The sequence below is a fragment of the Trachypithecus francoisi genome, unplaced genomic scaffold, assembly GCF_009764315.1.
Source record: "Trachypithecus francoisi isolate TF-2019V2 unplaced genomic scaffold, Tfra_2.0 Lachesis_group12, whole genome shotgun sequence".
Lineage (NCBI taxonomy): Eukaryota > Metazoa > Chordata > Mammalia > Primates > Cercopithecidae > Trachypithecus > Trachypithecus francoisi.
Window position 1 is genome coordinate 107514711 of NW_022681457.1, and position 140377 is coordinate 107655087.

Sequence of the window (140377 nt, forward strand, 5' to 3'; positions counted from 1 at the left end):
GCAAAAAATTAGCCTGGCGTGGTGGCAAACACCTGTAATCCCAGCTCATTGCAACCTCTGCCTCCTGGGGTCAAGCGATTGTCCTGCCTTAGGCTCTCAGTAGCTGGAATTACAGGTGCCTACCACCACCCCCGCCTAATTATTGTATTTTTAGTAGAGACAGGGATTCACCATGTTGGTCAGTCTGGTCTCGAACTCCTGACCCTGTGATCCGCTCACCTCGGCCTCCCAAAAAGCTGGGATTACAGGCATGAGCCACAGCACCCAGCCTATTTATTTATTTAGAGATGGAGTCTCTGTCGCCCAGGCTGGAGTGCAGTATCGTGATCTTGGCTCACTGCAAACTCCGCCTCCGGGGTTCCTGCCATTCTCCTGCCTTAGCCTCCTGAGTAGCTGGGACTACAGGCACCCGCCACCACGCTGGCTAATTTTTTGTATTTTTAGTAGAGACAGGGTTTCACCGTGTTAGCCAGGATGGTCTCGATCTTCGACCTCGTGATCCGCCCGCCTTGGCCTCCCAAAGTGCTGGGATTACAGGTGTGAGCCACCGTGCCTGGCCTAATTTTCTATTTTTAATAGCCATACAGGCGTGAGCCACCACTTCCAGCCTATTTATTTTTTAAGAGATGGGTTCTTGCTCTGTCATCCAGACTGGAGTGCAATGGCACAACCACAGCTCAAACTCCTGGGCTCAAGCCATACTGCCATCTTAGCCTCCTGAGTAGCTGGGGCCATAGACCTGTACCATCACGTCTGGCTAATTTTCTCTTTTTTTTTTTGAGATGGAACCTCATGCTGTCCCCCAGGCTGGAGTGCAGTGGCGTGATCTCAGCTCACTGCAAGCTCCACCTCCCAGGTTCACGCCATTCTCCTGCCTCAGCCTCCCAAATAGCTGGGTCTACAGGCGCGCACCACCACGCCCAGCTAATTTTTTGTATTTTAATAGAGACGGGGTTTCACCATGTTAGCCAGGATGGTCTCGATCTGATCTTCGTGATTCACCTGCCTTGACCTCCCAAAGTGCTGGGATTACAGGTGTGAGCCACTGCGCCTGGCCTAATTTTCTATTTTTAATTTTGTGTACAGACAGGGTCTCGCTATGTTGCCCAGGCTGGTCTCAAACTCCCATTTTCAAGAGATGCTCCTGCCTTGGCCTTCCCAGGTTTTGGGATTACAAGCATGACCCACTGTGTGCCCCTGGCTGTAAACAATATTTAAACAAAATCCTTATGATTCTAATGTCAGAAATCCTATCTATAGAGCTTAGGTGCGGTGGCTCATGCCTCTAATCCCAGAACTTTGGGATGCTGAGGTGGGTGAATCACCTGAGGTCAGAAGTTCGAGACCAGCCTCAGCAACATGGCAAAACCCCCATCTCTACTAAAAATACAAAAATTAGCCAGGTGTGGTGGCGTGCACGTGTAATCCTAACGACTCAGGAGGCTGAGGCATGAGGGTTGCTTGAACCCAGAAGGCAGAAGTTGCAGTGAGCTGAGATCATGCCACTGCACTCCAGCTTGGGCGACAGGGTAAGACTCCACCCCAAAAAAAAAAAAAAAAATTCCTATCTATAGGAATAATGGGGATACAAATAGTCAATATCTAATGCTAGGTGACTTTTGGTTATAAGGAAGTGGGTCAAAGTGAATCCTGATTAACGCTGAATTGTAACATTCTTTTCCCCTGAATTTCTTGTTAACTTGTGAGGACGGCTTCATTACTACACTCATCTGCAGAATATTTTCTGAACAAATACTATTTTCTGGAAGCTGTGCTTGAACCTGTGGACACAGCAGGAAACAAGGTAAGTCTGAGCCCTCCCTCTCGAAGCTTCAAGTCTAATAAAGGGAGACAGAAAAGTTAAAAGGTAAGACTCTTGACCTTTCTGAGTCTCAGTTTCCCATACTATAAAATGGACATAATAATCTGTGACCCATGTCCTCACCAACTGGTCGTGAGGCCCAACAGGGAAGATGAACGTGCTTTGTCAACTTGAAACTATCTTGCTGATGTGAGCTAGGACTTTCCTCATGTATTATTGTTAGCTGCTTTTTCTGGTCTAAAACAATATATATATATATTTTTTGAGACGGAGTCTCGCTCTGTTGCCCAGGCTTTAGTGCAATGGTGTGATCTTGGTTCACTGAAACCTCCGCCTCCTGGGTTCAAGCAATTCTCTGCCTCAGCTTCCCGAGTACCTGGGATTACAGGCATCCGCAACCACATCCGGCTAATTTTTGTATTTTTAGTAGAGACGGGGTTTCATCATCTTGGCCAGGCTGGTCTTGAACTCCTGACCTCGTGATCCACCCACCTCAATTCCCAGAGTGCTTGATTACAGGCACGAGCCACCATGCCCGGCCGATTTGTTTGTTTGTTTGTTTTTGAGACACAGTCTCACTCTGTTGCCCAGGCTGGGGTGCAATGGTGCCATCTCAGCTCACTGCAGCCTCTGCCTCCCGGGTTCAAGCGATTCTCCTGCCTCAGTCTCCCGAGTAGCTGGGACTACAGGCACATGCTACCATGCTCAGCTAGTTTTTGTATTTTTTAGTAGAGATAGGGTTTCACCATGTTGACCAGGATGGTCTCAAATTCCTGACCTGAAATGATTGTCCTGCTTCGGCTTCCCAAAGTGCTGGGATTACAGGCATGAGCCACCACAACCAGCTAGAGCTGGGATCTGAACCCAAACACTTCCAGAGCTATCTCTTGCTCTAGGCCACCCTTTACAGCTGCCCCAGAAGGGCCCTGCTTGAGATTGTGGGGTCACCTGTGCCCATCCCTGCTCTGTGAGGCATCTGGAAACCCCCTCTGTATCAGACAGGTTGCCCAGACATCCCAAACACCCTGTTCTGGACACACAGCATCAGGTGGCATTGGTATGGGAGGAAAATGCTTCTGTGTCAGCCAAATTCCCTCCTTACCTCTGAAGCAAGGAAGGGGAACCAGCTCAAGTCTCGAGAAATTTAATAAGGTTTAGTAAGGAATGCACTCTTTTGAAAAATGCGTGCATAATAACAGTGATTTAAACCACCAAGAAGATGAAAAATAATGAGTGGTTTCGTTGTCAGAGCTGCAGGGACTGAGCCACAGCCTCGAGGGCGTGGACATATGGTCTCCCTCCATTCGATTCAGACTTGGAGACAGCTCAGCTTCCCTGGGTCTTAGTTTTCTCATTCCTTAAAGGAAGGATTGGATTCCAGCTAGAAAATGATACTTTGCAGGGCAACTAGTGGACACAGAAATGACTGTCTTGGCCCTGTGCAGTGGCTCACACCTGTAATCCCAGCACTTTGGGAGGCCGAGGCGGGCGGATGGCTCATCTGAGGTCGGGAGTTCAAGACCAGCCTGACCAACATGGAGAGACCCTGTCTCTACTAAAAATACAAAATTAGCCCGGTGTGGTGGCGCATGCCTGTGGTCCCTGCTGCTCAGGAGGCTGAGGCAGGAGAATCACTTGAACCTGGGAGGCAGAGGTTGTGGTGAGCTGAGATGGCGCCATTGCACTACAGCCTGGGTGACAGAGTGAAACTCCATCTCAAAATAAATAAATAGGCCGGGCGCGGTGGCTCAAGCCTGTAATCCCAGCACTTTGGGAGGCCGAGACGGGTGGATCACGAGGTCAGGAGATCGAGACCATCCTGGCTAACACGGTGAAACCCCGTCTCTACCAAAAAATACAAAAGCTAGCCGGGCGAGGTGGCGGGCGCCTGTGGTCCCAGCTACTCGGGAGGCTGAGGCAGGAGAATGGCGTGAACCTGGGAGGCGGAGCTTGCAGTGAGCTGAGATCCGGCCACTGCACTCCAGCCTGGGCAACTGAGCGAGACTCCGTCTCAAAAAAAAAAAATAAAAATAAATAAATAAATAAACAAATAAATAAACAAATAAATAAACAAACAAATAAAATAACAACAACAAAAGGAAAATAGACAACCTGGCTCTCGCCTGTAATTCCAGTACTTTGGGAGGCTGAGGTGGGAGGATCACTTGAGTTTAGGAGTTCAAGATCAGCCTGGGCAACACGGCAAGCCCTCATCTCTTACCAAGAATTTAAAAATTAGCTGGGCACGGTAGCACACGCATATAGTCCCAGCTACTCCGGAGGTTGAGACTGGAGAACTGCTTGAGCCCAGGAGACTGAGGCTGCAGTCCAGCCTGAGGGACAAACCAAGACACCATCAGCCTGAGGGACAAAGCAAGACACCATCTCAAAAGAAAAAAAAAAAAGAAAGAAAAGAAAGAACGGGTTCATGGGTTCAGAGTTGAGCTACTTACGTTGAAATCTTGGCTTCACCATTCCCACCTGTGAGACTGTGAATACCTTTCTTAACCTCTTTATGTCTTGGTTTCCAGATCTGTAAAATGGACTATTAGGGGATGAATATGTCCCCCCGAGTTCCATATGTTGAAGTGCAAACACCAGTATCTCAGAACGTGACTGTACTGTGTTTGGAAATAGGGTCTCAAAAGATGTCATAAAGTTAATAAGAGGTCATTACACTGGCCCTAATGCAATGTGACTGGTATCCTTACAAGAAAAGATGAGGACACAGACACACTCAGAGGGAAGACCACGTGAAGACAGAGAGAAGGTGGCATCTACAGGCCATGGAGAGAGGCCGCAGAAGAAACCAACCCTGCTGACCTTGGTCTTGAACTCACAGCCTTCAGAACTGTGAGAAAACAAGGTTCTGATTTTAAGCCACCCTGGCTGTGGTACTTTGTTACGGCAGCCCTAGCAAACTAATACAGGGTCCCACAACAGTATCCATGTTGCATGGATGTTATGAAGATTAAACCAGCTTTTTATGGGGAGTGCTTGGCCCAATGTCTGGCGCGAGGTTAAGAGCTCAGTGCACACCAGAACATCTTGGTTCTATTTAAGAACTCCTCCGCTTCATCTGGCTGACTCAGGCCACTTAGTGAATGTGAAAATCAGACAGTCCAGATATTTGGCACTGTAGGGACTCCCCACGGGATCGATTTCTTCATTTTTCAAAGGGTTATTATGGTTTGGCATGACATGACGTGGCCTGAAATGCAATGATTCCCAGCCACCAGGGCCACTTGATACATTAAACAGGCGGCACTCCTTCTGGCCTTGTCATTAACCTTCCCGGCAAATGACACAGTTCTGTAGCTGGGCCCAAAGCCTTGGTTTTTCTCGTCCATTCCAACTCTCATGGTTCTTGACCTCACCCAAAAGTCGCCCGCCTGCTGGGCTTCATTTCGCAATCGACGCTGGATGAACAGCTGTAGGACCTGCACTTTGTTTATGCCTCTGTCTCTTTTTCTTTTTGAGACGGAGTCTCACTCTGTCACCCAGGCTGGAGTGCAGTGGCATGATCTTGGCTCACTGCAACCTCCGCCTCCCAGGTTCAAGCAATTCTCCTGCCTCAGCCTCCTGAGTAGCTGGGATTACAGGTACCTGCCACCATGCCTGGTTAATTTCTACAGTTTTAGTAAAGACAGGGTTTCCCCATGTTGGTCAGGCTGGTCTCAAACTCCTGACCTCAGGTGATCTGCCTGCCTCAGCCTACCAAAATGCTGTGACTATAGGTGTGAGCCACCATGCCTGGCCAGCCTCTTTTTCTAGTCTCATGGCTATACATCCATATTGCCCACCAGCAGGGAAGATGGAATCTCTGCAGAAGATAGCTTTTATTTGCAAGCTTAGGTGAGGGATAGTCTTAGAAAATGACTGGAGAGCTAATTTTTTTTTTCTTTTTTGAGACTCAGTCTCACTGTTACCCAGGCTGGAGTGCAGTGGTGCTCTTGGCTCACTGCAATCTCTGCCTCCCAGGTTCAAGCGATTCCCCTGCCTCAGCCTCCTGAGTAGCTGGGACTACAGGAGCGCACCACCAGGCCCGGCTAATTTTTTTTATTTTAGTAGAGACGGGGTTTCACCATGTTGGCCAGGATGGTCTCAATCTCCTGACCTCATGATCTGCCCATCTTGGCCTCCTGAAGTGCTGGGATTACAGGTGTGAGCCACCACGCCCAGCCGATTGGAGAACTATTGATTACACACCAGCTTTACAAATTGTGGCTCTTTCTCAAGCTAGGAACACAACATGAATGCAGACACTCCTGTAGATTGGGAGCGACCCATGGTTAGAAACTAACAGGCAGATGTTGATGAAAGTGATTTCGATGCTGTTTTTCCTGGGTCTGAAAAATCAGATTTAACTCCCAAGGTGTCCTCATTTTCATTTCAAATTTCTCCCGTACTAAAGGAGGAAGAGCGGACCCAGCTGGTGGCAAAACTGTGAAGTGGTTGCTTACTACTTCAGATGCAGGGAACAGGGGCTACAAAAGTGTGAGCTCCTCCAACCCTCAGGAATAGAAGTGGGTGCACCAGCTGCCAGGCCCGGGGCAGTGGAGAGGCTCAGTAAATATCTGTTGAATTTCCTTAAGTCTTCATTAGGCCAGTGTATTAGTCCAATTTCACACTGCTATAAAAATACTACCTGAGACTGGGCAATTTATAAACAAAGGAGGTTTAACTGACTCACAGTTCAGCATGGCTGGCGAGGCTTCAGGCAACTTACAATCATGGCAGAAGGGCAAGCAGGCACCTTCTTCAAAAGGCGGCAGGAAGCCAGGTGTGGTGGCTCACTTGAGGTCAGGAATTTGAGACCTGCCTGGCCAACATGGTGAAACCGTATCTCTACTAAAAATACAAAAATTAGCCGGGTGTGGTGGTGTGTGCCTGTAATCCTAGCTACTTGGGAGGCTGAGACAGGAGAATTGCTTGAACTTGGGAGGCAGAGGCTGCAGTGAGCCAAGATCACGCCATTGCACTCCAGCCTGGGCGACAGAGTGAGACTCTATTTCAATCAATCAATCAATCAATCAATCATGAGATTTGGGTGGGGACACAAAGCCTAACCACATCAGCCAGCGTGGTGAGTCTTGGCATCCTGCATCCTGGACCTCCTTACCCTGGACTAGATGCATCTTAAAGTATGAGAACCCACCTTTTAAATGGCTTCCACAGGGCATGGAAAAGTGGTATGATTTCAGTAGCACTTCTCATACTTTCTTTTCCTTTTTTTCACTCTTGTTGCCCAGGCTGGAGTGCAATGGCACGATCTTGGCTCACTACAACCTCCGCCTCCGGGGTTCAAGCAATTCTCCTGCCTCAGCCTCCCAAGGAGCTGGAATTACAGGCATGGGCCACCACGCCTGGCTAATTTTGTATTTTCAGTAGAGACAGGGTTTCTCCACGTTGGTCAGGCTGGTCTCAAACTCATGACCTCAGGTGATCCGCCTGCCTCGGCCTCCCAAAGTGCTGGGATTACAGGTGTGAGCCACCATGCCTGGCCGCACTTCTCATACTTCAAGATGGATAAAAATCACCTGTTAAAAATGCACATTCTGGGCTGGGTGTGATGGCTCATGCCTGTAATCCCAGTGCTTTGGGAGGTCAATGCGGGTGGATCACCTGAGGTCAAGAGTTTGAGACCAACCTGGCCAACATGGCAAAACCCCGTCTCTACTAAAAATACAAAAAATTAGCTGGGTGTGGTGGCAGGCACCTGTAATCCCAGCTATTAGTGAGGGCGGGGCAGGAGAATCACTTGAACTGGGAGTTGGAGGTTGCAGTGAGCCCAAATTGCCCCACTGCATTCCAGCCTGGGCAATAAGAGGGAAACTCCAACTCAAAAAAAAAAAAAAGCACATTCTGATTCAGTAGGTCTGGGGCCGAATCTGAGAGTCTGTGTTTTTTTTTGAGACGAGGTCTCACTCTGTCACCCAAGCTGGAGTGCAGTGGCATGATCATGGCTCACAGCAGCCTGGACCTCCCAGGCTCAGGCGATTCTCCCACCTCAGCCTCCTGGGACTACAGGTTTGCATCACCATGCCTGGCTAATATTTTTCTTTTCTTTTCTTTTTTTTTTTTTTTTTGAGAGAAGTCTACCTCTTATCCCCCAGGTTCGAGTGCAATGGCTCGATCTCAGCTCACTGCAATTTCTGCCTCCTGGGTTCAAACGATTCTCCTGCCTCTGCCTCCCAAGTAGCTGGGATTAAGTTGCCTGCCACCACACCCGGCTAATTTTTGTATATTTTAGTAGAGACGGGGTTTCACCATGTTGGCCAGGCTGATTTCAAACTCCTGACCTCAAGTGATCCGCTCACCTCGGCCTCCCAAAGTGCTGGGATTACAGGAATGAGCCATTGCGCCCAGCCACTCCTGGCTAATTTTTTTCTAATTTTTGTAGAGATGGGGTCTCACTATGTTGTCCAGGCTGGTCTTGAACTCCTGGGCTTAAGCAATCGTCCTGCCTCCGCCTCCCAAAGTGCTGGGATTACAGGCGTGTACCACCACGCCTGGCCAGATTCTGTATTTCTGACAATCCTCCTACTGATGGCAGATGCCTGTACACTTCCTGGCTCTCCTATCTGCCAGCTGTGTGGCCTCAAGAGGCCTCAGCATCTCCCTTGGCTTCAGTTCTTCCACTGGATATTATTTAGATGAACAAACATATATTGACAGCTTACTACATGCCAGGCTGCTCTGGGTGCTTGCAAGAAAAACAAAGATGAAGAAACCACAAGTCAAGCCCAGGCGGGCCTTGCAGACTGGGGACTTAAAGGTCCAACTACAATATTTAAAAACTCTTTGGGTTTGAAAATTTCATGACTCATTGGCAGATATAGGACGACTGGATCTGCATCTCCCAGAAAACATCTCTCCAAACACTATGCAGGGATTCCCCGCTGACTACTGTCCTCAGAATTAGGGAATATGAAATCCAGAAGTAACCTCAAGAGAAATTTAGCCCAAACTTTATCTTGCCATTTTACAGAGAGGAGAAACTAGAGAACAGATGCAGAAAGAGTTGGTTCCAGAGGAAATTACTGGTTTTCCAGCTATGCTTTCAAAAGCAGTGATGTCCAATAGGAATAACATATAAGCCACAAAAAACTTAATATGTAATATTAAATTTTGTGGTAGTCACATTGAAAAGAGTAAAAAGAAGCCAGGCACGGTGACACATGCCTATAATCCTAGCACTTTGAGAGGCCAAGGCAAAATGATTGCTTGAGGTCAAGAGTTTGAGACCAGCCTGGGAAACATAGTGAGACCTTGTCTCTACAAAAAGATTTAAAAACTTAGCTGGGCGTGGTGGTGCACGTCTGCAGTCTCAGCTACGAGGGTGGCTGAGGCAGGAGAATTGTTTGATCCCAGGAGGTCGAGGCTGTAGGGAGCCAAGATTGCGCCACTACAGTCCAGCCTAGGTGACAGAGTGAGACCCAGTTTCCAAAAAAAAAGAAAGAATCATTTCCATTAGTTGATGCATCACTCCCAGGATCATTGGTTTCATTTTTATAGACACTGGATCAGAAAATTAATCTTTCAAGTACAGATGGGGCTTTCTGTAGCCAAACTGAATAGAATTACACTTCTGAGGCCAGGCGCAGTGGCTCACGCCTGTAATCCCAGCACTTTGGGAGGCCAAGGCGGACGACTCATGAAGTCAGAGGTTCGAGACCAGCTTGGCCAACATGGTGAAACCCTGTCTCTACTAAAAATACAAAATTAGCTGGGCAGGGTGGACGCCTGTAATCCGAGCTACTTGGGAGGCTGAGGCAGGAGATTGCTTGAACCTGGGAGGCAGAGGTTGCAGTGAGCTGAGATCGCACCACTGCACTCTAGCCCAGGTGACAGTGCGAGACTCTGCCTCAAAAAAAAAAAAAAAGATAAAAAAGAAAAAAAAAAGAATTATACTTTTGAGGCTGTGCACAGTGGCTCACCCCTATAATCCCACAACTTTGGGAGGCTGAGGTGGGAGGACCACTCGAGACCAGCCTGGGCAACAGAGAGAGACCTTGTCTCTACAAAACATTAAAAAAGAAAAAAAAATTAGCCAGGTGTAGCTGCCCATGCCTGTGGTCTCAGCTACGTGGGAGGCTGAAGCGAGAGGATTGCTTGAGCAAGAAAGGTAGAGGCTGCAGTGAGCTGGGATCATACCATCACCCTCTAGCCTGGGTGCTGGAGGAGCAAGATTCTAGCTCAAAAAAAAAAAAAAAAAAAAAAGGAAGGAAGGAAGGAAGGAAATAAGGAAATAATAAGAATCACACCTCACCCCTGGAAGAGAACTTAAGCGTAGCTGAATCTAACTTGCAATATTTTGCTGAAGACGAGGTTAAAAAGTGATGGCAGGCTGGCACTTGGAGCCACATTTCCAAAATTCTGGGTGTAAAATGCTCAGCACAGTGCCAGACACCTGTGCCCCAAAGTATCAGAGAAATCTCGGCCATCTTCTTTCCCTTCCCCTCTCCAGGTTTTGCACCAAACCATCCTGTCCCTGGAGAAGTTGCTCAATTAAAGCGAGGTGAAATTCCAAGCGCAGTTTGAAGGAGGAAGTGTCATTTTCAGCTTGCCTGTAGGTGCACCTCGCTATGTAACATTTGTTACATAAGTGGCAGCATGACACACCTAGCTGATGAATGTCTGTTGCACACCCGATTCCAGCAGGGAGAGTCACACAGGCTTCCCCTGGGAGAACAGTGGTGTGGAATGGAGGCATGGAGTTGCAAAAATTACTTTTGTCATCCAACAAGTAGGGCCAGTTCCAGGGTGTTATACCCAAAATGCTTTTCTACTGCAGCATAACCTCAAGAAAAACCAGTTTCAGGAGCACCACACCTAGGATCAGATGATGCAATATGATATTAGCGTCTCATTGCATCAGTGTGTCTGACGCATGTGTCTTTTAAGCTGGCAAAAAGCATTATAAAGGGGCAGGAGAAAAAAAGAAAAGACTTCCAGACTCAAATCCAAAGGTCCTGTCAGTGCTGTTCCTAATTGGCCACACAGGGTGTTTAGAGGATAAACACCCAGCCACCCGCCTCGGCTGACAAGCATCAGCATGCCATTTCCTGAAGGGGACTTGACGGCATATTTAGGAGAAATTCTTTTCTGGTTGGTTCTACTTATGCTTTATATCAAAGCATCAAAGTTTAATCTCTGAAAAATCTTTTCAAATGCAGGTCTATTAAGAAGAAGCTTTCAAAGGGTACTTCTATTCCGTCTTGACTTTTCTGAAAAACTCTGAAATGTACCGGTTGATTTCTCATTTCCAAAGTTCTTTTACATAAGCGCTCTCAGCTCCCTTGACACGCAGACTTTTGACTTTGATCAAATACCTTAGATTTGGGCCCCTTGGTTTCTCTGTCTTCCTTTGAAGGACCCTTGATACTTCCCAATCCTGTTTCTTGCACTAACAATGAATGAATGAATCACAACAATCCTAGAACTTTATCCATTTTCAGGAAGTCGCCTGAAGAAGGAACTTCCTTGTGCAGTACGCCTAAGGAAAAAAAAAGCAGGAGAAAAAGCACTGAGAGGAGAGCAAGCGATGGTCAGATCCTAATGGAAGTGGGGTGGAGAGGGGGAGGGTGGAGACCGGTAGGAAGCAAGCAAGCCTTTCTTCACCCCTCCCAGGACACGCGAACGAGATCAAGCCTCACTGCGGTTCACAAGGGTCTATGCAGGTCCTCGCACCCCTGCCTACCTCCTCATAACCCAGCCTCTTAGCTCTTCTCACCCCAGCCCCACCAGACAGCTTCCCTCCCAGGAGGTGTCTCTCAAGATCTCGAAATGCGGAGCGTCCCGTTCACTCTACTTGGCCTGGAATACTTTTCCTGCCCACATTTCAACTTATTCATCCTCTAAGTTGTTCAGCATAGCTTTCCACCTTCCCTTTCCGCCTTCCCTGGCCCTGGACTAGGATGAATCCCCTCGCCATAATGTTCCTACACAGGCGTCACTTTGTAAAGCTTATCACTCTTGTAATTGCTTGTTTACTGATCTGTCTTTCCGTTAGGCTGTGCGTTCCACTAGGGTGCAAACCTTGTTCCCTGGCTCTGCAGCCCCGGGCACTGTGGGTCTTGCATGTACCGGGGGCTCAGTAAATATTTGTCAAAAATGAAAAAGGTCCCCTCAAAACCAGCTTCCAGTGCCTCCACGGCCCTCAAATTAATTATGAATTAATTCACGAATACAGCAAACCTTTATGTGATTCTTCCGTGTCACAGCACCTTGCTACATACTGAGGACACATCCATAGGCAAATAAAACTCAGCTTCTCTCTGCACAGGAAAAATTATTCAAATTGTATTCATCTTTCATTCCAATCACTCAATTAGGGCACGTCCCTTGTTGGCTGCTGCGTGAGCGAAGTAACTATCTTCCAGCGAGTGTCCTCAGGTGACCTGTCTAGACGTGCCCAGGAAAAACAATCCAACATCCTAAGCCGCAAAGAAGCCCCTGACGCGCAGGCCGCACTGCGTGGAAGGCCCGAGGCGCGCTCGCGGGCCCGAGAAAGGCGCAGCAGCGGCGGAGCCGAGGCGGGCGGCGTGGCGCGTGGCGCGCGGCGCGGGGCGCAGGCTCGGGTGGGCCGGGACGGGCGGGGAGGGGGCGCCGGCGCCGGGTCCGCCAGCCGGCAGGGGGCGCGCGCGCCCCCGGGCCCCGCGCTTCCCGCCCCGCCGCGCGCTCGCTTGCCGCGCGGCCGCACATGTGTTTCTGTTTTGTGTTGTAGCATTTGTTCTGGAAGCTCGTATTTACATTTTAAGTGTATCTGGTGAGTGGGCTGGAGCCCTTGTCTGGGCCGGAAAAAAAAAAAAAGCCCTCCGATCCATCTTTTAGTTGCTTCTCTTCCTTTTTTCTCTCCGGTTTCTCATCACTCCAACCAGGTAGGGTCTGAAAATCGGCAGTGATCAGTTTGTGGGGTCTGGGAAAGTTTTTTTTTTCTTCTTTTTTTTTAAAGAGAAAAGGTTAAAAAAAAAACCTGGGGGGGGGGGGCTGGGTGATTGAAGCAATAAAAAGAGGAAGGAAGGCGGATCCACGTGGTTTAATCGGAGACAGACAGAGATCCCATTGTTCAAAATCAATTAAAAAAAAAAAAAAAAAGCAGACAGGGGAGAGCGCAGGACGCCGGGGAGCTGGTGGCGGCCCTGGGCACTTTGCAATCGGATCGGAGACTGGCCCGGCCGCGCGGCCGGCAAGGGGGCTGGGAGAGAGTTGGTCACCATTAAAGTTTCTATTTTTCGTGTCTGTGCGAGCAGGTGTTTGGGGCTGGGGTCCGGCTTTCTTCGGGCTCTTCCCCCGTCGCCCGGGGCAGTCCGCCTGAGGGATTCGGCCAACTAGAGCCCGAGGTCGGAACCCCTGAGCTGGGGCCGAACGGGGGTCCAGGGCTGACACGGGGGTGAGGGGAAGAGTGCTGCATTAAATGCGATGAGTGGGTTTGGGGGAAGGCTGCGGAGACAAAAGCAGCAGGTGGGGTGGCCGGGGAACAGGGGCTCCCTTACCCCCGAGGTGCCAAGGGGGAATCCTGGAAGTGTCCCGAAGCCTTCTTTAATGAAAATCTAGGGGACTGGAGGCTGCTTTTACTTTCCCTTTACTTTTGGGGGGGCGAGGTTGCAACTGTGATGCTTTGTGGGCAAACCTAACTTAAGGATAGGCCGGGGGTCTCCACTCTCCCTCCAGCGGATTGCTTCTGGGGCTCCCGGCTGCCCTGCGGGATTCCCCGAAGGAGCCGCGCCGGGGCCAGGGAGGGGCGCGATTTCCTCTCCCAACTCGCCCCCTCTCCGCCCACCCTGCGGCCGCCACTTTGGGGAGGGCAGGGGAGGAAGTGGAGGCCGGGTGGCTCGTCTCCGCTCCCCTCCCCCCGCGCAGTTTATAACCCGTCCATTGTGCGCCGCTGCCCCGTGTCTCCCTCCAGCCGCGACCATGCCCAGGAAGAAGGCGGCGGCGGCGGCCTGGGAGGAGCCGAGCTCGGGCAATGGCACTGCCCGCGCCGGGCCCAGGAAACGCGGCGGCCCGGCGGGCAGGAAGCGCGAGCGGCCCGAGCGCTGCAGTAGCAGCAGCGGCGGCGGCAGCAGCGGCGACGAAGACGGCCTGGAGCTCGACGGGACCCCCGGCGGGGGCAAGCGCGCGGCGCGGCCGGCGACGGCAGGCAAGGCGGGCGGTGCGGCCGTGGTCATCACCGAGCCCGAGCACACCAAGGAGCGCGTCGTGAGTGAGGGGCAGGGCGGGCGGGTGGACGCAGGGCCGGGGCCGGCGGGGGCAGCGACGCGGCACGGCGCGCGTTCTGGCCGGGGGCCGCCTGGCGTCACGCTCCCTCCTGGCTGCCGGGCCGGCGCAGGCCGCGGGCTGAATCATTGCCTCCGCCTCCGCGCAACAAAAGGGCTCGGGCCGGGGCGCGCGGCCCGCGGCCTACCCGACCCCGGGCACCGCGCGGGCGGTTGGCGGTTGGGGCGCGCGCCCGGGCCCGCGGCGGGGGAGGGGCGGCCGAAGCCCGCGCGAGGGGGTCATGGCCCCGCCCCCACGGCTCCCTTTGCGCCCCTCCCCCCCGCCCCGGGAAAGGGGACCTCGGTAAGTTCGCCCGGCTTGGAAGAGGGGGCGGCCAGCCGGCGCCACACGTCCGTGGCCAGCGGTGGGCCCGGGCGCCGCGGGGAGGGGGCGGCCGGCGCTCTGCGGGGAGCGGCCGTTTGCACCGGGGCTTTGAGGTTCCCGCCGCCTCGGCTCCGGCGCCCGGGGGAGGCGGGGCCTGACGGCCGCCGCGCATGCCCCGTGCGGCCCTGCGCCGGCTCGCGCGCCGGGAAGGCGGGGGCGGCGGGCGCTGGGGCGGGGTGCAAGGGCGCATGCTCCGCAGAGTCCTCCCCCGAGGTCGGGGAAGACCCCCGGCTGAGCGGTGCTCGGGCTTTGTTTGCCGTCGGTGGTCCGAAGCTGCAGGATGCTCGGGGTGGGCTCTGTTGTAGCCCGCCAGTGAATGAAGCATCTCCAAGGGTCTTGGGCGGGCTTCTGTTTTCTCAAATTTTAATTAAGGTCGTGGCTGACTCAACTTAACGTTCCCGAAAAAGCCTGCAGAGCCGGAGATCTGAACCTGGCATCTGCCGCCACATCATCCCCCCCCCCACCAGAACTTTCTGCAAGTTTGGTGTGGTGTGGAACATGTTTTTCAGAAGAGGGTCTAAGTTTTCATCAGATTCTCAGATAACCCCCAGAGAGTAAGAACGTCCACCTGGGGTTTAGAGCCTGACACCCGGAGAGGTTTTTTTCCTTCCATAAGTGCCCATCTCCTAAGGGTGTTTAAGGGTTAACAGCAGAGTGCTTTCCTCCAGAGAAGCGCAGGCAGTGTCTAATAACACATTTTGTACGTCCGCTTTATAGATAGGGAAACTGGGGCACAGAATTTGAAGGCTTTGTCCAGAGTCATGGATGGAACTGGATCTCCAAATGCTGTAACCCCTGATGTCCCTGCAAATTGCACATGGGAATATGCTTTGTAAAACTGCCCTCTGGGTGAAAGGGTTAACCGGTTAGGCAGTGGAGGAGAGCCCGTCAAAAGCTGTCAAAAGGTCCTGCCCAGGGTCTTGGATCAGGCTAGACTTAGACAATGGCCAAAGTATTGAGAAATTGGAACGCAGGAACTGTTTTCCTTTGACATCTAATCTGCTGTGCCAGACTGCAGACATTTGCCCTCCCAACACAGTATGTTAGGACAAAACTAAAAAGAAAGGCCAGGTGAGCTTCCGCCTCTCCTGTATCCTATTTTGAGTGAGTTTCCAAAAGCAAGATTGTGTTTGGACTTCCAAGACTCCAGTTGTCAGCTGTACAGCTCCAGGCTGTTGGAGCGCTGAGTTTTGCCATCAGAGTAAAAGATCCCCCCCATGCTCAGGTTGACCCAAGAAGGTAGTGACAGGGAGTGTGTGAATGACACTGGCTCTCCCTGGCCCACCTCTGCCTCCAGCTGTGCTGCTTGAAGCTGATTTGTCAGTGGAAATGGCACATTTGCTCGTCTTTTTTTTTGAGGCGGAGTCTCCCTCTATGGCCCAGGCTGGAGTGCAGTGGCACAGTCTCAGCTCACTGCAACCTCCGCCTCTCAGGTTCAAGTGGTTTTTGTGTGCTGATCAGCCTCTCAAGTAGCTGGGATTACAAGTGTGCGCCACCACACCCGAATAATTTTTGTACTTTTTGTAGAGACTGGGTTTTACCATGTTGGCCAGGCTGTTTTGAACTCCTGGCCTCAAGTGATCTGCCTGCCTCAGCCTCCTCCCAAAGTGCTGGGATGACAGGCGTGAGCCGTTTGTTGGGCTGCACGTTTGTAAGTCTTAATGTGAGTAAACAGCAGTCCACTGCAGCTTTCAAGTTCCTGTTTATACACATAAATACGTTATTATTTTACATATGTGTATAAGCAGGACTCTAAAAGCTACATCTTCCTTTCTCCATCCGCTTAAAAACCAAGAAGGCCCATGATGCCCATCCTTTGGGCTGTCGGTGCTGTTCTAGAGTCAGAGCACCTGGGAGGCTGAGGGTTCAGCAAATGATACCCCTTTATGCCTCATGGAAAGTGCACATGCTGCATTTAAGTTTTGCTTTTGTTTTTTTTGAGCTGGAATGTAGCTCTTGTTGCCCAGGTTGGAGTGCAATGTCGCAATCTCAGCTCACTGCAATCTCCACCTCCTGGGTTCAAGCAGTGCTCCTGTCTCAGCTTCCCGAGTAGCTGGGATTACAGACGCCCACCACCACACCTGGCTAATTTTTTGTATTTTTAGTAAAGACGGGGTTTCACCTTGTTGGCCAGGCTGGTCTCGAACTCCCGACCTCAGGTGGTCCACCCACCTCAGCCTCCCAAAGTGCCCCACGTTTAAGTTTTGTTAGCATCTACTGAGTCTGGTTCATGGTCAGGGCTGGGTCCATGCAGCCCCATTGCCTTTGCATAGGCCTAGGGCGGCCCTCTGCCCCTTGTCCTGGGTTGGCCTCCTGCCCAGTCTCCCTGGCCCCAGGTTTCTGGTCTCTGTCTCTCTGTTGAGCAGTCCTAGGGACTCTGCTACCACAGGCAGACAGCAGTCCTTGATGCAGAAAGAACCTTTTTTACTGAGCATTTTGCACACCTTGCCCCTGCACAGGGTTGCTAGGAGGAGGTCTTTGTGAAAGCAGCCGCCCAGGATACATCCAAAACCATATTGCCTTCAGTGACTCCAAAGCTGCAGGTGACCCCAAAGCTGCAGGTGACCCCAAAGCTGCTTGCAGAAGATGAGCCAAATACCTACATTGTTGAGGGGCAGAGTTGCCTTGAGTAAAATATGTGCATTTTATACAACATTCTTATAGCAGACGCATTGTCATTGCCTAAGTGTTAGGAAGAAACTCACATTTTTCTTTTTTCCTCTGCTCTCTGACCACGCAACAACCAACACAAGACTTCTTACCACCACCACCCCCACCCCCAGACGGAGTCTTGCTCTGTCTCCCAGGCTGGAGTACAGTGGTGCAATCTCAGCTCACTGCAGCCTCCACCTCCTGGGTTCAAGCAATTCTCCTGCCTCAGCCTCCCGAGTAGCTGGGATGACAGGCACCTGCCACCGCGCTTGGGTAATTTTTATATTTTTAGTAGAGACGGCATTTCACCGTGTTGACCAGGCTGGTCTTGAACTCCTGACCTCGTGATTCGCCTGCCTCGGCCTCCCGATGTGCTGGGATTACAGGCGTGAGCCACCGCGCCCGGCCTCCCAACACAAGACTTCTATGACTAGACGTAAAGGGAGGTCTCCCCCTACTATCAAGCAAGTAATCAGTTCTGTAGCACACACTGGCAGGGGGTCCTCCAGCTTATCTATGACACTATGCACCTGGAGGTAGATTTCCTCAGCTTGAGGGTTCAGCCCCCAAGACTGTCCCTTCACTCCAGACACCAGTGGCAAGTCCAGGCCCTGGTAGGTTCTGACCAACCAGCCTCTAGTTGGGGTTCCCATTACCCCCTCTTTGGGGTCGATTACTTTATTGAAATGGCTCACAGAACTCAGGGAAACACCAGTTTATTATAAAGGATATTACAAAGGCTATGAATAAAGATAACCTGTAAGGCTAGATGTGGGGGAAGAGGCACTGTGCTTCCGTGCCCTCTGCAGCCCACCCACCTGGTACATGTTCAGCTCTACACAGGCTCTGTGACCTGGTCCTTACAGGTTTTAATGGAGGCTTCATTATGTAGGCATGGTAGATTAAGCCATTGATCAACACTTTAACCTTCAGTCCCCTCCCTTCCTCCCGAGGTTGGAGGGTGGGGCTGAAAGTCCCTAGGCTCCCACTGCCTGCGGGCTGCCAGTGTCAGTCATTAGCATACAAAAGACTTTGCTTTGGAGATTCCAAGGATTTGGGAAGTTACATGCCAGGAACTCCAAATATTGATGGTGCAGTGTCACACTAGGGTAGATTCAGTCCTAATTCTTTGTAAACGTCATAATCTCCTAAAGCAAGTAAAGGCAGCAGCCTTGGCCAAATCCTAGAAAACAGGTGAGTGTCGCAAACTGCCCAGACCTTTGTAGTTTTTCCAGTCTTGAGTTGCCAAGGTTTTGTGGGCCCTGAGACAGATGTGTTGAATCTGAAAGGACCAAATAAATAAAACTGAAAGCCGAGCTGGAAGTCTGTTTCAGTTGATGGCCCTTAGGTAATTGGTCGCTGCCGGCATTGTTCCCAGGGGTCTTACCTCCCCGGGAGCAGTGGTCTTCTAAATGGACCTGTGTTAAAAGGTTGACTTGGCCGGGCGCGGTGGCTCAAGCCTGTAATCCCAGCACTTTGGGAGGCCGAGACGGGCGGATCACGAGGTCAGGAGATCGAGACCATCCTGGCTAACACGGTGAAACCCCGTCTCTACTAAAAATACAAAAACTAGCCAGGCGAAGTGGCGGGCGCCTGTAGTCCCAGCTACTCGGGAGGCTGAGGCAGGAGAATGCCGTAAACCCGGGAGGCGGAGCTTGCAGTGAGCCGAGATCCGGCCACTGCACTCCAGCCCTGGCAACAGAGTGAGACTCTGCCTCAAAAAAAAAAAAAAAGGTTGACTCATGCACCTTGCATTTGGATCATAATTCAAAAATTGCTTCAGACTAGAAATCCCATTTTGTTGATTGAAGAAGCTCAGTGCCTTTTCTGTCCGTGGCCATGTGTCTCTGCCCAGGTTATGTGACCAGGTTGCTAGAGGCAGCCAGGTGAAGTGACATGAAAATCACTGGTCTTGTTGGGGAGACTATTTGCCAGGCTGTCTGCTGTGTGACCTTCATACACAAGCAGTGTAGCAGACACTGAGTTCAACCAAAAAAACATCTGTAGACCCATCAGGGAAGGCTGAATTCAGCCTGGGAGGGAACATGGAACTTCAGACACCCACACACCCACTGGTACCATCCACCCCCCCCCCCCCCCCCCCCCCCGCCCAGGGAGCCCCCAAGCACCGGAGTGTCTCCCACGATTGGTCGTTTCCAGTCTCTGACGAAGAGGAGCACCCCTTAAGTGAGAAGGGGTGCTGGGAGTTCTCTGTTACTCAATTTAAATGTTAATTAAAGACAGAGGAAAGAAGTTATAGAGAATAAAAGAAAGCAGCTTAGAGCAAACAGTTATGTAAATAATAACGAAATACAGTAACCTCCATCTAATGTGTAAAGAAATAGGGTCCATGACGTAAAAACGTGAGTAACAGTTAATGTCCTTCATAGGAATCTGACCACTGTCACTGGAGTAGACACAGTTTACCAGGGTTTTTCACACACACACGCATATGTGTGTGTGTGTGTATATCTATATTTTTTTTTGTTATTTGAGACGGAGTCTAGCTCTGTCGCCCAGGCTAGAGTGCAGTAGCGCAATGTAGTCTCACTGCAAGCCCCGCCTCCTGAGTTCGCGCCATTCTCTTGCCTCAGCCTCAGCCTCCCGAGTAGCTGGGACTACAGGCTAGAGCCACCATGCCCGGCCCACAAATATATTTTTATTGACATGGTTGGGTTTGCGTATAAATGCTTAGCTAGCCTGATGGGTCTGTCTTCATGAGCCCTTGACCAAATGTCCAGGTCACCCAGGAAACTCCCTCCTCAAGGCCAAGGCCACTGCGATTAAGCTCTGGCTGTCTGAACTTGCCCTGAACCATGCCCTCTGGCCTGATAGAACTGAGGGTTCTGGTGTGGCCCAGCGCTGTGAAGTTTTGCTGCAGTGATTGCATCTCAGTGTTGGGTGGTTTGACTTCAATGGTGCGTGCTGAGCACAGGTGCCCATGAACCTCCGCCTGCCTGGTCCACAGTTGCTGGCATTCCAGGGCTCTTTTCTAGGCTGCTCTCTGGCCTGGGAGCTTGGTCTCCAGTGCCTTAGTGCCATTCCGGGGTCTCCACTGCCCCCTCCATGCCAACTTGGTAGGCTTGGGCAGAGGACTCAGAGGCCCCTCCTTCCACAGGGACTTTGACAGAACCCATTGACTGTAGACCTGTAGCATATTCCAGCCAGGCCTGCCAGTTAAACAAAGAAGGCGAGATAATCGGGAAACTAGGCTCCAATTCAAGTAACTTGAGTTGTGGGTGCTGCAGGGGCTGGGCCACCCTCTGATTGAGGTCATTTTCTAAATAATTTAAATGTGGCAAAGTTGTTCTCCCTTTCCGTGTTGTTTCACTTCCCTCCCCACCTCCTGTTTTTCTTTTTTTGAGACGGAGTTTCGTTCTTGTTGCCCAGGAGTGCAATGGCGTGATCTTGGCTTGCTGCAACCTCTGCCTCCTGGGTTCAAGCGATTCTTTTGCCTCAGCCTCCCAAGTGGCTGGGATTACAGACAGACAGCTAATTTTTTGTATTTTTAGTAGAGACAGGGTTTCACCATGTTGGCCAGGCTGGTCTCCAACTCCTGACCGCAGGTGATCCACCCACCTTGGCCTCCCAAAGTGCTGGGATGATGGACAGGAGCCACCGTGGCTGGCCTCACTTTCCCTTTTCGTGACAACTGCAGGATGCATTCCTGTAGCTTGACCATCTTTCTCCTGTTACATAATGTCGGGGGGTGGGCAAGCGTGACGGAACCTATATTTTGGTGGACGCCCTAATCAGGTTTGGGTTGTGTAAAGGTTCTTATGAAATGGAATTCATCTGCGTGAAGATGTGTAATCTTTCTTTTTTTTTTGAGACGGAATCTCGCTCTGTTGCCCAGGCTGGAGTGCAGTGGCGTGATCTTGGCTCACTGCAAGCTCCGCCTCTGGGGTTCAGGCCATTCTCCTGCCTCAGCCTCCCGAGTAGCTGGGACTATAGGCGCCCGCCACCATGCCCAGCTAATTTTTTGTAATTTTAGTAGAGACAGGGTTTCACCGTGTTAACCAGGATGGTCTCGAACTCCTGACCTCGTGATCCGCCTGCCTCAGCCTCCCAAAGTGCTGAGATTACAGGCATGAGCCACCGCGCCTGGCGAAGATGTGTAATCTTAGAAATGCGTGAGCCGTACTGCCAAAGCCTACCGGTGGGGTGATCACACTGTAGAGGTAGAATGATTGGGCCTTTTTCTTTCTCTCTTTTTTTTTTGAGACAGGACTGGCTTTGTCACCATGGTTGGACTTGAACTCCTGACCTCAGGTGATCTGCCTGCTTCGGCCTCCCAAAGTGCTGGGATGACAGGTGTGAGCCACCATGCCTGGCCCACAAATACATTTTTATTGGCGTGGTTGGGTACTTTTATTGGCGTTATTTTATTGGCGTTTTATCGGCACTTTGGGAGGCCAAGGTGGGTGGATCACCTGCGGTCAGGCGTTGGAGACCAGCCTGGCCAACATGGTGAAACCCTGTCTCTACTAAAAATACAAAAAATTAGCTGTCTGTCTGTAATCCCAGCCACTTGGGAGGCTGAGGCAAGAGAATCGCTTGAACCTGGTAAGCAGAGGTTGTAGCGAGCCAAGATCACGCCATTGCACTCCAGCCTGGGCAGCAACATTGGGAGTGCAGTGGCACGATCTCGGCTCACTGCAACCTCCACCTCCGGGGTTCAAGTGATTCTTCTGCCTCAGCCTCCTGTAGCTGGGACTACAGGCGCACGCCACCATGCCTGGCTAATTTTTTTGTATTTTTAGTAGAGACGGGGTTTCACCATATTGACCAGGCTGGTCTTGAACTCCTGACCTTGTGATTCACCTGCCTTGGCCTCCCAAAGTGCTGGTGAGCCACTGTGCCTGGCCCCCTTTTTTTTTTTTTTTTGAGACAGAGCCTGGCTTTGTCACCCAAGCTGGAGAGCAGTGGTGTGATTCGCTCACTCAGTCTCCACTCCTCAGCTCAAGTCCTCCATCTGAGCCTCCCAAGTCCCACAGTCTCATTTTTGTGTTTTCTGAGACGGAGTCTCTCACCCAGGCTAGTCTGTATCCACAAGCCTGGGACGCACCCTGGTCGAGTCTGGGACACAGGCTCTCATTTTTGTAGTTTTCTTTCAAGAGTCAGATGGTCTCGATCGACCTCTGAGCCTTCGGCCTAAGTAGCGGTGACCACGTCTCATTTTTGTGTTTTCTTTAGAGACAGGTTTCGCCTTGTTGCCCAGGCTGGTCTGTAAGCTCAAGCAATCTGCCCGCCTTGGCCTTTCAAAGTGCTGGGATTACAGGCGTGAGCCATTGCGCCTGGCCAGCCTTTTTTCCTGAAGCCTTCCAAGAACAATTCTGTAAACGGAAGGAAATCTCTTTCCTTTTCACATCCAGGAAAGATGATGTGTAAGAGCAGAAAGTGATAGTAATGAATGCTGCCCTTGCCAGTGTGGACTGAGTGGGGAGTTCAGAATTGAGTTTTCCACTAACAGCTTACTCGAAAAAGTACATTGACATTTAAGGAAGCAAAGTGCTGAGAATATTATGAGTGCCACCCAGAATTGAACAATGGCCTTTTTAAATGGCATAGGTTTTCGTTGACAGTATAAGAGTTGGTGGCCCTGATGACTTTATGTGTCGAGAGACTGAGGATGAACATTGGAGTATGCTGGCTGCTGTGACAGCTTGTTCCTCCAGAAGCCCAGTCTCTGGGAGGTCCTGTTACTCACCATTGGCCCCCAGGCTCATGGAGACCGGCGTGAGGGTGCCATCAAAGGCCGCCTGCATCAGACCCCCGCATACTCACCAAAACTTTGTTCTGCCTGGTCTCCCTTCAGTGGAGAAATCGAACCTTGTTCTCTCCTTTCTTCCTGAGTCCCCATGGAAAGGCTCTTGGCAGAGTGGGCAGCAGAAGTGATGTGGGTTTGAGGTCTCGGACTGTGCTTGCCATGTGAAATGGAGACTTGGCCCTAGGACAAGCCAGATGTAATGCCCCTGAGTGTCCGGCAGGCTTCCTGCAAATACCTCTGTACATCAGTTTGCAAAGGAGGCATGTATTTGGGTTATTTCTTTTAGTGTTTTGCAAAAGCTGTTTTAAAGGGAAGTCAAAGGATAAAAATGAGCCTGGGCTTATCAAGTGAGCGGCTGTGGGCAGGTTTGGGGTTGCCCGCATTGCCGCTTGCTGATGAGGGAGGGGAGTGTGGGGAGACTCTGTTCGTGTGGAGGTCACAGGTGACATAAGGGCTAACAAGTGAGTGATTTTCTTTCATTTCGTGCTGTCGTTGGACGGCCTTGGGAAGCTAGGTGCAGACTTACACGCTAATTCTTTTTTCCTTTCTCTGTCTCTGCAGAAACTTGAAGGGTCAAAGTGCAAAGGGCAGCTTTTGATTTTTGGGGCAACCAACTGGGACTTGATTGGTCGAAAAGAAGTGCCTAAGCAGCAAGGTATGAGAATGGTGTCTTTAAACCCATTGAATGCTTCTTAAGTGCTAGGTTCTGTTGACCACCTGCCTGGTAGGTATTCCCTTCCTTTACACATGCATTTTCAGAGAGGCCAAGTGACTTGCCTGAGACCACACAGCCACTGTAGTGGTAGAGCTGGATTTGAACCCTGATCTTAGTCTTTTAAAGGCACAGTTTTGCAGTGACTCACTAACTCCGTTAAGATTAATCAGGAAAATATAAGTAGTATCCTGAAATATGAACACTGCCACCTTTTCCATCTTCCCTCTCACGTCACTTGTTTTCATTAAAATGAAGAGACTGGCTCTGTGAGATGGTGTCAGAATGTCCTAGACATTTGTCAAATGTCAGATGTCAAAATGTCAGACATTGCAGAAGAGTCCATGTTTCTTTGCAAGCTGCCAAATTGTTGTAGGAACTGGTTTGACAGAACAGTTTGGAGCGGGGGAAAGCAGAGAGGTCCTTAAGAAGAAATGTTTTGTCCCGTTACCTTTGGAAAACTGGTGCCTTACCTTAAGGGAAATGGCCCATCTGGCACGTAGCCAACTTTTATGGCTTCTTGATTTCATCTGGAAAGACTCCCAAAGTGCTTTCCAGCATTGCTTTGCCCCATGAACAAATATTTGCATGCTGGCACGTCTTGGCACCTTAAAACAGGGCCGTTGGAAATCACCTTGTTCCACGAAAACAGCTTATGAATCAGCAGCACCAGGGGGCTAGCTGAGTTAGAAATGGGTTTAAGTTGCAGGTAGCAGCAACGTCTTGTTTGGAAAATGCCCAGCCTTCAGGCTCAAGCCAGGAGGGGCCCACATCCACACAGTGGCTGGTGTCCCAGGGAAGGGCCTCCTGGTCTGCAGTCACGTAAGCCCAGGTGCTGATGGTGCCTTGCTGCCAGTCCTGTGCCCGTATTGCGTCATTTTTCAAAGCTGTTCTTCGACTGAGCAGCCCGCTTGACATTGAAGATACAGAAGCCCAGAGAAGGGCAGTAAATACCAAAGGAAGTGAGTGGCAGGGCCAGGGTTGGAGTCCCACCGTCTAGTTAGCTCTATTGCCTCCCGTACATACATGTTGCTGTAGATCTGGTGAAAACCAGCACCCTGGATGTCTTGTTTTTTGCAAGATAGCACAGCAATCCACACATAGCTCTGTGATTAGGACCAGACCCCAGGGATCCGGAGGCCATGGGAATTGACTTCTCAGTCTGACCACAGAGCCTGGGACTGCTGCAGGGCATTTAATTTCACTTGCTCCCCCGCCTGGTCCCTGCAGTCCCTCCAGCCCTTCCTTGGGAGGCCAGAAGAAACCCAACCCTGCTCCTCAGGAGCTGATGGCATCCTGGGCACTGCAGGGAAAGATGCTGTGGTAAGTCCAGGAGCATCTGACCACCTGAGACTCCCCTTGGCCAATCTAGGTCAAGTGTGGCACCACACCCTTGCCTGGCATCCCCTGGCCTCCTGTGCCGTGGCACAGGGTCATGATGATACTCGTCAGTCATGCCGTCATTTTGTCTTCATGACAAAGAGACCTTGGGTTTCTCTTTTTCCCTTCTGAGTTTTGTATTAATACAGTTCCTGAATCTTAATTTAGGTGCTACCTCCTTGGGTTTTTCTTAAGTTCTAATATAGACCATGAGGCTTTTATTTTTGGTTTGCTTTTTCCCCAGGAAATTGTTGATGTTCCTTTTCCTCCTTTCAGGGGAGGTGTCTGCAGGTGTGCTGCCTCAGGTGCCAGGTGGGATAGGCTGGCTCCTGCCCCCTGCGACCAGGAGTCTTACCCACTTGCCCCTGCACCTGAATGAGGGAGCATGTGGCGCCCTCTGCTGGGAGCGGAGGGTGGGGCTCAAACGGACTTCACGGATACTTTCCAGGGAGCCAGGCGCCTGATAGAGACATTGTAGCCTTTTGATCAGTTCCTACATTGGATCAGTCTTACACACTCGATTTGGCAGTGGCTAGCATTTCAGGATAATCATCACAGTCCTGGAAATATTCTTGAGCGTCTCAATTTCAAAAATTAAGATTGCTGGGCATGGTGGCTCAGGCCTGTAATCCCAGCACTTTGGAAGACTGAGTCGAGTGGATCACTTGAGATCGGGAGTTAAAGACCAGTCTGGCCAACATGGTGAAACCCTTTCTACTAAATGTACAAAAATTAGCTGGGTGTGATGGCACACACCTCTAATCCCAGTTACTCGGGAGGCTGAGGCAGGAGAATCGATTGAACCTGGGAGGCGGAGGTTGCAGTGAACCGAGATCACGCCACTGCACTCCAGCCTGGGCAACAGAGTGAGACTCCGTCTCGAAAAAAAAAAAGTAAAAAATTACTTAAAAAAATTAAGTAAGAAATTGGCCCTGTCCCATCCACTAATAGGGTATGAAGGCGGGTTTGTGAGGAAGGCGCTGTTTCTTTTCTCTCCCATTGGGCGCTCACTGCGTGCCAGGCATTTGTGAGGGTCTAGGCTGGAGGGAACCTACAGCTTTGGCCCTGGGTGGCTTCTCATGGAGTGGGAGGGCCGGGGAGCTCAGGAAGAGAGCTGTGGTGGGCTGAGCAGGGCTGAGCAGGGCTGGGGCAGGGGAACCCTGAGGGAAGGAGATTTCTCAGTGGACGTTGCCCTAGAGGGCTTCCCCAAGGAGGGGAACTGGTGCTTGACTTGAGCTTTGAGGAATAAGTCGGAGGTGGGAAGGATATTCTAGGGGAAGCGAATATATGGGTGGAGGTGGGGAGTCATGAAGTGGCTGCCACTCTGGATGGGTGAGAAAGGAGGGGGAGGTGGGAGGGATGCTGTGTGAGCAGTGCCCCTCCACGAGGGGCCTGATGGACCTGCTGGGAACACTGGAAGACAGGACACTTGGGTCACTCCTCAGAAAGAGCCTTCTGGCCCAGGGCGGAGGCTGGAGATGGAGGGCAGGAGAGCCTGGGAAAGGAGAGGCGGGGCGGCAGCAGGGAGTGAGGAAGAGGGCAGGTGACTGTCGGGGCGAGCAGAGTTTCCTGGGTCAGCTTCTTCCTCAGCTGACGGCTGTGGAAAGCCAGCATTCCTGCCTCCTGGACAGGCCTTGCACCAGGTCCCAGGCACTTGCGGGTGGGCATGCTCAATGGCAGAGCACGTAGGGCTGAGGCCTGTGAGAGGTGGGACCCATAGAAGGGGCTGGGGCCGAATGGGTGTAAAGGTGGCAGGTGACGCCAGGCCTGTGCCAGCTCCTGGGCATTGTGTTTTTTGGGCCTTCAGAGGCATCGCAGAGATTAGAAGTGCAAACCCAATCCTTGTGCAACCTCCCAACAGCCACGTCAGGGTGGCACCCAAGGAACACCTGTGTCTGTTACCCTCAGGAAGTGGCTTCTTGGTGGCCAGTGACATTTTGGAGGTCACCCCACCCACCCCCAGGTGTCTGATCTGCATTCTCATTCTCTCTGCAGCTGCTTACCGCAATCTCGGTCAGAATTTGTGGGGGCCCCATAGGTATGGGTGCCTGGCGGGGGTCCGGGTACGGACAGTGGTCTCGGGCTCCTGTGCTGCACACAGCCTCCTCATCACCACGGAAGGGAAGCTGTGGAGCTGGGGTGAGTACCGCGTGGGGGCTGGGCACTGGGGGCCACTGTCACCAGCTGTCCTCACACAGCATTTTCTTCTGTTTGCCTGGAAAAGAGACTCGCGTCTTAGAAGGCTGGGCTCCTTCGTTCACAGCCCACGTCTTTTTTCCTAATTCCCAGCTCGTCTCTTGTCTACGCGCTACATGCAGATCCCCTTCCTCCCCCTGACATTTTTTGCCCGTACGCAGCCCCTACTTCTTTGATTCCTTGTGTTGAAGCAATATTTTCTTGAATCTTCTGCCCGGAGCTTCATCTTTCTGATACTGAGGTATGTGAATGTGTTAGGCAGGCTGTCATTCCTTCCTCTTTGAGGCATGATATGACATGACACCTCTGTTCCTGCCACTTGAAATGCCACTGGCTTTTATACCTGCCACCTTAGGTCATAGGATGCTGCGTCCCTGCCGCCTTGGCCCTCGTGTCTGAGGTCTGCGCAAGTCTGCTCTGCAGGCTTGGTCGCTCACTGTCCGTGTTGTCTGCTGCTTAGGATATTTCCCCAGATACCTCAGTTTCCTTTTTTGGAGTTTTGTTTGCCTTTCCCTTCTGTTTTTCCTCAACCTGGGCACTCGGGATGGATTCCAGTTCTTCTGTTAGCCTCTGTCCACGGCACTGTCCTCTGCAGCTGGCCGGCTCATTCCTGCCTGTGTCTTCTTCCAGATCATTCCAGTCATAGGGTGTGGGCTAAGGCTCATGTTATCCCCAGCCCTTTTGGTGGCTCCTGGCCTCTGCCTCCAGCGGGGTGTATTGGCGTTTGTCCCCACCCTTTGTTGCTGGTCCTCTGGCTAGCTTTTAGTCCATATGACTGCATTTTTATTTTGGGCTGTTTGAACTGTTTTTTGTGATTTCATGAGCTGCTATACCAAAGTCCAAATATATTAACATCTGTTGTCTTCCCTGCACACGGCTAATTTTGTAATTTCTGTTGAAAAAAGCTAAAGTGTGTCTGGCCCAAATTTATGCTTATAGTCTCTTGATGGCATGCTGACATTGCCCGAGGTTTTGTTTTCCCCAGGTTGGCATCGCGGTTGGCACAGATGTGTGTAGCTTCCCCCAGAGCACCCCTCCTACTTCGTGTTCCAACACTGAACACAGCCTTTTATGTCCGTGTTCCAAACCTAAAATACCTTAGTTCTGATCTCTCGCAGAGCTTCACTTGCTTGGTGTCTCTAAAAGCGCCCTTGGTTCTGACCTGTGGGCAGGAACAATGTATGTCCCGCCGTCGAGACATGTGATCCCCGAGCAGACAGTGCAGTTCGTGAGGACGGGGTTGGAGGTATCACAGGCCCACTGCTTGCCACTCCAGAAGGCAGAGGGGCACCGTCTGGTGTGAGTGTAGAGGATCACGGGAGGGTGGCTGACGCATTGCTCATGGGGGGGTCTCTGTCTGTGCCCCCCTCCCCCTGGCCATCCTGCGGCAACTCGGTCCACTAAGCCTCGCGCTTGTTGCTCTGTATTCACCTGCCTTTCACCGTGAACTTGGGCAGCTCCCATTGGAAGCTGGTGTATCTGCGTCTCCTGCTCGAGTGCCAGTGTTGGCCCTTCAGCCTGCCGTTCTTTAGAGAGCGAGTCAGAGGCTGGTTTCCCTTAGTCGTAATTCCTTCTGTAGTCAGAGGCTGCTCCTGCAAGCCTTCTCCAGGGCAGCTGGAACTTATCTTAATGGCTCTGCTGTCTGCCTTTATCACGACCTAAGGGTGAAAAGTTCATTACTGGAGAAGGTTGGAAAACCCCCTAGAATCACTCTGACTTCTCACGCCTGTAAGATCTCCGTCAGTGTCCCCAGACGTTAGGTTACAGGTGCGGCTTTTCTCTTATCGGGAGGGATCTGAGAGGGGCCGGTTGAATTTTTGTTTCGGAACTTGGTAGTCTGTGTTGGAACGTAGATGAGGTGTAGGGGCTCCCAGCCCTCCTTTTGGCCCACCCAACTTCCATGTCTGTTTTGGAGCTGAATTTGGTGCTGCAGAGGACTCGGGGGCAGGGGTTGGCCTCGGGCCTGCCTTCCGCTGGAATTGACAGGTGCAGGGCCTTGGTTGCACCTGCAGCAGCCCTGGAGGTGGGGGCTGGGTGTGTTGTGTTCAGGGCGGATCTGTGCTTTGTCACCAGGGTTCCTGTTGCTGAGAGTCCTTGAGGGGCGATCCCTAGGGGTGGGATTGGCACTGTTCCGTGAGCACCATTTACAGGGTAGAAAAAGGAGGAGACATTTTGGGCAGACAGCAAATGGTCCTCAGTGGATGCCCAGAGCACCAGAGGGATTCAACTCTGGTGAGCTAGGTGTCAAAATGGGTGCTGTCTTAAAACACATCCCAGAGGGTAGGGACGGGGTGGGTGTCTTGCAGGCACTCCAAGTGGGAACAGCGCATTTCTGTGAGCATGCCCGCCTATGCTTGGTGTCCGTACCACACTGAGCCTCTCTCGTTTCCTTCTTTGTAGCAGAGATGTGGGAGGTGCGCACGGGTGGTCCCGCTGCTGCCCCAGGGAAGGAGGTCGGGGGAGCTGCAGCAGGTGCCATTCCAGTGAGCGGAGGGCCGGGACGGTCTTTGCTTTGGATCTTGGCTGCTACTGGGAATTTGGAAGGTGCCTTCCGGAGACACAGATGGGCGTCATTTGAGAGTGTGTTGGTACTCGCCTTTGCCTGGTGGTGCCACCTGGACCACCCTCTCTCTTTTCTACTTTCTCTCATGTGATCTGCAGGTCGAAATGAGAAGGGGCAGCTGGGACATGGTGACACCAAGAGAGTAGAAGCCCCCAGACTCATTGAGGGTCTCAGCCACGAAGTGATTGTGTCTGCAGCATGTGGGCGGAACCACACCTTGGCCTTGACGGGTAAGGAGGTGGCTGCTGGTGTTTCTTAGTTTGGCAAGAGGCCAAATGGTCTGCCTTGGGGATGGGGCGTGGGGGGAGGGGTGGAGTTACCCTTGTAACTCTTGGTCAAGATCAGAAAGAGGCCCTGAGAACCTGGGTATGGAGTGGCTTCTGAGGGCATTGGGAGCCTCCCCAGTGGCCATAGGAGGCCCATCTGGGAGTGGGAGACGCTGCCCTGCGTATCTCTGCACACCCAGTTTCTGATGTGAAATGACTTTGCTGTGAAGCGTCTGCACTGCCAGCTTTTGGGCAGTCTCACTTGCCTTCTGCCTGGCAAATGAGCTGTTTTTATTATTTTGATGCTTTTGATTCTAAATGTAGTTCAAAACATTCACCATTATCTTCCCTTTTGTGATATTTTTCTTTCCTTCCAGAAACGGGTTCCGTGTTTGCTTTTGGGGAAAACAAGATGGGGCAGCTGGGCCTTGGCAACCAGACAGACGCTGTCCCCAGCCCCGCGCAGGTGACCCCTCCTCAGCTCTGGCTCTGTGGCTTTTCGTTTCTCTTTACTTTTGTGTTTGATTTTCTGAGGTGGGGTCTCCGTTGTTTGAGTTAATTCACCCCTTGTAAAAAGAGGTCCTGGATGTTTAGTTATATGCTGTAGGGTTTTCTTGTTTTTGATTTTGTTTTTGTTTTTTTTGAGAACGGAGTTTCGCTCTTGTTGCCCAGGCTGGAGTGCAATGATGCAGTCTCTGCTCACTGCAACCTCCGCCTCCCAGGTTCAAGTGATTTCTTCTGCCTCAGCCTCCAGAGTAGCTGGGATTACAGGCATGCATCACCACCCCTGGCTAATTTTGTATTTTTAGTAGAGACAGGGTTTCTCCATGTTGGTCAGGCTGGTCTGGAACTCCTGACCTCAGGTGATCTGCCCACCTCGGCCTCCCAAAGTACTGGGATTACAGATGTGAGCCACTGTGCACAGCCTTGCTGTAGTTTTTAAGGCAGGCGTAGTCTGTGGTCAGGTTGAAAACCATCCTGAAAACATTTTGTTTCCAAATGGAGAAATGTGTTAGAAATGCCTTGTCGTAAGCCTGTTCTGTTCCAAGGAAAGTGAGACATGTTGTGTGGATGTAATTGTACTTGCCTGCAAATACTTTGTTTTGACCTCGTATAAAGTCACCAGCCAGGTTCTTAGAACACAAATAAAAGATAAGCAGTCTTTTTTTTTCTTTTCTTTTCTTTTCTTTTTTTTTTTTTTTGATGCGGAGTCTCGCTCTGTCGCCCAGGCTGGAGTGCAGTGGCCGGATCTCGGCTCACTGCAAACTCCGCCTCCCGGGTTCACGCCATTCTCCAGCCTCAGCTTCCCGAGTAGCTGGGACTACAGGCGCCCGCCACCTCGTCCGGCTAGTTTTTTGTATTTTTTTAGTAGAGACGGGGTTTCACTGTGTTAGCCAGGATGGTCTCGATCTCCTGACCTTGTGATCCGCCCATCTCGGCCTCCCAAAGTGCTGGGATTACAGGCTTGAGCCACCGTGCCCGGCCTTTTTTTTTTCTAAGAAACTTGAGCTGGAGGGGTGAGATTTATACCTTAAAAACAAACTACTGCTAATGGCAGAAGAATGCTAAGTGCCTAATTAGTGGTTTAGGTGATGAAGGAAGGGAGGGACTTGGTCTTATTGATCTTAAAAAGAGACAGTGGCTGGGCTTTGAACTGTGCTCAGTGCTGGGAAGGTGGGGGGCGTGAGGGTGCTTTTTTACATACCTTCTAAGCTTTGTGTTCTAGAAATGCCGTCAGCTTTTGCCTTCAGAATTGCTGAGTTTATTAAACTTCCCTTTGTAACCTAGTAATTGTTTCCCACCAACATGCAGAGAGGTAGAAGCTTTTTATCAGTCTTTAAAAAAAAAATGAAAGTCTCCTTTCTTTTCTTTTCAGATAATGTACAACGGCCAGCCAATTACCAAAATGGCCTGTGGGGCTGAATTCAGTATGATAATGGACTGCAAAGGAAACCTCTATTCCTTTGGGTGCCCTGAATATGGTCAGCTGGGTATGGAAGTACATTTTTTTAAAAGCTCTAATCTAGCTACGTATATTCAGAACCAGAGATCACTGTGCGGCTGCACACACGTGTTAGAAATGTGGGTAATTGATCTCAGATAATAGCCTTTGTCCATTAAGTGGATCTCACGTGCAGCCGAACAGCGCGTCCTCATTCACAGGATTGTGGAGTATTGCAACACTGCCTCAATGGAAAAGTTGGGACTGGAGTGTGACAAAAGATTTCTTTTTTTGTGATTTGGGAATTCATTTATATAAAAGGATTTCAACGTTTAAAAAAAAAAATCAGGCCACCTTCATTCAATTTCACATTTAAAGATTATGCCTTTATTGAAAATGAAAAAATTACACAGGATGAAGGTTGTTCTGGAAACCCTGGCCTGGGCGATTATTTCAGGTTGCCACGTGAGGAGCCCCGGTGGACCCCCTCCCCGTGCGTCATCCCTAGCCAGAGTCTAGTTGTCCAGAAACTTGTTTCTTCGATCTAACTGGTAGAAAAGGAGAATTCAGGAATTAGTTCTCAGTCAGTGTGGGGAGTGTCTTGCGACTTGGTGGTCTCCGTTCTCCTTCTTGTCCCACCCCTAAGTGTGGTTCCCCTTGGCGGCTCCGCCTCCAGCCTCTCTAGGGAGGCCTCCGCGAGGTGTGGCGCGGGCGCCCTCTGCTGGCCACGCCTGCTCCTGCAGCCGCAGCGCCTGGCAGATGGAAAAGGTAAAAATAGTGCCGAGCCCACTGGCCTTAGCCTCGGGGAACAGTGACTTTGTGAAACTAAATATACCTCAAGTCAGAAGTGAATAAGAGAGAACAGCCCCTTACGCACATTTTACATTTTGCGTTGGTTGCCCGGGCGGAGCCCGAGACAGTTGGAGAGCGGTTTCCATGGCCACGGCCCTGCTGCGGTGCCCGGCAGCGGTCCGCTTCCTGCCACGTGCGCGCTCCTGCTGCCTCGGCCTCCCCTCTGCACCCTGGCAAGTCGATTTTCCATCAGGAAGCGTGACATGCTGTTGGTGATTAAAAATGGCTCACGTTCATGGAGCAGTGACTGCGTGTGCCAGGCACCATGTAAGTACTTTGTACAAATTCTCAGGTGCTCAGTTACACTCAGCTTGCAGGATTGGCTTGATTTGTAGCTACAGAATCGTTTATTCTCAGTGTATTACTTGTTTTAAGGCAGGTTTTTGTTTCGTTGTCCAGATCCAGGTAGATCACTTAGAATGAGAACCTAAATCCGACTGTGGCCATGTCTCACCCACACTCACTCATGCCTTGTGCCCCCTTTTCTGCAGTGCACTTACTGGACTGGGCAATGCCAATATAAGAGAGATGAAGTCTGTCTCTGTCGCCCAGGCTGGAGTGCAGTGGTGTGATCTCAGTTCACTGCAACCTCCACCTCCCCGGGTTCAAGGGATTCTCCTGCCTCAGCCTCATGAGTAGTTGAGACTACAGGCACCCGCCGCCACACCCAGCTAACTTTTTTGTATTTTTAGTAGAGACGGGGTTTCACCATGTTGACCAGGCTTGTCTCAAACTCTTGATCTCAAGTGATCTACCCGCCTCGGCCTCCCCAAGTGTTGGGATTACAGGCATGAGCCACTGTGCCCGGCCATGCTGTTTAACTTTATTTTAAAGAGCTGTCACCCCTCTAGAAGGACAGGGAAGCCCCCTGTTCCATGTTTTCTGGAGTAGTTTCTGTTCTGTACTTCTGGAGAAAGCAGATGTGTACAGCTTTTTAAAGGAGGTGGAAAAAACAGTCCCCAAATGTGCCTCCTCTACTGTCTGGGGATTGTGTGTGTTCAGTATCCACTGTGTCGATAGCAAATAAAGGGACTCTAATCATTTGTTGACTGCCTTGCTGAAACCTTGTCCAGAAGAGTGCAAGTGTTTAAAAACACCATTTTTGTGAGAGAAGTAGCATCCATATTCTGAAGTGCATTCTATTTGCTATGATGTCCTTAAATTCATCGTATCCTAGAAGGTGGGGGAATTTCTTAGTGGGAACCCTCAGACTTTTTTTTTTTTTTTTTTGATACGGAGTCTCGCTCTGTGGCCAGGCTGGAGTGCAGTGGTATGATCTCAGGTCACTGCACCCTCTGCCTCCTGGGTTCAAGCGACTCTCCTGCCTCAGCCTCACAAGTAGCTGGGACTACAGGTATGTGCCAACATGCCTGGCTAATTTTTGTACTTTTAGTAGAGACGGGGTTTCACCATGTTGGCCAGGATGGTCTAGATCTCTTGATCTCATGATCCGCCCGCCTCAGCCTCCCAAAGTGCTGGGATTACAGGCATGAGCCACTGCGCCCAGCCAAGACCCTCAGACTTTTAAATGGACAGACATTCCACTGGAACGGATTATGTCAACAACAGAGAACTGTTGTCATAATAGAACCTGCTTATGAGATGAGCGTTATAAAGCAACGCCCTGTAAACAAGCCCAGTAATTTTACTGTGCGTAGTTTAGTTGTGATTCCAGGGTACAGCTGCACCTTGGTTACGTGGGGGATTGCTTCTAGTACCCCCTATAGATACCAAGATCTGGAGATGCTTAAGCAACTTACATAAAATGGCATCGTATTTGCATGTAACCTATATCCTTAAAATCCTCTCTAGATTACTTCAGTACCTAATGTGATGTAAATGTCATGTAAATAGTTCTACTGTATGGTCTTACTTGTATTATTTGTATTATCTTTTTTTTCTTATTTACCACCCCCCCCCAGATGTTTCTGTACCACAGTTGGTTGAACCTGTGGCCATGGAGGGCTGACTATATTTAAATAGCACAGTGCTCAAAAACACACATACCAGTAAGGGCTGAGGTGCACATAAGCATGCCGTATGGAGGGGGATTAGCCAGAACCTGGGGGGCTAGTTTACAAACTGACACAACCATTTTTTTTGTTTTGTTTTTTGGAGACAGAGTCTTGCTGTGACACCCGGGCTGGAGTGCTGTAGCCTGATCTTTGCTCACTGCAAGCTCCGCCTCCCAGCTTCAAGCGATTCTCCTGCCTCAGCCTCCTGAGTAGCTGGGACTACAGGCGCCCGCCACCACGCCCGGCTAATTTTTGTATTTTTAGTAGAGACAGTTTCACGGGGTTAGCCAAGATGGTCTCAATCTCCTAACCTCGTGATCCGTCCACCTCAGCCTCCCAAAGTGCTGGGATGATAGGCGTGAGCCACCACGCCCAGCCTTGTGTTTGTTTAAGTAGAGACAGGAGGACTTCATTGTGTTGGCCAGGCTGGTCTCGAACACCTCACTTCAGATGATCCACCCGCCTCGGCCTCCCAACGTGCTGGGATTACAGGCGTGACCCACTGTGCCCGACCAAACTGATGATCACAATGTAGGAATAGGAGCAGTTTAAAACTACAAACTACTCAGCAGCCCTGCTGCTGCGGGTGGCTGCAGGAGCATGGGTGTCTGGCGTGTTCTCAGGACTGGAGCAGCCGGTCTCCTATGGTGTGGTGTGCTGAGCTGGGTCCTTGCAAACCAGTCCCTGGGTCAGTCGGAGTGTGGGAAGTGCAGGTTTTAGCCACCCATAACCATATGTTTGGGTTACTGGCAATTCATAAAACAGGCCTGGTATTGTGTGTGGAGCTTTTCCGTCTATTCTTGGCCCATCAGGGGCTCCTTGTGGGCCCTCCAGTCGAGTAGAGATGTTACTTGATAGACCATTCCTTGATCAGCAGCTTCAACTTTTTTGACTGCAACCCATTGTAAGAAATAAGTTTTCTATTGCATCCCAATCTGAACTTATAATACCTTACCTAGAATTGTTATAACATGGTGGCATTATTATGTGTAGAGTATTCTTTGTCATTCTGTTCTATTTTTAAAAAATAACTGGTCCACGCTCACAAAATTGATTTCACTGACCCACTCACTGTGCTGTGCCTGAGATTGGAAACGCTGCCTTTGTTGACCATCGTGTGCTGGTATAAGGCCCAGAAGGGCCAGATTGGGGTGATGTCGGGGCTCACCACAGACTCCGTGTGGGCACAGTGACACGTCTCTTGTGCTTGTGCTGCCACTGATGACCGGCTCTGTGGTCTCTACAGGACACAACTCAGACGGGAAGTTCATCGCCCGGGCACAGCGGATAGAGTATGACTGCGAACTAGTTCCCCGGCGAGTGGCCATCTTCATTGAGAAGACGAAAGATGGACAGATTCTGCCTGTACCAAACGTGGTTGTGCGAGACGTGGCCTGTGGCGCTAACCACACGGTGAGCCTCGGCTTTTCTCACTTCCTGAGAGTCGGACGGGGATAGAGGGGTCTTTATGCTCAAGTTTCCTGACGCTTGGCTTTGGCTAGGAACTGATTCCAGGTAGACATCTGCTTGCTTCTTTAAGAGGGCTTTGCACCCTGGCCAAAGGGTCCTTGGTCCCAGGGCAGGGTTCCCTGTCACTGGCTCTCCTATGTTAACTTCTCCCATGATTTAAATAGACACATCTTAAACAAGTAGATGTTTTGCCGTCCTCACCTCCACCTTAAGGTAAGCACTTTCTGTTTTTGGCTTTTGTCTAACATAACATCACAGACATATTTCCAGGTCAATAGATGGTGTCCCATACTGGGGATGTGAGTCGTTTTTAATCAGTAGGTTGTTCCTTTTTTTTTTTTTTTTTAAGATGGTTTCACTCTTGTTGCCCAGGCTGGAGCGCAATCTCGGCTCACCACAACTTCTGCCTCCCAGGTTCGAGCAGTTCTCTTGCCTCAGCCTCCCAAGTAGCTGGGATTACAGGTGTGCTCCATCACGCCCCGGCTAATTTTGTGTTTTTTAGTAGAGATGGGGTTTCTCCATGTTGGTCAGGCTGGTCTCAAACTCCCGATCTCAGGTGATCCGCCTGCCTCAGCCTCCCAGAGTGCTGGGATTACAGGTGTGAGCCACCATGCCTGGCCTAGGTTGTTTCTTTAAAGGTCACTTTAGATAAACCGCAGTGCAATCTTTTGTTTGTGTATCTTTTTTGTTTGTTTGTTTTGAGACGGAGTTTCACTTTTTCACCTAGGCTGGAGTGCAGTGGCGGGATCTCGGCTCACTGCAACCTCTGCCTTCCGGTTTCAAGCGATTCTCCTGCCTCAGCCTCCTGAGTAGCTGGAATTACAGGCGCCTGCCACCATGCTTGGCTAATTTTTGTATTTTTAGTAGAGATGGGGTTTCACCATGATGGCCAGGGTGGTCTCAAACTCCTGACCTCGTGATCCACCTGCCTCGGCCTCCCAAAATGCTGGGATTACAGGTGTGAGCCACCGTGCCTGGCAGGTGTTAGAGTGTCTTAATTTTAATGGCCTTCCTGTGGTTCTTCATTCTGAGAATGCCTGGGAGTCTCTGTTCTGTGCTTTGTTGAAAGAGCCTGGGCCGGGAGTCCAGAGATCAAGTTGGTCCTCCCCACTGAGTGGTCTCAGCCCACCAGCTCCTTCCCTTGGAATCTTCTTCCCAATGAAGAAGGCCCAGTGAATTGGGCTAGGACTAGAGTAGGAGATTTCAGTTTGTGCAAGTCCAAAAACTGTGATTTGTTTTGTCTAATGTAGTCGAGGAAATAAAGTTGGCTTTTCTTTAGGGCCTTATAGGTCAAGCTTTTTAGTAAGTTATAGATTCACATGGTTTAGACATGAAACGTGAAAGAACTGAATTGGCATGTCAGAAGATGGGAAGACAAGACTGAAGAAGATAGATCTGAAACACTTGAAGTGTCTTTTGAATTCATTTCATCAGTGACCAGGTACAGGTTACCTCTGTGTACCTGTGGGCAAGGGGGAAGTCTAAAGAAGAATCCAGGCCGGGCGCAGTGGGTTCATGTTTGTAATCTGAGGACTTTGGGAGACCAAGGTGGGCGGATCATTTGAGACCAGCCTGGGCAACATGGTGAGACCCCCATCTCTACCACAAAAACACAAAAATTAGCTGGGCATGGTGGTGCACACCCAAGTCCTAGCTACTTGGGAGGCTGAGGTAGGAGATTCACTTGAGCCCAGGAGGTGGAGGTTGTGGTGAGCCGAGATTACGCCACTGCATTCCAGCCTGGGTGACAGAGCATGAGACCCTCTCAAGGGGGAAAAAGAAATGAAAAATCTAGGAACAGGTAGACCTTTTCTCTTTTGTTCTTTCTGCAGTCGAATCTGGTTTTTTTTTTGAGATGGAGTCTCACTCTGTCACCCAGGCTAGAGTGCAGTGACACAGTCTCGGCTCACTGCAACCTCTGCCTCCCAGGTTCAAGAGATTCTCCTGTCTCAGCCTCCCGGGTAGCTGGGATTACAGGTGCACACCAGCCTGCCCAGCTTATTTTTTGTGTTTTAGTAGAGACGGGTTTCACCATGTTGCCCAGGCTAGTCGTGAACTCCTGAGTTCAGGCAATCTACCCGCCTCGGCCTCCCAAAGTGCTAGGATTACAGGCATGAGCCACTGCACCTGGCGGAATCTCTGTTGTAATAGGAATCAGACGGTTGCCCTGTTGTCTGAAGACATAGCCCTGTTGTTTCTGACTAAGGAAAGGGTTAAGACTTATAGCTTAAATAAATAAACAGAACAAAAAAGGATTGGAAAATGGAGTCCCTGGCAGAGAAAATAGCAAACCGGGTTTATTGAATGCATGCCATTTTGCTACACTTGCTCCTGTTCCCTCCTCCCCCACTGCTGGAGGCAGGAGGTAGAGGATCTTTCTTTTGGAGGCAGGCAGAGGATATTTCTTTGGTGGTTAGAGACTGGGTTTCACCATGTTGGCCGGGCTGGTCTCGAACTCTTGACCTCAAGTGATCCACCTGCCGTGGCCTCCCAAAGTGTTGGGATTGGACGTGAGTGACCGCACCCAGCTGGAAGGGGATCTTGATGCTGCTGTTCCTATGCCCTTAGCATTGGCATCAGTTTGTCTGGGCAGAAACGATAACCCCTCTTGTTACCTATTGGAAGCCTGTTTGTTCCAACCCTGTGTTTTCTTTCCTTGCAGCTGGTCCTGGACTCCCAGAAGCGAGTCTTCTCCTGGGGCTTTGGTGGCTATGGCCGACTAGGCCACGCAGAGCAGAAGGATGAGATGGTCCCCCGCCTGGTGAAGCTGTTTGACTTCCCTGGACGTGGAGCTTCCCAGATCTATGCTGGTTATACCTGCTCCTTTGCTGTCAGTGAAGTGGGTTAGTGACTGCTGCTCCCTGGCTTATCAGTGCTCTGGTGGGGAACCGTGTAGCCATTGTCCTGTCCCTAGACCACAAACCCCAGTTCTCTTTACCTCCCATTGTTCTTTATTTTTTTGAGATAGGAGCTCGTTGTGTTGTCCAGGCTGGTCTTGACCTCCTGGGCTCAAGCCGTCCTACCACCTTAGCGTCCTGAGTAGCTAGGACTGCACAGGCACGCCACCATGCCCGGCTCCAGTTATCTTTTAGACAGAACACGTGTTTGCCATCCTGTCTTCTTACTCTTCACCCTGATAATGCTAAAGATGAGACTCGGCTCTTGATGTCTGGTCACGCTGGGAACATGTTTTGTCTTCCCTCAGGTGGTCTGTTTTTCTGGGGGGCCACCAACACCTCCCGTGAATCTACCATGTACCCAAAAGCAGTGCAGGACCTCTGCGGCTGGAGAATCCGGAGCCTGGCTTGTGGGTAGGTGGCAGCACCTCCTGTGGGTATGAGGTCTCTTCCTTTCTTGGGGGTGTCAGACACACCCATGGGGTGCCCTTCCCTGATGGGGCTCTGTTTCTGCTGCCTGTTGGGCTGTCCTCAGCAGGCCATGTGACACACTGAATCCTGGAGTCCGGGGGCCCAGGAGGGGAGAGGGCCCATTCGCTGCTAGAACAGATGGCTGTTCCCTGTCTTGTGGGAAGAAAGTCATTTTGAAGGTTTCTGTTCAAAGAAATACACAAGCAGAGCTTGATGTATTCCTACGTTGCAGGTTGAAAATGATACGTAGTTGGAAACATAGTAGGACTGGAGTTGTTCTGACACTGGGAAGACGACATTGTCTTGCCAGCAGTGGTTCGTAGTTCATTTCAGGACTCCTGTTGAGTTAGCTAGCACTTCTTGCTGAGGAGCTGGATTCGTCAGCTGGCGGGTGTGGGTGGAACAGCATAAGGGGCGTGGCTTTAATCTGTTGAGGCCTCTAGCCCTGCCCAAATTACTATGCATGAAGGCTGCTCCCTCTGCCACAGGCTTTTACTCCGTCCTGATCTGGTCTCCTCTTCCCAAAGCAACCTCCCCTGAGAGCCCTAGGACCTAGGGCGGGGTGCACAGCAAGGTCCCTCGCCTTTGGCCCCTAGGCCTGTCTAAGGGCTTTGTCATTTTGTTGAAACGTTGAGTGGCCTGCACAGAACAATCTTTAGAGTTCAGGAGAAGCCTGTTGGCCCTGTTGTTGTGTTTGCTACTTGGAATATGTACACCACCTGAAAAGCGGCAGCTCACACCCATGCCCTTGGAGCCGTAGCTGGGTGGGTCCAGGGCTGGGGCTGCTGGGCCTGTGGTGACAGCCTGCCTGTTTGCAGGAAGAGCAGCATCATTGTGGCCGCCGACGAGAGCACCATCAGCTGGGGCCCATCACCGACCTTTGGGGAACTGGTAAGCTGTCACCTGTGCGGGTCAGGGGAAGTGGAGCCAGTCAGGGTGGCTCTTGGCCTTTGGGTTCTCTCCACCTGTCTCCCAAAACACAGAGAAGAAAGACATTTGGGATTCTCCTCCCCTTATTGTATTAAGGTCTGCAGCACAATGGAGTCCCATGAGTTTTCAAGGACAATTCTGTGCTAGTCAGATAATTCTGAGTCATCTCTGCACATTTGTAAACTCTGAAAATTGAGACTTTTCAGATCCAGTTTCCCCTTGCATTTTGTAAACCACAGTTGGGATATGGTAGGAAAGGGGCCTGTTTGTTCCCTCTCCCCTGGAGGCCTAAGTCAGTGGGAAACTCACAGTATTGGGTGATTTGGGGACATTCTTCATTTTTCCAAACTGAGTTTAAACCTGTGTTTTTGTTGTTAATACCAGTTACTTGAGCAATGAGGTTAGAACCCATGGCCCTCAATTTCACACACGTGGCCTTCCTTAAACAAATGTCTTTCATTCTTAGGTCCTGGTGCTAGATGAGTCTTTTTTTTTTTTTTTGAGATGGAGTTTCTCTGTCACCCAGGAGTACAGTGGCACGATCTTGGCTCACTGCAACCTCTGCCTGCCAGGTTCAATGATTCTCAGTTCTCCTGCTTTAGCCTCCTGAGTAGCTGGGACTGCAAGCGTTTGCCACCACGCCTGGCTAATTTTTGTATTTTTGGTAGAGATGGGGTTTCACCATGTTGGCCAGGCTGGTCTCGAACTCCTGACCTTAGGTGATCCACTCGCCTCGACCTACCAAAGTGATGGGATTACAGGCGTGAGCCACTGCGCCCGGCCAAGGTGGGTCTTAGAGTTTTTGTTAGGAAGACTCGCTTGGCTGTGGAGTGCATCCTGATCTGCCTGCGCTAGTCACGGTTTGATTCTCCGCTTGATTAACTCTTAGTGGTCTTAGTTTTAGTCCCTCATTTCTTGTTAGAAATACAGTCTGCCTCCCTCTTCTGTAACCTCACGGTTGCAAGCTGATGTGGTTGTTGGAGAGGAGGGGGAAGGAAGGGCGGTCCTTGGTCCCTCAAGCTGTGGCAGGGATGGATGGTGAATGCACCTTTTTCTCGGGGTTCTGCACACCCTTGCAGTCTGGCTCAGACGCTCTGCTGGCCCGATTTGAAACACTGACAGGAAAGAGACAGAACCTGGCCCAGTTTTTACAGATTGTTCTTAGCGGAGGACGGATGTTTTCTGGGGCCTATCAGAAATAGACTTTGACCTTCTAAATATAAATTTTGAAACGAGGGGAGCAAGGGAGACTTTCTGGGGAGCTTCTCAAGGGTGAGAAGGTGGCCTGGCACCTTGGAGGGAACGTCTACTGTGTGGGAAGGCCGGGGTGGGGCCTGGCAGGAGATGAAACCAGGGACACGAGAGCAGGCCTGGGCTGGGGAGGGAGGGTCTGCCTCTCCTGCCCTGTGGGACCCTCTGTTTCAGCTGAGCCGGGGCCGTCAGCCTTTCATTTGCCCAGCTCCACACCTTTGCACAAGACTCCCCCTTAGCTATGCCAATTTGTCCAGTTCCTTCTACCTCTGGGAGGGAAGCTGGTTCCCTGGTGCCATTGCTAATAAATAGTCCCCCTGTCATGCTTAAGCCCTTTTGTTTTGTTTTGGGTGGTGATTATTCCACTCTCTGGACGGTAGAGGCATCAAGGGCATGTGGTCATCCGTGTTCTTGGTGACTTTGGTCCAGAGGGCTGCAGTTGCTGTTCTTCCTGCACTCGTGGTGTCATCTCCTGTCACCAGTGCCATACTCCCCAGAAGGGACTTGAGCGCACAGAAGTCCCACAGGCTAGAGTTGGGCACCTTGGTCTTCCCTAGGTTAAGCACTAGTCGCCTGCTGGCAGCAGCTTTCGTGGATAAACTTGGATGATTCCACCTGGCCCTTGTGTGCAAGGGTGGCCGGGCTTGGTCACGGGCCAATGGGCATCATCACTGGCTTCTGGTTAGTGGGGGCTGGGAAACATTGTCGTGATTCCCCACTTGTGGACTGAGCCACACGGATTCCCGATTGCAAACATCTTGTTTGCTTCACCAGGGCTATGGGGACCACAAGCCCAAGTCTTCCACTGCAGCCCAGGAGGTGAAGACTCTGGATGGCATTTTCTCAGAGCAGGTAAGCGGGGGTGGCTGTGCCAGCTCGGGGACGTGTCCATACCCAGTGGTACGTCACTCCTCACGCTTTTGATCGCCGCAGTCTGTTTGGGTTGTCTTGTTTAACAACTCCTCAGCTGGCTTTCCTGGTGCCTCACGCTAAGGTTTGCTGAGGGGTAACAGTCATCTGCAGAAGAGAGTGCAGAGGGTCGCTGGCCAGGCAGGGTGGCTGTCCTCACCCTTGATGACAGGTGCCACCAACTGGCTGCAGCAGATCACTCTCGGGCAAGCACATCGCTCGCGTCTCCATCACACCCAGGACTCAGATTCGCTGGGCTGGAGGCAGGTCCGCAGGTCCATGGAGCAGAGGCTGTGTGGCTGCAGGAGTCAGATGGCGGAGTGAGGCCCCTGTGGCTCAGCCAGGCTGCCAGCCCTGTCTGCCAAGACACAGAGGGGTCGTGCACCTCACTCAGGCAGGATCGTGGGCCAGAGAGAATGGAAGTGGAGCTGGAGCTATGTCCCCACCTGTCCCTGCTGACGAGAGGTGGCCTAGTGGGCTTCCTTCCAGCTGGGTCTCAGGGCAGCCTGGAAGGCTCTGATTGGCAGAGTGTTGGTGACAGTCACATGGAAACTAGCTGTCTTGGGCAGAGGGGCTTTTTGCGGTTTTCAAGGGCACCCTGTTTTTCTCCATGCTGATTCGCTTTGGCAGCCCAGTTTCCAGAGTCTCCTCAACGCGTTCATTAGTCCAGGCGCTGCAGGCACACCCAATGCTGATTTGTCCCCCAGGTCGCCATGGGCTACTCACACTCCTTGGTGATAGCAAGAGACGAAAGTGAGACTGAGAAAGAGAAGATCAAGAAACTGCCAGAATACAACCCCCGAACCCTCTGATTCTCCCGGAGACTCTCCGACTCCACACCTCTCGCGGCAGCTGTCATTTCCATGTGCACTGGGACGGGAAGTCAAACAAGGAATTTAAAAAGGCAAAAGTTGACCGAAGGTGCATTTTTGTTTAGACTCCCTGAGGTTCCGTTTTATAATGATCCAACGTTAACTACCTTTTTTCTGTATGCTTTCCAAAGTCCCTTTTCCCCTTCATGTCGAATTAAAACACTTGCTCATAGTTGACTTACCATTCCTACAAAAGAGGCAGAAACTTTGAGCAATCTAGGTTTTTTTTTTTAAGCTTTTTCTTTCTTCCTCTCCTGAATACACTCCCCAAAACACCCCTTTCCAGTTATAATTAGCATCGTGATCCAAGCGGATGCTACATGGAAGAGGAATCACCATTTACTCGGAAAAAATGTCCCTTACAGGAACCGGCAGCAGCTAGGCAAAGTCGCCGGCCCGCCTCCATCCCAAATCACGCTCGCATGCTTCGGAAGCATCCGGGTCACTCCTTTCCTGCTTTTACTTGCAGATCGGCCTAGGCCGGCGTTGATTCTGTTTCTCCCCTTGGCTGCCTGTACGCCCACAGCCTTCTGGCTGCGACATTAGAGAATCGGCCGTGTCCCCCCTGGTGGGGGATTGGGGATCTGTGTTTAGCCATTTATATCTACTTTAGCTGTTAAAGAAGTCCAAATGAAAATCAGGTGATGGTGGAACCATGGGGGACTTGCGGGTGGGGCAGAGGTGGGAACATTTCTATCAGTTGAGTTAGCTTCGTGGCTCCCTGTGGAGCCAGGGCTGAGCCTTGTCACGTGCACTCGCCAATTAGAGATTGATCAGCCAGCAGTCAAGTGCATTCTCCAGTCCTTGCAAGAAGGATCAGCCCTTTCTGTACCAGCCTCGATCGCCTTGTGCTTTGGTCTCCTTTTCTCCCCCGCCTGGATCCTGCCTCGCGCGGGCCATCCTGTTGCTGAGACTCGGGGTACCGTTCTGCTGACCCAGCTCCCTTTAGTCACATTTGCTTGGCTCTGGTACCAAATAGTTGGGATTACCGAAGAGTCCCCTTCCTCGCGTGTCAGCACGGATGCTGTGACTGCCACCTGCGTCCCTGTCAAGTGCCCGTGCCCGAGCTCGCTGCTGTGTGCACTGCGCTGAGTGAGTTATGAGGTGCCTTTCCCGGAACCCTCCTCTCGCCTGGACCCAAGAGAGGCGACAGCTGCGGCTGGGGCTCTTGGTTTCCAGAGGGTCTGGACTGGTTTGGGTGCTTTAAAATAGATATTTAGTTCAGTGGTGCTTATCGGGGAGATGGGACTAGAACTTAAATGTGAGACTTGGGTGGATGGGAAAGTTAAATATTGGTCTCTTCAAGTTTTTTTTTTTTTTTCTCTTTTGCTATTGTTACCACTTGTCACCGTCTCCATGTTAAAATGCCAAAAATGATCTAGTTGTTGCTTTTTTCCCTATTTTCCACCCTAGTCGCTCCTTACCGTGACTCCTGCCCTTGGAGGGCACGTAGCAGTGTCTGTCCCGCCAGTCCCAAGGCCCTGTGGGAGGAGACTGGCCTGCATCTCTCTAAGACTTAGTCTGACGCCACGCGCATCTCTTGTTCTGTGTTCAATCAGTAGTCCAGGGGAGAAGCTTCTGCCACTTCAGAGCTTTGCTAAACTAACCTAATTTGTCCAAATCACCCCAGAACCACCATCTCTGACTCAAGCTTCCATGAGACAGCCTGATCCGTTTCCTGGACAGGTCTCTTTCCTGGAACGCAGCCCAGGCACCTGTGCTCCTGGCACCTTTGAGGTCTCTCCTTTGAGTCGTGGCCACCGAGAGGGTTGAGAACGCAGCACCCGAGGTCCCAGCCTTTGCAGGAGCCGCCCTGGGCGGAGCTGGACTTAGATCTTCGGTGGCCTCCTATAAAGCCGGCAGCCAGCCTCTTCTAGAACCCTAGCCCAGGGACTGGAGCAGGAAAGGACCTTCGAAGCGAAGACTGCCTTGTCCCGCACTTCTTCCGGCTTCGATGGAAAAATGGGCTTCCTAATGGGTTAACTCCTTTGAAATAAGGAGTTGGGGGGGGGAAGGGTGTCGTGCACTCCTAGAGAAAGGTACACAGTTGCCCGGCTGGGAACGTGCTTGGCGCTGACCCTACGGGCATCTGACTGGTCTTCCAGCTCAGGAAAAAGAATTTGAAAGAGGCTTAGCGTGAAGGGGAATCAAAGAGGAGGTTGTGATTTGGTTGAAGGTGCCTGGTTTAGTGCTGTAATTGTCTTATTATTTTTTTTTATATATATATTTCTTGGAGTAAACATTTTAAATAAACGACATCATTGTCTACTGTCCTGGCTTTTTTGCGTTCCTTTTTCGGTTGGAATGGAGCTCTGTTTTTCTTAACTCCTTGTATGTGTACCTCCTAAGCCCTGGCACCCACAGCAGGTGGTGTCAGGAGACACGTGGCCCCAGGGGAGCTTCCGGGTTTAAACCACACTGGTTAAAGTGAGTGGATCCCCCAACTCCCCCCAAAATGCTAGGGGAGAGGGACCGTGTCTGTTCCTCAGTTGTCCAGTTCGGAAGAGGAGTTCTTCCCATTTTCACGGGGCCTTTGAGAGGGAAAAATAAGTCACGGGAGGCATCCAGAACAATGACTGCATGTGCTATGTGCCTAGCAATACGCATGTGCACCCAGTCCCCACACTTCAGCAGGGGGTCCTGTGGTCAGGCCCCAGCCGTGGCTTCAGGCCAGGGCTGCTCCTTGCAGGCAGTGTGGCCAACTGCCCACCAGAGGGCACCAGGAGGCTGGTCGTCGCTTCTCCCAGCCTGGCAGGCATTCATCTGCCTTTACGCGGCTGCTGAGTCTATGGGACAGACTCCTAGACAAGACCCTTGCACAGGACACTGGCTCCCTGAAGCCACAGAGATACCTGGGATCCCTGGAGCCTCAAGTGCTGGCCGCCCTGTGTTTACTGGCTGAATAGTGTCCAGACCAGCCCCTCCTGGCAGGCATTGGCCCAGTTTGGGAGAGGAGGAAACCGTCTCCCATGGCCTATTAGCTGCAGAAGCAGCGTGTGCACTGTTGCAGGACAGTCCAAATGTAAAACACAGTGTTTTCCCCATCTCCCACTTTGGCAGTTTGGAGCTTCCCATCAGATGCTCCTGCCCTGGAAGAGCCCCTGTGGGCAGGGAAGCCACTGCTGGGAGCAGCGTCCCGGCTGGCACACTGGCTGTCATGTATTGGGCACGTGCTGCAAATTGAGTGTTGTGTGTCTCGCCCCTGACTCCTGCAGTCTTGTTTATTGTTTTTTTTTGAGACAGAGTTTTGCTCCTTCGCCCAGGCTGGAGTACGGTGGCGTAATCTCGGCTCACTGCAACCTCCGCCTCCTGGGTTCAAGTGACTCTCCTGCCTCAGCCTCCTGAGTAGCTGGGATTACGGGTGCCCACCACACTCCTGGCTAATTTTTGTATTTTTAGTAGAGACGGGGTTTCACCATGTTGGCCAGGCTGGTCTCGACCTCCTGACCTCGTGATCCTCCCACCTTGGCCTCCCAAACTGCTGGGATTACAGGCATGAGCCACTGCGCCTGGCCTTGTATTTTTGAGGCGGAGCCTTGCTCTGTCACCCAGGCTAGAGTGCAGTGGTGTGATCTCTGCTCACTGCAACTTCTGCCTCCTGGGTTCAAGCAATTCTCCTGCCTGTGGCTGGAGGATGGGAGAAGCCTCCTGAAGTCAGGGGCAGAGAAGGCAGGCTCCCCACAGGCGGCTCTGGAGTTTGTTTTTTAAGATGTACCCCAGGCCGGAGTGCAGTGTCACAGTCTTGGCTCCCCGCAACCTCCCCCTCCTGGGTTCAAGTAATTCTCCTGCTTCAGCCTTGTGATTAGCTAGGATTACAGGCTCACGCTACCACACCCGGCTAATTATTTTAGTAAAGGTGGGGTTTTGCCATGTTGACCAGACTGGTCTCGACCTCTTGAACTCGGGTGATTTCCCCCCTACCTCAGCCTCCCGAAGTGCTAGGATTACAGGCGTGAGCCACCGCGCCTGGCCTTTGGCTCTGGGGTTTTCTCACCTGCAAAGCTGCTGCCTCCTGCTGCTGTCCTGCCCCGTCAAGCCAGCAGCCTTGCTGGCCAATGTCCTCCACTCAGAGGCTCCTTAGGCTCCCGGGGAACAGCGGAAAGGGCTGGAAGGATGGCGAACGGGGAAGGGGACTTGCCTGTTCCTACCCAGTCCTGCTTTGCCCCAGCCCCACATTGAAGGATGGGGACCTGCGGGAGGGTCACGTGGGATGGCCACGCTGGAGGGTCTCGGCATCCAGCTGGTGTTAACACCAGACGGTAGCAGTGGAGCCCACTTTCCAGACTGGGAGGACTCAGCAGGCAGGGATGCAGGGAGGGGAGAAGGGGAGACAGGAAGAGCCCCTTAAACACTTAGGGGAAGGGAAATGGGGGTCGCCTCCTTCTAAGACCATTCCGGGCACTGAAGCAGCCTGGAGGGGAGAGGACTCCGTGCCTTTAAAGAACTAAAAGATGGCCTGTTGCAGGTTAGGAGGCACATGGGAGGGCTGGAATCTCCAAAACCCTTGGCTGCCCTCACACTGGGTCCCTAGCACTGCCCCCCACCCCGCCACCACCCGCCTCTCCTGGCATTTCCTGTGATTTTTTTTGTTTTGTTTTTTGAGACGAAGTCTTACTTTGTTGGCCAGGCTGGAGTGCAGTGGCATGATCTTGGAGCCTCCGCCTCCTGGGTTCAAGTGATTCTCCCAACTCAGCCTTTCAAGTAGCTGGGATTACAGGTGCATGCCACAACGCCCTACTAAATTTTGCATTTTTAGTAGAGACGGAGTTTCCCCCATGTTGGTTGCTGGCCAGGCTGACCTTGAACTCCTGGCCTCAAGTGATCCATCTGCCTCAGCCTCCCAAAGTGCTGGGATTACAGGCGTGAGCCACCACGCCTGGTCCTCTGTCTGCTATGCAGGCAATGGAGGCTTTTGTACTTCTACAGAGATGTATTCCCTCAGCCTTCAGTAATGAGAGGTGCCACGTGTCTTTCTAGGGCTTTATGTAAATAACTCCAGCCTTCAGAACAACCTTGAGATAGGCACAACTCTTACCCACTTGTGCTGGTGAGGAAACTGAAGCACAGAGCCCGCTTACCTTGTTTTCTCACCTTTGACCAGTACAGGGAGCATTTCCTCTCCTTCCCTAGAGCAGTAGTGCAAGCATGGTGCCAAATGACCACCGACCTTTGCAAGGGGATACAGTGGGGAGGGATGGGGACTGGGGCCTTTTGGAGCACATCTTTGTCTAGAGGGTGTGGCCAGTGAATCTTCAGCCTCGGGCCCGGTGTGGTCAGTTCTAAAGACTTGGCAGCAGGAGCCGGAAATCCAGACTTTGAGTAAATTGTCAGTGCCTTACCTAGAAACGTTTATAACATTGTGCAAGCCAAGTATACCCAGCTCTCTGCTGCAGGTGTGTGCTAACAGCCAGGGCTGGGAGGGCACCTCCCCAGGTGCCATCAGGGCGGTGCTGCCTGGGAGGTAAAAGGAGAGAAGTGTGTCAAGCTGCCAAGATCTCCTGCGGGACCCTTAGGCAGGCGAGGTGGGAAGGGCCCGGGGCTGACCTGAAAAGCCCTGGGTGAGGGTCTAGTTAGGGGTCCGAGGACGGACAAATTCATCCACCCTAAGGCAGCCCTTGGCAGAGGCGGGTGAGTTCCCTGGGAAAAGCTCGTGGGAGTGGAAGAGTGGACATTTTGTCCCCCTTCTGGCCCTAGGGCTTCCCTCTCCCCTTTTTCCCTAGAGATGGAGCCCCGTCTCTAGATGGACCACCCTTGGGGGCCAGAGTCCCCTATTTCTTTTGGCTTTTCTAGACTATCTGAAAATGCAGATGAGCTCATCCATCCCTCCCCATATTTAAGATTCATTTGAAGGCCTGGTCTGTTTCAGTCCCAGGCTGGTATAGGGGTCAGAGCCATGAATACGACAAGACGTCTCTAGTATAGTCCACAGACTGCACCACCATGGACAGGCTAACGAGATGTCGTAAGATGTCCTGGGGTAGTTGGCACAGCAGGTTGCAGCTCCTGGATAAAGACCCACGTCTGATCCAGTGAACAGCCCCTGCTGCCCCAACCCTGGCTTCTGCCTCTTGGCTGCCTGCCTTAGAATGACCCTCTCCACTGCCCCAGCAGCTGGCAGAGGCTGGTTAGGTCCTGCCTGCTGCCCACAGCCCCGGGTGCTGGGACCGGGGCTAGTTCGAGGCCCAGCTCTGCCTTCAACTCCCTGTGGGACATGGACACAGGGCTTCCTTCTCAGCTCCTACCCTGAGGGTTAGAGTGTCCTAGAGGAGCCATCACCCAGGAGGAGCAGGGCGGGAGCCATAGCGCCTGTTAAAGCTTATCAGCATCCCTGTGCCATTAACACAGGAATGGTCAGATGTGAATACGCGGCTTTGGGCCTTGGGAAGGGGCACTTCAGGCTGAGAGTCACCCAGGTCCGCCCCTGCTGTGTCTTCTGAGGCCATACCTACAGACCCAAGGAGACCACAGCTTCCACTTGCTGCCACCGGGCATTGCACCACCCCCACCCCGGGCCTGCCCTCTCCAGGTCCTACCAGGCCCAAGGGGAGGCCCTCAACCTTCCTCCAGCCTGGGCCCTGGACTCTAGACCCAGCTTGTCCCAGTTGCTTAAACCAGAGCAGCATTTGGATAATCTAAGTCCATTTGAATAAGTCCAACCACTTCCTGCCATAGACATAATTTAGAGATGAGGGGAAGGACAGCAACTCATGTAGCCAAGTCTCTTTCCCCCCACACAAGAAGGCCAGCACGGCCATAGGCAGCTCAGCTCAGCCTTGTCCTCAGCTGGCACACATCCCCTCCCCAAACGAGGAGGTCACCGCCAAGATGCATTCATGCCCACCAGCACTTTATTGGCTATTTAGTAAATGCCATTTGGCTGAACACTTTTCCATCTTTTCCCCACAGGGGTTCAAGCTGGCAGCATTTGCCATCCTACTGGGTCTGAGGGTCAGGGTGGATAGGGAAGAAAGGGTTGTGTTGCCTGGACTCTCCAGCCTCTACTGGGCAAGGAATCGTGCTGCTGCATGGTGACAGTGGGCCATCCATGCTGGGGCAGAGCTGGCAGCTCCAGGGCCCAGGTCTAAGGTACCATCTTCCACCACTTGAAGGCAAAGGGCACCCGGCGGACATTGGCACAGGCACAGATGTCTCCGACCTCCGTCAGGTAACAGTCAAAGTCATTGATGAAGGTGCACTTGAAACCCAGGGGCTCCAGCAAGCGGCAAATCTTTTCCTCCAGGCAGCAGGTCCCTTTGATTTGGGGCCCAAAAGGCTTGGGGATCCCCAGGTTCTTGCCCATCACAATCATCCGCAGCTGTCAGAAAGAAAGGGTGAGGCCTGGACAGGGATCAGAGGCCTGAAAGCCAGCCCTCCACCTGCCTTCTCTGTGGTCAGGCCAGACCAGGCGTAGCAGGCAGGCAGCCGCCTCCTCCAGGTCAGTGAAACCCAGCTCGCTTCTGCTTAGCCTTCCAATGGCTATTTCTCAATAGCAAGACAAAATCCTGCCTGGCCAAGGACTGGGATTGTCAACTTCTCCAGTTTCTATGTTTTGATTATTCTGGCCTCTTATGGTCTGGATGCAACACACGGCTGCTGCCTCCACTGGAACGCTCTCCCCACCCCCACTTTGTCAGTTGACTGCTACACATCCTTCATATCTCAACTCCTTCTCAAAGCATCTTCTTGCCACTACTCACCCCTACCGGACCACACTGAGCTGATAAAGTTAGAAGGCACCAATGGCATGCAGGACCTGTGTCCCTGGGACCCAGGGAAGAGGTTAGCAAGTGTTTAGAGAATTGGGGCACTCAAATGCCTCCGTTCCTTTTAGATACCTATATAAATGGGTCACTTGTTACATGAGAAAGTTCCGATGTGAGCCACAGTTGGCATAGGCTTGAAGCCAGGACCTCTTGTACTCACAACCCCACTCTTGATTATGACTTCTGGTTTAGAGTAAGTAGGAACAGAATTTTTAAAAACAAAAATAAACAGTTTTGCTCTTGTTGCCCAGGCTAGAGTGCAGTGGCATGGTCTCGGCTCACTGCAGCCTCTGCTGGAAGGTTCAAGCGATTCTCCTGCCTCAGTCTCCTGAGTAGCTGGGATTACAGGCATGCGCCACCATACCTGGCTAATTTTGTATTTTTGGTAGAGGCGGAGTTTCTCCATGTTAGTCAGGCTGGTCTCGAACTCCTGACCTCAGGTGATCCTCCCACCTGGGCCTCCCAAAGTGCTGGGATTACAGGTGTGAGCCACCACACCTGGCCCCAGAATTTTTTTTTTGGTTTGGTTTATCAGACAAGGTCTTGGTTTGTTGCCCAGGTTGGAGCACAGTGGCTCATTGCAGCCTTCACCTCCTGGGCTCAAGAAATTGTCCTGCCTCAGCCTCCTGAGTGGCTGAGACTACAGGCATGGGTCACCCTACCCAGCTTTTTTTTTTTGGCAGGGGGGTGGGAGTGGAGACGGTCTTGCTCTGTTGCCCACCCAGGCTGGAGTCCAGTGGTGCAATCTCGGCTCACTGCATCCCTCCTGGATTCAAGGGATCTTCCTGCCTCAGCCTGATTAGCTGGGATTATGGGCATGCACCACCGCACCCAGCTAGTGTTTTGTATTTTTACTAGAGATGGGGTTTCAACCATGTCGGTCAGGCTGGTCTTGAACTCCAGACTTCAAAAGTGATCTGCCCTCCTCAGCCTCCCAAAGTGCTGAGATTACAGGCATGAGCTACTGCACCCTGGCCCCAGCTATTTTTTTTTTTTTTTTTTTGAGACGGAGTCTTGCTCTGTCACCCAGGCTGGAGTGCAGTGGCGCGATCTCGGCTCACTGCAAACTCCACCTCCCGGGTTCACGCCATTCTCCTGCCTCAGCCTCCTGAGTAGCTGGGACTACAGGCACCTGCCACCGCGCCCGGCTAATTTTTTTTGTATTTTAGCAGAGACGGGGTTTCACCGTGTTAGCCAGGGTGGTCTCGATCTCCTGACCTCATGATCCGCCCGTCTCGGCCTCCCAAAGTGCTGGGATTACAGGCATGAGCCACCGCGCCCGGCCTTTTAAAAAAAAAAAAAAAGATGCAGGGTCTTACTATGTTGCCCTAGCTGGTCTCCAACTCCTGAGTTCAAGTGATCTTCCCACCTTAGCATCCCAGTGTGCTGGAACTACAGGTGAGCCACCACGACCAGCCAGGCTGAACAGAATATTATTTTTGAGACAGAGTTTCGTTCTTGTTGCCCAGGCTGGAGTGCAATGGCGTGATTTAGGTTCACTGCAACTTCCACCTCCCGGGTTCAAGCAATTCTCCTGTCTCAGTCTCCCAAGTAGCTGGGATTACAGGCATGTGCCACCACACCCAGCTAATTTTGTATTTTTAGTAGAGACAGGGTTTCTCCTTGTTGGTTAGGCTGATCTCGAACTCCCGACCTCAGGTGATTCACCTGCCTCAGCCTCCCAAAGTGTTGGGATTATAGGCGTGAGCCACCGCGCCCGGCCTAGAACGTTATTTTAAGTGCTGATGTACCTCCATGTATCGGACACGGCTGCTCTGGACCCTGGGGATAGTGGACAGGAAGACCTACCCTGAGGCAGCTTGCCCAAGGCCTCACTGCTGGCGGATGCATGGCAGCCTCAGCTCTGAGTTACATAGCACCCCATCTGAAGTGGGCCTCACAGGTTCATCCTTTTAGACTAGGGGTGCAGCTCACTGAGGCTCCTAAAGCTCCTGGCCCATAGTAACTGCCTGGGGAACCCTCCAAGCCTTCAGGCCCAGTGCACCTGCTCTCTGGGAGGCGTGTCCCTAACCGAGATGGGGAAGAAGGGGTCTCCTGCCCATTTCCTCATAGGCACCGTTATCTGCTGTCCCTCCCTCATCTCTGCAGTCCAGCACAGTGAGGCAGCAGCCAGTGTTGCCTGGACGGACCCTCCCCCACCCAGGGATACCCAGTCGTCCCTCACCAGGTCAGGGAAGTATGGCCTCGCGAAGGGCCTCTTGGGCTGCTGGTCAGAGGGGATGTTAGTCAGCTTCTCCAAGCAGAACAGCTGAGGAATCTCGATGATGTCCTGTTCCACCAGGCCCAGCTCTGTCTTCAGGATGTCACGGTTCAAGTGAATGCACTTCTGTGGGGTGGGAGGGGCCAGGAGAGCTCATCACGAATTAAAACCAGTTTCCTTCCATACTGAAGGTAGGCCATGGCCTGACACCACTGCCATCCCCATCACTCACTGTGCGCCAGGAGCCTCACACATCATACCAACCTTCCTAAGTGGGCAGTTCCCTTTTCACCTGGGGAAGTGGGGGGCTCAGGAAAGGCCTAGTCTTTAGTCCAGGATCCCACAGCTAGACAGCGTCGGGCACTTCCCAACCCAGACCAGCTAAGCCCAATACCTGAGCATCTCCCCTAGGTCTTGAAATAGGCTTCAGACACCCAGCACACCTGTCTCCCTAGGTCTTGAAATAAGCTTCAGACACACCCCAACACACCCTAAGCTGTCGCCAGGGGCTGGGAGATGCTGTCTCAGCCCCATGCTTGGCTGGCACCCACCCTGCTATGCCAGAAGGGCTGTTCTTGCAAAACAGGGCACTCATGCACTGTGCATGACATAGAACATTCCTTAGGAACATTCCTGGGAATGGTAAGGACCCAGTGAGCAAAGCAGTTTTGCTGACCATGCAACCTCAGCCGAGAAATTACCCTTCTCTGGGCCTAAGCTTCTCCTTCTAGAAGTTGGGAAGACTCTGCTTCTCACAGCCAGTGATTCACTTCTAAGATCCCTGAAGGTTGGTGACCCTGAACACCATTCTCAGGACTGCTGTGACAGGCCACTTCATCCAGAAAGCATTGAGTAGGCCCTCGTTTGAGTCTGATACTCAGCTTCTCAGAAGTGAGGAGCTGGCCTCTTCAAGGAGGCTGCTGAGCTATGTCATTTTCCAGCAAATGGACCCTAGGCAGCTTGAGTAGCATAATGAGCAACACAGGAACTTGGGAGTTCAGACTCAACCCCCCACATGATTGTCTTGGGCTAGTGATTTTACTCTGTGCCTCACTCTCCTCATATGTAAGAGGTGTTTTACTTTATAGGGCTATCTGCAGGGTTTGTAGTGAGGTGTCTTGCACAAGGCTGGGGCCATCGTTGGTTCTCAGCTAAGAACCTGGATAAATCAGGGCTTTCCCAGCTTGGGGGAAAAGACCCAGCTGCATAGTCTTGGCAAAGAAACTCCCTGACAGTATCTTCAAGCAGTATCTGTCAACTGTTCTGACATGCCATGGTGCTCCTCCCTGTCCCTGTGCCACCCTGGGTCCTCAGCCATCTGACACCATAGAAAGCCGTGTTACCACTTCCAGCCCTCTTTCCAAGCATAAAGGTACATCGTGCTGTGTTTGGCTCCAGAGACCTAACTCCTTACTTCTCTAGTCTCCCTACCCTGGCATATATATGGCAAGCTCTAGCCCCAGACCTGGGCCTGTATCAAGACCTGGAAAGAAAGGGTGGCAGGCAGCTGCGCCCCCAACCCTTCACCCCTCAGGAGGGGTGGGTGGGAACCTTCCTGCAGGACCTTCGGCACCAGCCCTTTCTCGGGGACGGCCCCCCTCGCGCTGGTCCTACCTCCACGTATTCATTCTGCTTCTTCAGGCTTTCATCAGCCAGAAGTTGGTCGATGGTTTTCGCTTCCCTTCCTGTAGGAAGAAGCAGTCAGGGAATGGCAGCACTGCCCAGAGCTGGGCACACTCAGGTAAGGCCCAGCCACCCGGGTGTGTTCCTGAGCCAGTGACCATGGCGAGAGGAGAGGACTGGCCTATCTCCAGGGACCACACCCTCAGGTCCAATATCTTCCTTCTGGGGACTGACCAGGGTCTACACCAGAAAGTCCAGGCAGGACTTACTGCCACTGGCCAGTCTGTCCCCAGCATGAGGGAATAGCCTGTGCCAGGCTGAGGGATACAGCCTGGAACTTGTTAGGATGACTTCAGCCCCTACTCCCCTTATGCCAATACAACCTGGCACTTTCTGCCTGTGGCCTTCATCAGGTTATGTTACTTTTATTCCTCAATGGCCTCATCTTTGGGACAGGAATGCCCAATTCATTTGCCAACTCTGAGCTGACAGTCTTTGTCATGTGGTTCGTGTTCAGCAGATGTCACCTTCCATGGTGCTTCTATGACCAGGAGTTCCCGGGCCCCAGCCCAAAGGCTAAGTATCCAAGGAGGTTTGGAGCAGGGTGGAAATCCTGTATTTCTAACAAGCTCCCAGGTGCACCGGGCCCTCAGATCACACTTTGGGTATTGAGGGTCTAGAAAAACCTAATACCCCCAAAGCCCCTTTCTGGGTTCATACAGCCTTTATTATTTTTTGAGACGGAGTCTTGCTCTGTGGCCCAGGCTGAAGTGCAATGGCATGATCTCAGCTCACTGGAACTTTCACCTCCCAGGTCAAAGCAATTCCCCTGCCTCAGCCTCCCGAATAACTGAGATTACAGGCATGCGCCACCATGCCCTGTTAATTTTCACATTTTTAGCAGAGACAGGCTTTCATCATGTGGGCCAGGCTGATCTGGAACTTCTGGCCTCAGGTGATCTGCCCGCCTTGGCCTCCCAAAGTGCTGTGGTTATAGGTGTGAGCCACCATGCCCAGCCCACTCCCACAGCTTTTAGATCAGAAGTACAATGGCACCAGCCACACCACCTCTGCTTGTCCACCTGTGTGTTTCCTTAATGTAACCAGGAGACCCACAAAGTCCCAATCCCTAAGTACTTAATCCAACGTGCCCTGAGTAAATCCAGGCACTAGCATTGTTAATACCCGTTTTCCCCCCACTTGGGGCCACCTAAGTGAGTCCCTTTCAAATACATCCTAAAAGCCTCTAGGCCATCCCGGAACATCTGGTCTACTTGTGTTGTTGTAGTACCACTAGAGTAGCCCAGAAACGCAACATTCTAATACAATTCCAACAGCTTTTGTGCTTCCCTGGCATCCTTTCTGCCAAGCGTGACAGAATGGCTATGTAGAAAGGGCCCCCGGAAAAAGGAGGAGGACCCCAGTTCTGTTCTGTGGAAAGGGAGTTTCCTTACCATTAGACAAGAGCTGATCTGCTCTAAGCTCGTCAAACAGAAGAGCATCGCCATAGCCTTCCTTCTGTTTCTCTCGGAACAGTTTATAGCAGGCGCTGGGACTGGCCAGGAGCAGCTGGAAGCCCTGGGAAACAGAACTTGGGTCAGAAGCCAGCTTTCTCCGCTGGACATGATGGCTTATACCTGTAATCCCAGCACTCTGGAGGCCGAGGCAGGCAGATCACCTGAGGTCAGGAGTTCGAGACCAGCCTGGCCAACATGGTGAAATCCCATCTCTACTAAAAATACAAGAGTTAGCCAGGTGTGGTGGCATGTGCCTGTAATCCCAGCTACTCAGGAGGCTGAGGCACGAGAATCACTTTAACCTGGGGTGGAGGTTGCAGTGAGTGGAGATAGTGCCACTGCACTCCAGCCTGGGTGACAGAGCGAGACTCAAAAAACAAAAACAAAAACCAAGAAAAAGCCAGCTTTTTCTCCAGAATCTTCTAAGAGTCCCCAACAGAAGGCATGGGGACATGGTCAGATGTCCCTTCTGCAGACCCCAATACAGACCTTTTTGCCCTCATTCTTGTCATCTGTGGGGATGAAGCACATGAACTCATCCACGTGGCCCGACATTAGCCAATCCGAGTAGAGCTCCACTGGCGCTTGGACCTGCTGGGCATAGAGGAAGTCTCGGAGGGTCTTACTCATGGCCCGGCCCTCTGCGCTAGAAGGAAGATGGAAAGAACAGCTTTTGAGCCATAGTGGCCCAGACTGGTCACCTGTCACTTGGTGTCATGCTGCCTCCAGGGAGCTGGCCTCTGTGACCGTTGTGTGAAAGAGGCCGGTCCATAGCGGATGAATTGATTATGAATCCCTTACTCTGACCCCACTCAGAACAGAGCCTAGTGTTCTAGACAGGCAAGCCCGGACACAAGTATCATTTTGGATTTATGGCCACCAAGAAATCCAGCCACATATCTCTTGGAAATGACATCCTGGTGGACCAAATTCCACTTGTTTCAGTTTAAACCCTGGAATCAAAGAATAAACAGTTTATTCTAATCTTTAGTCTCCACATGAATCAAAAGCTCAAATGTCCTTCTGAGAAATGTTCTACAGTGCGTGACTGGCCGAGGTGCTATAGGAAGCAGGCGGGGCCAGGGGAACGACCATGGTCCCTTCTTTTCATCTGAAGGCGTCTGGCCGGTGGCTCACCTGGGGTAAAAGCTGCTGCCAATGAGGACTCTGCCCAGGGGGTACTCTTTCTCTTGGACCTTGACAGGTGGGGACACCATCAGGTTCCCAATGGAATCCATGCTGGCCACTTTATGGTCCTCAGTGTCCTGGATCATGTAGCCAATACCAGGACTCTGGGGAGAGACCCAGTGGGGAAGGGGTGTTAGTAGGGGATGGCTTTGGACCCCAGTGTTATCCCTAAATCCAGGCTCTCAGGTAGACTTCCACATCCCCTCCCCCCCAGAGGCCACCTGGGTCCTCTCCCTCACTTGGTGCCCCATCATTTCTAGGCAGGCCCCAGGCCTGAGAGATTGGACTGAGCTCAGATTAGCCAAACCAAGTTCCACACCAATGAGTACTTCATGGGGAACTCATCAAGATCGGTGGCCTGAGGCGTGTCGAGGATCAAGGATGTTGTCTTGTGGGGCGCCTGGGTGTAGCAGAAGGCCATCTCATCCTGGAATGGAGAGGAAGACAGATCGTTTGCCAGTCACACATCTCCCTGGGCCCCATTTAGGGAAAAGGTACGGTAAGAACCCCCCTTCCTTCCTGCCAACTCGTGCTCAACCCTCAACACTCAGCTCAGATATTGCCCTTTCTTGAAGGCTCTTTGATCCCTTTCCCCTCTACTCTTCAGGTTTAAGACTTGAACATCCATGGCCAGGCATAGTGGCTCATGCCTGTAATCCCAGCACTTTGGGAGGCCAAGGTGGGTGGATCACTTGAGCCTAGGAATTCAAGACCAGCCTGGGCAACATGGTGAGACCCTCATCTACTTAAAAAAAAAAAACCCCAAAAAGTTAGCCAGGCATGGTGGCTCATGCCTGTAATCCCGGCTACTCAGGAGGAGGTAGAGGCTGCAGTGGAGCTGAGATCGTGCCACTGCACTCTAACTTGGGCGACAGAGACTTGAGCATCCAGATTCTTCCTTTCTTCTTCTATAAAGAATCCATTAACAAGCCTTACTGGCTTACATTCTGAGTCAACTCTGCACTGGTGCCACTCAGGAAACCACCGTGTCTCCACCCTACGCCCACTGCAACACCTTCCAGTTTTCCTTCTATTCTTGCCCACTCTTAAGATTTGTTCCCTGTATCTTAGCCAGAGGGGTCTTTTGAAAACCTAAACTGTAACCTTTCATTCCTGATTCATGCTTTTTGAGTGTCTCTTGTTTGCCTTTAGCTGAAAAGGTACCTTAACCAGGTGGTAACGCTCACCTTTGTTCACTGTGATTGGCTGCACCAGCCCTCAAGACCTCCAATCACACCCCTACTTTTTTGTTTTTGGAGACAGTCTGTCATCCAGGCTGGAGTGCCAGTGGTGTGATCTGGGCGTACTGCAACCTCCACCTCCTGGGTTCAAGCGATTCTCCTGCCTCAGCGACCCGAGTGGGTGCGACTACAGGCGCGTGCCACCACGTTCGGCTGATTTTTGTATTTTTAGTAGAGACAGTATTTTGCCATGTTTTCCATGCTGTTTTTAAACTCCTGACCTCAAGTGATCTGCCTGCCTCAGCCTCCCAAAGTGTTGGGATTACAGGCGTGAGCCACCACACCTGGCCAGGGACTCCTACTTTTAATCCTGGCCACTTCTACCCCAATCTCTGCATGGCCAGCTCCTTGTTTCCTTAAGTTTCATTTGTAGATTTTCCCGACTATTCTTGAACTGCCTCATTTGGTCTAATGACTCACGGTATCATCTCATTCTCTAACTTTCATAGCACTTTAAAGTTCTATCCTTGCTAACATGGGACAGCATATGTTCCAATTTATCTCTGGTGCTCAGGATAGTGCGCCTAGCACGTGACGATCACTCATCTGCAGAGGACAGAGCTCTAGAACTGAAGGCTGACCGGGGCTTTAGATTTGGTGCTGTGCCAGAGTCAGGCGGGACCCCAGGGCAGTGGCCCAGCTCTCACAGCCTTAGCCAAAGGCGTCAGAGCCTTCTGGGGCCTGGGGGTTAGGGTTCTGTGGTCTTGAACACATGTCCATTCTGGAGTGGGAAGGAGGTTAGACTCAACTCTATTCCTTAGTGGACATGACTCAGGCAAATCCTCATCTGAGCCTCCACTGAAGTCCTAAGAACAGGGCCACCTCTATCAAGACTTCTGTCTTTAAGGTTAGCCAGAAGTCTGTGAAGTTCCTCTTAGGTGGCAAATGCTGAGTCCCCTCACCCCTCCCTCCCCCACAGGGGGCTTCCCAGGTGGGGTGTTACCTGGAGCCACCGGCCCAGGCGGTTGGGGTCCTCATAGACAGATGCCACCTGGCTGTTGCTCTTCTCACTCAGCTCCGTCACTGTGTCCACAAAACCCTGCAGCTGCAGCTCTCTGTCGTGGGAGAGAAGCCAGTTCTGGGAAGACTTTCACAGCTCCCTTACTGTAAAGTTATAACCTCCCTGTGCCAGCAGAGGGAGAACACCTCCTTCTCACCAGGAGGTTACATCCCTGCCCGTGAGGTCAACAAAGCAGCCATCCCTTGACCTCAGCACAAGCCAGAAGCTCAGAGCCCATCTTGTCCAATGCCACTCAGCTTTGCCCAGAGCCAGGTTGGGTAGTGCCAGTGGCAGCCCCTTCCCTGGTAGCCAAGGCCTGCTGTTTATAACCTTCGGTCAGATTCTGCACATACCCTTCCTTTTTTGAGACAGTCTCGTTCTGTCACCCAGGCTGGAGTGCAGTGGCTGACTCACTCCTGACTCACTGCAACCTCTGCCTCCTGGATTCAAGCGAATCTCCTGCCTCAGCGCCTCCTATCCGCTGCCCAGTAGCTGGGACTATAGGCCCCCGCCACCATGCCTGGCTAATTTTTATATTTCTAGTAGAGATGGGGTTTCACCACGTTGGCCAGGCTGGTCTCAAACTCCTGACCTCAGGTGATCCACCCACCTCGGCGTCCCAAAGTCCTGAGATTATAGGTGTGAGTCACTGTGCCCAGCCTGCAAGTACCCTTCTATCCCAGGGAATTTGGGGACTCCCCCGGTCTCTCCTGCCTCAGCCTATCCAAAGGTATTAGCTGACTCTCTACCCAAGGGGGCTATATTTTTGTCCTGAGAAGCCATGAAGCTGGGTACCCCACCCTTGAGATGGCCAAGAAAGTTGTCATTTTTGTATGTGTGGCATGGGGTGGGTCTTGAGCCCTGGAATCTTCAAGGCATCGTGCACAGCATCAGGCTCACAGATCTACTGTGGACATCCCTTCCTCGAAAGGAAAACAGCAGTGAGTGAGGCTGATGTTAAGACCACTCATCTGGCCGTGTGTGGTGGCTCACGCCTGTAGTCCTACCAGTTTGGGAGGCCAAGGCGGGCGGATCACCTGAGATTGGGAGTTTGAGACCAGCCTGGCCAACATGGTGAAACCCCATCTCTACTAGAAACACAGAAATTAGCTGGGTGTGGTGGCACGTGCCTGTAATCCCATAGCTACTTGGGAGGCTGAGGCAGGAGAATTGCTGGAACCCGGGAGGCGGAGGCTGCAGTGAGTCAAGATCATACCACTGCACTCCAGTCTGGGCAACAGAGCAAGACTATCTCAAAAATAAAAAATAAAGCCGGGCGCAGTGGGTCAAGCCTGTAATCCCAGCACTTTGGGAGGCCGAGACGGGCGGATCACAAGGTCAGAAGATCGAGACCATCCTGGCTAACCCGGTGAAACCCCGTCTCTACTAAAAAATACAAAAAAAAAAAAAAAAAAAAAAACCTAGCCGGGCGAGGTGGCGGGCACCTATAGTCCCAGCTACTCGGGAGGCTGAGGCAGGAGAATGGCATGAACCCGAAAGGCAGAGCTTGCAGTGAGCTGAGATCTGGCCACTGCACTCCAGTTTGGGCGACAGAGCGAGACTCTGTCTCAAAAAAAAATAAATAAATAAAAATAAATAAATAAATAAATAAATAAATAAATAAAAACAAAAAACAAAACACTTATCTGAAATGAACGGGTCCTCAAAAGTTGGAGGTCAGCAAGGCCCTAGTATTGGGAAATACCAAAATTGGGACTCTAGTCCAGCTTCAGGTCCAAAGCTCATGTTGCTACTAATAGAATACAGCAATGTAACTGCTGGCATAGCACATTCATAGTATCTATGCTACTGCTCCAAAGAACCTATTTCTTGGGTCTATGTGCTCCAAAGAACCTATTTCTTGGGTCTATGCAAAGCCACAGGGAGCTACCAGCCTGACAAGGTCTAGAACAGTCTGAGGCTTATTGGCGGAAGGGAGTGTAGACCCAGTCTTGCAGGTCATATGCAGCTCTCCTGGGTCAAACCATGCCTGAATACCACACTGTATGGAAGACTTGGGTTTCCTTGAACAAGTAGATATCCTCTGTGAATGAGAAACCCCTGTCTTCAAATACTCGAGATACCAAATCTCTTTGCTTTATGTCTTTTGTATCTGCCATCAGAATTCCATCAGACCTTCTGAGATTTTACCTTCTCTCATCCTGAAACCTGGTATTCCTCTGAGGACCACACTCCCCAGCAGCCTTCCCCTGGAAGAGCTGTCTGGCTTCTACACCCACTGAGCCTGGAAGAGGGGTAGAAGTCTTTTTTTTTTTTTTTTTTTTTGAGATGGAATCTTACTCTGTCACCCAAGCTGGAGTACGGGGGTATAATCTCGGCTCACTGCAACCTCCACCTTCTGGGTTCAAGAGATTCTCCTGCCTCAGCCTTCCAAGCAGCTGGGATTACTGGGGTGCACTACCATGCCTGGCTAATTGTTTTTGTACTTTTAGTAGAGAACCATCTTCCTACAGGTATCCAGGTGACAAAGCTTTCACCACTGTATTTAGAATATGTATGGCCCCAGATACCTCATCCTAACACTCAGGGCCCACAGGTCTGACTCCTTTCACCCATCCCCACACCTCCCCTTCCTGGGCTCACACCTGTTCTCTGGCTCCATAGGAGTCTCATCATCCCTGGGACAGGTTCTCATCCTGACCTCTCCATTCTTCACCCTGCTTTAGAGCACTTGGTACCGTTTAAAACCATGCCGTTTGACCCTAACATAACTGGGGGACTGTCTCATTCACTGTTCCATGCCCAGCTTTGGGAATATTCAGGCATGTATTGGACTGTCTTGGGGCAGGTCCAGACAGCTCAGACAGAAGTGTTTCAACTCTCCTGGTGAGAGGTCCTAATCCCACCCCACCCCACCCTCATACAGAAAGAGGGTGCCAGTTATGAGAACCACCTGGCACAGTCAGCCTGAGGGTCTCTCACCTGCACAGGTAAACCTCCAGAGGCACATGAGTGCAGGGAATGAAGACGCAGGGAGCCACCCGGAACACCACTGTGTCTTTGTACAGCAGAGTCTCTGGAATTGACTGCAACAAGACGAGGTCCTGTTAGCAACCTGCTTCCACATTTACTCCCTCCCCTCTAACCCTCAGGGTTCTGGCCATTCAGCCCGGCCCCCAGCTGGGCCCCACCTGCCTTCTGCCGCTCTCCCCCAGCAAAGCTCGAGCTCTGCCCAACTGTGGGAGATGCCTTTTCCCCCACCGGAGCATCCTAGTCCAAGGACCCATCTATTGTGGGGACATACCGGGTCTTGAGACTCCTCCACCAGGGACGCAGAGTAGGAGATGAGGCCCGAGAATTCGGCGGATGGGAACGCTATAGCTTCAACGTAGAAGGTCTCTTTCAAATGGTTCCCAAGGAGGGCCAAGGTATAGGCGTGCTGGCCAGGCCCCAGCACCAACTCAAAGGTACTGGAGTTATCTTCTAGGAGAGAAAGAAGGGATGGACCAGCCACTGAAGTAACCTGGTGCCAGTCACCACATTTGATGGTCAAGGTACCAGCTTATTCCTCGTATCAGAGGCAAGGCTGTGAGTTCCAGGAGGGCTAGGGCTGGAGCTGAACTGGCTTGGCTGTCCCTGTTTCTAGCATTCAGGGCTTGGTAGACAACCAGATGTTTGGATACAAGCAACGGCCAGTTCTCTACCAATGTTCCTTGAAGACCTATCACATACCAGGAGTTGGAGCTTAGGTGATGAAGGCATGCCTTCATGCCTCCTGCCTGCTATGAAGCCTCAGGGTAAGTGGTTCTGAATTTTGAGCCATGAATCCAACTCCTGTGATAATCTCATAAAGTCCTAAAGGTGAGAAACTCTCCCAGGCTGAGCTCGGCAGCCTCATCTGAAAAAGATCAGACACTTACCGATGCTAGAAAGGTCAGTGAGAACCATTTATTAGATGGATTATGCCTCCATCAAGATTTCTGAAGAAACCACGTGGTGTTTTTTTTTTTTTTTTTTTGAGACAGTCTCGCTCTGTTGCCCAGGCTGGAGTGCAGTGGCCGGATCTCAGCTCACTGCAAGCTCCGCCTCTCGGGTTTACGCCATTCTCCTGCCTCAGCCTCCCGAGTAGCTGGGACTACAGGCGCTGGCCACCTCACCCGGCTAGTTTTTTGTATTTCTTTTAGTAAAGACGGGGTTTCACCGTGTTAGCCAGGATGGTCTCGATCTCCTGACCTCGTGATCCGCCCGTCTCGGCCTCCCAAAGTGCTGGGATTACAGGCTTGAGCCACCGCGCCCGGCCAGAAACCATGTGTTCTTATGATTATACATGTTAAGACTCTTAGTTTTAGGTCATTAAATACAAAACCATACACAGAAGAGATCAGAAGGAAGTTGATCACACGTGGTAGTTGTCATTTGCTAACTAGATCCTAAGGTTTGGTTTTTTTTTTTTTTTTGAGATGGAGTCCTGCTCTGTTGAGCAGGCTAGAGTGCAGCAGCGCTATCTCGGCTCACTTCAACCTCCATCTCCCGGGTTCAAGCGATTCTTGTGCCTCAGCCTCCTGAGAAGGTGACTATAGGTGTGCACCACCATGCCCGGCTAGTTTTTTGTATTTTTAGTAGAGATGGGGTTTTACCACCATGTTGCCCAGGCCGGTCTCCAACTCCTGAGCTCAGGCAATCCACCTGCCTCAGCCTCCCGAAGTGCTGGGATTACAGGCATAAGCCACTGCATCCAGCCCAAGTCTGTCCATTTTCTAGGCCAGAAATTACCCTGACCCAAGCTTCTCCCACCTGGGTCACTAGAACCTCCTCTTTCCTGGCCTGTCCTCTTTATCTGTTCCCGATGTGGCAGCTGTAGGCCTGATGGCTGTTTCTGCTTAAGATTCCAGGTGACTTATTTCAGGGAATCCTAAGCTAGATTTACCTTAGCCACCAGAACCCCAAGAGATCCAGGAACTGTAGCATCCTCAGACCTTCTCCACAGCACTGCCAGCTGCCTCCATCTTTAGCTCTTTCAATGTGCCAGCAGATGGCTGCAGCTGTGGTCATGGCTGCTGCCGGTCAGGCACTGCCCTGGGTCCAGACCCCAGCAGCCTTCTTGATGGACTCTGCAGTTCTCCTGCAGCCCCTTCTTGGAGGCCCTGGGGATGCTGGTTACAGGCCCAGCCTCAGTCCTGCTGCTGGCTGTGAGGGAACTGGGCCCACCGGGACCATTCCTGTGCTGGTTTCCTGCTTCTCATCTACCTAGAGGCTTCACCAGCCCTGAGCCAGGCCTCATGGGGCAAGACCAGACAAGGCAATCTTCCCCCAGGAACCCCTGCAGCTTCCTAATGCAGACACAGCCCTCTTGACCTGCTGTAGCATCAGCCGGCCCATGGCACCCAGCCCAAGAACTTCTCCACACCTAGGGCCTGCTCCTGTTCTGGGGACCTGGGCTCCCTGTGGCCATTCCACCCAAGGGTGATTCACCACCAGGCAGTAAGGGCGAGAGGGTCACAGTCTGTTTGCCACAAGCCGCTACTGGCTGGCTGTCCTGTGGTTGACCCTCTCGGGGACCTTCTTATAGTTTGCTGTGAAGCTGAAGCGTAGCTAACATTTCGCTGTGGGCTTTACTATCTTTGCTAGTAGCTGTGGTAGGTGTTTCCGGCTCGTGGCCTCACATCCTCAGGACCCTTCAAGGCAGGCATTTGTTGTCCCCATTAAAAAGAAGCATGAGGGAGGCCATGAAGCCCTGCGACCCAGGCACACACAACAATTGCCTCTGCCTGGAAGGCCCTTCCTGCCCTCAGTCCTCACAGAGCTGCCCAGGAGGCCTTAGCTACCTCAAACTCTCCCTACCCACACTGAGGGCATCTTAAAGGGCTCCCTCCAGCTTCTGCTGGGTCCTTGGCTATCTGTTCATCTTTCGTAGCAGGCTCTGAGAGCAGGTAACATGGTTTATTCTTCCAGAGCTGGATCCTCAGGGCACAGAGCAAATACTGATGATTCGAGCTGAGCTTTTTCCTACCTGCTATGTACTGCTGGACCTACAGGAAGGCAGGTACCCTTCTTGGTTCTTCACTGGCACTTCCAGGCCATTTCTCTATTCCTCAAGAATTCCAGTTCCTATGAAGTGCTGACTATCAGATAACACCAGCTACCCCTTTCTTTTGGGGACGATGTCATCCTCTCCATCCTTCGTGGATTGTTCTAGCACCACTTGCCTCCACTGCTGTTGTGTCACTGGTATCTGACAATGGACTAGAACATTCAGACATTTTGATCTCTCTTCAACCTTATTTCAATGAACCTGGGTTCTGTACCACCTTAGACATCTATTACAATGGTCATAACACAGACTCAATGCCTTCCGATCTGTTTAACTCACCTATGCTCCCACCCCAGTGAGTCCCCAGTCTCAGCCCCAGATCCTCCTACCGATCCCCACCTTTCATCCTCACTTCCCTTTGACCCTTCTCAGAGCTCAAAAACCCATCACTACATCCTCTCTTATGCACACTGTCCACTCCATTCCCACACCCTTTTCTAGTTTGTTTTCCTGGAAAACCTCCATTCTGGTCACACCAGGTCTTTAAAACTCATTCTTGCACCTGAGGAGCTGGAGAAAACCATCACACCCAAAGACCTCATTTCAGGCTATGACCAGACCTTAGGCAAGCCACCAACACTACTCAAACACTATTGTCTCATTCCTGTCCACAGACTCGCCTGTATTCCATAGTCCTAAAAGGTGATCCTCCTGCCTTGGCCTCCCAAAGTGCTGGGATTACAGGTGTGAGCCACCACATCCAGCCTGTTTAGAACCTTGTCTTCTGGCTTTCTATCCCTCTGCAAACTTCTCAGATCTTTCCCTAGGATCCATTTCCCTACCCCTGTTGGATCAGTTCCAGCTACACATCTGCCCGTGTACTACCAGCTTCAGACACGCTCGACTGCATGCCAGCCCCCATAATTACCACCACAAGTCTCCCTTTACCGAGGATTCTTTCCGTGGCCTAGATTTACTGTGCCTACCCATTTCAACCTGACTTTTCACCGTTCTTATCAGAGTTACTAATGACCGCCATTCTGAGGATTGTGACTTAGGCATCTTAGTCTATCAACAGCATTTGCCAGGGTTGGCCACTGCCTTACTTCGCCCAGGCTGGAGTGCAGTGGTGCAATGTCAGCTCACTGCAGCCCCTGCCTCTGGGTTCACATGATCCTCCCCACTCAGTCTCCCAAGTAGCTAGGATTACAAGAGTAGCTAGGATTACAAGAGTAGCTAGGATTACAAGAGTAGCTAGGATTACAAGAGTAGCTAGGATTATAAGAGTAGCTAGGATTATAAGCTAGCGCCACCACACCCAGCTAATTTTGGTATTTTTAGCAGATGGTTTACCATGTTGGCCAGGCTGGTCTCAAACTCCTTACCTCAAGTGATATACCAATCTTGGCCTACTCAAAGTGCTGGGATTACAGGCATGAGCCACCACACCTGGCCAGGATTCTTTATAAAAATCATCTTTTATCTTAGAGACACAGGGTCTGTGTTGCCAAGGCTGGTCTTGAACTCCTGTGCCCAAGTAATCCTCCTGCCTTGGTCTCCCAAAGTGCTGGGATTACAAGTGTGAGCCACCACACCCGGCCTGTTTCTAGAACCCTGTATTCTGGCTTTCTATTCCTCTGCAAACTTTTCAGACTCTTGCTTTTTTTGTGGTTCAAGCTTTAGCATGTTTGAGTCACCTGGAGGGCCTGTTAAAACATAACATGCTGTGTTGCCCTACCCTAGATTGTTGAATAAGTTTTTTTGTTTTTTTGAGACAGTTGTACTCTGTCACCCAGCCTGGAGTGCAGTGGTGCAATGTTGGTTCACTGTAGCCTCTGCCTCCTGGGTTCACTCCTACCTTGGCCTCCTGAGTAGCTGGGATTACAGGCATACATCACAATGCCCAGCTCATTTTTGTAGTTTTTAGTAGAGATGGGGTTTTGCCATGTTGGCCAGGCTGGTCTCGAACTGACCTCAGGTGACCTGCCCGCCTTGGCCTCCCGAAGTGTTGGGATTATAGGCATGAGCCCTGTGCCCAGCCCCCTAGATTATTGAATAAGCTTTTTTTTTTTTAAATTATTTTTTTGAGTCTCACTCAGGCTGGAGTACAGTGGCGTGATCTCGACTGACTACAACCTCTGCCTTTCGGGTTCAAGCAATTCTCCTGCCTCAACCTCCTGAGTAACTGGTGGGCATGCCCGCTACCATGCCCAGCTAATTTTTGTATTTTTAGTAGAGACAGGGTTTCTCCATGTTGTCCAGGCTGTTCTTGAACTCCTGACCTCAGGTGATCTGTCTGCCTCAGCCTCCCAAAGTGTTGAGATTACAGGCATGAGCCACCACGCCCAGCCTGAATAAGCTTTGTCAATAAAGAAACCAGTAGTTCGCTATGATCCACATGATGAAGTATGGTATCCTTAGCAGGCTACATTAACTGTCGGACTCCAAGGCCCGCCTGGCCTAATCCACCTACTTCAGCATTGGTAGGCTTCCCAGGGCCAGAGTGGCCCTTGTGGTCTGAACTAGACCTAGACCTCTGGTTTCTTAGGCTCACTCCAGCTCACATGTAAGATGGCCACGTCCAAGCTGGGCTACCTTTTCTGGCTAATCCCAGGCTACTTTGAAATCCAGCTGTGACCTATGGACTGCCGAAGAGATGGAGTAGGAGATGAAGCCAAGGCCCCAGAGTGTAGGCCAGGAAGTGGCAGAAACACAGTCTCCAATGCTGGCAACAGAGATGGTGCCCTCTGACAACGGGCACAGTATAGACCACAGGGCTCTCTGCATTGCCCAGCTGAAGCTAAGCATGGTTTATAGGAGAAGGTAGCAGGTTGGGCTGGGTGCAGTAGCTCGCCCCTGTAATCCCAGCACTTTGGGAGGCCAAGGCAGGAGGATTGTTTGCATCCAGGAGTTTGAAACTCGTCTGGGCAAAGTGAGACCCCATCTCTACAAGAAAAATGAATTGCCAGTTGTGGTGGCACACACCTGTCATAGCAGCTACTTGGGAAGCTTAGGTGGGAAGACTGCTTGAGTCCAGGAAGCTAAGTCTACAGTGAGCTGTAATCACACTACTGCACTCCAGCCTGGGTGACTGAGCTAGACCCTGTCTCAAAGGGGAAAAACAAAACAAAACCCAAAAAAGCATGCTGGCATGTCCCTCCAGAAGCAGAGAGCTAGCTCTGATTGAGAGATTTAGAGGTACGCTAAGTACTGAGTCAGTTTAGGGAAGTCAAAAGACACACAAAGCTCTTGCTGGAGTTGGGCATGTCTACCTCCTAACCAGTCCTCCATCTGTAGAATAGGGTGTGCTACCTGCCTCCCAACGAGAGGGCTGAAGATGGGTGGTGGACGGCGTGGTTGCTGGGATGCAGGTGCTACCATGGCCGCCACTCTAGGTTTTAGCCTCGGATTTCTGGGAATTTAATATAGTGGATCTTGGTTTAGAGTGAAGATGGATTCTCCTGAGAAGAGTCATTGGGAGCTGTGATCTAATCTGTGTAAGGCAATAGCTACTGTTTCAAGCTAATATGTCTCTCTCCTCTTCCAGCCTGCAGGGAAGGCACAGCTACCCTCATTTTACAAGTGGAGAAAGTGGCTTAGAGGTGCAATAACTCACCCATGTGTACAGACTTAGCCTATGGTGAAGGTGGCAGCCAGAGAATCCTAGACACACAAGTACAGCCACAGTAGCCTCTCATCTGCAGCTCTAGGTCTCCAGCAGGCTTCTGCCGGGGACCTTGCTGGGAGGAGGTGTGGGTACAACTTGCCTGGCATGTCGAGAGCAAAGCTGGAGCTGGCACAAGAACACTCACTTTGGGGCCAGTAGACTCTCGCCTTCTTCGACTCTTCCTTGGAGGTATGGAGGACTAGCCGATATTTCTTTAAGATACAACTGGGGCCTTGGACACTCAGTGTCATCTGGGACAGATTCTTTATTTCTGGGCAAAAGACAAAGCAAAAGTTAAGGAATGTCTGGAGGCCAGCACTCTGGGGGTGGAGGGAGGAGCAGTAGAGAGGGGCTGGGAGTTTGAACAGAGCACCAAGGACCCCCTGCCTTTTGCTAGGGCCCAGGCCTGAAGCATTATCACTTCACTGCTTGTTCTGGGTGGTTACAGGCAAGCTGCAAACCCCAGGGCCTCCTTTTGAGGGAGGATGGCACTTATCCCATGGTCCCCACAAACAGAATAGGGCCTACCTCGATCAGTTCAGTGAGGGTTCACCTCCAGCCTCAGTAAGAACCAAGACATTCCATTCTACAGCTAAGACCCAGAACCCTGGTCCCAACCACAAGTCAGGATCCAAGACAATTTTTCTTTTTTTTGAGATGGACTCTTGCTCTGTCACCCAGGCTGGAGTGCAGTGGCGCAATCTCGGCTCACTGCCTGCTTAGCCTCCCAGGCTCATGCCATTCTCCTGCCTCAGCTTCCCAAGTAGCTGGGACTACAGGTACCCGCTGCCACGCCTGGCTAATTTTTTGCATTTTTAGTGGAGGCGGGGGTTTCACCGTATTAGCCAGGATGGTCTTGATCTCCTGACCTCGTGATCCGCCCGCCTTGGCCTCCCAAAGTGCTGGGATTACAGCGTGAGCCATCGCACCCGGCCCCAAGACAATTTTTCCCCAAGACAGTCTAAAGTTCCCGGCTCAGACTACGAGAGGCTTTTTAGAAAGCAGGGCATATACCCCTGTTGTCTTCGTTTAGTCTTGTCAGCCAGTGATACAGTTGGGAGGGCAACTGTATCATCCCCATTTTACAAATAGGGAAACAAGATCAGGGGAAGCTAGTGTGCTCAAGTTCACAGCTAGGAAATAAGTTTGTAACCACCCAGGCTCTTTGCATGGCACCATGTGACCTCTCTTCCCAATTACACATCTACAACCCAGGACAAAAGATTTGATCAGCTCAGGCATGGGGACTGGGCAAGAGGGTGTGTGGGGTGGTGGGAGGGAGCGGGGATGGAGAAAAGTAGTCTGGAATCTGTATTTGCTGAGAAGCAGGGCAGCAAAAGCTGAGACCAAGAAGGAAACGCAGAGACAGTCTGAGGTCCTACCCTCTGAAAAGATCACTTTCTTGGTTTTCTTGTCCTCAGGCTGCTGGCCCACATCAGCAGGGTTGCAGTTCACAAGCAGGATGGCACCCCAACCGCTGGGACCCCAGATCCATTTTTTCTGCAAATGAGATAGGAATGTTGGCTTAGGAAGGAGCCAAGTAAATCCTCTGCTTCTCAGATGCCACCTCATAGCAGAAAGGCCCAGCTAAGCCTTTCTCCAGGGTCACAGGGACCTGTGGAACAGGACCAGTGAGGTCAAGAATCTGTAGGCACAGGAAGGTAACATCAGGTAAGGAGGCTAAGAGAAAGGGAAAGCTAGGTTCGGGGTTACCAGTTACCTACCTCATATTTCAGGGTCAGAGAATCAGGGACGAGGCAAACTGGAAAAGAGATGTACCACCTGGCAGCAGCAGCTAATCCTCTCGTCTAGGAGACTCCACAACCAGGGTAGGGCATGAGCCTAGAGTTGCCAGACATTCTAGTTTTGTTTTAGTGAGGTAGAGGTTTAATCAGTTCTGATCCCAGTACTTTGGGAGGCTGAGGCAGGCGGACCACTGGAGGTCAGGAGTTTGAGACCATCCTGGCTAACACTGAAACCCCGTCTCTACTAAAAATACAAAAAAAAAAATTAGCCAGGCGTGGTGGCAGGCACCTGTAGTCCCAGCTACTTGGGAGGCTGAGGCAGAATGGCGTGAACCTGGGAGATGGAGCTTGCAATGAGCCGAGATTGTGCCACTGCACTCCAGCCTGGGCAACAGAGTGAGACTCTCTCAAAAAAAAAGAAAAAGAGAAAGAAAAATTAGCCGGGTGTGGTAGCACACGCTTATAACCCCAGTTACTGGGAGGCTGAGGCAGGAGAATTGCTTGAACCTGGGAGGCAGAGGTTGCAGTGAGCTAAGATCATGCCACTGTACTCCAGTCAGCGTGACAGAGGGAGATTCCATCAAAAACAAAAAACAAAAAACAAAAACCTCACAAAAGAAAAAGAATTTAATCAGCTCTGACTTGTACCATGACTGTTTCCCCGCCCCCCATATTTAATCCATCAGCAATGTTACAGCAATTTGGCTAGATACTAGGAAGGTCAGATCAAGTGAGCCTGTGGGCAGATTTGGCTTACAGGGGTCCCTTCCCCGCCCCCTTTTGCTCGCAGACTCACCTTAGCCTGTTTGTCACTTGACATCTCAACTTGCCCACTGCGGTAGATGTCTACCTCTAGAGAGACCTCTGAAAAAGAAGAAAAGGGTGTCCCAGCCACCTAGACCTGCCAGATGGAACCTCAAAGTTACAGGTTATCTCCTGCGGGGCTGCCCAAGGCTGACATCAGGGTATCCAGCCTTTCCGGCATGCTATCAGTTTAGAAGCAGAAACCATCCTCAAAGGTGACAGCTTCACACTTCACATCAGCAAGCCTGGAGAGGTCCAGTAGTCACATGTCTACCCCAAACCTCCCGGGAACTCACAAAACAAGCCCATCATGGTCCTCATGCCATCTCATGCCTTTCGGCCTCTACCCAAGTGATTCTTATTTGCAAAGTCTACCTCTCTAGCCTTCTGGAAAACTTTATGCTCCAAGACGTAGGAAAGGCTTAATATGGCTGGGCACAGTGGCTCACTCCTGTAATCCCAACGCTTTGGGAGGCTGAGGTGAATGGATCACTTGAGGTCAGGAGTTCGAGACCAGCCTGGGCAACATGGTGAAACCTCATCTCTACCCAAGATACAAAAATTAGCTAGGCATCGTGGAGGTCATCTGTAGTCCCAGCCTCTTGGGAGGCTGAGGCAGGAGTGTCACTTGAGCTTGGGAGGTGGAGGTTGCAGTGAACTGAGATCACACCACTGCATTTTAGCCTGGGTGACAGAGCAAGATTCTGTCTAAAAAAAGAAAAATAAAATTTCAATACATGACAATTCTAAGCCCCTTTAAAACTTAAGGATTAACTGGGCATAGTGGCTCATGCCTGTAACCCCAGCACTTTGGGAGGCCAAGGCAGGCAGATCACCTGAGGTCAGGAGTTCAAGACCAGAATGACCAACATGACAAAACCTTGTCTCTACCAAAAATACAAGAATTAGCCAGCTATGGTGGCAGGTACCTGTAGTTCCAGCCACTCAGGAGGCTGAGGCAGGATAATCGCTTGAACCCAGGAGGTGGAGATTGCAGTGAGCAGAGATCGCACCACTGCACTCCAGCCTGAGTGACAGAGTGAGGCTCCATTCTCAAAACAAAACAAAAAAACCAAAAACAACCCCTCTCCTCCCCTCCCCACCACAAAACAAAAACACACTTAAGAATCTAGGTTTTTGCCCAGGTACTGTCATAGGGACTGCCCCTCTGCCTTAGCATACCAGCTCCCATCCCTTCCACCACACAAGGGACAACCACGTGACTCTAGTGTGGTCTTTTGTTCACAGCTCTTATTTGACATGCCGATTCCTAACTGGAACATCAGGGCCACAAATGTAGGACTTGTTTCCTGTTACGTCATCAGCACCTGGCCAGCAGATGCTCAGGGACCAGATGCCCACTGCGAACTGGGCTGCCCCAGGTCCTAGGGATCTAGCAGCGTGCAAGATGGAGACCTCGTCTCTTTAGAGCTTACATGAGCACGAATGTGTGCACTAGGGGAGGGGCAAGCAGATCTATCATGTTTGATGGCAATAATCACTGAGGGATATGGGAGAAGGAATGGAGTGGGGGTATTTCAGTTTTAGATGATCAAGGAAGCCTAAGTTGACATTTGAAAAGAGATCTGAAAGAGGCAAGAAAATCTGGGTTAACATCTAGGGTAAGACCCATTAGAGGAAATAGGAAGCCCCAAGTGGCAAGGCCAAGGATCAGAGTGACCAACAGCACCCAGAGCAGAATGAGCAGGATGACGCAGGGGGAAGATTCGCAGGTGGTAAAGACAGAGGCAGCCCAGGTTTACTTGTGTAGTTTTGTGGGCAGTGACTTTGGCTTTAATCCAAGCAACATGGAAGCAGTTGGAAGGTGTTATCCAATATTCCACTTAAAGATGTGCCACTCTGGCTGCTGGATCAAGGCTAGAGGTCTAGTCAGAAGAGCAAGGGTGCCAGCATGAACCCCACTGGGAGGTCTGGGCTGTGAACCCAGGTGAAAGGATGGGGGCTTGAGCCAGGGTGAGCACACTGGAAGTATGAGTTGCTGGATTCTGGCGAAACATCAGGTAACACTCACAAGATTCAGACTGCTGTGGGGTAAGAAGAGTCAGGTGATGCCAAGGTTTACACTAGAAGGATGGAGCTACCTACTACTGTGATGGAGGGACTACTAGAAAAACAAGTTTTCAGGAGTAGAGAGAATCCATTTGCATTTCAGACATCTGTCAGATACCCAAGCGATCATGCTGGTTAGGCAATATCCAAGTCGGGTTTGTGGGAGCAGCCTGTCCATAGGTAACATTAGAGCCATGTGACCAGCCTCCTGAGCTCGAGACACTTCACTGATTGAAAGCAGGGGGACAAAAGACCAGGAAGAGCTCCTCTGAGCTCCAAAGTATTCTGAGAAGGAACAGGCAGGAGGAAAAATAAGTTGAACATCCCTGAAGCATTAAAGTGTGTTAAGAAGGGATGACCAGCAGGTACGTGGCTCACGCCTGTAACTCCAGCACTTTGGGAGGCTGAGGCGGGAGGATCACTTGAGGTCAGGAGTTCGAGACCAGGTTGGGCAATATGGTAAAAGCCTCTCTAAGGGGGAAAAAATAAAAAAAAAATAAAAAAAAAGAAAATCAGCTGGGCATGGTGGTGCGTGCCTGTAGTCCCAGCTACTCTGGAGATTGAGGTGGGAAGAGTCTGGGCAACATAGGGAAACCTATGTCTGCATAAAAAATTAAACAGGTATGGTGATGTAACACCTATGGTCCAGGCTACTGGAGAGGCTGAGGTGGGAGGATCATTTGAGGCTGCAATGAGCCATGATCATATCTCTTCACTCCAGTTCAGCTTAGGCTATAGAGTGAGACTCTGTCTCAAAAACAAAACAAGACCAAAAAAAAAGAAAAAAGAAAAAAGAAAAAGAACAAAAAACAAAAAAAACCCACACAAACTAAAAACTTACTGTTGTAGATGTTAGAGTTCTACAAGAACGCCGTTGGTGGTAGGTATCTAATTTGAGAAGATTCTAGAGAAATTGAGGACACAGATGGCTCCTCAGGAACAGAGGTGGGAGAACAGACTTTAAAAGACAACCTAGGCCGGGCGCAGTGGCTCACGCCTGTAATCCCAGCACTCTGGGAGGCTGAGGCGGGCGGATCACAAGGTAGAGTCCCATCCTGGTTAACATGGTGAAACCCCATCTCCACTAAAAGTAAAAAAATTAGCTGGGCATGGTGGTGGGCATCTGTAGTCCCAGCTACTCTGGGAGGCTGAGGCAGGAGAATGGCATGGACCCAGGAGGCAGAGGTTGCAGTGAACCAAGATCGTACCACTGCACTCCAACCTGGGCAACAGAACAAGACTCCATCTTAAAACAAAACAAAACCACCCATAAACCCTAGAATCAGGTTTAAGAGATATGGCCAGGCACAGTGGCTCACACCTGATAATCTCAGCACTTGGAGAGACCGAGGCAGGTGGATCATGAGGTCAGGAGTTCGAGACCAGCCTGGCCAACATGGTGAAAACCTGTCTCTACTAAAAATATAAAAATTAGCCAGGAATGGTGGCATACGCCTATAGTCCCAGCTAATCCGGAGGCCGAGGTAGGAGAATCACTTGAACCTGGGAGGCATAGGTTGCATGATCCTGTACTCCAGCCTGAGTGACAATAAGACTTCATCTCAAAAAAAAAAAAAAAAAAAAAAAAAAAGAAAAAGATGTTATAGAGCTTGTTCCTGAGTTGATGGGGGTGATCTAGAGAACAGGGAAGGGTGACAGCTTCTTACATTGGTAAGAATTGACAAAGGAGTGTTCTTGAATGAGAAGAAAGGATCTAGTAAGAAAGATTAACTTTGGACCAGACACGTCAACTGTAACAAAGGAAGAAGGTAGGCACCAGACAGGCGTAGGTGGGTAGATGGCAGCGACACGGAAGTTCTGGCTGTTCTATTCTCAGAATTAGGTCGGCAATGCATGAAGATGGAGCAGCGACTGAACGTCAAGGAGGGCATGTGAGTGGGTATCTCAAATGAATCCATTTAAGAGTTTGTTCAGGAGTTTCTGGGGCCCACAGGAGGCATCTTGTTACAGAGAGAATCCTTTTTGGCTCCTCTTGCAATCCCACCCCTTCCCCCACCCCAGCGGTGGGCTGGGCCCCGGGCTCCCAGTTGAAGCAACACTCACCAACGCCAGTGAGGTACACCACAGCTGTGCCCACGGGGGCATCCTCATTGGGCCCATAGTATGCGATCGAGACCTGTGGAGACAGCATTTTGAATCTATAGGCAGTGTTGGAGGGACCAGGAACGGAGCCCCAGGCAATGTGCTGAGTCTAGGCCTGCAACCTTGGTCTTGGTGTTACGGCTTCTGAAGTCTCACCATGAGCTGGTACGGGGGCCACAGCCCTGCACTTAGGGCTGAGTCAGTCCCCCGAGGACTTAGAACCTGCCATGACCCCCAACCCCAACCTTGTGGAGAGCCAGGCTTGCAACCACCTGTCCAGGTGAGAGCTGTATCCCTGATGGCAGTGGGATCAAGGGACTTACCTCATACCACTCAAAGGGATTTAAGATCCAGGCTGCCTGACTCTAGAGCCCAAGTTTGAAACCAAACTATATATTCTCCCTGCTAAATCCACCCTCCCAGGTCCCATCCACTACTCCATAAGGTGCACAGTGGGGAAACAGGTCTCTGGTGGCTTAAGCTGCTAAGGACACCCAGGTGGGGAAGCAGCATTGGGACTCAGTCTTTCCTGTGTCCCACACCAGCCTCTACTTTATGCTTTTAGAAAGAGACCTGCACTCCAGCCACTGGCCCTGACCACAAGGTCTTGGTCATGAACCAGAGACCCAACCATTGACCAGAGCATGTGAGAGATCCACCCCGTCCTTAAATAGAAGCTTTAGTCCTCCAAGGTCAAGGTTCTTTGTTAGCCACTCCTGAGGGTGCTGGAGGCCAAGCCCTGGGCAGAGAATGGTTCTCAGGTAGTCTGGAGTTCCACTGGGACCTATTGTGGCCTCCGTTCTTATCTGAGGTACCTTTCTTTGCAATGGAGTTTTGTTCTTGTTGCCCAGGCCGGAATGCAGTAGGACAATCTCAGCTTACAACCTCCACCTCCTGGGTTCAAGCGATTCTCCAGCCTCAGCCTCCTGAGAACCTGAGATCGCAGGCACCTGCCACCACACCCGGCTAATTTTTGTATTTTTAGTAGAGACAGGGTTTTGCCATGTTGGCCAGGCTGGTCTCAAACTCCCGACCTCAGGTGATCTGCCCATCTCAGGCTTCCAAAGTGCTGGGATTACAGGCGTGAGCCACCACACCCGGCCAGAGATGCTCAGTTGCTATCTAAGTCCACTACTTGCCTCTCGGGGAATTGCCTGCCCTGGGCACACAGCACAGGTGGGTGTGTACCCTACTCTGCAGCAGACATCTCCAGTAGATCCTGCAGGGTGTAGGGGGAGGGAGGAAGAGCTCTTCCAGTCCTGAACTGCTCCATCATGGTTCTCATCCCCAGCCCCGCATTGGGGGCACCTGGAGAGCTTTAAACCGGAGGCCAGGGTCCTAGCCCTGCGCTTCCACTTTAATTGGTAGAGGGGGTGTGGCCTGGGTATTGATGTTATCAGGTTCCCGTGGTTCTCACCTGCAACCAAGGTGGAACACTCCTGCCCTGAATGAGCCACCTGCTTCTACCACAGGAGACCACTGCTGCCCTCTTGTGTACGAGGTGGAGGGAAACCTCCCCACCGTAGGCACCCCGTTAGGGAGACAGCTTACCCAGGGGAGAGAGTACACGCTTGGCTCAAGCTCAAATCCTGGGTCTATCCCACTCTAGGTAGGCTACTTAGGTTTAGACACGGCACTCTGTCTCAGTTTCTTCATATGTGAAGTGATGGTGGGCCAGGCGCAGTGGCGCATGCCTGTAATCCCAGCACTTTGGGAGGTGGAGGCAGGTAGGTCACTTGAAGTCAGGAGTTCGAGACCAACCTGGCAAACATAGTGAAAGAAACCCCGTCTCTACTAAAAATACAAAATTAGCCCGGCGTGGTGGTGGGCGCCTGTAGTCCCAGCTACTCGGGAAGCTGAGGCAGGAGAATCGCTTGAACCTGGGAAGCAGAGGTTGCAGTGAGCTGAGATGGTGCCATTGCACCCCAGCCTGGACAACGAGAGTGAGGCTCTCTAAAATAAATAAATAAATAAATAAAAATAAAAATAAAATAAAGCCATGGTAGAGGCCCACACTCCGGAACACGATCCAAGCTCTCTGGTATGTAGCATGCATTTAGGACACCTTAGCTATTGCATCTCTTTAAAGTCTCCACATCCAGAAGAGCTGCCTTCACCAAAAGCCTGTCTGAGTTAACGCTGCTAACACCTTGAAGCCAGACTGTGGCGCGGCTAGGTCTGAAGCCAGCCCAGCATCACCGTCAGGGGCTGGCATGACTGAGACGAACTTGCCCAGCTTGAATCCCAGTTCTGCCCATTGCTGACTTGGCAGAGCACCTTCTCCAGGTGCCTCCGTTTCTCTGTAAAATGGGGTCATGGCGTGCCCACCCCACTGGTCTGTTGCAGACACTGGATAAGATCAGACATGCAAAACAATGTGTTTCACAGGCTCGAGTCATGTCTGCAGCCAGGAGGGAGCCCCAGTTGCTGTGTTAGCTCCCATCCTTGGAAGATGCCCCTCACCTCTTCCCCTGAGGCTTACCTTATCCCCATCCACAGAAGGGCTGGGTGATACCATCTTCACTGTGGCGTACGTGGGATCAGACAGGGGCCACCAGATGGTGGCGTCCTCCTCCTCAGAAATCACTGTGTTGGCCACATCAATCAAGACCCTCCCAGAGCCATGGATGGTGAAGCACTCGCACTGCTGGGGGGCACATCTGGTTTGCCAGGTAAGAGACACATGTCAGGGCACACTCACCTTCTCAGCCTAGGAGATGACTGGCATGGGGGAGGGGACGGCTCCCAAATCCTCCTCCTCCTTTGGGTGTTGAGGCAGAGTGTTCTGGGGTCCTTATTCCTACCACCCCCTCCCAAAGGACCCCTGTGTTTGCTCTGACAAGCTCCAGCCCAAACCCCACCCCGCTACCAACACTGCAGAAGTGACCACAGCTACATCTTAGTAATAAGCACCCAACTCCCAAAAAGGGAGGAGCCACAAAGGATGCCCCTAAGGAAAAAGATCAGGGCAAGGGACTCAGGAGGTTGTATTGTGACCCTGCTATCAGTCACCTCCACCTGCAGGCTCCAGCATCTAGCAGTCTCCCTGGCCTACTCCTCACAGCCCCCTGTGGATGAGCCTCCCCACGGTTTCACAGACAGGGGGACAGAGGCCAAGGCGCTTGCCTCACTAAGAGTCCACGGCAGCTGCTACAGGGCAGAGGCAGGATTTAAGTCAGAATCCTGCAGTGGTCAGAACTGGGAGCCCCGGCTAGAGACCCAAGGCTTCCCAAGATGGGGCAGGACGGTGAGGCTACAGAAGTAACCCCCGACTCCCAGATCAAGGGGACTGGGTCCCAGGCCTGCCTGCTTCTGTCTGCCAGCTCTGGCAGAGCTCCCAGCATCTCACCCGCTGAGATCCAAGCAGATTTCTGTGCCCAACACACAAACGGCATGGGCAGGGCTGTCCAGGGACAGGCGGACGATACTCTGGAAGGACATGGCTCGGCCCTCCACGCTGACCATCCTCAGGCCTGCACCACAGCCCTCACTCGGCACAGCAGTCTCAGATGCCCCAGGGCTCACCCTGCCCTCCCCTGTTATGCAGTCCAGGCCTGTGCAGCCCACCCCCTTGTTAAGAGGGGGAGGGGTCAGCAGCTGCCCAGATGGCACTGATTTTCCCTCTCAGAGCTTCCTGGTGACTGAGACTCGGGGGAGCAGGTGGCATCAGAACCCCTTCATCACCAATTTATCAGGCAGCTCGTGCCTGTAGAGCTGCAGGCCAGGGGAGTCTGAGGCCAGCTGCTTAGGCATCTCTGACCTTCAGCTGGGAAGAGGAGGGGCTCTGGGAAGTCGGTGCCTTGGAGTGGTCGACTTGGCCATGTTGCTGGAGGACTCAGCTGGAAGCTGTCAGGGCAAATACCTGCAGAGGGCAGTTGGGAGCAGCTGATGGGAGTGGTCAGGATGGCAGTGTGTGGCAGCATGCCCAGGCTCTGGGGTCTCAGTTCTAGGGTGTGTGTCTCCTGGAAACTGATGAAGGAGTTCGGCAAAGTGCTGGACGGGTGGTTTTGTTTTTGAGACAGGGTCTCTATCACCCATGCTAGAGTGCAGTGGCGCAATCACAGCTCACTGCAGCCTCAACCTCCCTGGCTCCAGTGATCCTCCCTATCTCAGCCTCCCAAGTAGCTGGGACTACAGGTGTGCACCGCCATGTCCGGCTGAGTTTTGTATTTTTTGTAGAGACCGGATTTCGCCATGTTGCCCAGGCTGGTCTCGAACTTCTCGATCCAAGCAATCCTCCTACCGGCTAAAGTGCTGAGATTACAGGCGTGAGCCACAGTGCCTGCCCAGACTAGGTGGTTATTAACCCTCTGGTGGTTTCAAAAATTATCAAGGGTGCTTGTTAACATTGCAAATTCCTGGTCCCAGAAGGTCTAGGGTGTGGTCCAGGAACCTGCAGCCCAACCCCCAGTGATTAAGGTGAGCTCCTTGCTTACAGCTGTGTCACGGGGGTGGGGGCACAGCAAGTGTTGGTGGAATGAATACATCAAGCCAGGGTCACCAGCTGCTACCCATCTCAGCCGAGCCCACATAGCAAAGAAATAGGAACTCTTGCTCTGGCACAAGAAACTTATATAACTTACTTTAAAATTGGGTTCATTTCATGTCTTAAGCTTCGATTGAGCTCTTTTTTTTTTTTTTTGAGACAGGGTCTCACTCCATCACCCAGGCTGGAGTGAAGTGGCGTGATCATGGCTCACTGCAGCCTTGACCTCCCAGGCTCAAGTGGTCCTCCCACCTCAGCCTCCTGAGTAGCTGGACTACAGATCTGCATCACCACTCCCAGCTAATGGTTTTACATTTTTCGGCAGAGATGGGGGTCTTGTTATGTTGCCCAGGCTGGGTCATTCTTACTCTTGATAGGTACCACATGCACATGGTTCCAAGTTCAGAGTCTCCCTCCTGCCCTGTCCCTTACCCACCTGTAGGTGGAGGTAGTGACTGTTATCCGTTTCTTGTCTTTCCAAATAAATGTTATGCATGACCAAGTAAACATGTGTGTGTATCCTTTTCTTCTTCTCTTCCTCCTCAAATACTAGCATACAGTTAGATAAATTTGAAGGGGTTTTACTGTGAGAAAGGGAAGGACGTGGAGTCTATTTTAAGGTTAAGGGAAAAAGGCTTCTGCAAGTTCCTTCAAGGTTACATCTCAAGACTAAAGAGAAAAGTTATAAAATGCATTCAAAATTAAGCTGCTTGGTTACGATTACAAACTTTTCAGTTTAGTGGAGATGCCCCTGGAAGCCCATTGGGTTATCTTTTTTGAGGAAGGACAAGGAGGTCATTTAGTCATTTGCTCCACAAGAATTTGTTGAACACCTACTATGTCCGGGGCTCTTTTACTCTTTTCTTCTGTCCTCCTACTACCTCCTTCTTATATAAACGGTAGTATATGCCACCCAGTATTCCACACCTTGCCTCTTTCACTTCATAGTTATACTGGAGAGAAGTTCTTCGTATCAGTACGTAAAAAGCAGCCTTCAACCCTTTGTATGGCTGTGTATTTTACATAGGGTTGTACTGTAATATAAACATGTGTTTTCAGCCTTTGCTCTGATACGCAAAGCTGTGAGAGTCACCCGGGTGTACCCAGCACAGGAGATGGAGCTGAGGTACTGAGTGAAGACTGCTTGGTCAGCCAGGCTGGTGAAATTTGCAAGTTGCAGTAAAAAATCCCCTCCCTGGAGGTTTTAAGCATTCAACACAACTCTCAAGGATGACTCTGTTTTAGTTGCTCTTGGAGGCAGGGGCTTGGTCAGCAAGACCCAAAACACCCCTCTGGTTGGATTGAAAGTGGCAAAATTAGGCAGGAGGCACTCAGAGTGCAGAGGCTCTGGTGAGGCTCATCCCAAAGGATTCACCCACCCTCACACACAAGCGGCCAGAGGCAGCTGGAGGTAGAAGACGGGTTGACTGGGGAGGGGTGGCTGAGGCCCAGTCCAGGCTCTGGGGTCTGGAGGAGGGCAGGCTGGAAGCTCGGACCTTCTCCACCCTGGGGCAGCCCTGCCTTGTGCCAGGGCTCTGTTTGGGCACAGTGAGGAAGGTTCCTCACCTAGCCTAGTGGACAGAGATGAAAGGGACTCAGACCCAGAGCACGTCCTGCTCCCCTCCAGGGGCTTCCTAGTCACCACTGAATCCCCAGCACCTGCAAAACAGCCCCGGACATAGTAGATGCTCAACAAATTATTGTGGAGCAAATGACTAAATGACTTCCTTGTCCTCCCCCTAAAAAGATAATAACCGGGCCGGACACAGTGGCTCAGGCCTGCAATCCCAGCACTTTGGGAGGCCAACGTGGGTGGATCACCTGAGGTCAGGAGTTTGAGATCAGGCTGGCCAACATGGTGAAACCCCATCTCTACTAAAAATACAAAAATTAGCCGGGTGTGGTGTCACATGCCTGTAATCCCAGCTACTCAGGAGGCTGAGGCAGGAGAATCGCTTGAGCTGGGGAGACGGAGGTTGCAGTGAGCCGAGATAATGCCACTGTACTCCAGCCTGGCCGACAGAGCAAGATTCTATCTCAAAAAAGGAAAAAAAAAAAAAAAGATAATAACCCAATGGGCTTCCAGGGATGTCGCCACTGAACCGAGGGGTTTGTGATTGTACCTGAGCAGCTTAACTTCAAATGCATTTTACAACTTTTTCCCCTTCTCTTTAGTCTCAAGATGTAACCTTAAAGCAAACTGCAGAAGCCTTTTCCCTTAACCTTAAAATAGACTCTACGTCCCTCCCTTTCCCGCCATAAAGCCCCTTCACGTTTCTCTAACTGTATGCTAATATCTAATTACGTGCTTACTTAGAAGTTCCAGGCCAGGTGTGGTAGCTCATGCCTGTAATCCCAGAGCTTTGGGAGGCTGAGACGGAAGGATTCCTTGAGCCCAGGAGTTTGAGACCAGCCTGGGCAACATCATGAAACCCTGTCTCTAAATGATAATAATAATAGTAATAATAACAATAAAAGAAAGTCCAGGGGCTAATCTTGAGACAGACCAAGCCTGGAGATCCAGCTGCAAAATTCAAGCGATTACCTCCAGGCAGCTAGCCAACAACTCAGCACATAGCTGAAATGACGTCAGCCCGTGCTTTAGGGGAAGAAGACACAGACCTTGTACTCCTCACAATTCCTGCATGCCTCCTGTACCAAATTTTCTTTTCTTTTTTTGAGACAGAGTCTCACTCTGTCCCCTACACTGGAGTGCAGTGGCACGATCTTGGCTCACTGCCACCGGTCTTCCAGGTTCAAGCAATTCTCCTGCCTCACCTCCCAAGTAGCTGGGATTACAGGCGTCCACCACCATGTCCAGCTAATTTTTGTATTTTTAGTAGAGATGGGGTTTCACCATGTTGGTCAGGCTGGTCTCAAACTCCTGACCTCAGGTGATCCACCCGCTTTGGCCTCCCAAAGTGCTGGGATTACAGGCATGAGTCACTGCACCCAGCCAAAATTTCCCTTCTTAAACTCTTGCCTTCACTCCAGAAAGTTGAAGTGGCTGCTTTTGATGTGAATCCAACCACTCCCCCATTGCCAGTTTTGGTAAATAAAGTCACTTTCTACCTAGTTATTGGGCTGGAGCTCTCCAAGTGGCATTGGCTGGACCTGCTTGGGTTACATGATCATAAAGTAACTTTGTATTGACTCCCGCACTCCTCACATGCTTATTCCGTGCAGGGAGTTCTCTCTCGGCAACTCAGGTTTGCTCATCACGCTTAAGCCAACAGAAGTCCCATGGTCACTTGAGGTCCCTGTGGCGGGTGCTGTGGTGTGGGTGCCGGCTGCAGCTGGCACGTGGTGATTTCCAACCTACAGTCAGTGGACTAATGGCACCCAAGAGACATCAGAGTGGCCCGCTTTATGGTGAGGCACTCACACCCCCAGCTGCTGCAAGTGTCCTAAGTCTCTCTTCTGGAATTGACTTCTGTGCTTAGGAGCGGCCTAGCACCTGGCCTAGAACCCTTCTGGGGACAGCCACATCCAGTGTGGAGGAACAAAGGCCAGGTTGTCTTGTCTGAATGCAGGACAACTCTGAGGCCCTTCCCCAGCCCCCAAGATACCCCATGCATTGCCTAAAGCCTTGAGGCAACTGCTTCCCAGTTCAGTGTCTCTCTCTGAGCCCCACACTCCCTCCCAGGTGCGCGTCCTGAAACACCCTCCCCGATAAACCTCCTGCACTCCCTCCCAGGTGCGCGTCCTGAAACACCCTCCCCGATAAACCGCCTGCACTCCTTCCCAGGTGCGCGTCCTGAAACATCCTCCCCGATAAACCTCCTGCACTCCCTCCCAGGTGCGCGTCCTGAAACATCCTCCCCGATAAACCGCCTGCACTCCCTCCCAGGTGTGCTTCCTGAAACATCCTCTAAGAATCTGTTTCCATCTAAGAATCTGTTGCCAGGAAGCAGACATAAAACAGTCTCAATTCAGGAGTTGGAAAGTCGACTCCTACACAAAAGACTCGGTTTAATAAAGGGGAATCTTCACCCTTTTCTATGAGGGCTAAATGCAGGTGCAAGGCTTAGAGCTGTGGAAAGGAGGAGCCTGGCTTCTTTCTTTCCTATTCTGCCGGCTGCAGCTGGCACGTGGTGATTTCCAACCTGCAGTAGGTGGAATAATGGCACCCAAGAGATATCAGGTCCTAATCCCCGGAACCTGTAAGTTATTTCACGCAGAAACAGTCTGTGTGGCCGGGCGCGGTGGCTCACGCCTGTCATCTCAGCACTTTGGGAGGCCGAGGTGGGCGGATCACCTGAGGTTGGGGGTTCGAGATCAGCGTGACTAACACAGAGAAACCCCGTCTCTACTAAAAATACAAAATTAGCTGGGCGTGGTGGCAGGCACCTGTAATCTCAGCTACTCAGGAAGCTGAGGCAGGAGAATCGCTTGGACCCGGGAGGCAGAGGTTGCGGTGAGCCAAGATCGTGCCACTTCACTCCAGCCTGAGCAACAAGAGCAAAACTCCATCTGAAAAAGAAAAAGAAAAAAAGGAAAGAGTCTTTGTTTGCAGAGGTGAATGAAGATCTTGGGATGGGGAGATTGTCCCGGACTATCTGGATGGGCTCCAAATATCATCACAAGTGTCATCATAAGGGAGAGGCAGAGGGAGATTTGACACACACAGAAGAAAAAGCCATGTGACCAGGGAGGCAGAGATTGGCGTGAGGCAGCCACTAGCTGAGGAATGCTGGCAGAAGCTAGAAGAGAAATTCTCCTCCTAAAGCCTTTGGAGCTGGGATGGTCCTGCTGATACCCGAATTTCAGCCCAGCGAGACTGATTTTGATCTCCTGGTCTCTGGAACTGAGAGAGGGTCCATCTCTGTTGTTTTAAGTCATTTAGTTCATGATGATCTGTAACAGCAGCTTCAGGAAACGCCTATGTGGTCTCTGGGGAAGGGAGAGGTGGCAGCAAGGCTAAAGGAACAGGGAAGTTTTGTTTGATGGGCACGACCAGGGGATGGCTGTGTGCTCTAGGGGCTGGTAGCACTTTCTCTCCTCCAGAGACACCTCCCACCTGCAACCCACACGTGGCTGGGGTAACATATGTGCATCTCCATGTCCCCTGATGCCAGGGATGCTTTATCCACCAGCTTGTCTCTGATCCTTCCCCAGCCCTAGCAATCCAGCAAAATCGTCAGTTTTATCTGCTAAGTCCTGTTTGCTGCTCCAGGCAGCCCTATCTGCCAGGTTTGGGGCTGAACTCATACCAGCTTCCTCCATCCCTGGCCCCCTTCTGGTCCACAGAAACACTCACGTCCTTTGCTCCAGCACATCTGGGGCTGGGAGAACAGCTGATTTTCTTCAGAGCAGCGTGTTTTGACCCAGGTTTTATGGATCCCCTTCTCCTTAGTGGGCAGGGCAGAGGCTTTTCAAAAAAATATATATATATACAGTATTTATTTATTTATTTATTTAGAGGCAGCGTCTCACTCTGCCCAGGCTGGAGTGCAGTGGCACAATATTGGCTCACTGCAACCTCCACCTCCTGGGTTCAAGTGATTCTCGTGCCTCAGCCTCCTGAGTAGCTGGGACTACAGGCAAGCGCCACCACGCCCAGCTAATTTTTGTACTTTTAGTAGAGACAGGGTTTCACCATGTTGGCCAGCCTGGTCTCGAACTCCTGACCTCTGGTGATCTGACTGCCTTGGCCTCCCAAAGTGCTGGGATTACAGGCGTGAGCCACTGCACCTGGCCCATTTTAACCACTTTTAAGTGTACAGTTCAACAGTGTTAAGTATATTTACGTTGTTGTGAAACAGATCTCCAGAACTTTCTCATCTTGCAAATCTGAAACTCTATACCCATTCAACAACTCCCTTCTTCTTGCTCCTCCAGTACCTGGCAACCACCATTCTACCTTTTTTTTTTTTTTTTTTCAGACTGTCTTCCTTTATTGCCCAGGCTGGAATGTAGTGGGGTGATCTTGGCTCACTGCAACCTCCACCTCCCAGGCTCAAGAGATTCATGTGTCTTAGCCTCCTGAGTAGCTGAGATTACAGGCATGTGCACCCTACACCCGGCTAATTTTTCATATTTTTGGTAGAGATGGGGTTTCACTATCTTGACAAGGCTGGTCTCAAACTCCTGGCCTCAAGTGATCCACCTGCCTCAGATTCACAAAGTGCTGGGCTTACAGGTGTGAGTCACCTGGCCCAGCCTCTCCTTTCTGTTCCTGTGAATTTTTCTAAATAACTCATGTAAGTGGAATCATACAGGATTTCTCTTTTTGTAACTGGCTATTTCCTATAGCATAATGTGCTCAAAGCATATTCATGTTGTAACACTGACAAGATTTCCTTCCTTATTTTCGAGACTAGGTCTCCCTCATTCTGTCACCCAGGCTGGAGTGCAGTGGTACAATCACAGCTCACTGCAGCCTCAACCTCCCTAGGCTCAGGTGATCCTCCCACGTCTGACTCTCAAGTAGGTAGAACTATAGGTGAGCACCACCATGCCCAACTATTTTTTTTTTTTTGTATTTTTTTGTAGAGATAAGGTTTTGCTGTGTTGCCCAGGCTGATCTCAAATTCCTGGGCTCAAATGATTTGCCCACCTTGGCCTCCCCAAATGCTGGGGTTACAGGTGTGAGCCACCGTGCCTGGCCTTCCTTCCTTCCTTTTTAAGGCTGAATAATATTCCCTAGCCAGGGTGGGCAGATTGCTTGAGCCTAGGAGTTTGAGACCAGCCTGGGCAACATGGTAAAACCCCCCATCTTAAAAAAAAAAAAAAAAAAAAGAAAAAAGGAGATCTTGCTTTCAGATATCTTTTTTTTTTTTTTTTTTTTTTTGAGACGGAGTCTTGCTCTGCCACCCAGGCTGGAGTGCAGTGGCCGGATCTCAGCTCACTGCAAGCTCCGCCTCCCGGTTTATGCCATTCTCCTGCCTCAGCCTCCCAAGTAGCTGGGACTACAGGTGCCCGCCTTGTCGCCCGGCTAGTTTTTTATATTTTTAAGTAGAGACAGGGTTTCACCGTATTAGCCAGGATGGTCTCGATCTCCTGACCTCGTGATCCGCCCGTCTCGGCCTCCCAAAGTGCTGGGATTACAGGCTTGAGCCACCGCGCCCGGCCTGCTTTCAGATATCTACCCAGAAGTGGGATTGCTGGATCATATACCAGTTGTATTTCTAATTATTTTTAGGAATCTCTATACTTTTTTCCATAGCAGTTGCATCATTTCATTTTACAATCCCACCAATAGTGCACAAGAGTTCCAATTTCTCAATATCCTCACCAACACTTTTTTTTGATAGTAGCCATTCTAATGGGTGCGAGGTCACTGTGGCTTTGATTTGCATTTCTCTGATGGTTAGTGATGGTAAGCATCTCTTCATGTGCTTGTTGGCCATTTGAACATCATCTTTGGAGAAATGTTATACTCGAGGATTTACTTCCAGGCTTTCTATTCTATTCCATAGGTCTATTTGTCTTTATGACCATGCCGTACTGTTTTGATGACTATAGCTTGTAGTATGTTTTGAAATCAGAAAGTGTGAAGGCAAAGGTTTTTGATATTCATCTTTTCCACCATCATATGTTCTCCATGACATACATGAAAATAACAAGATCCCTGGGTGTTCTCTGAACATCTCGGACACTTTCAAGCCAATATCTGGTCTCAATTTTAATTATCTCAAGCCATCAAGTTTTATTTTCTACAGAGGAATCTGTCTTTATGTCAAAGCCATAAAAGGCAATATACAAAAAGAACACCGAGGAGATGAATTACTCCATTCCACAAAAATCCATCACTGTCAGTATGTAGGTGAATGCCCAGTTGTAGGTGAATTTAAAGAGGGATATGCCCAGACCCCCAGTGGGGTTGACCCCTCCTCTGCTCCCTCCTCCTTTTCTTGGACAGGTCCTGTGGGAAACTCAGAATGAACTAGGATCATGCAAAATTTTATAGCCCAAATACATGTCTGGGAGCAAAACACACACACAATAACGTGGCCTTCAGCGCAGCCTGTTAACACTTTTCAGTTTGTTTTGTAACAGTCAATTCAACCATGACAAATGAGTGAATGAATGAATGACACCAACAACATCTTGACCTCATGTACAAAGTGACTTAAAAAAACTTTATTGCAGCTTCTTAGAGCAGAACTGATCTAAGTGCAATGCTAGGACCATCTTGGGGTCTTCAGAGTGGGAAACTGGGACATAGAAGAAGAAAGCAAGCCACGCTGGGAGGGCTGGCTGCCCCCAGAGAGCCACAATATCCACAAGAGCTCTTGCTTGCCACACTGCAGAGGACCCAGCGACATCTGGCCGGGAGGGAGAGGACGCCAGGGAAGATGGGCTCAGGGCACCATGTTCCACCACTTGAAGGAGAAGGGCTTTCTGCGCACATTGGTGCCGCAGTGCACCTCCCCATGCCTGATGTGGTAGGTGTAGAAGTCATTGATGAAAGTGCAGTGGAGGCCCAGAGGCTCCAGCAGGGAACACACCTTCTCCTCTAGGCAGCAGCGGCCGTTGATGATGGGCCCGAAGGGCTTGGGGATGCCCAGGTGCTTCCCCAGCACCAGCATGTTCACCTGGAGAGAAATGAGGGCTCAGGTCACAGGCAGCAGCAGGCAGCCTGCAGTGCAATCTGAGCAGCCCCTCCCTTCTCTGACCTTTGGAAATAACAGCCCCTCCAGGCATAGTGGCTCAGACCTGTAGTTCCAGCACTTTGGGAGGCTGAGGCAGGAGGATCGTTTGAGCCTAAGAGTTTGAGACCAGCCTGGGCAACATGGCGAGACCCCATCTCTACAAAAAGTATTTTTAAAAATTAGCTGGGCATGGGGGTGCATGCCTGTGGTCCCAGCTACTTTGGTGGCTGAGGCAGGAGGATCACTTGAGCCCAGGAGGTCAAGGCTGCAGTGAGCTGTGATTGTGCCACTGCACTCCAGCCTGGCAGCTTGGGCAACAGAGCGAGACTCTATCTCAAAAATAAAAATTGCCAGGTGTGGTGGCTCACACCTGTAATCCCAGCACTTTGGGAGGCCGAGGCGAGTGGATCACCTGAGGTCAGGTGTTCGAGACCAGCTTGGCCAACATGGTGAAACCCCATCTCTACTAAAAATACAAAAATTAGCCAGGTGCGCCTATAATCCCAGCTACTCAGGAGGCTGAGGCAGGGGAATCACTTGAACCCAGGAGGTGGAGGTTTCAGTGAGCCAAGATCATTCCAATGCACTCCAGCCTGGGTGACAGAGTAAGATTCTGTCTCAAAAAATAAAACAAAATAAAAATAATATCCCCACTTTACAAATGAGGAAACTGAGACCCAGATGTGGAAAATGGTTTGCCTAAGGCCACCCAGCTATTCTAGGACTACAGCTGTTAGACTCCAAGTTCCATACTCTTATTTATTTTAAATTAAAAAAATGCAGATTCGGGGGTACATATGCATATTTGTTGCACGGGTATATTGCTTACTGGTGGGCACAGGGCTTCTAGTGTATCCATTATGCAAATAGTGAACATCGTACCCGAGAGGTAAGTTTCCAGCCCTCACCTCGCTCTCATTCTCTCCATTTTGGTGATCCTCAGTGCCTATTATTTCCATCTCTGTGTCTATGCGCACCACTGTTTAGTTTCTACCTACATGTGAGAACATGCAGTATTTGATTTTCTGTTTTAGTTCACTTAGGATAATGCCTCCAGCTCCATCATGTTGCTGCAAAGGACATGATTTCATTTTTTTTTTTTTGTTTTTCGAGTGAGACAGAGGGTCTCACTCTGTCACGCAGGCTAGAGTTCAGTGGTGCGATCTCAGCTCACTGCAATGTCCATCTCCTGGGCTCAAGCAATCCTCCTGCCTCAGCACATGCCACCATGCCTGGCTAATTTTTCTATTTTCTGTAGAGACAGAGTTTCTCCATGTTGCTCAGGCTGGTCTTGAACTCCAGGACTTAAGCAATCCTCCCGCCGAAGCCTCCCAAAGTGCGGGGATGACAGGTATGAGCCACCCCTCCTGGCTGATTTCATTCTTTCTGATGCTGCCCATGCTCTTAACACTACACTCTCCTCCCCTACCTGCCCCCTTCTGGTAAACTCTTTCTATTACTCAGGGCCCAGCTCAAGTGGCAGCACTTCTGTGAAATTGCTCATAAATCCCTGAGCTCTGGCAGTCACTCCTGCTCTGTGTTCCCGTAACTCCCAGCACTGTGCCTTGCACATAGTAGGCACTCGATAAATATCTGTTGACTGGATGGATAAATGACTGCCTCTGTTATGGCACTTTCCATATGTAAATAATGTATGTAAATGACTCTGCTTCCTCCATTAGATTGGCAGGCGGCCCGGTGAGGAGGAAAGGTGAGGATTTTGGCTGTAGGCCTATGTGGGTTTGAATCCCAACTCTGCTATTCAATAGCTGTGTAGCCTTAGGTAAGTCACATTACCCTTCTGAGCCTCATCAGCAAAATGAGCCCAACACACATTTCCATTGCAATGACAATTACGTAAGAACACGTAGGCACAGCATTGTGCTGGCACATAGTAGGTGCACAGCCATTTTCCATGGGTCCTCAAGGAGGCGTCTCATTCTTTGCAACAGCCTAGACACAGCCTGTGTGTGCTAAGTGCCTCGCACTGTTCATCTCTTTGCCTGTTCCACTCCCTCTTCCCTGCCTCCCACAGCCAGCTCCCAGGAGAGAGGTCTCATGCTCAGGCTCCCTCTGGGGACCTTGAACAGTGAAGGTGCACAGTCAGCTCTCAGCACTACTGACTACCGTAGCCATGAGCATCCACTTTCATTCCTGCACTGGGAAGCCTGGCTTGGCTAAACTGGAGGGAAACAAAATGTTTGGGGTCAATAGTTTAAATTCTTTTGCCCAAGGGACCCTTTATCTACACACAGTCTTCTGCAGAATGTCCATGCAGAAACAGAAAATCTGAACCACTGGATTTGAGACATTGCCTTCAAACTCAAGGGCCCTAGGGAACGCAGTTTGAAAACCACTGTGGTAGGGCCTGCTGGCTCCTCCCTGAACCGTAACCCCCAGCTCCAGAAGAAGGGGGTGGCTGGGGTTCCCCAGTAGAACTGGGTGAAGTCTCTGCCTGGGCCTCGGGTGTGCTCTGAAGAGAGGGAGGAATGGGGCCAAGGAATGGCAAAAACACAGTGGATGATATGAAGACAGCACTCGGGGGCCACAGTGAACGCTCAAGACAAAGGTGGGACACCCTCAAGGGCAGCCTCCGAAGGTGAATCCCACTCAGCCTAGGCAGTGCCAGCCCCACCTCCTCATAGGCGCCTTCCCGGACCCCCTAGTCTGAGGTGGTGCCCCCACATGTGTCCCTGTTATGGTGCATAAGGCGACCTGTGGGCGTCTTGTTTGTTGCTTGACTCCCCATCCGTCCCTCCATCCCCCGCACCACCCCCAAGCCCCAGGGAAGCTGCTAGGTGGGAAGGCAGCATGGTGGTTATGGTGTGGGGTCTGAAGTCAGAGCCCTGGCAGAGGCGGCGATAGACTCTGACTCCCGGAATTGTTGTGAGATACCAGAAGGTGCTCTGGAAGTGGTACAGGGCCATGTAAGCCTGTATAGCGCACCCTTGGCATAAGTGACTCCATCTTAGAAAAAGACTCCATCTTACATTTCAAAAGGCACCATGCTAATAGGAACCAGATGTTTGCCTAATCAACAGAGACTGCACCCAACCAGGCAGGGACATAAGCAGGCACACTCTATTACTATCAGTCCACACCAGAGGACTCCAGCTATAAAAAGATCAGGTCTTCACTAGCTCAAGATGACTGTCTTTTTTTTTTTTTTTCCGAGATGGAGTCTCACTCTGTCGCCCAGGCTGGAGTGCAATAGTGCAATCTTGGCTCACTGCAACCTCTGTCTCCCGAGTTCAAGTGATTCTCCTGCCTCAGCCTCCCAAGTAGTCAGGATTACAGGCTCCTGCCACCACACCTGGCTAATTTTTGTATTTTTAGTAAAGATGGGGTGTCACCATGTTAGCCAGGCTGGACTCAAACTCCTGACCTCAAGTGATCCACCCACTTTGGCCTACGAAAGTGCTAGGATTACAAGTGTGAACCACCACGCCCGGCCTCAAGGTGACTGTCTTAACAGACACTGTCTTGCTGTCACTAGTGATTAGCACCTGGCACCAGCTGTTGAAGGCTCTGCCAAAATTACACTCTTCCTTGCAAGACATTGATGTCCATTTAGATCAGCCTAGGACCCTCTCCTTGTCCACATCACTGTCCTTGGACTGGCTCATTGACCCCTTTTCCTATTCCTTTCTCTCTTGATGTTAAATATTGCTTTGTTTGATGTGGAATGTTTCGTCTATAATATTTCTATGTTGATTAAGTACACTACTATGTGTGGTTTGCAGTACTGACTGACTTGTGGAGTGGCTTGAGCCTGCATGCCCAGGGTTCTCCCTACCTGAGAACTGCTCCCCGGGGAACTCTGTGTGGCTTGTGGATTTTATGATGGAAATAGCATCAGTAGAAGCCAGACCTCGTGGAAAGACACCAACGTGCACAGACCTGGTCACGTCTGACCTTGTACCACTCAGGACAAAACCACAAGTGGTTACAGTGAGGAGCCAAGCCCTCTGGGACCGCCCGGGTGCCCCGCTGGCCTCTTGGGCTGAGCTACCTCCATGCTACCCCCTGGAGTTTTAAAGCCGCCACCTCCTCACCATGTTGGGAAAAAAGGCTTCCGCCTTGGAGAACTGTTTGAGCTTGAAGAGCTGCGGAATGTCGATGATGTCACTCTCAGCCAGGCCCAGCTCCTGCTTCAGCAGCTCACGGTTCCAGTCGATGCATCTCTGAGGGGAGGGGCAGGGGCAGTGAGTGGGGGACTGCTGGCGGTGGGGTTGGTGGGGCACAGTGTGGAACTCAGGCCCCCTGGCCGAGGGAAGGACCTGGGACAGTGTCAGGAAGGCAGTGAGGCAGCTGCCAGGGCCCCCTGCACAGAGGGGCCTCTGGTCAGTACTCTCGGGGGGCCCTGGGGCCTCCTGCTTCCTCTGCTCCCTCAGCCTCTCCCAGTCTCTGCCTCGCCCCTGCTTCTGTGTCTCTGTCTTCCAGCACATCCTGAGATGCTGAGGGAGACTCCTGCGATGTGCCTCTAATCACTGGGAAAGTAGCTGGGGGTGGGGAGTGGGGGGCGGGAAGGGTGGGGCGCCAGGTCTGCTGGGGTGTGGGCACCCAGGCTCCTACCTCCACAAATGAATTATGTTCTCTCAATGTTGTGTTTGACAGAATGTTCTTTATTTTCTGATGGTTTTTTTCTGTCATGGAGAAAAAGAAAAAAAAAAAGAGAAAAAGGAAAAGAAAAAAAGAAAAAAACAGGCAAATGAATTCAGAGGTCGATTTCCCTCTTCCCAGCCAGTGCCAGGAGGACTCAGTATTCTCACCTATAAAATGGAGGCAGTAATAATACTTACAATACAGGTTTGCTATGAGCATCTGTGAGTCAAATGCCTTTAATACAATATTTTAGCAGTATAAGTTCTCATTAAAAATGTTCTCACCTCATTTAAATTCTATTTTTAAAATATATTTTTATAGTTTAATTTAATTAATTAATTTATTTGAGAGAGAACCTTGCTCTGTCACCCAGGCTGGAGTGCAATGGCACGATCTTGGCTCACTACAACCTCCACCTCCCAGGTTCAAGCGATTCTCCTGCCTCAGCCTCCCCAGCAGCTGGGATTACAGGCACGCACCACTGTGCCTAGCTAACTTTTATAATTTTAGTAGAGACAAGGTTTCACCATGTTGGCCAGGTTGGTCTCGAACTCCTGACCTCAAGTGATCCACCCGCCTCAGCTTCCCAAACTGCTGGGATTACAGGCGTGAGCCACTGCGCCTGGCCTAGTTTAATGTATTTTGATAGCACACTTATAGGAACAGCACAGAAAACAGACAACATTAAAAATACCTATTTGCATGCAGGACAGACAGCTCAGAAAAGTATAGTGAATGGATGGAATCTACTGTGTGATAAAAATGCTACAAATACCATTTAGTTGCTGTCAATAAGAAATTTCCTTGTTTTAAGCCAGACTTGGTGGCTCATGCCTATAATCCCAGCACTTTGGGAGGCCAAGGTGGGCGGATCACCAAGTCAGGAGTTCAGGACCAACCTGGCCAGTCTGACAAAACCCTATCTCTACTAAAAATACAAAAATTAGCCGAGCATGGTGGTGCACGCCTGTAATCCCAGCTCCTTGGGAGGCTGGGGCAGGAGAATCACTTGAACCCAGGAGGTGGAGGCTGCAGAGAGCTGAGATTGCGCCACTGCACTCCAGCCTGGAAAACAGAGGAAAACTTTGTCTCAAAAAAAAGAACATCCAGAAAAATTTAACAGGTTTACTTATAATTATTAAAAAGTTGAACCACTGAAACTTGTTCACTAAAATATTTTGTCTTGCATTAATGCTAAATTCTCTTGTCTCCAAAGAGATCCCATTGAGAGAGGAAGAAACAGGTCCGCCCTCACCTGATGCCACACAACATACTGAGACCTGAGGTGGAGCTCTCAGCCACAGAGGCTCTTCAGCCTGTGGGCCTGGCCCGTGTCTGTGAGCTCTGCTGAAAGAGTAATATTTCATCTGTGCTCCAGCCAGACCGAACCTCCCCCAGGTCCTCACACACATCACGCTTTCTCCCGCCTCTGAGCCTTCACATGCCCTGTCCCTCTGCCTGTGGTATCTCTCTTCCTGTCATTTCCCTGCCCCGTTTGCCCAGCCAAGTCCTACTTGCATGCTCCTACTTGGCCTTTGCCTCCTCTAAGAAGGCTTCCCTGAGCTCCGTCCGCTCAGACACCCCTCAAAGCCCCTGTGTGGGAGCTGTTCTGTTGACTCACTTCCCCTGGCCTATGAGCCCAGAGGGTAGTGAGCTGCTCTGCCCTGTTCATGCAGTCTCCCCAGTGTTTGGCACAGTTCCTGGCACACAGTAGGTGCTCAGATGCTACCCTGTCGCCTGGATGATTCCCTCCAGGCAACAGCAGACCACGGGAAGCAGGAAGGTGCATGGATGGGAGAACTTACTCTTGATCCCTTGGAACAGCAGGGCATCCCCGTGGCCCTCATTCTGCTGCTCCTGGAACAGTTTGTAGCAGGACCTGGGGCTGGCCAGGAGGAGCCGGAAGCCCTGGAGGCAGAAACACTGGGGTTAGAAGTCAGCTTTGCCCCTGGGGCTCCCAAGGAGGGTGGATCTGCCGAGGGTGGAAGGAGTATGGACTTGGACCCAAGCTGGCCACCTCCTCTACTCCCATCCTAAGGGTGAAGGAAAAATAGACTCAGACAAGTAAAGTTGCTCCCACCCCAGGCAGAGGGTCTACTCAGGAAGGAGGCATGGCTTCCTGAGGCAGCCCCCAAGACTGTACCTTCCTGTCGGGTGCAGGCACAAAGCTCAGGAACTCATCCACGTGGCCCACGGTCAGCCAGTCAGAATAGAGCTTCACAGGAGCCTGCACCTGCTGGGCACTGAGGAAGTCCTGCAGGGCCTGGTGCATCTCCCGGCTCTCACTGCTATCATGGCAGGGTTAAAGGGGTATTATTGGCAGCAAGGACTACACGGAAGTCTCTGAAGGACAAGGGGCCTGGCAAAAAGGTCAGGGTTCTCCTTGAGCTGAGAAAAGGATGCAGGAGGCTGGAATGCCTTTATTTTATCCCCTAACATTTGAGAAATTAAGGAATTGTCATTCTAGTTTCATTGGGGGAAACTGAGGCACAGAGTCACTAAGGTAAGTAGGACAAAGCTTAGCCTCAGAAAGCACTGCCTCTTGAATTAGACGAGATGCTGGTGTTCTGGGTACACATGGGGTTTAGAGCCAGACTGACCTAAGTTGCTGATCTCTTGTTAGCCGTGTGGCTTTGGGGACATTCCTTCACCTGTTTGAGCCTCAGTTTTCTCTTAAAAAAAACATTAGTGTTCCATTGCCTTGCTCTTTTTTTTTTTTTTTTTTTTTTTTGAGACAGAGTCTTCCTCTGTTGCCGAGGCTGGTGCAATCTCGGCTCACTGCAACCTCTGCCTCCTGGGATCAAGTGATTCTCCTGCCTCAGCCTCCCGAGTAGCTGAGATTACAGGCATGTGCCACCACACCCAGCTAATTTTTGTATTTTTGGTAGAGACAGGGTTTCCTCATGTTAGTCACGCTGGTCTCGAACTCCTGACCTCAGGTGATCCACCCACCTCAGCCTCCCGAAGCGCTGGGATTAGAGACGTGAGCCACTGTGCCCAGCCTCTTCTTCTTGTTCAATTGGTTCTAGCCATCCTGGCCTTGCACACAGGAGCTCATTCCTGCCTCAGGGCCTTTGCACATGCACTTTCATCTGCCTGGAACTCTCTGTCCCAGGTCTCCAGATGGCCCTGTCCCTTCTGTCATTAGGCCTCAGTTCAAAAGTCCCTTCCCCAAAGAGGCCCTCCCTGGTCACCCTAACTATTCCTCTTCCTCCTGTGCCCCTCTCTTTTGTTTTTGTCACTATTTGAAATTATCTTGTCTACTTTTCTATCATCTATTTCCCCACTAGAGTAGTGGTAAGGCCTTGTCTTTCATGTCCACGGCTGCATTCCCAGCTCCCAGAACATTCTGGATGCTCAGTAAATATTCACTGACTGAAAGAGGGTAAGTGGCAGAGCTGGAATTGAACTTGGGTCTATGGGCTCCAAAGCCTGCATTCCTCACCCTGCACTTGGATTCCCCTCATACTCCCTCAAGCCTGTTGGGCCCTCTAGGGTCGGAAGCAGGTAAGCGAGGCTTCTACTCTGGCCTCTGCTTTTCCACAGCCTCCCTGGGTCCTGGCCGCCCCCTCCTGTTACTCCCCTCCTTACCTGGGATAACAGCTGTCCCCGAAGAGAATCCTGCCCAGCGGGTATTCCTTGCCCCTGACTGTGACCGGGGGGCTCACTTCCAGGTTCCCAAAGGAGTCCAGCCCACTGACACCCCCTGTTTGGGGCCCTCGAGTTACGTAGCCAAAATCTGGACCCTGAGATACGAGAAGGGAGTGCCAAGAGTTAGAGGAATGAGGTCCCTGGTGAAGGGTGCGGGGGTCCAAGTTTAGAGATGAACTTGGGCACAGGAAGTAACTCAGTACCGTCTGCAGCTGGTACATAGCAGGTGCTGTTATCACGTGTGGAATGTTAAAGGAATGTTGAGTTCATTCAGTGGACAAGAAAAGGGACTAGCTAACGCATGCCAGCTGCTTGGGAAACTTTAACTTTGGCATAAAATGAATCTGCAAAACATCATTTTTTCCCCACCTTAAGACAGAGTCTCACTCTGTTGCCCAGGCTGGAGTGCAGTGGCGCCATCTCAGCTCACTACAACCTCTGCCTCTGGGTTCAAGCAATACTCCTCAGCCTCCTGAGTAGTGGAGACTACAGGCATGCCCCACCATACCCAGCTAATTTCTGTATATATAAATATAGTTTTTTATTATACTTTAAGTTCTAGGGTACATGTGCACAACGTGCAGGTTTGTTACACATGGATACATGTGCCATGCTGGCGTGCTGTACCCATTAACTCGTCATTTACATTAGATATATCCCCTAGTGCTATCCCTCCCCCATCTTTTTTTTTTTTTTTTTAAGTAGAGATGGGGTTTCACCATGTTGGCCAGGCGAGTCTCAGATTCCTGACCTCAAGTGATCTGCCTGCCTCAACCTCCCAAAGTGCTAGGATTACAGGCATGAGCCACTATGCCCAACCACATTTATTCTCTTAAAGTTCTGGAGGCCAGAAGCGTGAAATCAGTTTCACTGGGCTTAAGTCCAGGGATGGCAGAGCTGGTTCCTCCTGGAGGCCCTGAGGAAAAATCTATTATATTTCCTTGTCTTATTCAGCTTCTAATAGCCGCCTTAGCTGGCAGCCCCTCCTTCCATCTTCAAAGATCTCTAGTCTCTGCTTCCATCATCACAGGCCCTTCCCCATTCCAGGATAAACCAGGATAATCACCCCATCGCAAGATCCTTAACATAATCACGTTCAGCAAAGTCCCTTTTACCATATAAGGAAACATCAGATTCGGGGGGATTAGGATGTACGGGGCCATTATTCAGTCCACCGCCCATCTTCTCCGCCTCCCAGGAGAGGGTACATCTAGCCTTCTACACATAGATGGTCCATTCCCTGAGGCTTCATGGGGGCCATGAACTTCCTGAGAGTAGACTCCAAATTGTGTGCCCAGGTATGAGTTTCTGGGAAGATGAGTGGATCTCAAGAAGGTCTGTGATCTCCAAATTTACTTCTTCACTGCAGTTTTGACCTCCTGGGCTCAAACGATCCTCCCGCCTCAGCCGCCCGAGTAGCTGGGACCACAGGTGCATGCCATCACAACCTGGCTAATTTTTAAAGTTGTTTTTTTCCTGTAGAGATGGGGTATCACTATGTTGCCCAGGCTGGTCTCAAACTCTTGGGCTCAATCTTCCTGCCTCGGCTCCCAGAGTGTTGGGATTATAGGTGTGAGCTACTGCACCCAGCCTGATTCCACAAATTTAAAAACCACACTTCCAGTTCCTCTCTCCACTCCTCTCTAAAACCCAGACCAACCCACCTTCCCCCGCCCATCAAAGCTTTCCTTGTCCAGGTCTCCATGAACACACAGCCAAACCCCAAGGGCAATGCCTGGCCCTCACCTTCCCCCTCAGAAGCCCCTGAATCAGCCAGTTATGCCTGCGTTCTCAGCACACTGTCTGCACTGAGCTTTCAGGACTCTGGGGGATCCTGGTTCACCTCCAACCTCACTTGCCCCTTCAGTGGTCCTGCCGAGTCTCATGGAATTCCATTCCTGAGCCGACAACCCTCGTGTTCGCATCTCTGGGTATCCCTTCCCTCCCAAACATCAGACGTGTACTGGGGCTCACCTGACTTCCCATTTGGATGTTGACCAATTATCTCCCACTTACCCTGAACAGAACTTTGGGCCCCCTCTTCCCACCTCCTCATTTTCCATCAACCTGTTCCTCCTCCCACAGTCCTCCCCTTCCAGGGGATGGTGCCTGCCACCCACAGAGGTCACAGTCTTGCTGTCGCCTTTGGCTTGCCTCTCTCATAGTGGGGGTCAGAATGTTCTGCTGGCTCCGCCTTCTAGACATAGCTGGAATCTTACAGCTTCTCGCCTCCTCCAGCCACGCCCTGTCTGCACTCCCAGCATCCTTCACCTGCCCACTCCCCTCCCCTTTGCCTCTGCTCTCTTTACACAACACGTAGCAGGGCTTGTTCTCTTTTCTAACAAACCAGATCATAATCCTCCTCTGTTTAAGACCCTGTGATGATTCTCAGTTTCTAAACAATGGCCTTACCAGTAGCCAACAAACCCAATCCCATCCTGTCATCCCGTCCCTTCCCCATCACCTCTGACCACAGCCTCTCCTACCACCTCCCATCACCTCCCTGACCACCCCTCCTACAACCTCTCATCTCCTCCCTGACTGCCTCTCCTACGGCCTCCCATCACCTCTCTGACCACAGTCTCTCCTACCACCTCCCATCACCTCCTATCTCCTCCCTGACTGCCTCTTCTCCCACCTCCCATCACCTCCTGTCTCCTCCCTGACTGCCTCTTCTCCCACCTCCCATCACCTCCCTGAGCACTTCCCCTACCGCCTCCCATCTCCTCCCTGAACGCCTCTCCTCCCACCTCCCATCACCTCCCTGACTACCTCTCCTATGGCCTCCCATCACCTATCTGACCACAGCCTCTCCTACCACCTCCCATTACCTCCCTGACCACCCCTCCTACCACCTCCCATCACCTCCTATCTCCTCCCTGACCACCTCTTCTACCACCTCCTATCTCCTCCCTGACCGCCTCTCCTACCACCTCCTACCTCCTCTCTGACCACCTCTCCTCTCGCTCTTCTGGTTGCTCTGCTCCACCCCTCCAGGCCCTTTTGCTGTTCTTGAACACTCAAGTGAGGCTCCTGCCCCAGGGCCTTTGCACTGGCTATTTCACTGCCTACAACACTCTCCACCCAGACACCCATTCACATGGCCAACTCGCTCACCTCCCTCAAGCGTTTGCTGTAAGGTCAGCTTCTCTGTGAAGCCCACCCTGACCATCCTATTTAAGAATGCATTTTTTTTTTTTTTTTTTTTTGAGACCAGGTCTCACTCCTATTGCCCACGCTGGAATGCAGTGGTGTGATCATGGCTCACTGCAGCCTCACCCTTCAGGGTTCAAGGATCCTCCCACCTCAGCCTCCTAAGTAGCTGGAACTATAGGCATGTACCACCATGCCCGAGGCTTATTTTTACTTAATTTTTTTTTTTTTTTTGTAGAGACAGGGTTTCACTATGGTGCCTAGGCTGGTCTCAAACTCCTAGGCTCAAGTAATCCACCAGCCTTGGCCTCCCAAAGTGCTGGGATTACTGGAATGAGCCACCAGACTCGGCTTTAAGAATGTAACCTAATCCACCTTCCCTACCATGCTGGTACCTGTGAGCCCCTCCATTCCGCTCTACTCTGTCTTTTCCTGCAGCTCTTTCTTTTTTTTTTTTCCCTCTGAGACAAGGTCTCATCTGTCACCCAGACTGGAGTGCAGTGGTGCAATCATGACTCCTGGGCTCAAGTGATCCTCCCGCCTCAGCCTCTCTAGTACTTGGGACTACAGGCATGCGTTACCATGCCTAGCTAATTAAAACAATTTTTTTTTTTTTTTTTTTTTTGTAGGGAAAAGGTCTGCTTATGTTGCCCAGTCTGGTCTCAAACTCCTGGGCTCAAACAGTTCTCACACCTTGGCCTTCCAAAGTGCTAGGATTACAGGCATAAGCCACCACACCCAGCACCTGCAGCTCTTGACATCACCTTCTAAGGAACTGTATAACTGCTTTGTTCCATTCATTGTCTGCTGTCTGTCTCTCTGGGCCAGAATGTCCCCTCCGTGAGGTCAGGGACCTTGGCGTTGCTCCCTGTCATATCCCAAGTGCCCAGAACAAGTCCTGGCTGAGTATGTGTTCAAACAGTGATGAATGAATGTAAATTCATCCACATCACTGCCCTGGCCGCAGAAGTGGCCCCCCAAGAGTAGGCTGTGCAGGGGATGCTCACGCGTGCCAGGTGATGCAGCCTGAGGCACACACAACGCTGGAAAGCTGTTGCCCTTCTCATTTTCCTCTCGTCTTTTCTGGCTTCCTCAAAAATTCAAGTTTCAGTGATGCAAACACATCCTTGACACCTGCTCATCTCTCATTTTAACAACCAGAGAGCTGACCTCCAGCTCAGAGATGCTGCAGTCACTTGTAATGAGCTGGCTTTGGTAGCAGGATCTTCTTTCAGTTTGTTTAACTTCACAGTTGCCTTCTATCTGTAGGAAATGCTGCTGGTTTCCCATTGACGGCAGTGATAGAAAATTGACTGACGATGCTTACGGGAAGAACCACCACTGTGTGAAGCTTCGTGCAAGCTGACCAATGGACAGCGTAAGGCATAACAGCCTCAGGCCCAGCAGCGTGGGCAACAAAAAATAGATGAAGGAGTCCATGATTTTAACAAAATACACTGAAGTCAACAGGGGGCTGTAGTGGAGAAGGCTAAGAGTTGGGGTGGGAGTAGCGATCCCTCCTTCAGCATCAGGGAAGGCCTCACTGAGTAGGGAATCGAAGCTGAAACCTGAAGGCTGAGAAGCAGCCAGCCCCGTGGACAGCGAACAGCGTTGCAGGCAGAGGGAATGGCATATGCAAAGGCCATGAGGTGGGGAAACGTTAGGCAAGTTTGAAGAATAGGACGGAGGCCAGTGGAGGGGGGGCTGGGTAAGGGACAGCGAGAGTGGCCCACAATGGTGGAGAGGCAGGTGGGGCCAAAGCCTGGTGCCGAGTGTGATTTTTTCTCCAATTCTTTTCATTCTGAGTGATTTGGGTGGTTTTTTTGTTTTTGTTTTTTCTTTAGACACAGTCTTGCTCTGTCACCCAGGCTGGAGTGTAATGGTGCAATCTTGGCTCACTGCAACCTCTGCCTCCTGGGTTCAAGGGATTCTCCTGCCTCAGTCTCTTGAGTAGATGGGATTACAGGCACACGCCACCATGCCCAGCTAATTTTTGTATTTGTAGAGATTTTTAGAGATGGGATTTCGCCATGTTGGCCAGGCTGGTCTTGAACTTCTGACCTCAGGTGATCCGCCCTCCTTGGCCTCCCAAAGTACTGGGATTACAGGTGTGAGCCACCGCGCCCGGCCTCATTCTGAGTGATCTGAGTCAGAATATGCAGATGTGCTTAGCTGAGGGACCAGTGCCGCCTGCCTTCATCCAAAGTTGTCTGTGGGAAAGGGGATGACAACGGTGCCGAGGTGTCCGTCTGTCTGTCCAGCAGGACTCATGGCATCAGAAAATCTGACCTTTGTTATACTTGGAGCATCAACGTAAGAGACACAGCCACTGAACCAGGCAGGACTGAAAGCAGTGGAAAGAGGGCAAAGTCACGGTAGCAGCTGGCTGGTTTGCCCCAGCGCTGCTGAAACAGGATGAACTCGACCCCATGGCTGAGTACACACTGTGAATCCAACAGCATCTCTGCATCTCCACTGCTCGGCACACAGCTTGGCCAGGAGGAAGCAAGCCTCGGGGCAAGTTGTTGAGTTTGACTGAAGTTTCATTCTGAAGCCTTCTGTGTGGGCAGGGCCACTCTCCCTTCCCTTGGGGCACAGTACAGATGCTTGTCGGGAAGCCATTTGTCCTAGCAAACCTTGGCCCCCACACTCCTTCCGTCGTTTTCCCTGGGCACCTTGAGCCAAGGGCTGCCAGGGCTCAGAGCGCAGGCCTGGAGTCTTCCTGGGAAAGCAGGGAGAGGGAGGCAGGGCGGGGAAGAGCATGCTCACCAAGCCGGACTGGCCGGGTTTGAATTCCAACTTCTCCACTCTGAGCCTCAGTTTCTTCTTCTATAAAATGGGCCTATTGATAGCAGCTCCATAAAAGTTTATCAAATTAAATGAGTCAGTGCAGGTAAAGAATGCAGCACTGGCTAACACATGACTCATGCTCAATAAATGCAACTATTATTATTATTATTCTGTGCTGAGTTTGCATCAACCTGCCAGGCTAGTCAAGCATGAGTCAGCAATATGTCACTTCCCACCCCCACATGGACAGCCTCTGGCTGGTAGAGTCACACCCAGGAAATGACCGCTGATACACTGATCCCAAAATCCCCCACATCCCAGATGGAGCCCCTGAAGGCCAAACCCCACCCATAAGACAGAGCCTCCAGCTGGACGTTGGGAAAGATTCCAGCCCTGGCCTCACCTCCGCCGTGCAGCAAGAGCTTCTTTAAGAGCACAGGGAGGTCCAAGCCTGAGCCACCTCCTCAGCAGGGTTCCCTGGAGACCAAGCTGAGCTCACAGGTGACAAGGGCTTTGGGAAATGAAGAGCCAGATCTTATCTCAGTAATAACAAAAATAACAAGCCCCACCTACACGAGCCCACTTTGGCAGGAATTCCACCTGCTTGTCCTGGGTTACTCAGCCACAGACGCAGGCGGGGAAGCCAGGCTAAAAGGAGGGAGTCTCAAGACAAGAGGGTTTTGGCAGCTGTGCCCCCTCCCCACCCCAGGCAGGTACCATCACGCGTTTGACGGGAAACTCCTTCAGGCCTCTGTTCCTTGGAGAGTCAAACACCACCGGCAGCGTTTTGTGTGGGGCTTGGATGTAGCCGATCTCCATTTCATCCTGTGGGAGTGAGTGGAGAGGAGGCTGTTGTGCATGCGACCTGGGTCTTGGTACCCAACGCCAGGATGGGGGCATGAAACCATCCATGCACTCTTACCCTTGCAGTCAGGGGCACATTCCCATGAGATGTTTGATCTCAGAGAAGGGGCTCAGAAAGCGGAGCTTATTGCCCCATATTTGCCCAGTGCATGAGAGGCCATGAGCCTGCAGGAGCGCCCTTCCCTCCCACTCCTGGTGGTGCCTGGGCTGGTGCTGGTGACCCCTGGTGAGCAAAACTCAGACCCCTCCTCAAGGTGAGAAAACCGGGAGCCAGGCAGTGGGCACCAGGGTTAGGAGGTAATGAGGGGGTGAGGGGTTGAGGGGTCTGTGGGGACACGGAGGAGGGGCTCCCGATGCAGCTAGGATGGGCCAGAGAAGGCCTCTTGGTGCCAGGGCTCCTGGCCTCCTCCCCAAAGGAAGGCGGATAAGACCCAGCCTGGGCCACTGCAGTGGGCAGGAGGAGCACGGGGAGGTTTTAGAAATGAATCTGCTGCAAATTCTGCCTCCGCAGGCTTGTATTCTAGCAGGCAGATGTGATATTGGACATAATCACTACTATAAGTTACTATTAGGATGAACCAGACAAAAGTTCCACTCTTGCAAATCAAAAATGGCGCCTATCAGCAATTTCACACAAGTCAACCTGGTATCAAAAAAATGGAATGGTGGCCAGGTGCAGTAAGTCACGCCTGTAAGCCCAGCACTCTGGGAGGCTGAGATGGGTGGATCACCTGAGGTCAGGAGTTCGAGACCAGCCTGACCAACAAGGAGAAATGCCATCTCCATTAAAATACAAAATTAGCCAGGCGTGGTGGCCCATGCCCGTAATCCCAGCTACTCGGTAGGCTGAGGCAGGAAAATCATTTGAACCCGGGAGGCAGAGGTTGTGGTGAGCTGAGATTGCGCCATTGCACTCTAGCCTGGGCAATGAGAGCGAAACTCCATCTCAAAAAAAAAAAAAAAAAAAAAGATGGAATGGCAAGAAAGGAAGAGAGGATGTTGTGTGGGGGGTGAAAAGAAAGAGGGTTGAATTCCTGCTGGGGGTGATGGGGGAGATTTATGGACGAGGAATTCGTGCTGGGATTCACGGGTATGAATTGCAGATGGGTGATGGGAATGGGGAGGTGGGTCCAAAAGGCAGCACCACAGGGGTGTGGCATGGAAGGGCAGGGTCCCAAGGCAAAGCAAGGCAGTGCTGGGGAGGGTCAGTGCCACCCACCAAATGCCCACTGGCACTGCCCAGTGCCAGGCATTAGGGTGCTGGACTGGATGAGGCCTAGTCTCAGTCCTTGGGGTACTCCTGGCATGATGGGGGAGTGGCACGGAAACAGAGAATGGTAATCGGGTGTTTCTAGGCACAGTGGCAGGCTGGCCTCAGGGAAGGAAGCCAGGCAGACTGAGAGGGCCCTGGAAACAGACTGAGCAGGAGGAGGTGGGAGCCATGGAAAGTGCTAGAGCGCTTCCTCTGAAGCCACGGCCTGAGCTCTACATTGGCCCCTTTTAGCCACGGCTGGAGCAACTGGGATGTAGGGCACTAAGTCCCTAGGCTGCACGTAGCATGGGGACCCTGGGCCTGGCCCATGAAACCATTTTCTCCTAGGCCTCTAGGCCTGTGACGGGAGGGGTTGCCATGAACACCTCTGACATGCCCTGGAGACATTTTCCCCATTGGCTTGGGGCTTAACAGTGACCTGGTTTGGTAGCTGAGCCCAAGATGGACAGCCTGGAGGGAGGACCACTTGAGGGGTTGGTTGAGCATCAATCTCCTGAGCTTCAAGTCACTTCCTGAGGCCACCCTAGTGTTTTCAAGCAGGAAGGTAGCTTTCATCTTGGTGACTGCAGTGGCCCACAGCAAACGTCAGACAAATCACTTGCTCGAGCCTCCCGACCCAAGACCTCTCAGGTTCCTACCTCCCTGTCCATCTAAGGAAGGGTGGCCAGTGAGGCACCAGGCTGAACCCCAGGAGCCGGGGTACCCCAAGTGTCTCTTGGCCCTTAGGGACATTCACCCTGCCTGCCCCACAGGGCACATACCTGCATCCACTGGTCATCCATGTTCTCCTCCTCAGGGCAGATGGTCAGCGTACACTTGGCTTTCATGGCCAGAGTAGTCACTGACTTCAGGAAGTCCTCATTTTCAAAAATACTAGAGAGAGCAGAAAAACAGCTCCTTAGTGCTCTGGATTTTGAAGCTCGGCCTGGAAGGATGGGGAGGGACACACAGGTGCTCAGGGGTCACCAGTGGCCTGAACAGAGGCTCCTGGCATGTCCGGTCCATCTGTTCTTAGTAGGCATTAGCTCACAGAATCCGTCTAACAAGCTATGAGGCAGGAACTAGTGGGTACCCCTTCCACCCATGTATTAGTCCGTTTTCATACTGCTGATAAAGACATACCTGAGACTGGGAAGAAAAAGAGGTTTAATTAGACTTACAGTTCCACATGGCTAGGGAGGACATGGCGGGAAGTGAAAGGCACTTCTTACATGGTGGTGGCAAGAGAAAATGAGGAAGAAGCAAAAGCAGAAACCCCTGATAAAACCATCAGATCTCATGAGACTTATTCATTATCATGAGAACAGTATGGGAGAAACTGCCTCCATGATTCAAATTATCTCCCACTGGGTCCCTCCCACAACACGTGGGAATTATGGGAGTACATTTCAAGATGAGATTTGGGTGGGGACACAGAGCCAAACCATATCATCCTGCCCCTGCCCCCTCCAAATATCATGTTCTCACATTTCAAAACCAATCATGCCTTCCCAACAGTCCCCCAGAGTCTTAACTCATTTCAGCATTAACCCAAAAGTTCACAATCCAAAGTCTCATCTGAGACAGAGCAAGTCCCTTCCATCTATGAGCTATAAAATCAAAAGCAAGCTAGTTACTTCCTAGATACAATGGGGATACAGGTGTTGGGTAAATACAGCCATTCCAAATGGGAGAAATTGATCACAACAAGGGGGTTACAGGGCCAATGCAAGTCCAAAATCCAGCAGGGCAGCCAAATTTTAAAGCTCTAAAATGATCTTTGACTCCAGGTCTCACATCAAGTTCATGCTGACACAAGAGGTGGGTTCTCATGGTCTTGGACAGCTCTGCTCCTGTGGCTTTGCAGGGTATAACCTCCCTCCTGGGAGGCTGGTTTCACAGGCTAGTGTTGAGTGTCTGTGACTTTTCTAGCCACATGGTGCATGCTGTCAGTGGATCTACCCTTCTGGGGTCTTGAGGATAGTGGCCCTCTTCTCACAGCTCCATTACGTGGTATCCCAGCAGGGACTCTGTGTGGGGACTCCAACCCAACATTTCCCTTCTGCATTGCCATAGCAGAGGTTCTCCATGAGAACCCCACCCCTGCAGCAAACTTCTGCCAGGGCATCCAGGCATTTCCATACATCTTCAGAAATCAAAGCAGAGGTTTCCAAACCCCAATTCTTGACTTCTGTGCACTTGCAGGCTCAACACCATGTGGAAGCTGCCAAGGCTTGGGGCTTGCACCCTCTGAAGCCACGGCCTGAGCTCTATGTTGGCCCCTTTTAGTCATGGCTAGAGCAGCTGGGATGCAAAGCACCAAGTCCCTAGGCTGCACATAGCATGGGGACCCTGTGCCTGGCCCATAAAACCATTTTCTCTTAGGCCTCTGGGCCTGTGATGGGAGGCGCTGCTGTGAAGACCTCTGACATGCCCTAGAGACATTTTCCCCATTGCCTTGGGGCTTAACATTAAGCTCCTTGTTACTTATGCAAATTTCTGCAGTTGGCTTGAATTTATCCTCAGAAAATGAGATTTTCTTTTCTATTGCATTGTCAGGCTGCAACTTTTCTGAACTTTATGCTTTGCTTCCCTTTTAAAACTGGATGCCTTTAACAGCACCCAAGTCACATCTTGAATGGCTTGCTGCTTAGAAATTTCTTCTGCCAGATACCCTAAATCATCTCTCTCAAGTTCAAAGTTCCACAAATCTCTAGGGCAGGAACAAAATGCCACTAGTCTCTTTGCAAAACATAACAAGAGTCACCTTTGCTCCAGTTCCCAACAAGTTCCTCATCTCCATCTGAGACCATCTCAGTCTGGATTTCATCGTTCATATCATTAGTATTTTTGTCAAAGCCATTCAACAAGTCTTTAGAAAGTTCCAAACTTTCCCACATTTTCCTGTCTTCTTCTGAGCCCTCCAAACTGTTCCAACCTCTGTCTGTTACCCAGTTCCAAAGTTGCTTCCACATTTTGGGTATCTTTTCAGAAAGGCCCCCCTCTACTGGTAGCAATTTACTGTATTAGTCCATTTTCACACCGCTGATAAAAACATACCTGAGACTAGGAAGGAAAAGAGGTTTAATTGGACTTACACTCCCATGTGGCTGGAGACATCATGGCGGGAGGTGAAAGGCACTTTTTACATGGTGGTGGCAAGAGAAAATGAGGAAGATGCAAAAGCGGAAACCCCTGATAAAACCATCAGATCTCATGAAACTTATTTACTACCATGAGAACAGTATGGATGGAACCACCTCCATGATTCAAATTATCTCCCACCAGGTCCCTCCCAGAACACGTGGGAATTATGGGAGTACAATTCAAAATGAGATTTGGGTGGGGACACAGAGTCAAACCATGTCAATCTGGGAGAAGACAGAATATGAGTTCACAGTTCGAGGTCACACCACCTGGAACAGTGCTGGGACTGGAATACAGTCCTCACTGGATTCCGGTCTGTGTCCTGTCCACCAGGTTACCCTCCTACTCTTCTGCCCCTGAAGCAATCAGAAGAGGGGAGGAGAGGGTCTTCTGAGACCTCAGCACACTTGTCAGGAGCTCTCAGACTGCAGGAAGATTGCCTGGACCTCCCCAAAACGCAGATTGGCCCTTCCCCAGGGATAAGACCCAGCAGCTCACAGGCAGCCAGAAAGGTGCATTTTATTTAATTTTAATTTAATTTAATTTAATTTTTTATTTTTATTAGTTTTATTTTTCTCGAGACAGAGTCTTGCTCTGTCACCCAGACTAGAGTGCAATGGTGTGATCTTGGCTCACTGCGACTTCGGCCTCCTGGGTTCAAGTGATTCTCCTGCTTCAGCCTCCCGAGTAGCTGGGATTACAGGTGCCTGCCACCACACCCAGCTAATTTTTTTGTATTTTTAGTAGAGACGAGGTTTCACCATGTTGGCCAGGCTGGTTATTTCATTTCTGAGATGGAGTCTCGCTCTGTTGCCCAGGCTGGAGTGCAGTGGTGCAATTTCAGTTCACCGCAACCTCCGCTTCCAGGGTTCCAGCAATTCTCGTGCCTTGGCCTCCTGAGTAGCTGGGATTACAGGCATGTGCCACCATGCCCGACCAGTTGTATTTTTTAGTAGAGACAGGGTTTCACTATGTTGGCTAGGCTGGTCTCAAACTTCTGACCTCAAGTGATCCACCTGCCTTGGCCTCCCAAATTGCTGGGGTTACAGGCATGAGCCACTGTGCCCAGTCCAGAAAGGTGCACTTTAAATGAGTTTCCAGGAGTTTCTGGTGCACAAGGTCCATGGGCCACACTCTACAGGCCCCTGGGAGCTAACGTAGCCTTAGCTGCATCAAGGCAGGACTAAGGCAGTGACAACAACAGTGAGGAACCTCCCTGCCTTTTTAGAGCCCCCAAGAAGCGGCAAGCTCTCAAGTGGGCAGGGAGGCGCAACTGTTTTCCCATCACACGGTGAGTGCTGCGGATGGAACCCAGGCTCTTTGTTGCTGGCCCAGGGCTCCTCCCGAGGTGTCTGGGCCCACTCCAGCACCCCCGGGCCTCTCACCTGCACACGTACACCTCCTGCGGGGGCTGGGTGTTAGGGGTCATGATCCAGGGCGCCACGCGGAAGACCACGCTGTCTTGGAACACCACGGCCGCGGGGAGCTCCTGCAGGGGGTGCGGGGTGGGGAGGCAGGGGCTGTCACCGCCACCAGGGCCCAGCACCTACCACTTCTGGTAGTTGTTTGGAGTCCCCCTGCCCAGCTGCGCTCTGTACCCTCTTCCCCAGCCACACCACTGCCCGGAAGTCCAGGCCCCCTATGCAGGGCTGCCTTCTCGGCCTACCAGGCTGGACGTGTCCAACATGGAGACGGTGAGGGTAATGAGCCCTGGGAAGTTGGTGTCCGGGAAAGCAAGGGCCTCCACGTAGAAGTCCATGTTGTGTTTTCCGCCTGGGACCATCAGGTAGTGAGAGGGCTGCTTGGGACCCAGGACTACCCTGCACCTGGAGGACAGTCTGCCCCCTAGGAGAGAGGCAGGGGAGACTCGGGTCTGCGTCCCCACTTCTGAAGACCTTTCCTCCTCTCCCCGGTGCTCCCCAGAAGCCTTTCCCACGGTCACCACGTGCCACCATCAGAGAACCCCTTGCAGCCAAATCTGGTCAGTCCCCTTAGGAGAAAAGGACCAAAGTCTCAGCTGGGACACTGCTCCCTGGCTGAAGTCCCGGAAGGGTGTGTCAGGGATGCCTGAGCCATTCCAAACTTTACAGGAAGTCCAGTATACACCATTCCTTCACTAATTCCTGAGCATCTGCTCTAGCCAGATGTCAGCAGGGGACAAGGACACAACAGGGGACCAGGGAGACAGAGTCACTGTCCTCCTATCCTTACCCCCAGAGAGTGCACAGTTCTTATGGGTGAGTAGGGAGGAGCAGAGATCATAAAAATAGCAGACAGCTGTGATAGAGGAAATCCCTGAGGACTTCCTGGAGGAGGTGATGCCTGGGTGGAGGCAATTAGTCAACCTGTCAGCAAATCAATGTCAGTTTAATCACTTTAAGAATGAAACAGGCCGGGTGCGGTTGTTCATGCCTGTAATCCCAGTACTTTGGGAGGCCGAGGCAGGAGGATCACAAGGTCAGGAGATCGAGACCAGCCTGGCCAACATGGTGAAACCCTGTCTCTACTAAAAATACAAAAATTAGCTGGAAGTGGTGATGCAAGCCTGTAATCCCAGCTACTCGGGAGGCTGAGGCAGGAGAATTGCTTGAACCTGGGAGGTGGAGGTTGCAGTGAGTCGAGATAGCGCCACTGTATTCCAGCCTGGCGACAGAGAGAGACTCTGTCTCAAAAAAAAAAAAAAAGAAAAAAGAAAAAGAAACAGAGTCTGGGTGTGGTGCCTATAATCCTAGTGCTTGGGGAGGCTGAGGCAAGTGGATCATTTGAGGTCAGGAGTTCAAGACCAGTCTGGCCAGCCTGGTGAAATCCCGTCTCTACTAAAAATACAAAAATTAGCTGGAAGTGGTGATGCAAGCCTGTAATCCCAGCTACTCGGAGGCTGAGGCAGGAGAATTGCTTGAACCTGGGAGGTGGAGGTTGCAGTGAGTCGAGATAGCGCCACTGTATTCCAGCCTGGCGACAGAGAGAGACTCTGTCTCAAAAAAAAAAAAAAGAAAAAAGAAAAAGAAACAGAGTCTGGGTGTGGTGCCTATAATCCTAGTGCTTGGGGAGGCTGAGGCAAGTGGATCATTTGAGGTCAGGAGTTCAAGACCAGTCTGGCCAGCCTGGTGAAATCCCGTCTCTACTAAAAATACAAAAATTAGCTGGATGTGGTGGCACATGCTTGTAACCTCAGCTACTGGGGAGGCCGAGGCAGGAGAATTGCTGGAACCCAGGAGGTGGAGGCTGCAGTGAGCCAAGATAGCACCACTGCATTCTAGCCTGGGCAACAGAGTGAGACTCTCTAAAAAAAAAAAAAAAAAAAAAAAAAAAAAAAAAAAAAGCATGGACTAGATGAGACAGAATGATCAGGATCAGAATGATTGTCAGGCCCTGCAAAAAAACCCCTCCCATGGCCTTCTCCATCTCCTTCCATCCAGAAGCCAAAGTCAATATACGCCTACCTGACCTCACCCTTCCCCTCTGCCCTGTCTCTTCCACCCTCATCCACCACTTTAACCCTTGCACATTCCACCCCAGCTGCACTGGCCTCCCTGCATTCCTCCAAACCACAGGCACGATCTCACCTCAGGCAGGGTCCACGCACTTGCTGTTCCCTCTGCCTAGAACACCCTTCCCCTAGGTGTCTGCCTGGCTGTTTCTGTACCTCCCTCTGCTCAAATGGCACCTCATGGGGGACACCTTCCCTGGCCACCCTCTCTCCACACATCCCCACTTCCACTCCTCACTCCACGTCTCCTTCCCTGCCGCATTCTTCTACATAGCATGTCACAGCGTTGGACACACTAGGTGTTTTATGTAATTATTTTACCTATAGTTCTCCCAGCCACTAAGATGAAAGCAACGTGAAGGCAGGGACTTAGTCACAGTCATGGCTCTGTGCCTCATGCCTAGGACCAAGCCTGGCACCTACTTAGTTACAGGTGCTCGTGGGCCACCGAGAAGTTCCTGACGTCTCTGATTAGCAGGATGTTGCAGAACAAATGATCACATGCCACATGCCATCAGCTTGCACTCAAAGTCTATAACCAGGAGTGGTGTGTGTATGCATGTGTGTGTGTGTGTGTGAGAGAGAGAGAGAGAGAGAGAAGCAGGGAGCAATAACGAGTCATTTTGTCCCTGTCCTCCATCTAGAAGGTAATAGATGAGATGTCTGTCTTGCCTACTGCTGTGTCTGCTGTTCTTAGAACTCAGCACATAGTAGGTGCTCAGGATTTATCTGCCACACAGCTGTGTGACGGAGTTGTGCCCCATTGGCCAGGGCAGGGAGGGAACACAGATGGGGATGACTTACGTGTGGCCTGAAAGACCCTCACTTTATCCATCTCAGACCTGGCCACGTGGAGCACCAGTGCATGCTTAGTGAAGAAGTCCGGGGGGGTCTTCGTGCTCAGGGTCATCGGGGACATGTCCTTCAGGTCTGGGATGAGAAGGGCATTGCCTGAGTCACAGGCCCCTGAGACCACTGCTGGTTTCCCATAGCCACCTCCTGGTGGAGCCTCGCACCCCACCGCTCCCCGAGACCTCCCTTTACCATGTTGCCTGGTTTTCTTTTCTTTATGCTATTTTGAGTATTTTAATGATGGTTTTCATTTTGGAATGAGAACTCATTAAGGTTTTGGTCTCCTCCCATTAGGATGAGCTGAGGATGTAACCTCAGCAAAGCGGGGACTACATTTATTAATATTTTGTTCCTTGCAATGTTCCCTGAATCTTGAACCTAGAAAGCCGAGAACTCCCTAGAACAGTGACCAGCACGTGGCAGGAGCTCAGCTGAGATTTGTGCAATGAACGAGTGAAAGGTTTCTGTGCTGGTCCTGAGGGAGAAGTGAAGTTTGTGAACCAGCTTGAGCAATAGCCAAGAAGGGGTAGAGGGTGGGGAGAGTCAAGAGATGCCTTCCGAGGGGACTGACTGATAGCCAAGGGCTTAAAGGCTTTGGGGTCAATTTGGTTTGAATCTGGGATCTGTGTGGGCGTAGGAAAGTGATTTCAGCTCTCTCTGCCTCTGTTTCCTCATCACTAAGACAGGGGCAAGAGTTGTACCCAGCACAGAGCTGTCGTGAAGATAAAGTGAGGTGATACACAGTGCTTATACCAGCTCCTGGCACCCCAGGAGTGCCCACAAAGGGTAGCTGTTGTGATTATTACTGCATGCCAGGTACTGTACAGAGACTATCCCCTGGCATCAGGCCAGGCCAACTATATGCAACTTGAAAATACATCCATTTCTATGTTTTTCTAAGAGCTCCCCAGGAAGGCCTGCCAGCCCGAGCCCCTCAGCACCTTCCTCTAGCACAGGTGGATACTGTATCCTCACTTCAACCCCAGATCCACCCTCAGCAGCCCAGAGGTTTGCCTGCAGAGGTCCTGCATCCCCCACCATCCTCATGCCCCTAAACCCGCTCCGGTGTTGGGACGTCTGGTGTTCAAACCCCAAGTCTGCTGCATATCAGTGCTGTGACCTTGGGCAAATTGCTTAAGTTCCCCAGTGCCTTGGTTTTCCCATCTATAAAGCTTTGTGTGGGAAGATCAAACGAGTTAATCATTCCAAAGTGCTCAGAGTGGTGCCCGGCCTATGGCAGAGGTCTCAGGGGCTGCTCTGATGTGAATCTGGGAATGAGAAGCTTTCCTTTCGAATGATTTCAGGCTCCAGGTTTGACCTAAGAGGGTTTAGGTTGGGCAGTGGGGTGAGGCATGGAAACTGGGGCCAGTAGGAGGCATCAGGAGACAGAACTGGCCTCAGCTCTTCCCTGACCGCTGTGTGAGCTTGGAGAGGTCACTTGCCCCCCGCAAGGACCTTTGCCCATTGCTTCACCTATAAAACGGATGTGCCAACAAGAACACGCTTTCAATAACCCTTATTTCAGAGGGCCATCACCAGGTTCAGGCCTCATGGGCAAAAGGGCTTTGTAAAAAGCCCTTCCCGTTAGCTAGCAAATGCTCTTTACCTTTGCTGTCAAGCACTTCGTCATCCTCACAGTCCATGGCAGAAGATTCAGGATTGTCTCTGTCACAGTTCACCAGCAGGATGGCACCCTGTCCACAAGGGCCCCAGGTCCAGGTCCTCTGGACACCAGCAGAGAATAGTCATGCTTAGAAACTAGCGTAGAGCCCTCCAACTCTCGCAAGAGGCATAGCAACTTCTCACCACCTCTTTTTTTTTTTTGAGACGGAGTCTCACTCCGTCGCCAAGCTGGAGTGCAGTGGTATGATCTCAGCTCACTGCAACCTTCACCTCCCGGGTTCAAGCGATTCTCTTGCCTCAGCCTCCTGAGTAGCCGGGACTACAGGCGCATGCCACCATGCCCGACTAATTTTTGTATTTTTAGTAAAGACAGGGTTTCACCATGTTGGCCAGGATGGTCTCAATCTCTTGACCTCATGATCCACCCACCTCGGCCTCCCAAAGTGCTGGGATTACAGGCGTGAGCCACCGCGCCCGGCCCCCATCACCTCTTTAGCCCAGTGCAGTTTATACATCTTGCTCCCATATCAATTAATTCTTTGATCTCAAGAGTGGATTTTTGCCTTTTACTGCAAAAGTCACAACTAAATTCACCCAAAACACAATTCATCCATTTAAAAAAAGGAGGCCAAGACAGTCACATGAATTTTAATAGCTTTCAAGACATGTTAGCCAGGCGGGGTGGCTCACACCTGTAATCCCAGCACTTTGGGAGGCCAAGGCAGGCAGATCACCTGAGGTCAGGAGTTCAAGACCAGCCTGGCCAACATGGTGAAACCCTGTCTCTACTAAAAATACGAAAATTAGCTGGGCGTGGAGGCACGCACTTATAATCTCAGCTACTTGGGAAGCTGAGGTAGGAGAATTGCTTGAACCCGGGAGGCGGAAGTCGCAGTGAACCAAGATTGTGCCACTGCAGTCCAGCCTGGGAGACAGAGCGTGACTCCATGTCAAAAATAAATAAATAAATAAATAAATAAAATGTTGAGCTTGACAAACCAAATGCAGCTAAATATGTATGTCAAGATTGTAATCTAAATAGTTACTATTATGTGAACTCTTAATTACTCATTCAGCAAAGTGTGGTACTATTCTTAGAAGCCAGTTAATATCTGTCCAAAGATTAAAGCCCATTAAGCAGCCCCACCCTATAGGGATCTAATAGCGATGGCGCCTCCCTTCACGGGAGAGCGTTTGCCCGTGGGAAATGACTGCATTTCGGGACGGATGCAGGGACAGGTTCTACTCCCAGAGTTGTAATTTTTCTTCCCATTCTTGCTGACCCCACAAAGGATCTTCATCTTTTTACTGGTCACAGCCCCCAGTGCACACCAGCATCAAATGGTGCAGGCAGCTCTGGGGTTTCAGGTTTACCTGAAGACTCTGGTTTAAGACAGCATTCTCCTGTCCCTTCTGCACATACCCCCATCTTGTCTTTCCACAACACACCTTCCCTCTCCCCACCTGGCTCCTTCCCACCTCTCCCCCGCCATTTCTTCCTTTCTCTGTTATTGCCCCATGTAGGCAGCTCTGCAGAAATCTCTCCCATCAGTCATAGAACATGGAATAGGGAGTTTTTGAGCCAGAATGGAGACTTGCCCACGAATTTCCTCTCTGCTGTGTGTTAACTGGGTGACTCAGTAGTGTTTCTAGTTTGTAGGATAACACATTTTCTGAACCCACAATTGGTGAAAATCAGATTTTGTAAAATAGATGGGAAATACATAAACCAAAATATTAATGGGGATGCTAATTTTCTTCCCTCCGCCTTTTTAATTTTAACAGTTAACATGGGATGCGTGAGACAGACCAGCATTTACCCCATCACCACAAGGGGGCGCCCGGGGAGAATCCAGTAGAACTAGTAAAGGAGCGTTTGGGTGAGCGGTACCTTGTCTTCCACAGCTCTGGTTGGCTTCACTTTGCCGGTGCGGGTGATGTCTGCGCACAGGGAGATTTCTGAAATTCCACCAAGTAAGAGGAGAGGGTTGGTGAGGGTCCGGGGTTGGGGCACCCAGCCTGGCCCCCAGTGGGCAGGTCCTTTCCCCAGGGGACTGTGTGCACCCATAGCGGGAGCCCCTCTTCCTGTCCTTCAGAGGAGACACAGGTTCAAAGCATCCCTCCCGCATGGCCCCCAGTAAGTCTGGCTACAGTTCGGACAGCAGAGTTGGGGCCTCTGACCATACCTGTTCCCCTTCAGTGGGGCCACAACTGTGGTGTCCACCAGACCCTGCGCGTCTGGCCACCCCCAGGGATTTTGGAAGGAATTCCCAGCCACCGCAAAGAGAGGTTCGATGTGAAACCTCTGCAGGCACACCCTGCCAGGCTCTCAAAAGACTGTGGCCCCAGCCTTCAGTGACCTTGGGATGGGGGACCCAGTGGTGACACCAGCCCCACCGGCTCTTCATGACATGTGTTGTAACTCTATCTGGGGACAAATTGCAACCCTGAACATGCCCCCACTCTGTCCAAATGGCTTGGCTGAGAAAGCAAACATTTGTTTGTAAATCCTTCCTCCTTCATCCGAATATATGACCGCAAGGTCATTCCAATAAAATAGATCTGTGTGCCCCACAGCATGATATGGTGACCCTTGTCCCACGTGAGACCGACCCAGATGACCTTCTAAACATATTCCTAGCCACGTCTTAGGGCCAGGGAAGCACTGTCCTTTTGTGGTCTGGACTTCCCGACACCTTTACTAACTAATTGGGTGACCTTGGACAAGTCTGTTTAACTCTGTGCCTCAGTTTCCTCATCTGTAAAATGGGATAGTAATAATACCAATTTCACTGGACTGCTGTAAGGATTAAATGTAAAGTCTTAGCACAATGCCTGGCAATTGAGTAAGTGCTGTATTAGTATTATTTAAATATGTATTAATGAATGAAATGCATTAATGAAGTGAAACCTAAAGATTCTATATGCTATATTTTATACATATATGTGTGTGTATATATATATATATTTAGTTTTTGAAACTGGGTCTCACTCTTGTCACCCAGGCTGGAGTGCAGTGGCACAATCATGGCTCACTGCAGTCTTGACCTTCTAGGCTCAAGCAATCCTCACACATTGCTGGTAGCTGGTACTACAGGCACATGCCACCATGCTCAGCTAATTTTCTAAAATTTTTTGTAGAGACAGGATCTCACTATGTTGCCCAGGCTGGTCTCAAACTCCTGGGCTCAAGCGATCCTCCCGCCTCCGCCTTCCAAAGTGCTGGGATTGCAGGTGTGAGCCACCATGTCTGGCTGTTACTTACATATTTAATACTCATAATGATACTAATCATGATATTATTGTTCAAAATGAGGTCAAGTTAAAGAATGGATTTTATTTAAAGAAGAACATTACATAAATATGAGTACAGGTGGATCATTGATATGGCAGAAATGGTGAAGATGAGATATAAATAATGGAATTTGAGGAACACTGTCTAGATTATTGTATAAGACAGTGTCATCATCTACTTTTTGTTACAGATATTTGAGATATCAAAAAGGAATAGAGGGCTGGGCTCAGTGGTTCACGCCTGTAATCTCAGCACTTTGGGAGAGCAAGGAGGACAGATCACCTGAGGTCAGGAGTTTGAGACCATCCTGGCCAACATGGTGAAACCCCATTACTACTGAAAACACAAAAATTAGTCGGGCATGGTGTTGTGCACCTGTAGTCCCAGCTACTAGGGACGTTGAGGCGGGAGGATCGCTTGAACCCAGGAGGGGCAAGTTGCAGTGAGCCGAGATTGCACCACTGCACTCCAGCCTGGGTGACAGAGTAAGACTCTGTCTCAAAAAAAAAAGGAATGGAGATGCATATATTGAAAATCCATGTACCTATTTCCTACCTTGAGAAGTAAAATGTTAAGATGTAATTAAAGTTCCCCACATCACCACTCCCACGTTGTATTTCTTTGTGGTTCACTGACTAGGGATGGAATATTTCTGAACTCCCAGATGTCTGACTGGCTGGAAACCGTGCTTTTTCTCTGCTCAGTCTAAAATAAGCTCCAGATGTAGTTTCTCCTACAGAGACATCCTGCAGGGATTAGGAGGTGGGAAGGGGATGAGACGGCAATCTAGGATCCTGGTTGTCACTTACCCACACCGGTGAGATAGAGTAGAGCTTTGACTGGTGGAGTCTTGGGTCCATGGTATGAAATCTGAACCTATGGGAGAGCAGATCACTAATGACTTCTCTTAGTCATTCAACAAACACCCACTGGACCCCTGCTATGTGCCAGCTCAGGGTAGGGCACTGGGGAGACAAAGATGGGCCATAGCCTGTAAGGAGTGGCCCCATCCAATGGGAATGGAGGGAAAGCAAAAAGCTTGAATGACTGGTGCTACAGAAGAGCATCCTATGGAGGCCCAGCAATGGAGACACTCTGCCTGGCAGGGTGGTTTGTGAAGGAGTGCGCTTTGAGGTAGATCTTGGAAAGGGAGTAGGGGCCCAGCAGCTGGAGATGGGGCAGAAGAAGCACTAGAAGGAGAGAGCTGATCATAAGCCACAGAACTGACTCTGGCAAGCAGAAGGGATCAAGGAAAGACCTGAAGAACCAGACCCTGGAAAGGCCGGGTCCTGGGGGATCTGGGGAGCAGGAGCTTTGAGTGGGTGGAGGTCTCTTCAGGAAGAAGTGAAAAAACACCAATCCCCTGTGCCCAAGGTTCAGAAATCCTAGGAGAACACCTCAGATTGACCAGAGGACAGTGGAGCATGTGGGTTGACACATCCAAGCAAAATGGCGGTGGGAAGTTTCCCAAAGCAGAGCCAAAGAGCTGCCACCAGAGGAAGAGGAGCTCCTGAGGGGACACACTGAGGTGTTCAGATCTGCCCTGTAGACAGTGAAATCCAGGAAAATGCCACGGCCATCACTGCCTCTGCCTGGACCATGGTGTCAGCCTTCTGTCAGGTATCCCTGCCTCCCATCCACTCCCTAGTTCCTGTCTACTTGCTAGGCCGCAGTCAGTGGCATCTTTCTAAATTACAAATGCTGTCTTGCTATCCACTGGCTGAAAACTTTTTGTTGGCTTCCTGTTGTTCACAAAAAATGAGGTCCCTGATACCAAACTCTTCAAACTGACTCCCTCCTCACCTCCCTCTCCGTCTTCCTTTCTTGCCATATAGAACTTCCTCAGTTTCCCCAACATGTCTCACCCTTTTCTCATCCAGAGAGTGCACACAGGCTGCCCCTCTGCATCAAGCTCTCTCCTGTCTCCTGCTCTGAGGTGGGTAGTTCGTGTCATCCTTCAGCTTGCTGCTTCTTTCAGGAAGCCTTCCTTGACCACCCCCTCCCCCGCCTGCCTGGATAGTCAAGCTCTGTGTTCCCCCAGGGAGAAGCCTGCTTGGCTGGTTCTGCTGGGAACAAGTGGCTGTTGGCTCAGAGATTTGTGAGAACCCCAGAGGGTCCTGTTGAGCCCATCTACAGGCAAAGGGGGTGTGGTAGGTGGAATGGTGGTCCCCCAAAAAGATACATCCATATCCTAATCCCTGGAACTTGTGGATGTGATTTCATTTGGAAAAAAAGTCTTTGCAGTTGTAAGTTAAGGATCTTGAGAACAGAGGCGGTGGCTCATGCCTGTAATCCCAGCACTTTGGGAGGCCAAGGTGAGCGGATCACTTGAGGTCAGGAGTTTGAGACCAGCCTGACCAACATGGTGAAACCCTGTCTCTACTAAAAAAAAAATACAAAAATTAGCTGGGTGTGGTGACGGGTGCCTATAGTCCCAGGTACTTTGGAGGCTGAGGCAGGAGAATTGTTTGAACCCAGGAGCCGAGATTGCGCCCCTGCACTCCAGCCTGGGCAACACAGCAAGACTCTGTCTCAATAAAAAAAAAAGAAAAAAAAAAGGGGGGGGATCTAGAGATAAGGAGATCACCCTGGACTCTCCAGTTGGGCCCTAAATCCCATGGCAAGTGCCCTTATGAGAGAGACAGAGGGGGATTCCACAGAGAAGGGGCAAAGGCAGTGTGACCATGGAAGTAGACTGGAATGATACAGCCACAAGTCAGACAGCCCCCAGGAGCTGGAAGAGGCAAACAATTACTCTCTCCTGGAGCCTCCAGAAAAATCTGGCCCTGCTGGCACCTTGACCTCAGACTTCTGAACCCCAGAACAGTGACAGGATACATTTCTGTTGTTTTAAGCAAACCATGGTGATTTTCTTTCTTTTCTTTTTTTTGAGATGGAGTTTCGCTCTTTCACCCAGGCTGGAGTGAAGTGGCGCGATCTTGGCTCACTGCAACCTCCCCATCCCGGGTTCAAGCGATTCTCCTGCCTCAGCCTCCCAAGTAGCTGGGATTACAGGCACTCGCCACTATGCCCAGCTAATTTTTGTATTTTTAGTAGAGATGAGGCTTCACCAGGTTGGCCAGGCTGGTCTCAAACTCCTGACCTCAGGTGATCCACCTGTCTCGGCCTCCCAAAGTGCTGGGATTGCAGGTATGAGCCACTGTGCCCGGCCACCATGGTGATTTTCTATACCAGACACAGGAAACCGATTCAGGAGCATGGACCAGCGTTCCATGGGGCTACCTGTCTGTGGCCTCCATAGAACTTAGCATCATTTGCAATTGTTTGTTTACCAGTAGATTCTCTGATGCCACCACTCATAGATTATATGAGCCCATGAGGACTGCACCCTCAGCTGTCTTATTCATTTCTGGATTCCCAGTGCCTGGCAGTGTCTAGCAGTGTCTGGCACGTGCTAGATACTGACGAAAGTTTTGCTGAATAGAGTTTAATCTAAACCCTGACCTCCACGAACCCCCGGCAGCCATACATTATTGTTCCTGTGGACACTATGGCTGGAAGAAGCCATCACAAGCTTTTCCACGGGGAAAGAGGCTCTGCCAGGTTGGTGCTGTGGATTACGGCAGGACAGAGTGCGAGTGGCTGCCTTGCTGAAATCCATCCACACTGCCACCCCACAGCTATGACACTCACCTTCTGGTCGCCTGTGCTGCCACTGGCCGCTTTCATCGTCAGGGTCACCTCTACCCCAGGGTCCAGGGACCATGTGGAGGAAGCTGTGGACTTCTTCTTGGCTGGAGGGCTGTGGGCAATATCCACGATCACCCCTGGAGAGGCGTTGACGCTGAAGGACGTGCAGTCCTCAGGGGCAGAGCTGTGGATAAGACAGATGGGGAAGCAGAGGATGCAGTGAGGAGGGGCTGGGCCAGCCACGGCTCTCCCAGCATTTCTCCTTGTGATGGTTAATATTAGGTGTCCGCTTGACTGGACTGAAGGATGCAAAGTATTGTTTCTGGGTATATCTGTGAGGGTGTTGCTGGAGGAGGTTGGCATTTGAATCAGTGGACAGGGAGAGGAAGACCCACCCTCAGTGCCAGCATGGCTACAACAAAAGCAGGTGGAAGAGGTGGGATCAGCTTTCTCGCTGGGGCTTCTGGCTGCCTTCTTTCTCCCGTGCTGGATGCTTCCTCCCGCTCCTCCTGCCCTTAGACACTAGACTCCAGGTTCATTGGCCTTTGGACTCTGGCACTTGCACCAGTGGCTTGCCAGGGGCTCTGGAGCCTTTGGCCACAGACTGAGGGCTGCATTGTCAGCTTCCTTGGTTTGAGGCTTTCAAATTCAGACTGAATCACTGCCAGCTTCTCTCTTCCCCAGCTTGTAGATCGTGGGACTTTGCCTTGTGATCGTATGAGCCAGTTCTCCCTAATAAACTCTCTCTCTCTCTCTCTCTCTCTCACACACACACACACACACACACACACACACACACACACACACACACACACACACTGTATTATTCTGTCCCTCTGGAGAACCCTGACTAACACTCCTTTTCCCAGTAGGTATAAAAACCAGATAGCAGCCAGTGCTTACTCTGACCGTGGGGAGTAAGTACTGTAAGGTTGTCAGGAGGGAATGAGAGTGACAGAAAGCGAATCCCCTGACCTGAAGGATTTGCATTTCAGCTAGAAAACTAGCAGAGGGATGTGCACACTAAGGGCTCCCACACACGGATGTAGGCATGGAGGGGTGTGTGCACCCAGAGGTTTCCACCACGCCACTGTGCATACGCAGGATTGTGCACGTACAAAGCATCATAGACTTCTGCTTCTGGAATTGTGGCAGACCAGGTACTCTGAAGGACCTTCCTCTTAAGAAGCAACAGGATCGTGGATAAAATATATGTTTTAAAGCATTACTGAGCTCATGAGAAATAAGGTAGATCTCCAAGGATTAGCCTTCTCCACATGCACATAAACACACGCACATGCACGTACACAGTAGTCAAAGTGAAGAATATCAAAGACGAAGAGAGGATCTTAAAGGCATTCAGAAAGGAAAGTCAGATTATCTAGGAGGAGATAACAATTCGATTGGAAGCAGACTTGTCAACAACAGTGATATCCAAAAAACAGTTGTGTCATCTCTTTATAGTATTTTGGGAAATAGTTCACCCTTGAACAGCACAGGTTTGAACTGTGTGGGTCCACTTCTACTCTGATTTCCTTCCTCCTCTGCCACCCCGGAGACAGCAAGACCAACCCCTCTTCCCCCTCAGCCTACTCAACATGAAGACGAGGCTGAAGACCCTTATGATGATCCACTTCCACATAATAAACAGTAAATATCTTTTCTCTTCCTTATGATTTTCTTTTCTTTCACTTACTTTGTGGTAAGACCACAGTGTATAATACATGTAACATACAAAATATCTGTCAATCACCTGTTTGTTACTGGTAAGCCTCCCACCAACAGTAGTCTATTAGTAGTTAATTTTTGGAGAGTCAAAGTTATATGCAGATTTTCAACTCCATTGGGGGTCAGCAGTCCTATCCGCAATGTTATTCAAGGGTCAATTGTAACTGTTAACCTTGAATTGTGCACTTGTCCAAAAAATATCTTAATAAAGATATTTTCGGATGAACAAAAACGGATATTTTAAAATCCGACTTTCACCAAGGCGATTTCTAAAGGCATAGTTTAGGAAGGAGGCATCTGATGTCGTAAGAACGGTCTGAAGTGCAAGAAAGAATGGTGAACAAATAAAATGGTAAATATTTTAGTAAATCTAAACCAACATTGTATACAAAAAAGTCATAAAAACTGTGGGATAAAAAAGGCAGAGCATAATTTGGCAGGAGGATGAGAGAGGTGAAGTATTTTGAGGTCCCTGATTAAAAGGGGAATTAAGATATTGTTTAACTCTAGATTTTTTAAACGTATTTATTTATTTTTTCTTTGAGACTGGGTCTCCCTCTGTCACCCAGGGTAGAGTACAGTGATGTGATCACAGCTCACTGCAGCTTTGACCTCCTGTGCTCAAGTGGTCCTCCTGTCTCAGCCTCCCAAGTGGCAGGGACTACAGGTGAATGCCACCACACCCAGCTACTTTTCAAAGTTTTTTGTAGATACAGAGTCTTGCTATGTTACCCAGGCTGGTCTCAAACTCCTGACCTCAAGCGATCCTTCTGCCTCAGTCTTCCAAAGTGGCTTCCAAATGAGCCACTGTGCCTGGCCTAAACTTTTATGTGCCTGGCCTATACTTTTAAAAGTATTTGGCCAAGCATGGTGGCTCATAACTATAATCTCAGCTCTTTGGGAGGCCAAGGCAGGAGGATTGTTTGCACCCAGGAGTTTGAGACCAGCCTGGGCAACATAGGGAGATCCTGTCTCTACAAAAAATAAAATAATTAGCGGGCATGGTGGCTTGTGCCTGTAGTCATGGATACTCAAAATGCTGAAGAAGGACGATCACTTGAGTCCAGGAGGTCAAGGATGCAGTGAGCCATGATTCTGCACTCCACAACATCTGCACTCCATCCTGGGCAACAGAGTGAGAACCTGTCATAAAAAAAAAAAAAAAAAAAAAATAGGCCAGGCACTGTGGCTCATGCCTGTCTTGAACCCCTAGACTCAAGTGATCCACCACCTTGGCCTCCCAAAGTGCTGGGATTACAGGCATGAGTCACAGTACCTGGCCTGGGATTACATTTTCTATTTTTATCTTTGTATTGAATATTTGTCTTTATATTAAGAGTTATATGTATTCATTATAAAGAATTAGGAAAATACAGGAAAAGTATTTTTCAGATGGTCCCCAATAATTCCCATCTCTGCTGTTCATGCCCTTATGTAATTCTCTCCCCTTGAGTATGGGCTGGACCTACTGACTTCCTTCTAACCAATGGAAAATGGTAAGAGTGCTGGAATATCACTTCTGTCATAAGGTTACAATAGAATTCTCTCTCTCTGTCTCTCTCTCTGCCTGTCTCTTGCCTTCTTAGCTTGCTCACCTTGATGAAGCAAGCTGCCATTTTGTGGCATGGAGAGGCCAACATGTCAGGAAACTGAGGGAGGCTTCCAGCCAACAGCCATGGAGGAACTGAGGTTCCAACACCCTACAAGGCCCTGAATCCTACCAACAGCCATATGAGTGCGCTTGGAAGTGGCACCTTCCCTGGTCGAGCCTTAGCATGACTATGGCTCTACCAATACCTTGATTATGAGAAACCTTGGAGCAGAGAAGCCAGCTAAGCCATACTGGATTGCTGACGTGCAGAAATTAGGATATAATAAATGTTATCATTTTGAGCCACTAAGTTTTGGGACAATTTGTTACACAGCATAGATAGCTAATACAGTATACCGGAAGAAAGAAGGAGTGGGAGGGGAAGAAGGGGAGAAGGAGAGAAAAAGAGAAAGAAGAAGGAAAGAAGGAAGGGAGGGAGGGAGGAAGAAGACATAAATTGCCTAGAAGAAAATGAATCTTACCACTTAGAGACTGTGAAAGGAAAATACAAAATCTTGGGACCACAAACTCACTAAACCAAAGGGAAGAGTCCTGGGAACTGGGTCCCTCAAACCTGCCTCTCATGGTTCATAAATAAAATAACTATAAAGATAAAAATCTACATACTTCCCTCACAATTGGCCCATAAGGAAATTCCTTGTGGGCCCCAAAGATCTTTACCCTAAAATAGTTCTGCTGAATTTCTCCCTAGCAACAATGTAAATTTATAGCTCATCTTTGTTTTTCTTCTCTTTTTTTTTTTTTTTTTTTTTTGAGATGGAGTCTCACTCTGTCGCCCAGGCTGGAGTGCAGTGGCACGATCTCAGCTCACTGCAACGTCCACCTCCCAGGTTCAAGCAATTCCCCTGTCTCAGCTTCCCAAGTAGCTGGGATTACAGGTGCATGCCACCACGCCCAGTTAATTTTTTGTATTTTTAGTAGAGATAGGGTTCCATATTGGTCAGGCTGGTCTCAAACTCCTGACCTCAGGTGATCCACCCACCTTGGCCTCCCAAAGTGTTGGGATTACAGGTGTGAGCCACCACCCCTGGCTGATAGCTTATCTTTACAGGTACAGGACAAAGGACAGAACTCAAAGTCATCCCTCTGCTCCCCTGAGACAAATGCATATCTAAGTGCTCCCTCTCCACTATGTTTATGTTATCTTATGTAAAAATGCAGATTCACTGAGCTAGATGAACACATAAGTGACTATTCCTCTATGTTGCCTCACAAGAAAATTGTGTTTTCAGTGACAGGCTGATCAAAGACTCAAAAGGATGCAACTGTTTGTCTCTTATCCACCCACACATTAAAAACATTTCTTCCTCTTCTTCCAGTATCCACCTTTTCTCCTTTAAATATCCAAGGCCTCAAAATCATCTTTAGAGAAGGGCAAAGACCTGCCTCCCATACACGTGTCCTTAACTTTGGCAAATAAACCTCCTAAAATGATTGAGACTTGTCTTGGTCATTTTCATTGATTTACAAGGCAATCACTAACATTCTGATGTTGATCCTTCAGGAGATAGAATTTGACATAACCTTTGAAGAACCTAAGAGGTCTGAAGTAGACAGAAGAGGAGATTTCATTCCATCTCCTGCCCACCTTGGCTTGGGCTCTCATTCTACCCTCATGAAGTCAATTTCACATTCTTTTTTTTTTTTTTTTTGAGACGGAGTCTTGCTGTGTCGCCCAGGCTGGAGTGCAGTGGCTCCATCTCGGCTCACTGCAAGCTCCGCCTCCTGGGTTCACGCCATTCTCCTGCCTTAGCCTCCCGAGTAGCTGGGACTACAAGTGCCCGCAACCACACCCGGCTAATTTTTGTATTTTTAGTAGAGATGGGGTTTTACCACGTTAGCCAGGATGGTCTTGATCTCCTGACCTCGTGATCCTCCCACCTCGGCCTCCCAAAGTGCTGGGATCAATTTCATATTCTTAAATGAAAGCAGTTACTTACAGGCAATTTACTCTGCTCCAGGCACTGTTCACATTCTTTCCACACATTAACTAATTCGGTTCTCACCACCAGCCTGTAAGGCGGGTACTGTTCATTTTACAGATGAGGAAGCTGAGGCACGGAGAGGTGAAGTCACTTTCCCAAACTCAGGGTTAGGCATATTGGATCTCTGCTTCGTAAAGAGAGTGGGGGTAGGCCCTGGCCTGGCCCCTAGTGGTCCCCCGGGCTGCTCTCCCTGTGCTATGGTCAGACTGAATGGCCCACAGTTCCCTGCACCTGCCCCCTACTTTCCCATCTCCCAGGCTTTGCGTATCACCTGTCCCTCATTTGGAGGGCTCTCCCCTCCCACATCCTTCTTGCAGAATCCAATCCAGCCCGGAAGGCCCATCTCAGTGGGTCCTCTGCCAATGAATCCTCCCTTTATCACTCCAACCAAAAGGGATTTCTTCCTTAAAATGAGATCAACCCTCTGTGGTAGGCAGAACAATGGTCTCCCAAAGATGACCACAAAGATGACTAGGCCCCCAAACCTGTGAATATGTTGCCTTACACAGAAAAGGAGACTTGCAAATGTGATTAAGTTAATGATCTTGAGATGGGGAGATTATGCTAGATTAGCCAGATGGGCCCAATGTAACCACAAGTGTCAGAGGCATTTGAACCAGAGCAACTCCATCTTGAATAGGGGCTGCGTAAAATAAGGCTGAGATCTGCTGGGCTGTATTCCCAGTAAGTTAGGCATTCTAAGTTACAGTATGATAGGAGGTCATAAAGACCACAAGATACAGGTCATAAAGACCTTGCTGATAAAACAGTTGGCAGTAAAGAAGCCGGTCAAACCGCATCAAAACCAAGATGATGACAAGAGTGACCTCTGGTTGTCCTCACTGCTCATTATACACTAATTGTAATACATTAGCATGCCTGGAAGTTACCCTATATGGTCTAAAAGGGGGAGGAACCCTCAGTTCAGGGAATTGCCCACCCTTTACCCCAAAAACTCATGAATAATCCACCCCTTGTTTAACATATAATCAAGAAATAACCATAAAAATGGGCAACCAGCAGCCTTTGGGACTGCCCTGCCTATGGAGTAGCCATTCTTTTATTCCTTTGCTTTCTTAATAAACTTGCTTTCACTTTATGGATCACCTTGAATTCTTTCTTGGGCAAAATCCAAGAACCCTGTCTTGGGGTCTGGATTGGGACCACTTTCTGGTAAAACAAAGTTCTTTATGAGAAGGAGGCAGGAGGGTCTGATTCAGGGAAACTGTGGTGATAGGCAGCAGAGATCAGAGTGATGCTGTTGCTGGAAGGGGCCACAAGCCAAGGAATGTGGGCCCCTCTAGAAGATGCAAGGAATGAGTTCTCCTCTGGAGCCTCCAGAAGGAATGCAGCCCTGCCGACACCTTGATTTTAGCCAAGTGAGATTCATTTTTTGGACATCTGATCTTGCAAACTGGAAGGTAATACATTTGTGCTGTTTGAAGTCACTAAGTTTGTGGTGATTTGTTACAGCAGCAATGTGTTATATTAAGTTTACCCCACAGCTGCCTCTTTGTGTATTTTAAGTTCGGCTGAAAGGTTTCTTTGTACATAGTAAGCTATAACCTAACTGGAGGTATAAACAACCCGTGACCTACTTTTATACCAACTACTGTTTTGGCCGATCTCAGGCAGCCAACTGTTCAAACCATGTTCAAATGAGGCAGATGCCAAGCTGTCGTCAATCCAGCTGTTTCTGAGCCTCGCTTCTGTGTTCTGTGAGTCAGTTTCCTTTTTCTGTTCATAAATATTGTTCAACCATGTGGCAGCTCCTGAGTCTTTCTGAAACTATTCTGGTTTGGGTAGAGGGGGCTGCCTGATTCACAAATTGTTATTTGCTCCACTAAACTGTTAAATTTAATTTGTCTTGTGTTTCTTTTAACAAACAGGAAACTAATACACCCTCTGTCTTTGAATGTCTCTCTCTCTCTTTTCTTAAGAGATGGGATCTCATTCTCTCATCCAGGCTAGAGTGCAGTGGCACAATCACAGCTCACTGCAGTTCAGCCTCCCAGGCTGAAGTGACCCTTCCACCTCAGCCTCCTGAGTAGCTGAGTAGCTGGGACCACAGGTACATGCTATCACCCCTGGCTAATTTTTAAAAAATTATTGCTTGTAGAGATGGAGTCTCCTTATCTCCAGGCTGGTCTCCAACTCCTGGGCTCAAGGGATCCTCCCATCTTGGCCTCCCAAAGTGCTGGGATTGCAGACATGAGCCACCACGCCACGCCTCTGTTTGTCTCTCTCTTGATCCTAGGTAAAACCCTGTACTCTTGAGTGTGATATGATGGCTGAGGTCTGGAAAAGTGGCAGGCCATCAAAAAAACACTTGAACCAAAATCAGCATCTTCATAAGAAAAAAGAAAAAGCAAGGGGCATGTGGTAGTAGATTTTTTAAAAAGTTAGTGTGCTGGCCAGGCACGATGGCTCACACCTGTAATCCCAGCATTTTGGGAGGCTGAGGTGGGAGGACTGCTTTCGACCAGCCTGGGCAAAATAGCGAGACCCTGTCTCCACAGAAAAGAAAAAAAAAGTCTGGGCGCGGTGGCTCACGCCTGTAATCCCAGCACTTTGGGAGGCTGAGGCGGGCGGATCATGAGGTCAGGAGATCGAGACCATCCTGGCTAACACCATGAAACCCCGTCTCTACTAAAAATACAAAAAATTAGCCAGACATTGTGGTAGGCACCTGCAGTCCCAGCCACTCAGGAGGCTGAGGCAGGAGAACGGCATGAACCCGGGAGGCGGAGCTTGCAGTGAGCCGAGATCGTGCCACTGCACTCCAGCCTGGGTGATAGAGCGAGACTATGTCTCAAAAAAAAAAAGAAAAAAGAAAAAGAAAAAAAAATAAGCATACCAATTTTTGCCTTGTGTGCATATGAACGGCAAAAGGTGAAAATATAAAAATGTTTATTTACAGCTCAAAGTCACGGGAAGTCTGATCAACACATTCAGTCACATTCAGCGTCAGGTTATTCTCCCCGCCTCCATATGGGAGTTTGACATTTAGAATTTCTGTCATCCTCAGTGACATTTCGGTCTTGGCACCTTCTCCCATCCTGACACTGTTGCCTGAGTTGGCGTTCACATACCTGCAGCAGATGACAAGCTAGTCACCTTTCTCTGTGTGGCCATTAACCTTTGTTTTCACAATCATCCTATGAGTGAGCCATTGTTATTCTTTTACAGATGAGAAAACAGGTTCAGAGAGGCAAAGTGACGTGTCTGGGTGCCGGCTGATAATGGCAGGTCTGGGTCCTCTTGCAGCCCAGCCTGGTGCCATTCCTACCACATCATGACTGCCTCTTTCTCTGCATTGGTGCCACCCTGCTGTGCCCAGCATCCAGCACTTCCTAAAGACCAATGCTTCCCAAAGTGTGATCTTCGAAACAGCAGCATCTGCCTCACTGGGGAATGTTAAAAATGCAGATTCTTGGGCTCTGCTCAGACCTACTGAGTTGGAAACTCTAGGAGTGGGGCCCAGAAATGTGTGGTGTTTTTTTGTTTGTTTGTTTGTTTTTTTGAGACGGAGTCTTGCTCTGTCACCCAGGCTGGAGTGCAGTGGTCAGATCTCAGCTCACTGCAAGTTCCGCCTCCCGGGTTCACGCCATTCTCCTGCCTCAGCCTCCCGAGTAGCTGGGACTACAGGCACCCGCCACCTCGCCCAGCTAGTTTTTTGTATTTTTTAGTAGAGACGGGGTTTCACCGTGTTAGCCAGGATGGTCTCGATCTCCTGACCTTGTGATCCGTCCGTCTTGGCCTCCCAAAGTGCTGGGATTACAGGCTTGAGCCACCGCGCCCGGCCATGTTTTTTGTTTGTTTTGGTTTTTCAGAGAGGGGTTCTTGCTGGAGTACAGAGGCACAATCATAGCTCACGGCAGACTTGAACTCCTGGGCTCAAGTAATCCTCCTGCCTCAGCCTCCTTAGTAGCTGGGACTACAGGCACACACTACCACATCTGGCTAATTTAAAAAATTTTTATAGAGATGAGAGTCTCAGTATGTTGCCCAGGCTGGTCTCGAACTCCTGGCCTCAAGTGATCCTCCTGCCTTAGCCTCCCAAAGTGCTGACATTACAGGCGTAAGTCACAGTGCCCAGCGGCAATCTGTTTTAACACACTCTCCAGATGCTTTTGATACACACTCAAGTGTGAGAACCACTGCCAAAGAAGATGCTAATACAAGTTTGTTGAATTACCCTGATTTCTGAGTGGAATCTGAGGGAACCATGCCATGATGCACAGGATAGAATAAATAAAGCATTATGATGGCCAGGCACGGTGGCTCATGCCTATAATCCCAGCACTTTGGGAGGCCGAGGAGGGTGGATTACCTGAGGTCAGGAGTTAGAGACCAGCCTGGCCAACATGGTGAAACCCTGTCTCTACTAAAATTACAAAAAAATTAGCCAGGTGTGGTCGCGGGTGTCTGTAATCCCAGCTACTCAGGAGGCTGAGGCAGGAGAATCGCTTGAACCTGGGAGGTGGAGATTGCAGTGAGCCAAGGTCTCAACATAGAACTCCAGCCTAGGTGACAAGAGCGAGACTCCGTCTCAAAAAAAAGCATTATGTCTGTGGCATGCATTGTTATTGCTACTTTCTTATGCAGAAAAGCCATACACAGAGCCAGGCATGGTGGCTCATGCCTGTAACCCTAGCACTTTGGGAAGCTGAGGCAGGTGGATTGCTTGAGTCCAGAAGTTTGAGACCAGCCTGGGCAACATGGCTAAACCCTGTCTCTACAGGCATCTCCATGACAACTCTGTGACACAGGTACTATTGGAGTTCCCCTTCTACGAATGAAGAAGAAACTGAGGCTGGAGAGAATGCATATGCTGGTATTTGTTGAGAGCTACTGTGAGCCTGGCGTTCTACACCCATTGTCTCATTAGCTGAACATTCACAGCAGCACTATGAGGTCCTGCTACTGTGAGGCAGGCATCCCTCTTCCCATTTTACAGATGAGCACACTGAGGCTCTGCCCCAGTCATGCAGTCCCACAGCTTCTGCTGAATGCCCGGCTGAAATGCAGCCACAGGCAGAAGCTGGGGGCAGGGCCGGGGAGACAGGGAGTGGGTGTTACTGGCTGGGGATGTTATTTTATTTATTTATTTATTTATTTTTGAGACAGAGTCTTGCTCTGTCACCCAGGCTGGAGTGCAGTGGGCAGTTCCCAGGCAGGAGATGCCCCCGTGGCACTGGTGCCTTTCTGCTCAGGTGCCTCCATTTATGATACACCTACCTGGCCAAACCAAAAGTTAACCAAGGCTCTTGTTTCTCTGCCAAAGCCCAGAGGCTCATTCTCTTGGTTCTGTGTACTGTTGTTTTTCTTCATTCTCTGAAAGCCTCAGTGATAAGCCAGGACTTCCAACTGCCTGGGCACTGTGGTCAGAGGATGGGGACAGGAGAGGGACATGCCGTGTGTCTGGCCCACCAAGAAAATGAATAAGGGGCTCAAAAGACAATGGAGACCGAGGGGCGCACAGCAGGTGGACTGAGGGTCTAGGTCCGCCTCAGCCCCCTCTGTCCCACGTGACTTCCTCAAGAGGGGAACAAACAGGTGGGTCTGGCACAAATGGTGGGTCTGGCACCTTTATAACCACTCTGTCTGCTAGATGGGGAAACTGAGGCTCAGAGAGGTAAGGGCCAGCTGGGAACTGAGCCACTGGGATTTGACTCTAAGATCTGTGTGCTTCCTCTGGCTGTGTTCCAGATGTTCTCAGCTCCTAAACAAGGAACTTTCATAACCATCTGGGGTTCACACCAGGTGTGTGCATGCCGTCATGCATGTGACCCATGTGTGTTATCGTAAGACCATCCAGAGCTGAATCTTCTTGTAACTTCCAATACCCTCCGTACAGCCAGCACTGGGAGCTTGAGCCCCAGACAGCGACATCATTCCTCCAACTCCAGCATCTGCCATCTCCTGACCAACCACCCCCATGAGGGTGGCACTCAGTGTCTGCCACCCTCACACACAGAGACTCATGCAGTCCTCACTGCTGTCAAAGGAAAATAAATCTCAGGACCCCAAACTCACTAAGCCAAAGGGAAAAGTCAAGCTGGGAAGTGGATCATGCAAACCTGCCTCCCATTTTATTTTTCTTTCTTTCTTTCTTTTTCTTTTCCTTTTTTTTTTTTTTTTTTTGAGACAGGGTCTCGCGCTGTCACCAGGCTGGAGTGCAGTGGCATTGTCTCAGCTCACTGCAGCCTCCGCCTCCAGGGTTCAAGGAATTCCTGTGCCTCAGCCTCCCGAGTAGCTAGGATTACAGGCACACTCCACCACGCCTGGCTATATTTTTAGTAGAGATGGGGTTTCACCATGTTGCCCAGGCTGGTCTCGAACTCCTGACCTCAAGTGATCCGCCCACTTGGGCTTTCCAAAGTGCTGGGATTACAGGCATGAGCCAACACACTCGGCCCCATTTTCTTTCTTACTTTTTATTTTTATTTATTTATTTATTATTTTGAGACAGAGTCTCGCTCTGTCGCCCAGGCTGGAGTGCAGTGGCGAGATTTCTGTTCACTGCAACCTCCACCTCCCTGGTTGAAGCGATTCTCCTGCCTCACCCTCCCGAGTAGCTGGGACTACAGGCACATGCCACTACACCCAGCTAATTTTTGTATTTTTAGTAGAAACAGGGTTTCACCATGTTGGCCAGGATGGTCTCAATCTGCTGACCTTGTGATCCGCTGACCTCAGCCTCCCAAAGTGTTGGGATTACAGGTGTGAGCCACTGCGCCCAGTCCCATTTTGTTGCTAAATGAGATAGCTACAAAGATTTAAAAAAAAAAAAAAAAAAGGCTACATACCTCCCTTACAATTTGCCCACAAAGAAATTCCTTGTGAGCCTGAGATCTTTCCCCTGAACCAGTTCTGTTGAATTACCCTCACAATGTCGGTGAATAGCTTATCTTCACAGGCATGGAACAAAGGACAGAAATCAAAGTCATACCTCTGCTCACCTGCAACAAATGCATATTTGATTTCTTCCTTTGCTGTGCTTATCTTATGTGACAATATAGATTCACTGAGCCCAAGGCATAAGTGACTAGTCCTCTCCCCGCCTCACACGGAGAACGTATTCAGTGAAATCCGATGAAAGACTCAAAAGAACGCAACCACTTGCCTCTTATCTACCCATCTTTTTTCTCTTTCTTCCTTTTTCCCCCAATACCCACTCTTTGTTTTTTGTTTTTTTTTTGAGACGGAGTTTCGCTCTTGTTGCCCAGGTTGGAGTACAATGGCGCGATCTCAGCTCACTGTAACCTCTGCCTCCCGGGTTCAAGTGATTCTCTCGCCTCAGCCTCCCAAGTGGCTGGGATTACAGGGGCCCGCCACCACGCCCGGCTATTTTTTGTATTTTTAGTAGAGATGCGGTTTCACCATGTTGTCCAGGTTGGTCTCAAACTCTTGACCTCAGGTGATCCGCCCTCCTCGGCCTCCCAAAGTACTGGGATTACAGGCATGAGCTACCACACCCGGCCCAATACCCACTCTTTTCCCTTTAAATATTGAAGTCCTCAGACCCATTTAGGAAAAAGCACAGACCACAGATTTTTTCTGTTTCTGTATTCTTTTCCAACCTTGGAAAAAACCTCTGAAAAGGATTGACATGTACCTTAGTCATTTTCTTTGATTTGCATTGGAAAGGGGACCCTCTGCCAGACACTTGGTGTACATTATATAATTTAATCTTTGCCATAACCCAGCAAGGGGTGTTCATTTTCCCATTTTGCAGATGGGTAAACCGAGGCTCAGAGCTACAAACAGACTTGCCCAGGCTCCCCACTGTCATATCAAGTGGTCTCCTATTCAGAAGGAGACCCTGGGAGGAAGAAGAGAGACCATGGATGGCAGCTTCTGAATGCCCACTGCCCTTTGCAGTTGGCACCTCCTGGACCCCCACTCCTTCTAGGCCTTTACCAAATCCTTTGGAAGCTGAATAAGCTCTGCCCACAGGGAGCAGTGCCCAGGGGGGTCCACTCCACAGCATTTGGAGGCAGGGTGTGCTGGGAAGCAGGGTGGGTTTAGGGTCAGACAGTCCTGGCTTTGCCACCTTTAACTTTTTTTTTTTTTTTTTTGAGACAGAGTCTCACTCTGTTGCCCTTGCTGGAGTGCAGTGGTGCAATCTTCCCTCACTGCAACCTCCACCTCCCAGGTTCAAGCACTCTTATGCCTCAGTCTCCTAAGTAGCTGGGATTACAGGCATGTGCCACTACTCCCATCTAATTTTTTTTTTTTTTTTTGAGACAGAGTCTCTGTCGCCCAGGCTGGAGTTCAGTGGCATGATCTCAGCTCACTGCAGCCTCTGCCTCCTGGGTTCAAGCGATTCTCCTGTCTCAGCCTCCCAAGTAGCTGGGACTACAGCTGCGCACCACCATGCCCGGCTAATTTCTGTAATTTTAGGCGAGACAGGGTTTCCCCATGTTGGCCAGGATAGTCTTGATCTCCTGACCTTGTGATCCGCCCTCCTCTGCCTCCGAAAGTGCTGGGATTGCAGGCGTGAGCCACTGTGCCTGGCCATCATAATGCTTTATTTATTCTGTCCTGTGCCTCATGGCATGGTTCCTAATTTTTTTGTATTTTTAGTAGAGACGGGGTTTCCCCATGTTGGCCAGGCTGGTCTCGAAATTCTGGCCTCAAGTGATCTGCCCACCTTGGCCTCTCAAAGTGCTGTGATTACAGGCACGCGCCACCGCACCCGGCTTGCCACCTTTAATTTATGTGACCCGCAAGTAGGTGTTTGTGCCTCTTGCTTTTGAGACAGAGTCTCACTCTGTCGCCCAGGCTGGAGTGCAGTAGCCGAATCTTGGCTCACTGCAACCTCTGCCTCCCGGGTTCCTGACTTTGGGGACAGAAAGAAGGGCTTGAGCAAAGGTATGGAGGTATGCATATGTGGGTGGAGGTGAGGGGGGAGTGGCCGTCCCACCTATGTGGTTCAGGAAGAGGCTGATGGCTGCTCAGGAGATGGGAGGGAGGCACTGTCTGGGGCTATGTTAGGAACAGATAAGAAGCGACAGGAAGGGCTGGACTGGGGACCCACGGGGAGAGAGGAGGGTCCTAGAGTCATGCTGCCTGGGTTGAGTCCTGTCTCCCCTGCTTACTAGCTGTGTGGCTTGAGGTGGGTTACTTGACTTCTTGGAGCCTCCGTTTCCTCTTCTATAAAATGGGAATAACAATATTAACTGCCTCCCAAGGCCGTTGAATGAGTTGAATGTAGGAAGTGTGATGTAAAGATTAGCCATTGTTATGTGAGATGTTCAGGGGGATAGAGTGACAGGACTCAATGTGTGGCTGAAGGAGGAGAAAAGAAGGATTTTGAGGTACCTGTGAACTCCAGAGTCCCCATCATTTCTGGGAGAAATGAGCAGTGCCTTCCTCTCTGCCCAACCCTGACCAGCTGTCCACGCACCTCTCCAGGGCCAGAGGAAGCACCTGTGATCTTGATCACTACTCCTGGACGCTGGGTAGAGGGTTAGCCTGCGCATGCTGGGAGAGGCCCTCTCATTTCCTCCACACTCATCCTCAGAGGAGTTGCGGTTGCCTCAAACGATGTCAGGAGATTTTCTTTTTCCTTTTCTCCCCAACTTCTTGGTCTCCTGCCTCCCCCATGTGGCCCTGGGAGACCATCTGACATTTACTGCTGTTATGTGGCAGCTGGGGCTCAGGCAGCAAGTGACGCTTTCAGAGAAATGTCCCTGACACTCCTCTGGGCACCATTCTAGGGCCACCGATGCCCAGCCTGGGATGGGGAAGCCGGGGCAACCACTCCTATTCCTGACAACAGCAATTGTTGCAGGATAATTCAGGAATCAGAGAGACCGAGGGGTTGAGGAGGATTTATTATTTAGGTGCACTAGCTAAGTCGGATTCACATTTAAAAAGACCGAGCCCTGAACAAAGAGTTAAGTTATATTTTAAGCATTTCACAGGGTGGGGGGAGATCTGTGCAGGGGGAAAGAAATAAAGACAGTTATTTAATTGAGACATGCATTATATTAGTTTTTACTTTTTAAGGAAAAACATGTTTTATGGCTTGAGTATATCTGTCTAGTGGCCTTGCAGCTGCACAGCTAGAGAAACGGGTCTTCACGATGCCTGGGAAAGGAGGAGCAACAAGGCTCACTAGCCACACACACACAAAAAAACCAGGCAGTTAATTTTCAAGGGACTCCAGCTCTTTTTTTTTTTTTTTTCAGGGAAAATTGTTTTTTGTTTGTTTGTTTGTTTGTTTTAACACAGAGCTGAGTTTCTGCTTACACATTTTAAAATTTCTTTTAATTCCTGTTCTACAATAACAACAATGACCCTGCACACTCCCTGAGAGCGTTCCTCCACTCTCTCGTTTAACCCAGACCCAGCCACAGGGCATATGGCAAACAGCGTTTGTTAAATGAGTGAATAAAAACTACCAGGGATGGGCCCACCACTGTGCTAAGTACTCAACCAACATTTGCACATTTTTTCACATTGAATTCCTATAACCAGCCCATGATGTGAGTATTATCCCCATTTCACAGATGAGGACACTGAAGCTCAGTTGCCCAAGGCCTCTCAGCTAGCCAGCAGCAGGTCCAGGCTTCCTACCTCAGTCTCTGCCACGCCAAAGAGCTCTGTTTCACCATCCCCACCCACACTATTACACACCCACGGAGACGCTTAGCTAAGAGATGTACTGTGCTGTGAACCAGGAGGCCCAGGGGCTAAACTTACTTCCAGGGCACACTTGCTGTGTGACCTTGAGCAAATCACAGACCCTCTGTAAGTTTCTGTTGCCTCGATGAAGACAGGAAGATGGCTGGCCTAGTTTGCCCCACAATAATTTATCTGTGGTGTGGTCCTGGGGAATTTGCACTTGTACATGGCAAAAAACCCACAGCCATGAGACTGGCACTGCCCACGGCTGCTGGGATCTTCTCTCTCCAGCTGCTCCCCTGGCAGTGGCTGCAGAGGCTGGAGCCTGGAGCCTGGCCCAAACACATGCTCTGTGTCAGTAGAACTGGCTCATCCAGCATCTCCTGACCTGCCCCCCCAACCCCAGAAGGTGCCCCTCTCACCTGCAGACGTCAAGCTGAGTCAAGGTGCCCAGCACACACACGGCATGTGTGGGCTGCTCTGGGGTCACACGGATCAATGTCCCCTGGGCCATTGCCTGCTTAGCTCGTCCCTCTGGCTGTAGGAAGCCCCTGGGCTGGTTCCTTTATACCACCCAGCAGAGGCCATGAGTCAGCACCTGCGGTCTGTGGCCCAGAGGCTCAACCCCTCCCCACTCAGGTCAGGGGTGTGGGCTCTCAAAATCTCCTCTGCGCTGGGGCTGCCCCTTGGACCTCTAGGTGGGTGTCCATGCTGGTCCCAGTGGCAGGGTGGCTCTGTCAGTTTCCTGAGAAGGATGGATGGCTCAGAAAGCGTGGGGTGGAGAGTGGGGCTGAGGGGTTGGGTCCCAGTCCTACGTGCCCATAGCCCCATCCCTGCCTGGAGGCCCTGAACACCTTGATCTATCCAGTCTCACCTATGTCAAACAGGGGCATCAGAAAGGAGAAGGTGGGAAAAGCAGGGAGATTTTAGGTAAGCGATCATAGGCCAGGCTAAACGTTCAAAGACCAACCAGGCTTGGGACAAGTCTCTCCACCTGGGCCACCCACATGACAGCTCACATTCTTGGTATTTTCTCTACGCCAGGCATGTTTTCCTGCACCACATGGAATAGCTCATTAAGACAAACTTGTGAACTAGGTAGTACCATTATCCCCTTATTTCACCCTCATAGTAGCCCCCTGAGGTTGGTGCCATTATTGTACCCATTTTACAGAGGAGAAAACGGAGGTTCCACGGCTCGAGAATGGTAGGGCCAGAATTGGAAACAAAGGTGTCCAGTTCCAGAGTGTGACATTCATTAGCTGCCTGTCTGTATGACACGTGCTTTCTAGACTGTATCACAGCTACATCTCGCTACAAGACAAGATATAGATGGGCTTATTATTACAATCCATTTTACAGAAGGAAAATTGAGGCTCAGAGAGTAAAAGTGACTAGCTCTTGCCCAAAGTACCAGAGCTAGCATGCAGTAGAGCTGGGAGGAGATGAGCTTCCTGGGGTGGAAGTTGACGTTCTCTGCATGCTCCAGGATACCTGCCTCTTGCCAGGGCCTCTGGCTGTCAGACCAGACAGTGCAGCTGTGGGCCACGCCTGCCAGGGGGACGCCCATGCGGCCACAGAGCTATGGTTGCACCTGGGCCGTTGGTACCAGGCGCTACCTTTAATAAGGCAATTGGCGGGTGGCAGATGGGTCCCAACAAGGAACACTCAGAGGATGCATGCATGGGGGTCTGGCGTGAACATAGAGCGTTCGGCAGGTTGGATATTTTGTGTTCATTTCTGTTTGCTTGCTTTGGCTTTGAAGCAAAGAATTTGCCTCATTAATTCAGAGCCAGGCTGTGGAATCAAGCAGGCTTTAGTTCAAATCCTGCCCCATGTCAACATCCCCGTGGAGTGGGTCCTATCAGGATGCCCGTGTGTAGATGGGCCACAAAGACTTAGAGAGATTGAGTGAGACCCCCAAGGTCTCACAAGCCCCACAGTGGGGATCTGAGTTCAGACCACCTTCTCTAGGCTCAAAGCTTATCTTCTGTACCAGCAGATGATGACGTGGCCAGGTCTGACGTTCTGACGCATTACGTGACTGCCTGCACACAGTAAGTCTTAATACACCCGATTTCTCTGGCTGACCGCGTGATTAGAACTAGTTTGAGTTTCTACTGGAAAGTGGCAGGAGGGAGCTGTCCATTGTTAGAGTTGGGAGGGTCCTTAGAGAACACCCAATCCAGTCCTTGTTCTGCAGAAGGGGAGACTGAGGCACAGAAAGGGGTGGGACCTGCCCACGGTCATGCAGCACATCAGTGAGAGGGCTGGCCTCTACCCCAAGTCTTAGGTCTCCTGAGGTTGTTTTCTTCTGTTTCTTGTTTGCTTTCTTATTTTCTTCAGCAGTTTGGGGTTTAAATTTGCTGTGAATGAGCCACAGAGGACAAGCCCCAAAGCAGTTTTGTT

The 140377-nt window shown here is 50.7% G+C and overlaps 3 protein-coding genes and 1 long non-coding RNA gene across 8 annotated transcripts; 1 reads left to right on the forward strand and 3 right to left on the reverse strand.

The window, feature by feature from the left end:
- The first annotated feature begins 12497 nt into the window (after positions 1 to 12497).
- RCC2 (regulator of chromosome condensation 2) lies at positions 12498 to 45888 on the forward strand. Of its 3 annotated transcripts, XR_004441071.1 has the most exons (14): positions 12498 to 12705; positions 13734 to 14026; positions 23451 to 23544; positions 26977 to 27120; positions 29839 to 29970; positions 30384 to 30472; positions 31883 to 31997; positions 36062 to 36228; positions 38948 to 39128; positions 39491 to 39596; positions 40472 to 40544; positions 42609 to 42686; positions 43451 to 43664; positions 45302 to 45888. XR_004441071.1 is itself a non-coding variant. In XM_033228111.1 (13 exons), exons 2-13 carry the CDS (start codon positions 13742 to 13744, stop codon positions 43553 to 43555), a joined length of 1569 nt encoding a protein of 522 aa, XP_033084002.1. In that variant the 5' UTR covers positions 12498 to 12705; positions 13734 to 13741; the 3' UTR covers positions 43556 to 45888. The 3 variants fall into 3 exon arrangements, 2 of the variants coding, with proteins under 2 accessions (XP_033084002.1, XP_033084003.1); XM_033228111.1 differs by having other exon boundaries at positions 43451 to 45888; XM_033228112.1 differs by lacking the exon at positions 12498 to 12705 and adding an exon at positions 12907 to 13167 and having other exon boundaries at positions 43451 to 45886.
- Positions 45889 to 50447: 4559 nt separating this feature from the next.
- Positions 50448 to 80014, reverse strand: PADI6 (peptidyl arginine deiminase 6). The gene is made up of 16 exons (XM_033228114.1): positions 79899 to 80014; positions 79032 to 79209; positions 76511 to 76583; positions 72369 to 72436; positions 71210 to 71327; positions 69973 to 70098; positions 63434 to 63612; positions 63112 to 63215; positions 60112 to 60223; positions 58247 to 58354; positions 57877 to 58031; positions 57229 to 57385; positions 56677 to 56800; positions 55214 to 55284; positions 53564 to 53725; positions 50448 to 50930 (listed from the first exon to the last, which is right to left on the reverse strand). The coding sequence occupies exons 1-16, from the start codon at positions 80012 to 80014 to the stop codon at positions 50697 to 50699; spliced, it is 2085 nt and encodes a 694-aa protein (XP_033084005.1). The 3' UTR covers positions 50448 to 50696.
- Positions 80015 to 89087: 9073 nt separating this feature from the next.
- PADI4 (peptidyl arginine deiminase 4) lies at positions 89088 to 138532 on the reverse strand. 3 transcript variants are annotated; one of them, XR_004441072.1, is made up of 16 exons: positions 138391 to 138496; positions 122009 to 122189; positions 119164 to 119230; positions 116951 to 117018; positions 115043 to 115160; positions 113389 to 113514; positions 110761 to 110939; positions 110480 to 110583; positions 106730 to 106841; positions 104549 to 104656; positions 97829 to 97983; positions 96381 to 96525; positions 96039 to 96145; positions 94208 to 94278; positions 93688 to 93816; positions 89088 to 89575 (listed from the first exon to the last, which is right to left on the reverse strand). XR_004441072.1 is itself a non-coding variant. In XM_033228115.1 (16 exons), exons 1-16 carry the CDS (start codon positions 138480 to 138482, stop codon positions 89342 to 89344), a joined length of 1992 nt encoding a protein of 663 aa, XP_033084006.1. In that variant the 5' UTR covers positions 138483 to 138504; the 3' UTR covers positions 89088 to 89341. The 3 variants fall into 3 exon arrangements, 2 of the variants coding, with proteins under 2 accessions (XP_033084006.1, XP_033084007.1); XM_033228115.1 differs by having other exon boundaries at positions 96043 to 96145; positions 138391 to 138504; XM_033228116.1 differs by lacking the exon at positions 113389 to 113514 and having other exon boundaries at positions 96043 to 96145; positions 138391 to 138532.
- On the reverse strand, positions 98904 to 101192 carry LOC117093232. The gene is made up of 2 exons (XR_004441073.1): positions 100581 to 101192; positions 98904 to 100536 (listed from the first exon to the last, which is right to left on the reverse strand). It is a non-coding gene; the product is annotated as an uncharacterized LOC117093232 (long non-coding RNA).
- Positions 138533 to 140377: the final 1845 nt, after the last annotated feature.

Bases quoted from the DNA above. Each gene is read 5' to 3' on its own strand.
- RCC2 (XM_033228111.1), top strand. From the start codon at position 13,742: ATGCCCAGGAAGAAGGCGGCGGCGGCGGCCTGGGAGGAGCCGAGCTCG. The intron at 39,597-40,471 runs GTAGGTGGCAGC...GCCTGTTTGCAG, and splicing joins ATCCGGAGCCTGGCTTGTGG to GAAGAGCAGCATCATTGTGG. The intron at 40,545-42,608 runs GTAAGCTGTCAC...TTGCTTCACCAG, and splicing joins CACCGACCTTTGGGGAACTG to GGCTATGGGGACCACAAGCC.
- PADI6 (XM_033228114.1), bottom strand. From the start codon at position 80,014: ATGGTCAGCGTGGAGGGCCGAGCCATGTCCTTCCAGAGTATCGTCCGC. The intron at 72,437-76,510 runs GTGAGTGTTGCT...CTTCTTTTTCAG, and splicing joins GGTGTACCTCACTGGCGTTG to AGGTCTCTCTAGAGGTAGAC. The intron at 50,931-53,563 runs GTGAGGGACGAC...TCTTTCTGACAG, and splicing joins GGCCATACTTCCCTGACCTG to CTGCGGATGATTGTGATGGG.
- PADI4 (XM_033228115.1), bottom strand. From the start codon at position 138,482: ATGGCCCAGGGGACATTGATCCGTGTGACCCCAGAGCAGCCCACACAT. The intron at 113,515-115,042 runs GTAAAGAGCATT...TTCTCATCCCAG, and splicing joins CGAAGTGCTTGACAGCAAAG to ACCTGAAGGACATGTCCCCG. The intron at 89,576-93,687 runs GTGAGGAGGTGG...ATTTCTCTCCAG, and splicing joins AAGCCTTTTTTCCCAACATG to GTGAACATGCTGGTGCTGGG.